The 141207-nt window shown below is 49.4% G+C and overlaps 20 protein-coding genes across 20 annotated transcripts in view; 7 read left to right on the top strand and 13 right to left on the bottom strand.

Annotated features, from left to right (window-relative positions):
- The window catches only part of EI90DRAFT_3157239 (uncharacterized protein), a 5215-nt gene extending 2257 nt beyond the window's left edge, over positions 1-2958 (top strand). The window contains exons 6-11 of the mRNA XM_039066100.1: positions 93-230; positions 295-1281; positions 1342-1497; positions 1558-1744; positions 1800-1974; positions 2031-2958. Coding sequence (XP_038911726.1) covers positions 93-230; positions 295-1281; positions 1342-1497; positions 1558-1744; positions 1800-1974; positions 2031-2478 — 2091 coding nt within the window. The 3' untranslated portion in view covers positions 2479-2958. The remainder of the gene's footprint in view (positions 1-92; positions 231-294; positions 1282-1341; positions 1498-1557; positions 1745-1799; positions 1975-2030) is intronic.
- Positions 2959-68266: 65308 nt separating this feature from the next.
- Positions 68267-69840, top strand: EI90DRAFT_3129608 (uncharacterized protein; the record flags this gene model as incomplete). Its single annotated transcript, XM_039064221.1, has 5 exons — positions 68267-68771; positions 68823-69037; positions 69098-69300; positions 69354-69383; positions 69432-69840. 5 exons carry the CDS (start codon positions 68267-68269, stop codon positions 69838-69840), a joined length of 1362 nt encoding a protein of 453 aa, XP_038911725.1.
- Positions 69841-74647: 4807 nt separating this feature from the next.
- Positions 74648-76068, bottom strand: EI90DRAFT_3129607 (uncharacterized protein; the record flags this gene model as incomplete). Its single annotated transcript, XM_039064220.1, has 10 exons — positions 74648-75018; positions 75139-75154; positions 75202-75235; positions 75292-75391; positions 75439-75515; positions 75569-75651; positions 75685-75723; positions 75775-75880; positions 75930-75984; positions 76035-76068. 10 exons carry the CDS (start codon positions 76066-76068, stop codon positions 74648-74650), a joined length of 915 nt encoding a protein of 304 aa, XP_038911724.1.
- A 1519-nt stretch (positions 76069-77587) lies between these two features.
- Positions 77588-78255, bottom strand: EI90DRAFT_3129606 (uncharacterized protein; the record flags this gene model as incomplete). The annotated part of the gene is made up of 3 exons (XM_039064219.1): positions 77588-77609; positions 77670-77850; positions 77958-78255. 3 exons carry the CDS (start codon positions 78253-78255, stop codon positions 77588-77590), a joined length of 501 nt encoding a protein of 166 aa, XP_038911723.1.
- Positions 78256-78967: 712 nt separating this feature from the next.
- EI90DRAFT_3129605 (uncharacterized protein) lies at positions 78968-80566 on the bottom strand (the record flags this gene model as incomplete). The annotated part of the gene is made up of 3 exons (XM_039064218.1): positions 78968-79311; positions 79377-79943; positions 79990-80566. The coding sequence occupies 3 exons, from the start codon at positions 80564-80566 to the stop codon at positions 78968-78970; spliced, it is 1488 nt and encodes a 495-aa protein (XP_038911722.1).
- Positions 80567-80599: 33 nt separating this feature from the next.
- On the bottom strand, positions 80600-82509 carry EI90DRAFT_3129604 (uncharacterized protein; the record flags this gene model as incomplete). The annotated part of the gene is made up of 3 exons (XM_039064217.1): positions 80600-82207; positions 82265-82327; positions 82375-82509. 3 exons carry the CDS (start codon positions 82507-82509, stop codon positions 80600-80602), a joined length of 1806 nt encoding a protein of 601 aa, XP_038911721.1.
- Positions 82510-82709: 200 nt separating this feature from the next.
- EI90DRAFT_3129603 (uncharacterized protein) lies at positions 82710-83490 on the bottom strand (the record flags this gene model as incomplete). Its single annotated transcript, XM_039064216.1, has 3 exons — positions 82710-83002; positions 83068-83236; positions 83287-83490. 3 exons carry the CDS (start codon positions 83488-83490, stop codon positions 82710-82712), a joined length of 666 nt encoding a protein of 221 aa, XP_038911720.1.
- A 5776-nt stretch (positions 83491-89266) lies between these two features.
- EI90DRAFT_3019431 (uncharacterized protein) lies at positions 89267-89684 on the bottom strand (the record flags this gene model as incomplete). Its single annotated transcript, XM_039057366.1, has 2 exons — positions 89267-89532; positions 89567-89684. The coding sequence occupies 2 exons, from the start codon at positions 89682-89684 to the stop codon at positions 89267-89269; spliced, it is 384 nt and encodes a 127-aa protein (XP_038911719.1).
- Positions 89685-90953: 1269 nt separating this feature from the next.
- On the bottom strand, positions 90954-93154 carry EI90DRAFT_3129601 (uncharacterized protein; the record flags this gene model as incomplete). The annotated part of the gene is made up of 7 exons (XM_039064215.1): positions 90954-91385; positions 91434-91574; positions 91626-91837; positions 91890-92014; positions 92065-92370; positions 92425-92463; positions 92523-93154. The coding sequence occupies 7 exons, from the start codon at positions 93152-93154 to the stop codon at positions 90954-90956; spliced, it is 1887 nt and encodes a 628-aa protein (XP_038911718.1).
- A 12622-nt stretch (positions 93155-105776) lies between these two features.
- EI90DRAFT_3019429 (uncharacterized protein) lies at positions 105777-106665 on the top strand (the record flags this gene model as incomplete). Its single annotated transcript, XM_039057365.1, has 6 exons — positions 105777-105809; positions 105835-105924; positions 106062-106287; positions 106338-106370; positions 106420-106487; positions 106519-106665. The coding sequence occupies 6 exons, from the start codon at positions 105777-105779 to the stop codon at positions 106663-106665; spliced, it is 597 nt and encodes a 198-aa protein (XP_038911717.1).
- Positions 106666-107941: 1276 nt separating this feature from the next.
- On the bottom strand, positions 107942-108100 carry EI90DRAFT_2833461 (uncharacterized protein; the record flags this gene model as incomplete). The annotated part of the gene is made up of 1 exon (XM_039053637.1): positions 107942-108100. A coding segment is annotated over one exon (159 nt), but the record flags the coding sequence as incomplete, so codon positions are not given.
- A 174-nt stretch (positions 108101-108274) lies between these two features.
- EI90DRAFT_2811276 (uncharacterized protein) lies at positions 108275-108502 on the bottom strand (the record flags this gene model as incomplete). Its single annotated transcript, XM_039053536.1, has 1 exon — positions 108275-108502. A coding segment is annotated over one exon (228 nt), but the record flags the coding sequence as incomplete, so codon positions are not given.
- A 2235-nt stretch (positions 108503-110737) lies between these two features.
- EI90DRAFT_3019427 (uncharacterized protein) lies at positions 110738-111497 on the bottom strand (the record flags this gene model as incomplete). The annotated part of the gene is made up of 4 exons (XM_039057364.1): positions 110738-110890; positions 110914-110948; positions 111195-111404; positions 111458-111497. The coding sequence occupies 4 exons, from the start codon at positions 111495-111497 to the stop codon at positions 110738-110740; spliced, it is 438 nt and encodes a 145-aa protein (XP_038911714.1).
- A 2102-nt stretch (positions 111498-113599) lies between these two features.
- On the bottom strand, positions 113600-114144 carry EI90DRAFT_3019426 (uncharacterized protein; the record flags this gene model as incomplete). Its single annotated transcript, XM_039057363.1, has 3 exons — positions 113600-113683; positions 113740-113921; positions 113976-114144. 3 exons carry the CDS (start codon positions 114142-114144, stop codon positions 113600-113602), a joined length of 435 nt encoding a protein of 144 aa, XP_038911713.1.
- A 270-nt stretch (positions 114145-114414) lies between these two features.
- EI90DRAFT_3240284 (uncharacterized protein) lies at positions 114415-116295 on the top strand (the record flags this gene model as incomplete). Its single annotated transcript, XM_039066530.1, has 7 exons — positions 114415-114462; positions 114548-114916; positions 114974-115222; positions 115278-115445; positions 115494-115552; positions 115583-115808; positions 115861-116295. 7 exons carry the CDS (start codon positions 114415-114417, stop codon positions 116293-116295), a joined length of 1554 nt encoding a protein of 517 aa, XP_038911712.1.
- Positions 116296-118212: 1917 nt separating this feature from the next.
- On the top strand, positions 118213-118762 carry EI90DRAFT_2934044 (uncharacterized protein; the record flags this gene model as incomplete). The annotated part of the gene is made up of 3 exons (XM_039055101.1): positions 118213-118327; positions 118384-118576; positions 118627-118762. Coding segments are annotated over 3 exons (444 nt in total), but the record flags the coding sequence as incomplete, so codon positions are not given.
- A 4613-nt stretch (positions 118763-123375) lies between these two features.
- Positions 123376-124787, top strand: EI90DRAFT_2238277 (uncharacterized protein). The gene is made up of 5 exons (XM_039052738.1): positions 123376-124238; positions 124298-124375; positions 124426-124483; positions 124542-124629; positions 124681-124787. The coding sequence occupies exons 1-4, from the start codon at positions 123689-123691 to the stop codon at positions 124597-124599; spliced, it is 744 nt and encodes a 247-aa protein (XP_038911710.1). The 5' UTR covers positions 123376-123688; the 3' UTR covers positions 124600-124629; positions 124681-124787.
- EI90DRAFT_3074728 (uncharacterized protein) lies at positions 124771-126903 on the top strand (the record flags this gene model as incomplete). The annotated part of the gene is made up of 4 exons (XM_039061521.1): positions 124771-125003; positions 125052-125127; positions 125190-125601; positions 125658-126903. Coding segments are annotated over exons 1-4 (1850 nt in total), but the record flags the coding sequence as incomplete, so codon positions are not given.
- Positions 126904-131552: 4649 nt separating this feature from the next.
- Positions 131553-131920, bottom strand: EI90DRAFT_2835533 (uncharacterized protein; the record flags this gene model as incomplete). Its single annotated transcript, XM_039053651.1, has 2 exons — positions 131553-131765; positions 131825-131920. Coding segments are annotated over 2 exons (309 nt in total), but the record flags the coding sequence as incomplete, so codon positions are not given.
- A 1217-nt stretch (positions 131921-133137) lies between these two features.
- EI90DRAFT_3129592 (uncharacterized protein) lies at positions 133138-133887 on the bottom strand (the record flags this gene model as incomplete). Its single annotated transcript, XM_039064214.1, has 1 exon — positions 133138-133887. The coding sequence occupies one exon, from the start codon at positions 133885-133887 to the stop codon at positions 133138-133140; it is 750 nt and encodes a 249-aa protein (XP_038911707.1).
- Between the last annotated feature and the right edge of the window lie 7320 nt (positions 133888-141207).

Raw genomic sequence — 141207 nt, 5'->3', positions numbered from 1 at the left:
GGGCGTGTTTCATCCTTACCCTTCTTATCTCTCTCTCCTTCGTCGTCATGTCACTCAGCTTCTTACACATCATATTGACAATCATCCTCCAGATCCATTCCTGGCTCGATGGGGTTTCTCCATACATTGTCAGCCCCAAGAAGCATCCTTTCCATGATGGCGCTGTGGGCGTTATGCATGCCCTCAACATCGACCCGCTCCTCCGTATTTCCAAGAAGACCCTTCGTGATGTAAGCCAACTTCGTTTATTATTCCCGTCATTATTGTCTAATTATCATATCTCATCCTGTCTAGCTGGCTTGGACAATCTACACGCGCTTCCGTCCCCACTTCAACTCCGCCGCATCTGAGCTACTATATGCTCTTTCATTCCAGCCCTCCATTGACAAGGATGTTGCCTTGTTCATTGACGCATCACAAAAGCGTTTCCTTCACATCATGGATGATGGCTCTGAGAAGCTTGTCGCAAAGTCAAAGCCATCAAAGAAAGCTCCCTCCGACGATGACATCGACAATGATGATCAACACCTTGCTGTTGGTCCTTCCAACCCTTCCACCTCAAAGGCCCGCTCCCGCACACGTAGTCGTCAACATGCAGATAATTCAGAGTCTGCTAAGAAACGTACTCCAATCGACGAACAATCCCTTAGCCTCAATGAGCCCATCCCAGGCTTCTTGGGCCAAGCCCCCTTCAATTTGACATGGAAAGATGAAAAGGAGCTTAGCGACAAGCTCATCAAGTATGTCAACGTTGCTGGTGCTTACAACAAAGGTGGGGATCCCAACGAAGCCCTTCGTCTTCGCCTCCAGAAGGGCTCCACCATCCCCTCCTTCATCCTTGTTACTGGCTGGGCATATGAGCCCACCATTTCCAACAAAAATGTAGGCCGAAATTCCCGCAGCCTTCGTGTAGCTGCATATCTCGCCAGCACCATCTCTGCTTCCTATCGTCCAGAACTCCTTAAGGAGACTGCTTGGTCCTTCTTCAGGAGGGACCTCCGCAACCTCCTTGGTGATGCATTGCGTTACACCAAGCATCCTTTCGTCTTCATTGATGGTCTTGAAGAGATCCTACCAGCCACCTTTACCACCATCGATTCATATGTGGCTGCCGCTCCCAATGTCAGCCGCACTTTCCTACTCACTGGCCACCGTGACCGTTCTGCCATCACGACCATCTTCAAACAGATAGTCGCACTTCCCTTTCTTCATTCTGATCGAAGTGATCCCAATTCCCCCATCAATAATGGAGTTTTGACCACCCTAGAGCATCTCAATGGAGTGAGTGTCACTCCCTTTGCCCTTCTCCCACACCATTCTTCTCACACTCTCCTTCCACAGCAACTCCACCTCTCATCCTTAGCCTCCAGACTCCATGTTGCTGGCTATCAAGGCACTCTCTACAAATCAGATGTTGTTCCACTTGATGAAGGTCAAGTCCTTGGTGGCCTTGACGGATGGTCAGGCCACCCCAAACACCTCAAGGTCTTGTCCACTGTAAGCCTTCCTCTTGCCTTGAACCATTACACATCCCCACCTAACAAATCATTCTTTTAGCATCGCGATTTCAAGAAGGACCCAGTGAAATTCCCTGACTGGATCTTGAAGGAGGACTCAGTGGATGATGCTGTCAAGAATGAAATTACCAAGCGACTCAAGCAGCAGGCACAAGGTGCCCAAGTGCCTCCTTTTTCCATGAAGGGTAAGCGACGAGCAGAGCCCTCCAGTGTCTCTCCAAAAACCAGTAAGCATCATTCTCTCTTTGACTTTCAACATCATTATCCATATCTCCCATCTAGCTCGCTCCTCTAAGAAGAGCCGCCTAGACAAGGAAAATCAAGAGGATAATGAAGATGATCTCATGTTCGAGAATCCACACACTGTTGATGACGATCCTGAGGATGCGAGCCACATCGAAGAGTCTACCCCCCACTCTGAAGACTCACATGAGCTGGTACCTGAGACACCCATTCAGTATGTCAGCATCCATTATTGTCTCCTCCAATATACTGATTGCAGTCATATCATAGTCGATTGCAACGTCATCGTCATCGTGATGAATCGGATTCGCCTCCATATGTTCCCCCAACACAGATTAGCCGTGGGCATGTTGGGAAGCGCCTTGAGGATGATGAGGATGAAGGGGAGGGGAGGGATGATGAGGATGAAGAGGAGGTGAATGATGACAAGGATGATGAGGGTAGGGATGAATCAGGGATCGATAAGAATGAGGAGAGTGATGAACAGCAGGTGGATGAACCATCGTCGGAAAAGGAGGTAGAGAGCAGTCCTCCTATTTCTCCACCCCAGCCCTCCAGGCCTCCAACACGCCAAACCAGGATGATGGTCAAGCTGAAAGAGGCTGGTGGCTCCAAGCCTTCTGTGGGTGTCTCCTCCAATGCCACCCTTGGTGCCAAAGCACAGCCATCGAAGGGAAAGATGGCTACCAAGGTCTTTGATCCTGCATCTGCGATGTAATGGCTCTTTCTATTAGTAATTACTCTGCACACAGAGTCACTAACCACTCCTAATATTACGCAATTGGTGATGCTGAAAATTTGTCATCATCTTCCCTTTTGGGTTGTTTCCTTTTCTTTACATGCTTACTTTTACATCATCTCGCCTGTCCCTTCTCTCCCTTTACTTTCCTTCCACCATTTCCACTCCCACTCAGCTCTTGTCCTTAAAGTCTTGGCTTAATTATATGGCTTTTTTTCCTCTTGCATGCAACAATGTCATCCATGCATTAAAAGGTGTCAACATGCTTGGTGATGTTCCTATGTCTGACCACAGGTATTCCATGACATTGTCTGTCCTTGTGCATGGTAGTCCGTGAAGGGATATGCTGGTTCCACTGTGATTTGTTGCCATACCACCTTCTTTTTGGCTTTGCCTTTATATAATTCCAGACTCTGAATGACTGGAAAAATTGGATTGTGTTTGTCAGATGTCTGCATTCCAATTAAACACATATTTTTATAGCCTAAGTATATTCGCGAAATGAACTGAAAAAAAATAGAAATAGATTCATGCCGGGATAGGTGAAAGGAAACATGTGCAGAGTCAAGCAAAGCGCGAAGCACAAGCACTCTAGTTGTGCTAATCACAAGATAACTCAGCTTCACGTTAAAGTGTTAAAGTGAACTGAGAATGTTCTAAACGTTAAAGTGAACTAAGGGGGATGATAATGCAAAAAGGCAAATGTTTTATGGAAAAAGATAGGGCACCAGTGCATAGTGCACCAGGCCAAAGAGTAGTCAGATGTTTGTCAGGGACCGACCCAGGGTTGAGAGCATCCAGGTGTATTGCCTGGCACTGAGGGCCTGGTAGGGTGTGACACAGGCATGCATAGCAGCGGACCTGGTACAGATAGGCATCCCTGGCCACTTAGGCTGAAGTCACTGTGTTTAAGCCAGAGATTTCCGCTGCAGAAATCATGGGGACAGCCGGATTTCCATGCTATTTCCCACAGCGGAAATTGGTTCTGTCCACTGGTGGATTATGTGTCACTTTACCATGGATGGGGCCAGGAAATGATGGGGATTGGGGGGTGGCTGATAATGATTACCAATATTCAAATCCACATCTGGAAAGCACTTTTTCCAACAAAGGAAACCATGACAACATATTCTGATCAATATCACGCATTCATCTCTCGATGTACATACAGGACAATAGACGATAAAAGATAGATGCCCTCTTCTGCCTCTGTCCTTACACCACCCGGAGTCCTAGATGAATACAGGCTGGACATACCAAGAGCCATCTGAGCACGATTCCGCTGCCAATGATGAGATCCTGACCATGAATAGCGATGGCTTCACACCATTTCAACCTCTGCCTATTAATCCTGGTTGTCATATCCGTGCATACCCGACCCCGACCCGACTTCCGGACCTCCACCCTCTTCACCTCCGGAGTCATAACCTACCGCTGCCGTTCCGATACTCACCTTCGGTCCTGGCAACACACCTCCTCCTTACCTCTCGCCACCCTCCTACTACTCCGCTCCCCCTTCACAACACCTCCACCCTCCCGTTATCCTCCTACGCTTCCCCCGTCCGCTCCGATACTCACCTTCGGACCTGACTACTCTCCTTTCCGCCACTCCTTCTCCCCTTACCTGTCCCCTCTCTCCTCCCTCCGTTACTCCTCCGCCACCCTTCCGCCAAGTTACGACCGTCCACCGCTGTTCCGTACTTCGCACTCGGACACCGCTCGTACCTTACTCCGAGCCTCCGTCATAGTCCCTACCTCGGACTTTGACTCCACCTCGGTCTTAGTCCATTGCATTGGTGACCTCATACTACGTGAACACCATTGCCAATATCCCTCGGACTTTCAACCCCGCCTCCGTAACCTCCATAAGCTCCGCAACCCCCGAGCTTCGCGGACCGCCTTCGGCACTTTCGCCGCTTGTAATGTATTTCTCGCATTTTCCCCTCATCCCTATTTGGACTACTGCTTCTTCCTATTCTAGCCAGTTAGTCATCATCCCCACTTCCCCTCATCCTCCTGCCCCTCTGGGCCTCGCCCTCCCTACCTCCTTTCGGACGTATCACAGGTCCTGCCTTATGACCTTCGGTACCGCTCTGCTCCCTCTACCCTTTGTTCCCTTTCGGACGTCTTCGTTCCGATTCGGTCACCCTTTGTTCTCCTTGTGCTTTTGCCCCTTCCGTTATATATATCGGCGCTTGTACATACTCGTTTTGGTTTTAGTCCGAAATCGACCTGAAATGCCCCCTAGAGACTTCCTGCTCACCTACTGTGAAATTAAGGACCAAATGGACAAACAGCAATGGCACAGCGCTCCGCTTGAGTCGCTGAGGCCAAGGTCCCTCCACGCTAAGTCTCCGATTCCACTCCGGAGTCGTCCGTTTCCGCCCAGTTCTAACACTGGTAACCCAACCCTCTCAGATGAACAAGGGTATTGGAATGGAGCCCAAGGGTACTATGGACAAACGTGTATGTCAAGATATCCAGAGTGTTAATACATATATTAATCAGAGTCACTTAACAGGTCAACACACTAGGCCCATCTCCCTCCATGTCAGGGCAATAGCCCCAAACCCCAAGCCACATGTAATTAGATACATATAGTCACGTGGGTAAGCAGGAACCTCCGGGTAACTGCTTACACACTACCATAAAATACACACACTTGTATCACTTATGGCTCTGTGTGCTGAGCTACCCTGAGACCTCACACTTTTTTAAGTGTATGAGGTGTGTTTTACAACACAACCCACAAAAACTAATCAAACTTAACATCTGACTCGGTAGCGCCAATGGCGCCTAAACATGCCCGCAAGGGCAAGGTCGCATCTGCAGCGAGGCTAAAAAGAAATGAGCGGTTTATTAAGAAACCGCAATCTCCCATCAGGGGAGATTCAAATCAACAGCCATCATCAGACGACGACGAGGATCAACACGATCCGGCATTAGCAACCACCTCAGGGCTGGCCCCTGAAGGAAACTTACGTGGAGTAAGTGTGGGGCCTAATACCCCTAGAACTCCACGATATACCGATCTAACCCAAGCTGGGGAAGATCCTTCACCTCCTCACAAGGTGATTGACTTGCACGATAAATGCATAAGCGCTGAACAATCAGCCCAAAAAGCTGATCAGATAGAGTTGCAGGAAACTCCAGGGCCCAACTATCCCCTGGAGTCCTCCCTCATGTCCCCAAGTCAAGCCCCAAAGGCAGACAAAGGGAAACAAAGGGAAGAACCCCTGCATCGGCTATCCAAAAAACTACTGGACTTGTTCCAGGTTCCATCTGAATGGAGGATGGAAAGCGAAGACCAACTTCTTCTCAGGCTTTCAGCCTGAGAAGGCGCAAAAAAACGCCCTGAGAGCAGGATTTCCCAGAGCATGGAAGCTCCAAAAGAACTTCCGCTGTTTACACTCCCCCATGCCATGCCAGACAAGGCAAGGTTGCCAACCTCGGAGAAGGTCTCCGAGATAATGAAGAGGAGGCAAACTGAAATGAGGGAGTTCGCTGAGGAAGCCTTACAGAAAGTAAGGAAAAACCAGCAAACAGACCCCTCTATGAAAGGGAAGCACCCTCCACAACGGCCTTGCCTAAACAAAGCGAGCGTGGAGTGTTCACTCCAAGAACCCCTTCTGGAACCCCCAGAAGCGGCAATGTCAACTGGGGAGAGTCACTGCTCGCCCAACCAAACTTCCTCCTGGAAAACCAGGAATCGCGCATAATAAACGCGATAAACTCGATCCAAAAAAAGATCGAGGAAATGAACCACAATAGTACGGCTCGTCTAAAGATAACTCTAGAAAGAATGGCCAATGCAATCGATGTGTTGACTGAAAAAATCAGCAAACAGACGGACTTGCTGAAGGAGATAAACTTCTCACAAAAAAGTGAGGAAACAAATAAACACCCCTGGACCACGGGCCAGGACATAAATAGAACTCGTGAAAAATTCACAAAAAGAACCACCAGTGAAAGCACATTGGAATATCATCAGCGACTCGACAGAGACGCTAAGGAGATCCTTCTCCCAAGGATAGGAGAAGACGATGCCGAAAGAAGGCATCATTCAGAAATTAGGAGGAGAATTGGCACATACCAAAGGTTCAGCCAAATGTCCACTTACGACGGACCTCTCGAACAGAGAGGTAACTCAACCACACTCTCTCAAAACAATGAGAGAATCAAAATACAACTTCAGGTGAATTCGCCTGAAACCAAAGAAACGCTGCGAGGAAGATTTCCCCCAGCGAAAACCCCCCCAAAGGAGAGATCTCCATTGGATAGCGACCCCACGAAGGCAGGGGAGCAAGAGGAGTACCTGGAGAAATGGTACAAAAAGGCCATAAGAATGGCCGAAGTGAGAATACTCACTCCCTACCCAGAAGGAGTGAAGCCTGAAGCCCTAAAAAATGGGCCGGCATTCCCTGACAAGAAATGGTCGGGAGAACGACATGGAATTGTTCTGGCAGTGGTTCACAGAACTACTGGGATTCCTTGCTTTGCGAGGATGCAAAGGTCCCCAATTTGACCAAGTCCATCTGGACTGCTTGATTCGTGGATTAGGGGGATCCATGTTCGACCTCGGAATAAGACTCCGAGATGAAACTCTCCTCAGAGGAGATGAGGGCATGTTCCTCGAAGTTCTCAACATATTGATGAGAACTTTCATTAAAGCCTCTGCCGCATTGAACGCAACAAAGAAGTACTGCAACGTCAAATACGAAGCGGAAAAAGGCCTAAAACAGTTCTACTTAGAACTGTCTAAAGCAGCGTCCCAGATGGTGATGCCACCAGACCAGGCATCCTTCAACGCCAGGTTCCTAAACTACATTCCCCTTGAATGGAAGAGGGAAATGATCACTCATGATAGAATCAGAGCAGACTTCTCCTCAAACGAGGAGATGTTAAAAGCAATATCTTGTGTAGACGAGATAATTGACGGGCTGAAGATGTCTTCAGCCTACAAATCAGGTTACTATACCCGAACAACTACCACGGCAACCACGAGCCGCGGCAGAGCCCTCCCATCAGGAAAGAAGGCGGAAGAGCTGAAACCCAGATGGAAAGAGGATACATCCTTGAAAAACTCGAGGAAAACTGACCAAAAGTCAGTTCCAATTTTCGGCAAATGCGGCAAAATAGGGCAAACGAAAGATTGCCCAAGACACAATATAACGAGCGATGAAAAACCAAGGCGCATAGCTGCCATGGAGATCACGAACTCAATGGATGAAGAGTCGAAAGGCTCATCAGATGAGAAACCAGAGAACAACTCTGGTAACTCCGAAGCATCAAGCTTCGAAGTAGAGGACCCATATCAAGGACCTCAATACTCACCCGACTCAGAGGGTGAGGAAGTCAACGTCGGGACCATAAGAATGGGCCCAATGTCAGTCGTCAACCACGATGACATAAATTATAAAATCAAACTGGCTGTAGCACACCAGTTAGAAAACGCGGCAGATGAAAAAGTCGCTGAAGCCTTGGTGGAAGCACCAAGAAAAGACACCTTGGGGAAATACACCAAAGTACCCAAGGAAAACAAGGACAAAGGGAAGAAGGACCAAAAGTCCATCGAAACCCAGTCCCCCTTGTTTGATGCAAAATTCTGCATCTCAAAAGATGCGGGAAAATACCCCGCAAACAGACCGCTCTCAACGAAGAGAACGCTAACGGCCCACATAAAAATAGCAGGCATAAAAGCCTATGCGCTATTCGATAGTGGAGCCGAAACGAACGCTTTATCGCTGGACTTTGTCCATGCGGTACACATCCCAATTCTCCAATTGGAGAACCCAGTCATCCTTCAAATGGGGACAAAAGGAACAAGATCACAGATCCTGTTCGGAACCAACGTGGACGTTGAGATCAACGGCCACATAGAAAAACACTACTTCGATGTAATCAACATCGACAGATACGACGCCATCTTCGGCGCCCCCTGGTTAAACAAAAACCAGGTAAGCTTAGACTTCCGGTCCCACAAAGTGAGAACGGTGAACAAGGGCAACATAGACACCCTTGGAATAAGCGAAGACCGTGTGACAAGATCACACAGATGGAAAACTCGAGCAAGAGCCCGAGAACAACCAAAAAAGAAGCCCCCCTGACAGGGAGGCAGGACTGAAACACACCTCAGGGTAATCAAAAGAAAATACCCTGAAGGTTGGCCCAATCCTAGTCCGGAAGGACTAGAACTTCCAGACGTACCACACCTGGAAGGTCTCTCCATGAACAACCCCGAGTTCGAAATACTCAGGGAGTGGTGGAGAGAAAAATTTGAAACCGTAATGGCACCAGCGCCATTAGAAATGCCTCCCTTGAGGGAGGTGAACCATCGAATCCCATTGAAGGATCCAAACAAGAAATTTCGGGAAAACACCCCGAGATGTCCTGCAGCACTGCAGGAAGCACTAGTGACCAAAATAGATTGCTACGTAAAAGCAGGATGGTGGTATCCCGCGAACAGCGAGCGAGCATGCCCGCTACTGTGCATCCGCAAAGCAGATGGATCTTTGCGCATGGTAAGCGAGGAATCGTAACTCAAACACGATCCTCGACGTCACACCAATGCCAGACATGCGACTGATCCAAGAATCAGTCGCCAGAGCAACATACCGATCCAAGATCAATATGTCAGATGCGTACGAACAAATATGCATGGATCCAGACGACGTCCATAGGACGACATTCTCCATGCCCCACGGGACGTACAACTCGAACATGATGCAGCAAGGAGACTGCAACGCTCCCTGCACCTTCCAGCGCACACTGACCTGGGAACTACGAGGAGAAGTAGGCAGACGCCTACATGTCTGGTTCGACGATATATTCACCAGCACAAGCTTGGTGGAAAACCACAATAAAGCACTATTGTGGTTATTCACTCGCCTAAAAGGGGCGAAATTCTACATAAGCCGGAAAAAATTCCAGCCATTTGCCCCAATCCTAGACGTTCTAGGAAGCCGAGTGGACGAACAGGGCATCCACGCTCAAGCGGATAAAATGGAAAAAATCCGCAACTGGCGAGAGCCAGTAGACCACACAGGAGTCCTAAGATTCCTGGGAATGGTAGAATATCTATCGATATTCATGCCAAATGTCAGCGGTTACACAGGACCACTGCAAACAATCTGCTCAAACAAGCAGACATTCAGGTGGACACCACTCCACCAGAAATGCTTTGACGAAATCAAACGTCTAGCATGTGGGGCTCCGATCCTGAAGCCCGTCCAGTGGAACCCACCGGAAAGCCTCTCAGAAACAGAGAGGACAAAACTCCACGTCTGGGTCATAACAGACGCATGCCCAGCGGGCATGGGTGCATTAATTGGACAAGGCGAAAGGTGGCAGACTTGCTGCCCGGTGTCAGGGCACACCCACCTGACCCGGGCCCACCCGGGCCCACCCGGCCACACCACACCTGCTCCCCGCTGTCTATCCCCCTCCCCCCCTCCTTCCTCCCTCTCCTCCCCTTTCTTTTCCCTTTTCTTTCCCCTTTCTTTATTTCATTCTTCTCATCTTCCTCTTCCTGTTTATTTCTTTCTATCTACACGGACCACCTTCCTTTGTATCGATGTACTATTGACCCGTCCGGCCCACACACCCCGGACGGCTTCCCGCTGTGCCCAGCACACGCGCATGTAGCGGACGCTCTCGGGATCCCCCACGGGGACACCTGGATGCCTGCGGCTGCCTCCGAGGATGACGTGGCACCTGTCATGTGACTCAAGCCGCATGTACATAAATGTACCTGAAGTGGGAACCGAAGAAGTAACCTTCTTCTCACATTCTCCACTTCAGGTAAGTAGTATAGTTTTCCCCTTTAATAATAATAACACATTCTCCACTTCAGTCTGAGTGGCCAGGGACCACTGTCCCGGATCGGGCCCGCCAGTATGCACGCCCGCTCCACACCCCGCAACGGCCTCAGTGCCGGGTATTACCCCCGGGCCCTCTCGACCCCGGATGCGTCCCTGACACCTGGCCGCAAAAAGTTCACCAACACACAACGTAGGTACTTCACCTACGAGCTCGAGGCACTGGGTGTCCTCGAAGCACTCATGAGATGGCAAGACGACCTCATGGGAGGCCATGAATTCACAGTAATCACGGACCACAAAGCTTTGGAATATTTCAAAGCGAAAAACCACAACTCAGGGAGACACCTGGGATGGCAAGCCTTTTTCGCAAGCTTCAATTGCGAAATAAAATACGTGGAAGGCCACAAGAACAAAGTGGCAGATGCACTCTCACGATACTACGACTCATCAACGGACGAGGATATGCATTTCGACGATTATGTGTCGGCGGACATCCACCTGGACAAAAATGCAGAAGACATTATCCCCGACAGAATCGAGGAATACGAAGAACTGCTACTAAGCAGTACCCTGAGCAAAAACTCAGAGAAAAAGAGACTCGCAGCAATACGCGTGAAAAACACCCTAGAGGAAGCTCTAGGGGGGAGTGATAACCTAGAGGAAACTCTAGGGGGAGCGCCCAAAATCTGGAAGAAATCATAACTCCAGAAAAGAACCTTCGAAAACAATTTGAAGAAAAAGACCTCATTGAGGCAATAAAATCTGGATACTTGAAAAGCCAGATCCACCAGGAAATCCTAGAGAACCCGGGGAATTTCAAAAACTTCTCCGTAAAAGACGGGCTGATAACCCGACTTGGAGAAGGAGGAACGACCCAAATAGTAGTCCCGAAAGGAAACTACGAAAGGAAGTCCATTCGGGGAATAATCCTCGAGAACATCCACGAAACACTTGGACACCTAGGATCCAAGAAAACAGTGGAAACCCTCCGTCGACACTTCTGGTGGAAGTCGATGAGAAAGGATACCCACAAGTTCTGCAGGTCTTGTGGAACTTGTCAAACAACAAAGAAAAGCACCAGGAGAAATCCCGGAATGCTTCACCCACTCCCGACCCCAGAGACACCATGGTCGTCAATAGCCATGGACTTCACAGGTCCATTCCCAACAAGCTTGGGATATGATTACCTCTGGGTAATCATCTGTAGGTTGATGTCCAACGTCCACCTAATTCCAATAAAGACAACAATGAACGCACTAGAACTAGCATTCGTATTTCTTCGTGAAATTGTAAGACTCCATGGTCTACCACACTCGATCATATCAGATCGAGACTCAAAATTCACATCAAAATTTTGGCACGAACTACACCGAATACTCGGTGTACAGTTGAAATTCACAACTGCATTCCACCCGCAAGGCGACGGCCAAGCGGAAAGAATGATACAAAAAGTAGTACAAATACTACGTGCGATGGTTAGACCAGACCAACGCGACTGGGCAGCGAAACTGTCGATGGCGGAATTCGCGATCAATGCGAGCTCGAACACATCGACAGGATTTGCCCCGTTCGAATTAATCTACGGCCATATGCCAAAGATGTGCCTAACAGCACCACTCTCGGACTACCTGGGAGTAAATGACTTCGCTCAAAAAGCGAAGGAAAACCTCATGGCAGCACACGACGCGATAATACATAACCGCACTGCTCAAACAATCCAGGCGAATAAGAAAGACGCCCGGACCCGCCTTTGAGAAAAGGCGAGCTCGCATACTTATCCACGGATAAGCTGAACCTACCCAAAGGCAGGGCAGGAAAACTAAAGCCCTTATACATAGGGCCTTACGAAATTCTGGAAACATTTCCAGAAACGTCAAACTACGTCCTCAAGTTGCCACCACAACTTGAACAACGCGGAATCCACCCAAGATTCCATGTATCCCGGCTCGTACCTCACAAGCCAAATGACCAGGAAATCTTCCCAAATAGGGAAGTAAACATATTCTATGATTTTGGGGAAGACCCCGATTGTGAAGCAGTAGTTCGCGAAATCCTAAACCACGCATGGGTTCACAACGAACTCTGGTTTAAGGTTAAATGGGAACTAGGGGACACCACATGGGAACCCCTAGGAAATTGCAACGACCTCGTCCACCTGGACAAGTACCTCACCTTACAAAATGTAAGGGAACCAGAAAAACCCCCTATCAAAGAAGACAGGGAACTCTCGGCATCACTACGCCCCCAAAAACGGAGGCGGAGGAAGTAAAGCCGAGGGACGATGGCCCACAGCCAAGAGCATGGGAAAGTTCTGGGCGAGTAACTCACCCGGACAGCCACACCATGTACTAGAGATCACATGGGCTAGGCAAGTAACTCGCCTAGACCACGTGAACCACAGGCTCACGTGCAAAAGAACACACAACTGCGGCGAATCCCACGCACGCAAGAACGAAGACCCCTCCCACCACCACGAGTAACATAATGACGAAATATTGTTCTCTGGGGGAGGCAACCCTCGGTTTGATCCAAACAAACCACCGGATATCGAAATACGACAACCCGGGGAGCAAGGCTCCCCGGAACAACAACAACACCAGGCACAGATAAGCGCCATGGATTACACGACGCACGCAGCACAAATGAGTGCTGCGAACCAACAACCATCTGCGTTGCTAACAGGCACCACATACCCCCAGCCTCCCCAAAGAGGCTTCCAACCATATGCGGTGCAAACTGCACCGATGGCGCAACAAGCGCCATTCCAGGGGCAGCATTTGCTGCTGCAGCCCCAGGCATACTCCCCAGGGAACTTCCCTGGCCAGATCAACCCCTGGATTAGCCAATTCGGCCCAGGTCCAACAACACCCCAGCCAAATGCAGGCTGGGAATCAGCCATCGCGTCAGCGGTAGCTGCTCAGACAGGTCAGCTCCGTGAGGAGCTGAAAGAGATGAAGTCCCTTGTAGGAGGGAGACGAGGGAGCGACAGCGGCTCCTCGTCCAGACCGTCCAAACAGGCACGGTCTGATAACTCAAGGGCGTCAGAAGACGCCTGCAACCATTGCGCCCACTGGAGGCGCGAATACAACAGAGCACGAAGAGATGCTGAGGGCATCTTTGACTCTCTGAAAGACACAGAGAGAGAAGTCGATCTCCAAAAAAGGGAGATCGAATTACTGAAACGCGAGCTCAGAGAGGCATGCGCACTGGCAGACCTCGCTGCCAAACCCATCATGATGGGGGCCTCCCAGGTCAGGGGGAGGGGATACGGTTCCGGGCCTCATGAGGCGCGACCCCACATGGGGACTAGCGCATCAAGGGGTGGGGCACCGACTATCCCGCCACCCCATGGGCAGGCGACCCTGTCCAGGTTGCATAAGGGCCTGCCCTCAGAGGGGCAAACCCATGTCGAGGGGAAGAGGGAGAGCGGTAGGCAACCGACGGCAGACCCTAAAATGGGGACCACTGCCAGAGGCGGTGGGCCGCTGAGTACCTCAGCACCCTATGGGCAAGCTACCCTGCAGGGAAGTGTCCACATGCTATACGAGACCGCCAAACTCAACGAGTTCGGCAAAGTCGAAGCTCCAGTCGACATAACAATCGACCCCAACTTCCCCATGAGGAGAATAGCGGGGTCAGAAGCGGCACATGACGCCGCATACGCTTGGTGGACAAGCGTGAGTGGGAAAGAATTCATACACTGGTACGAACAGGCCGAAGCCACCTTCAAAAGCGGCAAGGTACACAGAACCCTTCGCGAAAAAGCGAAGGAAACCGAGAAATACTTCTTGGGACTCCCGAGTATCGCAAGACTCGCGGAGGAATATAATTCCCCAGAGAATAAGGGAAAAATCTCCTGGGAAAGTCTAGGCAAAGCTGCCTACTTAAAGTCCCAGTTCAAACCACTCAGGACTCCTGAGGAACGTGCCGCAAGAACTGCGGAACGGGAAGCGAAAGCTTCCAAATACCGGGAAAGAGACGCAAGTCTCCGTGCTGGACAACCAGCCCAACGACCATCCTTCCCCACGGGAAGAACGGTAGACCTACCGTACTCCACACCTGAGCCAAGCAGCTCAGGAACACAACAACCCGCTCCCACCCAGGGAGCACCCACTTCGTCGAGCCCACAGCCCGACAATGTAGCCCAGGCTACGTCATCGCATCCGACGCAGCAATCGGATGTCCAGATGAACAACCCGGAGGAAAACCCTCCTCCAGGGCAATGAATCCACCCTTGAGAGAAGGGAAAGTGACACGGTAATATGCCATCGAGGTGCCCGTGAAAACACCTTCCCCCAACTCGAGGCCCCGCACACAATACTGTATGCGAGGAACTGCAAGTAACAATTGCGGAAATCTCCACTCCGTCAAAAGACCCACATCCACCACCGCTCGTGTGTAAACACCACTTACACATGAACCCTCACAGAACAAGTGAGGAACACCAAAGACATACAACCTTTGGGTCGAAATCCATTTTCGACAAACTCCACCATTTCTTTCTTCTCTCCCTGCGATACCAATGTATCGCCGTTCACTTCAAAGTAACAGCCCACACTCATTCATTCCTTAAACCCCCTCTCTTTCACCGACATGTACAAAATCGCCCACTTTAAAGTGGCGACAACAAAACACTCATTGATAATTCCAAACTCAATGTAAATTAACTATTAAAACTCTGTTTTATTCACTATCAACCTTGTATGCATCGCAAATGCAACGCAAGGGGGGAGAATGTCAGGGCAATAGCCCTGAACCCCGAGTCACATGTAAACTAGATACATATAGTCACGTGGGCAAGCGGGAACCTCCAGGTAACTGCTTACACACCACCATAAAATACACTATCTTGTATCACTTACGGCCTTGTGTGCTGAGCCACCCTAAGATCTCACAACGTTAGAATGTGCAAGGCCCGGACAGTGGACTATAGTCATCTTCGGGAATGCTGCGAAGACTAGACCCCATGCCGCTAGGCGACAATTGTAGTTTTCGAAGGTCCTCACCCATTGCAGTGCTGCGTGGTCTGTGATTAGGAGTAGGTCCTCGCCGTCGATGAATGGCATGAACCTGACTAACGATTCCTTAGCTGCTAAGGCTTCTCTCTTGGTTGCCGAGTATCGAGTCTCGGGACCCTTGCACATTCAACTCCAATACACGATAACTCTTTCCACCTGGATGGTAGATTCTTCGAAAGCAGGCACCCACTGTGCAGGTAGGGGGCGATCATCTCGCCCAGCATTCAACTTTTTTACCAACTCAGTGTCAGGGCACACCTGCCTGACCCGGCTCCACCCGCCCTGACCCGGTATCCCGCTCACCTCCACCCCCCACCCTTCATCACCTTTCCTCAACTCTTGTTCTTCTTTCTATCCCTTTGTTCTTTTATTCTTTCGTTCTTTCTTCTATCTTTATCTACACAGACGACCTTTCCTCATACCTATGTATTATTGACCCGCTGTTAGAGACCAGACTCGAGACGAAAGAATGTCTCCGTAACGGAGGGCTTCGGCCTCAGCGACTTCTGCCAAGAGCGCTGTGCCTAGTGACACATCCGTGCCCTAACTTACTGACTGGCAATTAGAACCTAGGGGGGTAACTCTAGTTGATTTTTCTACTGGGGCGTAACCTATGTACAAGTGGGATATATATATGGTTACAGCAGAGACGGTTCCGCAATTGGCGGAGCCGAACGGAGTGGAGCTAACGGGGTTTAACCATTAGCCGACTGAATATTACCGACAAGTCGGTTCACGGGGTTAGCGGAAAGGCAGGCGATAACCCAGAAACGGAAAGGAGGGATAGGCCCGAAGGTGGGCTCTGCAGGGCAGGCGAGTGTATTGCCCAACGGAGGCGGGGGTGCGCTAGCGGACATCGGAGCTGTCCGGAAGTCTTCGGGGCTCCGTACTTAGGGAGGCGTAGGTAATAAATTGAAATGAGGGGGTGGTGACCATCGAGGGGCGCCAAGAGGATTGCGGAATACGGGGGCTCCGAGGTTAGTGAGGGAGGAGCGGAGTTGGAACGGAGGGATCGGAGGGACCGGAAGTCAATGGCCAGGGATGGATATGACACCCGCCTGCGACGCATGCGCAACACACCCAGCCCCGGATGACCCAGACGGCCTCGTGGTGCAACCCAGCATGCACGTGTGCAGCACATGCCCTCGGGATCCCCCACGGGGACACCTGGATGACTGCGGCTGTATGCAGGGTGACATGGCAAACCTCATGTGACCCAAGCCGCATGTACATAAAGGTACCTGGGGTGGGAACCGAAGAAGTAACCTTCTTCTCACAGTTCCCACTTCAGGTAAGTAGCATAGCCCCCCTTTTTAATAACAATGCACAGTTCCCACTTCAGTCTGAGTGGCCAGGGACCATCGTCCCGGACCGGGCTCGCCAGTACGCATGCCTGCTCCACACCCTGTGATGGCCTCAGTGCCGGGCATTACCCTCGGGCCACCTCGACCCCGGACGCGTCCCTGACACTCAGGGACCTGCTCCTGTCGATCATATGCGAGGTTCAACTTCTCGTAGGCGCGCATCCCCTTGAGGTCCTTAATAGTCATCGGCTGTATCTGCTGTAATGTACCTGCCAAAGCTACATCAGATGCATCGGTATAGAACCTATAACCCAACCCTTTCATAGGGTGTCCCCTGACCGGAGCTGTGGCTAGGGCGTATTTCAGCAATGAGAGGGCTTGTTTTCACGGCTCGTGCCAGATCTAGGGAGCCCCATCCTTCAATAAATCGAAGAGGGGTCTGGCAATGAGTGAATATTGAGGTATGAACGAGGAGAAGTAAACCGCTATTCCAAGGAAGGTGTGCAGCACCTTCCTGTTTTTGGGTTCTTCGATCTCCAGTAAGGTGTCAGGGGACACGCGTGCTCGCGCAAGATGCTCCGATAACCTAGTTGTGATTAAAGCCGGGGGAAAGGGATGTCCCCATCTTAGGGTCAGCTATATACATGTAGAGTCCGGCAATAAGGAAACCAAATGGATTGCCGATAGAATCACGTGATCACAGAATGTTCCAGAACAATGCCGGAGATGATCCGGGTCACCGGGGCTTAGGTAAGCGGAGTAGACGGGAATTACCGGCATACTTCCCACGCGCATACGCGCAGCCGGCATAGGGTCCAGGGTCATTGCTGATCCCTGACATAAGGCTTGCACCTTTTCCCTGTGAGTGGAGAGCCCCAGGCAAGATACCTTTTGACCCAGTAGCAACAAACTCTGGTATCCTAAATGACACTTGGGCGGTGAAAGCGTAAGGTTAGCCCTTTTTATAGCGAGTATACTACGCTGTCGTCGATGTACACTAGGGCGAATTGCCACAGGAAAGGAGCTAGGACTTCCTGCATGACTCTTTGGAACACAGGCGGGCCGTTTTGCCACCCGAAGGGCATCCTTGTAAATTGAAACAATCCGCGATGGGTACGAAAGGCCATCTTATCTCTCGATTCTTGATCGAACTCTAATTGCATAAACCCTGATAGCGCATCGAAGGTTGACATATATTGGGAGCTGGAAAGGGCCTGTAGAATATCCGTTTGTCTTGGAATAGGGAACTTGTCTGGGATAGTGACCTCATTCAGTTTTCGCCAATCCACACAGAGCCTATTCTTCCCTCTTTGGCTGACGATTATAACTGGGGCACCCCAAGGACTCTGGGACGGCTCGATCACTCCCATCTCTAACCAGGTGTCTAACTGTTTATCGATGATCTCTCTCTTCAAAGGGGAAGCGTGGTATGGCGGAAGTGAGATGGGTCTCGTGCCTTCTTTTAATGATATGTGCACGTGGGCATCATATCGTCCCAGGTTCCCAGCCGTAGCGAAGGCCTTCTCATGCTTCCACACCAAGGCTCGAAGCTGTTCCTTTTCCTCAGGCAATAACTCTGGGTTTACATCTATCACATCCACCAAGGTTCCAGACCCACGTTGGGATTGCCCATGGATGCTATCGTTGTCCCACTCTGGACTTTGATCAGGTATGGGTTCGGATTGGTCAAGGGCAGCCTAAGGGGATGGGCAGTGTTTATGAGCATGGTTGGAGGTGGCAGACAGTCACCCTGCTTCCATCCAGTCCTCCGTCCTTTGACGAGGCGTACTCCCGAGTTGTGGTCAAAGTTACCAGTGACCCCAACCAGGTGGACTGTGTACGGTTCTAAGGTCACATCCTCCATAATTTTTAGTCGACCTGTACCTGAGATGTTCACTCGTTTAGGTTCTCGAGAATGAGAAGGACCGGCTATAACTGGATAGGTGGGCACGTGATGAATCTGGCTCTTGAGGGGAACTTGGTGGTCTGAGTCTGCCACTTGCCAGAATTCTCGTTCAGGTGGATGCATAGTATGCAGCTGGAACACTGTCTGCACGTCTTCGGCTATCAACAGAGGGATGGTCATCCCCTTGAGTACGTAAGCTTCCACACCCCACAACAGGACATGACCTCGCTGCGAGGGCAGGTATAATTCAATCGTCGTGTAGCCTTGGCATTTAGCCTTCCCTGTTAGCTGAACCAAATTCAATTTCAATCCTTGCCTTATGTGGGTGCCTTCTCCTTTGATACGGTCATACAAGTCAGTCGATATTAGTGTGCAGGCTGCCCCAGAGTCGGCTAACGCTTCTATCTCGATCCTGTCTATTGCATTGATGCGGCAACGGACCTGACAGGTGTCAGATCCTAAGGACTGCTGACCTGGGGGTTGCTCGAATATCTTATGGGCTTCATATATCTCACCCAGGACTAGGGTGGCCCCAATGAGTCTCTCGTCAGGCAGGATCTCCCTCCACATACAGGCCGCAGTGTAAGAAAAGGAAGAATCTTCGGCATTATCTATGTCAGGTACATCTGACGATTCGGAATCGGACAGGGTACAAAACTCTGTGTAAGCCACTGCGAATTCTGCTTCCTGACCTTCCACTAAGGCAGCATAAGCCTGTCGATAGGTACATTCCAGCTTGGATGAGTTGTCACGCTCCTTACGGTCGTTCCTGGCTCGATCAACCTTCCTAAGGAAACGGTCGTTGTCCCAGTGGTTCGCACTTCCACAGTGTCGACAAGGTCTGGGCGGTTTCTTCCACGACTTAAAATCGCTTGTAGGGTAGGTCTGGCTCCTGGATGCAACGGCGACGCTTCTGGTCTCGACATGGTCTCCTCCGTGTTTATTCCTCTCCAAATTAATACGGGCAACTCGGTTTGCTAAAGCATCGATACTGAACTCATCGCTAGCTACTAATTCGTCATGCTTAAGTTTAGTCAGCCATAAGAGTTCTTCAGCTGTGTCGACCTGATCGATGTTGAGATGGGCCCACCATCCTTTCGGGATGTCTTCTAAAAGTCTTTGGGCCTCACCCCTCAAGACCTCTTGTCCAGGAACATCGGCAAGTGGGTATAAGATGCATAAAAGTCATAGCTTGCGTGTCGTGAAGTCGTGTGGGGACTCCTTAGAATACCTTTCACCCTTACGGTACCTGCAGGTGTGGAATCGATCTCGAATCTTGTTGAGGAAGGTGGGTGTTAAGAAGAAATGTAGCACATATCCGTGTAGATCTTCCCAATTGGTGGTAAAATACAATTTGTCGGCGACCAGTACAGTCGACCACCAGTCTGCCAGAGCACCCTTGAAACGATCAGGAAGTATGCAGGTCATTTGTTGGGCAAAAGCAGGCGAGTGCCTGGCCAGGTTCCGACATATACTGCACCATGTTATATAGCTGTCAATCGAACCATCGAACTCAGGGAAGTATATTTGCGATCCACGTAAGGTTGCATGCGGTCGAGAGGAGGAGGTCTGTATCCAGGATTCTGCTGGGGCACTGCCAACGCTCCAGGTCCGGGAGGCAGGGGAGGGGGCGGGATCTCTGGATCCAATGGGTCCTTCATTCACCGGATGGTGAGGAACACGAGGGGGTTTGGGTCCTCGATCGTCGGGATCGAGTCTCTCCTCGACAGGTCCCAGCTCTGTCTTCCTTCCGACCTTCAAGCCTCTCACAAATTCCATGTAACCCACGTTCTCCTTGGGGTTCTCGAAAGCGTTGGTCTCTCGACGAATTGTGACGAACGGCATCAAGGGTTCGTCTCTGGGTAGCATCCCTGCAGCGACATTAATACTAGGTCTAGGCACCAGGAAGGCCCTGGACGGTTGAGTGCGTTTACGAACGAAAGTGGTCTCTTCAGCGGGAGATATGAGATCCTCAAATGTGGTCCATCCTGATGGGAGGGCTTCAGGTTGATGAGTGGGTCGCATTTCGGTCGACCATGCTTCCTCGACTTGCCCAGGATCCGTAAACTTGGCAGGCGAGACATTCACCAACCTGAGTCCACTCATGTGCGACTCGTCAAATTCCTGTGAAGGATGAGCAACTTTCTTGATGGCATCGAAATGTTTTTCGAAGGAGTTGAAACGCCGGTCTAGGAAGTTCCATGCAATACTGAGCTCCTTGGGCGACAACCATCCTCTTATGGTGAATATCAGGGCGAGGTCGCCTCGGGGATCCACTACGAAATCACCTGTGGCCAAGTTGGCCTTGGTGGCTAGCTGGGTGAACTCGGTAATTTTCATGAGCAGGTCGGTTAGCTCGACCCGCCAGACAGTCCCTAGTCGATATCTCAAAGGCTCTCCTTCGAGACCGGCTCCAACAGGCTCTTTCTCGAGATCAGCAGGAGCGAGATGATGCCAATTTCGTATACGTTTCATGTAGTTATTGAAATCCTCAAAAATTCCACCTTCAAACTCTCCAAGAGCTTCGATGACTTGCCTGAGAGCTTGTTGTCTTAGGAATGCACCAGGCGAGGAACGCACATCTTTGCCTACTGGCAAGGTATCTCTTGAGTTGGATCTACGATCCGACTGACTGATCCTCGTGGGGTGGGAAGGAGGATACAATTCGTGTGTCACTTGGACCAGGGTGACTGGTTCATCTCCCAACAGGGAGTCTTTGGTGGCATGGTGCGAGTTTCTCGCACTGGGGTTGGGGCACCAATGTTATGGGGATGGGGAGGAATCCCCTTTCCTCGATCCGTTCTTATAGAGGGATGACGAACATTGTATCTAGTCTGTACCATAACAGGATATGTAATCGATGAGTGATCCCAGTCTTGCATGGGAGTGGACGATCGAATTCCCATCGATCGTGGTTGGTGATGTAGTGAGCTATTAAGGAATTGATGGTAGGTAGTCGGAGACGTCAGGATGGATGGGTCAGCCATGGGTACTTGGTGCTCCTCGATGGAGCGTACCGTGTGCGTGGTCGCGACTCATGAGGTGGGTAAGAACTTCGTATAACTGCCATCGGTTACTTGGCATTTGCAGCGCGAACGTACCGGTAGCAGGTTGACATCATGAGTGTGCAATGAGGAATGGCTAGCGGGGCCTTCGGTGATTTGGCGTTCCCAAAGGGAACGTACTGTTGGTGGGGGGATGTGATGACTGACAAGGGAGGGAACAGACGACGGATGGATGGCTACTTGGCACTCGCATAGTGAGCGTGCTGGCATCATGGGAATGTGGGCCTCAGAGTATTCACGATCTCCAAGATCGTGATGTGACATCGTCCGTTGAGCACTGGGGGGAGAGCTGAGTGATGAAGTCCCATAGGGTACAGATTCCATAGGATGATATACATGTCGAGAGTCTTCGACTCGCGACCTCGAGTTCTCACGGCAAGGACCGCTAGAGGACTCGACATAACCAGACTTATAAGACATGTTGTGAGTTGTACAGTCACACAGGTTCAGTTGAGTCACAAGAGAAGGGTTGTTACAGGGGACGACACACAAGACAGTTGTAGAGAGTAATAGTAGTTAGTGGGAACCGCCTTCAGCGGTTTCCATACAAGATGCATGACTATCTACAAATGGAAGGGTCATGGGAAATCCTGCGAAACACAAGTAACCTCGGCCAGCACCAAAACCCCAATGGGGAAAGCTTTGCATGAGGGGGGGAAAGGGGTAGAATGAGTAAGGAGGATAGGGTATCAGGATAGAGGGCGAAGGGGAGAGAGAGGGCGAGCGATAGAGAGGAGAAGTCTTTGACTATGCGATGGATATGGTCATTGGAGACTCTGTATCTGTAACAACTAGAGAACATGATCCATCCAGCAATGTGACAAAGAAAGTTGTGGGGTGATGTTTCCAGAAGCGAAGCGGAGGGGAATATCAACGGTGTGGGTTATGATTGAGTTAGTGCTCACCTGAAGTTGTATCGGAATTCTCTCATTGTTTTGAGAGAGTGTGATTGTGTTACCTCTCTGTTCAAGAGGCTCATCAAAGGTGGAGGTTTGGCCGAACCTTTGGTATGTGCCGATTCTCCTCCTGATTTCTGAATGGTGCCTCCTTTCGGCATCGTCTTCTCCTATCCTTGGGAGAAGGATCTCTTTTGCATCTCTGTCGAGTCACTGATGATACTCCAGTGTACTTTCACTGGTTGTTCTTTTTGTGAAATTTTCATGAGTTCTGGTTTTATCCTGGCCTGTGGCCCAGGGGTATTTTTTTTGTTTCCTCACTATTTTGTGAGAAGTTCAAACTCTTTCAGCAAGTCTGTTTGCTTGCTGATTTTGTCAGTCAATGCATCGATTGCATTGGTCATCCTTTCTAGAGTTATCTCTAGATGAGCCATGCTATTATGACTCGTTTCCTCAATCTTTTTTTGGATCGAGTTTATCGCGTTTATTATGCATGATTCCTGGTTTTCCAGGAGGAAGTTTGGCTGGGCAAGTAGTGACTCTCCCCAGTTAACATTGCCACTTCTGGGGGTTCCAGAAGGGGTTCTTGGAGTAAAGACTCCATGCTCGCTTTGTTTAGGCAAGGCTGTTGCAGAGGGCACTTCCCTTTCATGGAGGGGTCTGTTCGCTGGTTTTTCCATAAGGCTTCCTCAGCCATTTCGGTTCACCTCCTCTTCATGATCTTGGAGACCTCCTCCCAGGTTGGCGACCTTGCCTTTTCTGGCATGGCATGGGGTAGTGTAAATGGTGGAAGTTCTTTTTGAGCTTCTGCACTCTGAGAGATCCTGCTCTCAGGGCATTTCTTTGCACCTTCTCAGGTCTTTAGCCTGAGAAGAAGTTGTTCTTTGTTTCCTGTCCTCCATTCACATGGGACCTGGAACAAGTCCAGTAGTTTTTTGGATAGCTGATGCAGAGGTTCTTCCCTTTGTCTGCCTTTGGGGCTTGACTTGGGGAGATGGGGGAGGACTCCAGGGGATAGTGGGGCCCTGGAGTTTCCTGCGACTCAAGTCGATCACCTCCTCTGCAGGTGAGAGATCTTCCCCAGCTTGGGTGAGATCGAGTTCTAGGGGTATTGGGCCCTGCACTTACTCCATGTAAGTTTTAAAGCCTTCAGGGACCAGCCCTGAGGTGGTTGTTTTGTCTGGATCATGTTGATCCTTGTTGTCATCTGATGACGGCTGTTGCTTTGAATCTCCCATAATGGGAGATTACAGTTTCTTTATAAACTGCTCGTTCTTTTTTATCATTGCTGCAGAAGCAGCCTTGCCCTTGCGGGCGTTGTAGGAGTGCATAACAGGAGTGCTCAATTTCATGGAACCTTACACAGCAAATACATCAAAATTGGGCTCCCGCCCTTGTACATTATTAGGAAAAAGGAATCATAGGAGGGAGTAATAAGCAAGAAGAAAGAGGGCTCTTGTACGAAGCGAAAGAGCTTTTCCGCAAAGGAATTGGTTGAGATTTGTGGAGAAATTCAACCTGAGATGTCCTCATGTGCGAAGTCCGTGCACTTGACCACGACCATGGGAACAAGGTCAAAAGTTGACAGAAGAGGACGATCTTGGGGTCATTAAATTCAGAAAAATGCCCAAAGACTCAGTGTTGAATTTCACCCTAATCGGTTCAGTGGTTGTGGAGATATTCTGATTGTTGGGCATGATGGGAGTCATGGGACAATATGAACTGTTCAGATGCTCACGTACGAGCTAGTCTCAATGAAAATACGGGCTAGTCAAATGATATAAATGCTGAAGAAGTCATTGGAGGAGCCTTGGAACTATGGCATTTTATTTGGACCAAGCTTCCCTGTGCACGGATAACCAAGATATGTATACAGTGTCTATGTCATATCCATCCACGGCCATCGTCTTCCACCACCTCCGACCCTTCTGGACTACCTCCACTCTGTCAAAAACCCGGATCGTAGGGGAAAATGCATGAGTCCGAATGCAGGTGGGGCTCAACTAGAGGGGATCCAAGAGCTCCAGTAGTGGACCGAAGCTTCTCCAGGAAGCCCAGTTCTGCTGGATGGTACAAGAGGCTCTAAGGAGGACATGGCCTCAGCAACTCGGAGGGAGCGCTGTGCCTCCGTTACATCTCAGTTAGTCCTTGTATTTCTTATGTCTGAGGTATCTTGTAGAAAGGGGCTGGGATTCACTCAAAGGGACTTGGGGTAGCATTTTAGTCGAGATTAGAACTGAGGAAAACTACAGGTTCTAATCTACAGGTATTTATAAGGGGGAATGGAAAGGACTTAGTCAAAGTCCAAATGATAATAGAAGAACACCAAAAGGTGCTGAATGATACCGAGAGGTACCGAAAGGTCCTGAACAATATCTTTAACAGGGAACCGAGGTGTTGGGTTGAGGAGGGCAGAGTAAGAGGCTGCAAAATAAATGGGAACGAGAAATGGGTAAGAGGGGGTTAGCCGACTGAATGGTAAGAAGAAGATAGTCATGCTAAGAATGGAAGGTGACTAATAAGTGATGACATGAGTGGGGTCACCGAAGGATGCAGGTAGCTCCGAAAGCGGAGTTGTGTATCCGAAGGATGTTGGGTGACTCCAATAACTGAAATGGGTGGAGGAATGTTTTAGGGGTATGTCACAGGATGTCGGAGGTCTGTCGGGATATCGGAGCAAATCTGGAGTCTCCGAATGTTCTGACTTGGGACTGAGCTTCCGGGATGGGGGTGGCCAAGGTTCGGTGTGCCACAACCAGACCGGAGCTGAGACAGTCAGGAAGGAAGGTGACCTGGGGAGTGGGGAGGCATGGTGTAGGGGATGGTGAAGTTGTTAGGAAGGTGTGGTGTGGTGGGAGTGCACGGGGTCGGGATTCCGGGATATGACACACTCCTTCACTAACCTCAGAGCTCCCATATTCCGCAATCACCTCCGCCTCCCTCAATGGTCACCGCCCCCTCTTTTCAATATATTACCTATGCCTCCCTAAGTACGGAGCCCCGAAGGCTTCCGGACAGCTCCGATGTCCACTAGCGCACTCCTGCCTCTGCTGGGCAATTTACTTGCTTGCCCTGCAAGTCCACCTTCAGGCCTATCCCTCCTTTCCGTTTCTGGGTTATCGCCTGCCATTCCACTAACCCCATAACCCGACTTGTTGGTAATATTCAATTGGCTAATGTTTAACTCCGTTAGCTTGGCCCCACCATTCATGGGCCCACCCTTGCTGTAACTATATACTTAACTTGTACATAGGTTACACCTCAGTGATAAAATCGACTAGAGTTGATCCCTCTTTAGATCTCGTTGCCAGTAAGTAAATTAGGGCATGGACGTGTAACTTGGCACAGCGCTCCTGGTCTGAGTCACTGAGGCCGAAGCCCTCCGCCACGGAGACGACTCCTTCGTCTCGATCTGGTCTCTAACAGTCTAAGAATTCCTGTTCCTGTTCTCAGTCAAATCTCCACCAAATTTCACAGAATCGGTATCGTTAGAAAGCTATGGATAAGGAGAGTCGAATGGAATAAAGGGACTGAGTTTTGAGGCAGTGTTTGGAGTGGTATGAGGAAGTTTGTGTTTTTCTTTTCATTTTCTTTTGTTGTTTGAAATTCTATTCTAAGCTAACAGCAGCCAAACCTTACCGCTGTTGATGGTGGAGGCTTAGCTCAGCCAAACCCATATATTTCGGACTCTTTTCCCAAGTTGTATGTTGCAGTATGGGTATATCTATGTAGCGATTGAAACCAGAATAGACGATTTCCCCCCCCCTCCCACTACTTTTGAAGTCCATGTACTTGGGTGCTGTGAGTGGCCACATGATTGGTAAAGGGCTACTGTGACCTTTAGGGAAATCCACCACAGAAAGAAGAGAAGCAAGAGTTACCAGAGTTATATATTTCCCTGAAATCCCCCCCCCGTTGATTATATGAACCTGTTCTACCGCAACACCCTTTCAGCCCCCTTTCTCTTTCTTCCCTAGTTGTTGGGGAGTGAGCTGGAGTGCTACCCTCTGTTTTCTGGACACAGTAGCCAATTTCTGCTTGCAGTGTGTTTTGGCACCATGAGTGCTGCTGAGTCAAGTTATTGGGATGTGATAGTTTTGGTGGGTTGTGTTGTAAAACACACCTCATACACTTAAAAAAGTGTGAGGCCTCAGTGGGATTGCTCAGCACACAGAGCTGTAAGTGATATGATGGTGTGTATATTATGGTGTGTGTAAGTGGTTAACCCGGAAGTTACCAGTTACCCATGTGACTATATGTACCTCGAAATTACATATGGCTCAGGGTTCGGGGACAGATGCACTTTCATGTTACTATGACTCGTCAACTGATGAGGATCTGCATTTCGATGACTACATGTTGGCAGACATCCACCTGGATAAAAATGCAGAAGACATCATCCCCAACAGAGTTGAGGAGTATGAAGAACTGCTGCTAAGCAGCACTCTGAGTGAAAACTCAGGGAAAAAGAGACTCGCAGCAATATGCACAAGTAATAACCTAGAGGAAGCTCTAGGGGGGAGCGCCAAAAACCTGGAAGAAATCATACTTCCAGAAGAAAATCTTCAAAAACAATTCAAAGAAAAGACCTCATTGAAGCGATGAAGTCTGGCTATAAACAAAGACAGATATACTGGGAAATCCTAGAGAATCCCGGGAATTTCCAAAACTTCTCCATAAAAGATGGGCTGATAACCTGACTTGGAGAAGGAGGGACGACCCCAATAGTAGTTCTGAAAGGGAACTAGAGAGGAAGTCCATTCAAGGAATAATCCTCGAAAACATCCATGAAACCCTTGGACACATAGGGTCCAAGAAAATGGTGGAAATTGATGAGGAAGGACACCCACAAGTTCTGCAAGTCTTGTGGAACTTGTCAAACGACAAAGAAAAGCACCAGGAGAAATCCTGGACTGCTCCACCCACTCCTGTCAGAACATGGCTGGGAGGGGCATGTCTGGACCTTTCCCTGGAAGGGAGGCCAGAGGTAGAGGACGAGTGGAGGGACTGTGGCCTCAGCAACTCAGAGAGGAGCGCTGTGCCTATGTTCGGTAATGCTAGTGTTGGGTCCTTAACTTCAGAACGAGGGGGTGTGAACTCTGGGGGGATCTAGTTGTCGATTTTGCACTGAAGTGCCATCAACTACAGTACATGACTTATATACATAATACAAGACAAATAGGAACAAAGGGAAAACCCAAGATGGACTTACCCACTTGCCGGGTTGGCAAGCTCGTGAGAGAATCACCTTATCGAGCATTGTGGAGTGGGTAGATGAAGGGTGGGATTACTGACAGCTATTAGATAGTGGGAAAACCTTTGCAGGATTGGCAGAGGTCCTAGGAGGTCCATAGTAATATTGGGTAGGTAGAAATATTAATAAACATCTAAGATGAGGATAAGGGGTACCAGAGAAGGTACCAGAGATCAGAGGTGGAGGTGGACTGGAGGTGGACTGGAGGTTATGGTGGAGATGATGGAGAGGACGAATCGGAAGTGAACTGGAATGGTGGCAGAGTAGATCGGAGGTTGGGCAGAGTTGGTATGGATATGACAACTCCCAACCCTGGAAACACCATGGTCGTCAATAGCTACAGACTTCACAGGTCCATTCTCAATGAGCTTGGGATACGATTACCTCTGAGTAATCCTGTGCAGGTTGATGTCTAACATCCACCTGATCCCAATAAAAACAACAATGAATGCATTGGAATTGCCATTTGTATTCCTTCGTCAAGTTGTAAGGCTTCACGGATTACCACACTCGATCGTATCAGACCAAGACTCCAAATTCACATCAAAATCCTGGTGCGAACTACACCAAATACTAGGTGTGCAGTTGAAATTTACAACCACATTTCATCTGCAAGGCGATGGCCAAGTGGAGAGAATGATACAAAACATAGTACAAATACTATGTGTGTCATATCCATCCCCGGCCATCGACTCCCGGGCTCTCCGACCCCCCCGTCCTCACTCCGCTCCCCCCTCACCAACCTCGGAGCCCCCGTATTCCGCAAACCTCCCGGTGCCCCTCGATGACCACCACCCCCTCATTTCAATTTATTACCTACGCCTCCCTAAGTACGGAGCCCCGAAGACTTCCGGACAGCTCCGACGTCCGCTAGCGCACTCCCGCCTCCGCTGGGCAATACACTCGCCTGCCCTGCAGAGTCCACCTTTGGGCTTATCCCTCCTTTCCGTTTCTGGGTTAACGCCTGCCTTTCCGCTAACCCCGCGAACCGACTCGTCGGTAATATTCAGTCGGCTAATGTCTTAACCCCGTTAGCTCTGCTCCGTCCGGCTCCGCCAATTGCGGAACCGCCTCCGCTGTAACCATATATATACACTACTTGTACATAGGTTACGCCCCAGCAAATAAATCAACTAGAGTTACCCCCACTAGGTTCTAAGTGCCAGTCAGTAAGTTAGGGCACGGACGTGTCACTAGGCACAGCGCTCCTGGCAGAAGTCGCTGAGGCCAAAGCCCTCCGTTACGGAGACATTCCTTCGTCTTAAAATCTGGTCTCTGACAATGTGCAATGGTCAGACCAGATCAATGTGACTGGGCGGCAAAGCTGTCGATGGCAGAATTTGTGATTAATGCGAGCTCAAACGCATCGACAGGATTTGCCCTGTTTGAATTAATCTATGGCCATATGCCAGAGATGTGCTTAACAGCACCACCCTCGGACTACCTGGGAGTGAACAACTTCACCCAAAAGGTGAAGGAAAACCTAATGGCAGCACATGACATGATAATATACAATCATGCTGCCCAAACAATCCAGGCAAATAAAAAGAGATGCCTGGACCCACCTTTGAGAAAAGGTGAGCTCACATATAAGTTGAACCTACCCAAAGGAAGGGCAGGCAAACTAAAGCCCTTGTATATAGGGCCTTATGAAATTCTGGAAATAATTCCAGAGACGTCGAACTGCATCCTCAAGTTGCCACCATGTTATAGGAATGGAGTTTCTCGTGACTGTGTCGACTGAACATCCACCATGGCGGGCCCTCCTTCTCCATATCCTCCCTTCTCTTTGTTACCTTCTCCCCGCTTCCCCCTTCCTTACACGTTCACTCCACACTAAGCTTTCCCTTATCGGGTTTTGGTGCTGGCCGGAATATTTATTCTATTTCGCGAGATTTCTCGCAATCATTTCTTATTCAACAGTCAGCGCCACGTTTATGTACAGCAACAGCCGAAAAGACGAAACCTAACAAATAACACACCATCCTCTTCTGTGAACAACTGTAAACCTCCTTGTGCCAACACTGTATCGTCTGTGTAAGATTGTGTATGTCTCAGTCACCATCTATATGGGTCATCCCTGCCGAGGTTGACGACTCTAGCCACGGATCATCGAGTTCATGTGTGACTCAACTCAGGTATGTGCGATCACCTTTTGTTACGACTCACGTCGTTCGCCCAGGTACTGGGCTCATGTCTGTCTCACCTTACGGTGAGCATCTGGTTAATTCTACGGACGGATGGGTATTCGATACAAGCCCGTTCCCTTCATCGCCGGTACGCTCTCGCAAGCGCCAAGTAGCTGTCGAACCCACCATGTGTCGTTCGACCTACAATCGACTAACTCCTCTGTCACCAGTACGCTCTTACGAGCACCAAGTACCTGTTGACACATATACAGACCATCTGCCAGATGAACGGTCTCATACCTCGTTGCCGGTACGCCCATCTGGGTGCCAAGTATCCATCAACCCAGCCTCTGGCAGCTCCCCCAAGGAGCTGGAACATCACTCGTTGCCGGTACACCCAATTGGGTGCCAAGTACCCGTCAACCAATTCTCAGGAAGCTCCCTCAAGGAGTCGTTATCTCACTCGCTACCGGTACGCTCCCTCGAGTGCCAAGTACCCGCTAGCCCTATGTCCTCGACTAGTCCCACTCTGGACATTCTCTCAACCTGTGATCCTATACACCCACGCACGGTACACTCACGTAACGAGCGCCAAGTATCCGTCGTACAGACTCCCATTCACCGCAAGGTCTCAGCTTTCTGTCAAAAGCTCCATGGCCATCGGACAATTCTAATTACACGACTAAACCACCCTACATACATGAGGTGGACGATTCTAAGTCGTCTATAAGGACGGAAAGAAGTGGATTGCCCTGGTCAGGGATGGATATGACAGTATCCCCTTCTTAGGCCTGAACCCTTGAAGGCCCAGAATTAGTAAGGTGAGGGGAGCTGTACTTACAGAAAAAGAAAAATGACAAAACAGAAGTGAGGAGTGGAGAGAAAGGGAGAGATGGGAGAGGAGTCAGGGTTCCTAAGGAGCTTCGGGTCCAGGCTTATCTGGGTACCGAGAGTGGAATGCTTCGACGAGGTCGGAGGCGTGATCGAGCTCGCTGGCAAGTAGCCATTGTGTCTCCTCGTCGGTCCCTTCATAGCCTAGCCACTTGACCAGGTAGAGCAACTTGTTGCATCTACGTCGGTCGATCTTGGAGTCGAGTATCTCTTCGATCTCGAACTCGAACTCGCCTTCGATTTCTATGGGAGGCAGAGGTGGCTGGTGGCGGTTCGGAATGATGTTCAGGATGGAGGGTTCGATCTGCGAGACATGAAATACCGGGTGAATGGCTCGCATGTTTTCCGGCAGGCGGAGAGTGAGGGAGTGAGTTCCTACGTGGGCAATGATCTTGAATGGGCCGAGGTTTTTCTCGGAGAGCTTTTTGGAAGGTCGGGTGGAGCGGAAATACTTGGCCTTTACATAGACCGAGGTTCCTACTTCAAAAGCTGGGGCAGGACTCCGACAGGAGTCTGCTGGGCCCTGATAACGGATCTGAGCGAGGCGCACCCCCCCGCAAAGGAAGTGATGGAGGGAGTCGAGATCTACAGAGTACTCCTGGGTGCATACTGATGTTAGGTCTCGCTCCAGGTGAATGGTGATGTTCGGATGGTAGCCTTTGTTGGTGAAGAATGGAGAGATGCCTGTGGTGGCATTCGGAGCGTTGTTGTATGCGAACTCTGCGAGAGGCAGGAGTTCGGACCAATTGTCCTGCTGGTAGTTACTGTAGATGCACAGGTACTGCTCAAGCGTCTGGTTCATCCGTTCGGTTTGACCGTCTCCTTCTGGATGATAACCGGAGGTGAAGTGGAGGTGGATGTCGAGGGCCTTACCAAGTGAACAGAAAAAATGAGAGACAAACTCTGGACCCCTGTCGGAGGTGACGTGGGAAGGAACTCCATGCTTGGAGAACACATGGAGGAGGAAGAGCTTGGCCAGTTCCGGAGAGGTGATGGTGTCGTGGGTAGGAATGAAAATGCACTGTTGGGACAGGCGGTCCACGACGACCAAGATGGAAGTGAATCCGGAAGAGGAGGGTAGCTGTTTGATGAAATCCATGGAGATGGAGTTCCAAGGACGTTGGGGGATGGGGAGTTGTTTGAGCAAGCCGTAAGGCTTATGACGGGGGACTTTAGCACAGGCACAAGAAGTGCAGGAGGAGACGTAACTCTTGATGAAGTTACGGATGCCTGGCCAGGTATACTCACAACGTACTAGATCCAGAGTCTGGTTTTGACCGAAGTGTCTGGAAAGTTGGTGGTTGTGTTTGTCTTGCAAAATGCGGAGACGGAGATCGTTAGAATCCGGAACGTAAATGCGGTTGTCCAGCCTTAGGCCTTCGGCATCAATGGACCAGCGGGAATTGGGGAGGTTGGGGGAAGCGAGATGAGAAGAGATTGTGATATCGGAAGAGAGGGAGGCTAGAATGTCTCGATGGAGAGCCTCTGTGTCAACAAGTATGGCTGCTCGGATTACTGTGGCAGCTAGGAACATGGCTTGTAAGGACACAGTGAGCTGCTCCAAAGTGAAGACCGGTCGGAAGTTCTGCAGGTTGATGCAAGCGTAGTCCATATCCCCTTCTTTGGGATAGACATCCCAGCGTCTAGTCAACACATCTGGTTTTACTCCGAGTCTTCCAGGATGGAATCGGACAGTCATGTGGAACTGGGAGAGGAACTGCAACCAGCGGGCTTGCTGCCAGGTCAAGAGTTTGGTGGTGGAAAAATACTTGAGGTTCTTGTGGTCGGTAATGACATCGATTGGAGTTCCTGAACCTTCAAGGTAGTGACGCCATGATTGGAACGTGTCCTGGATGGCGAGCAGTTCCTTATCATGGGTGTCGTAGTTGAGCTCCAGTGCCGAGAGTGTTCTAGAGCGGAAAGCGACGGGGCGAATCTCTCTGTCATCACAACGGATGGACAGGATTCCGGAGATCGCATAATCGGAGGCATCAGTTTCTACAATGAGGGGGGCGTCGGGTAACCAATGTGTCAGGATAGGAGCAGAAGTGAAGGCTTCTTTCATGGTGTTGAAAGCAGAGCGACAGTCATCAGAGAATAACCAGGGGGCTCCTTTACGCGTAAGGCATGTCAAGGGGACCTGTCAGAGACCAGGTTCGAGACGAAGGAAAGTCTCCATGGCGGAGGGCTTCGGCCTCAGCGACTTATGCCAAGAGCGCTGTGCCTAGTGACACGTCCATGCCCTAACTGTCAGGGCATACACCCTGACCTAGCCCATACCGCATCCACACCCGCACTCGCACCCGCACCCGTGACTGCACCCGGCTGTTGCACTCCCCGCGCACGCCCCGTGCCGGATGCTCAGTGCGGCCGGATGGCCCGGACCTCGGGTCTCGGGTCTCATGTGACTTCCGGATATCTCCGGAAGTTTTCGATGTATTGTGGCCACTGTGGGAAGATGAGAAGTTAACTTCCTTCTCATCTCTGACCCACAGTAGGCAAGTTGCCTCTCTTTTATATATCATCTCTGACCCACAGTAGGTTGTGCCCTGGACAGGGCTGGTTACACCTGGGACTGTGGACCATAGGGGAGGGTCATGGGGACCCGGGAGTCGTCCCCTGACACTAACTTACTAACTGGCAATCAGAACTGAAGGGGGATAACTCTAGTCGATTTTATTACTGAAGTGTAGCCTATGTACAAGTTGGATATATATATGGTTACAGCGAGGACGGGTCCGCAAATGGCGGAGCCGAACGGAGCGGAGCTAACGGGGTTAAACATTAGCCGACTGAATATTACCGACGAGTCGGGTCGTGGGGTTAATGGAAAGGCAGGCAAGTGTAGACGTCGGAGCTGTCCGGAAGTCTTCGGGGCTCTGTACTTAGGGAGGTGTAGGTAATAAATTGAAAGGAGGGGGTGGTGACCATCGAGGAGTACCGAGGGGATTGCGGAATATGGGAGCTCCGAGGTTAGTGAAGAAGGAGCGGAGGTAGACCGGAGGGATTGGAGGTACCGGAAGTCGATGGCCGGGGATGGATATGACAGGACCACAATGTCGGAGTATTGGTGGATGAAATGCCGATAGAAGTTAGCGAAGCCAAGGAAGGATTGGACATCCTTGACTTTACGGGGCTCGGGCCAATCTTGGACAGCTTTGACCTTCTCGATGGACATGGTGAGTCCGGAGGGAGAGAGGCAGTATCCGAGATATTCTGTAGTGTCCATATGAAATTCGCATTTCTTCGGATTGGTGTATAGGCCATGTTTGTGGAGTCTCTTAAGAACTTCTCGGACATGCTCCTGATGTAAGGATGTCATCTAGGTAGACTACCACAGAAACGTTCAAGAGGTTGGCAAAGATCGTGTTGACGAATCGCTGGAAGGCTGCGGGTGCATTTGTGAGACTGAATGGCATGACAAGCCACTCATAAGAACCATAGCGCATGCAGAAAGAAGTCTTCCATTCGTCGCCTGCTGCAATGTGAACCAGGTGGTAAGCATGCCGGAGGTCGAGTCTGGTGTAGACTGTGGCACAGCTAGGTGTGTCAAGGAGGTTGGAGATGCGGGGGAGTGGGTAGCGATCCTTTTTGGTGATCTTGTTCAGCCCTCGGAAGTCAACGCAAAGATGGAGGGATCCGTCCTTCTTGTGGACAAAGAGGACTGGTGCCACGTGAGCGGAAGTAGCAGGGCGAATGAACCCGGAGGCTAGGTGTTCATCTAAGAACGCCCAGAGGGCCTCGAGTTCCGAAGTAGACAGAGAGTACATAGTACCCAAGGGTGGTGAAGTGCCTTCCTCAAGGTCGATCTTCAGGTCGTGCTCACGGTGCGGTGCCAGCGTCGAGGCTTTGCTCTTACTGAACACATCCACGAACTCGTGATACTCTTTCGGAACAGCCGAGAGGTCAACGGAATCGGTGTGGGATGAGGCAGCCCTTAAGCGGCTGTCCTCGGAAGGGATGGTTAGGCTGAAGGATACTGATCCTTCAAGTCGACAAGCCTTTGTGAATGCGGAACAGCTGACGAACTCGATAGATGGTAACCGAGGAGTGGGAGCCTGTGACTGAGGTGCTGGCAGAACATCAGATGGTTGGATGTCGGACGATGGCAATGGTGCCGGAGACGACAGGGGAGAGCTCGGAGTAACTGTCTTGGTAGGTTCGGAAGTTCGGAACGTAATACTGCTTGAGACCCAGTCAATCAACGGATTGTAGCGGGTAAGCCAGTTGTGTCCTAGGACTAGGGAACATGATCCATCCAGCGATGTGACAAAGAAAGTCGTGGGGGTGATGTTTCCGGAAGCGAAGTGGAGGGGAATATCAACGGCACGGGTTATGATTGAGTTGGTGCTACCGTTGAATAGGCATAGTTGTAGGGGTTTAATCTGATATGTCTTCAAGGCCAACTTCTTTACAAATGTGTTGTCGATGAAGCAGTCTGAAGACCCAGAGTCTATGAGTGCAGGTACGTTCTCATAGGAGCAGAAAAGTTTATTTTGTGTCCTATCATTGGACGGAGGAGAAGGGACAGGAGAAGAGAAGGAAGAGAAACGGAGAGAGGTGGATCGATTTATGGAAGTAGTCGGAGGGGGCGGAGGAGAGAGTGGTACATCAGCAACACTATCTACAATGGGTAGAACATTAACCGAAGGGTCAACATTGAGAGGAGAAAATAGACCATTTGAAAGAGAAAAAGAAATGGGAATATGGAGGGAGGATAAGTCGGAGATGGAAGACGCATTTAAATGCACTTCTTTGAGCGCACAGAGGGAAGAATCGCAACCCCCGGTGCATGCGGAGTCCATGGGGGTGCGGACTAATTTTTTGCTTCTGCAGAAGCGGATCCTTGCTCCTCGGTCTGGGCTGAATGGGCCTTAGACACACGAGAAGAAGACTTGGGGCAGTCCTTCACCATGTGGCCAGACTGACCGCAGAACATACAAAGTTTCTCATTGAGACGACGCTTACGCTCTTGTGGCATGAGCTTGCCGTTGTCTCCGAGTTTAGATGAAAGGTCCGGTTTAGCGGAGCTGGCCTCGGATTTCTTATTGTCCTTCGGAGGCTTGCTACCGGAAGCGGAGTTGAAAGAGGAGGAGGAAGGGACGGGGTCGGAACGAGAAGTGGCAGTGGACTTGTCGAGGAGGAAGGTTTCGTGTGATGTGTAACTTCAGATTTACGCTCCCAATAGCATGCATCGAGAGTTTTCGACAAGGTGCGAAGTTCCGAAAGAGTAGAAGGTTTACCTACTCTGGCAATATCGTCCTTGATACGTTCCGGCAATCCGTTGTAGAAAAAATGACGAAGCGCAGCTTCTCTGTAACCATGAAGTTGAAAGGCATGTCGGTTGAACTCGACAATGTATTTATTGATGTGGTGCCCGTCCTTCATGTCCAGGGTCATTAGTTGAACTTCGGTGTCACCCACAGGATCGTGAGGACCGAAGTTGGTTTGGAGTTCGTTGACGAACTCTTGATAGTTATTCATCCATCGCAGACGAAGCGTAGAATTTTGATCGAATAATAGATCCGGCTCGAACCAATCAAGGGCCATTCCCTTGAGGTAGGACTGCGCAAAGATGACCTTAGCGCGGTTGCTAGCAAAAGCGAGGGGACAGTCCTGGAAATTGAGTTTGCATTGGACCAGAAATACTCGGAGTTCTCGGGGCTCTTTCCCGTCGAACTGTTCAGCCTTGCGGACCTTGGTCCAGAGAGTGGAGGATGGTGGACGTGGTGGACGTCCGGTGTGACGAGCCAAGCTGGCAATGGCTTGGGCTAATTGTGCAATAGCCACGTTGGGGATGGGAGGATCAGCAGGAGGAGGGTCGACGAAGTCGGGGGCCTCGGAACCAAGTGAACGGGGTCTATGGGTTGTTCCGTGGTGTCTCCAAAATCGGAATCTGCAACTGGTGATCGATTCCTAACGGGATGCATGATTGGGGTCGATGGGAGAGGGGTTTCTAGATGAGAAAAGCTACGAAACTCAACTGGGTTTCTCGCCAATCGACTAGGACCAGGCTGTGAGGGTTCTGGGGATGGTGAGGCAGAGTTGGGAACTAATGTGCATAGTTGCGAACGAGTGCGAGGGGTTTTTGGTGCCATACAAGATGTGTACTAGTCAGGGAGTAATAAAATATTGTCAGAGACCAGGTTGAGACGAGGGAATGTCTCTGTGGTGGAGGGCTTTGGCCTCAGCGACTTATGCCAGGAGTGCTGTGCCAAGTAACACGTCCGTGCCCTAACTTACTAAACTGGCAACCAGAACTGAAGGGGGTAAACTCTAGTCGATTTTATTACTGAGGTGTAACCTATGTACAAGTTGAGTATATATAGTTACAACGAGGGCAGGTCCGCAAATGGTGGAGCCGAGCAGAGCGGAGCTAATGGGGTTAGACATTAGCCAATTGAATATTACTGACAAGTCGGGTTATGGGGTTAACAGAATGGTAGGTGATAACCCAGAAATGGAAAGGAGGGATAGGCCCGAAGGTGGGCTTGCAGGGCAAGCGAATGGATTACCCAGCGGAGGTGGGAGTGCGCTAGCAGATGTCGGAGCTGTCCGGAAGCCTTTGGGGCTCCATACTTAGGGAGGCGTAGGTAATAAATTGAAAGGAGGGGGTGGTGACCATCGAGGGGTACCGAGGTGATTGTGGAATACAGGGGCTCCGAGGTTAGTGAAGAAGGAGCAGAGGCAGACTGGAGGGATCGGAGGGAGTGGAAGTCGATGGCTGGGGATGGATATGACACCTCTGCATCCTCTGCATATTTTGCATTTTCCGTATTCTGTGCATCTTCCACATCCGGACCTCTGCCCACCTCTGCACCCTCTGCACCTCTACCACTCCTGGTTGACCTCCACACCCTGTAGTCAGGTCAACACTCCCCTCCATACCTTTGCTGGCCATCATGCTGTCCTCATTTGTGACACCACTGACAGACCACCCTCTGTTGTGGACTTATCAGTGCTGCACTGATTCCCGCATCCCATTTTGCAGACTTGTGTTGGTGCCGCACCGACCCCGCTTATTTGCGGACTTGTATCAGCACTGCATGCTGACCTCCACTTTTCCCCTCTGGCCATTTTTGTCACTTGGCAGCATACCATTCATTCCAGTGCCTATATTGTTCATCTATTCATTCACTTAACTTGCCAATATTGGCTCTTGATCCATGTGCTGATGCACTTCTTATTACCTGTCAATATTGGTACTTGATCCACTTTTGCTTTAGTTCATTACCTCCCATTTCCTGGGCTCTTGTCTTTATTCAGTTTGACAATCCCCACTCATTTCCGCACCGGACTGTGCTGGACCGACCGGCCCTTCTTTGTTTTCCTCCTACCTATTTATATCCTGTAAATACTTTTGGGGACCTCAGTCTGAAATCAACTAGAGTACCCCCCCTGTTCTGGTCTGAGTCCCTCCTGCAAAGGGGGCTTCCCCCTTCTGAGTCTGTGCTCGCAGAGTCCATGCTCCTCCTACAGGTCCACTCTGCCCGCTGTAGGAGAAATAACGGCCACACTATGAAAACCCATTATGGAAATATGCCAGATAAATCACAAAAATCTCATACGACAAGTAGATATGAGAACATAGAAGGACCTGAATTTTAACGAATTTTACGAATTTTTACGAATTATTACGACTATACACGATAAATCGAAAGAAAGAAAAATAACAAAAATACTTCAAGCTTACCATCAACGAGACGGAATTCTCGGGGGAATTTATAGCAAATATTAAACCAAGAATTAGGACAATCGACCAAGATTTGACTATAAAGATAATCAGAGAACCTCCACGGAAACTACTTTCCCACGTCCGCACACGTAGCAAGGATGGAAGTACCACGGAACAAAGATTCCTCAGGAACTAATGCAAAAGTCAAAGTCGTGTTTATAATAGGAAATGTAGATGTCACCCAAACGGAACCAATGAGAGTAATTACAGGGGAAACTACCCATAAACGACGGAGATATGACTAAAACTCCTGCAAAACGAGGACAATGTCTAAAAAGCAAGCGCGAAGATTAACTAGTAACGACCGAGACAAGCTTGATAGCCCATTAGAAAGGAAAGGATCTACTCTTAATCCTCCCAAATTTTCATAATAAAAGGATCATGCGTTAATGAGAAATCCAATAACGGGAATAGCGACATCAAAAGTCCGAGCTCAGGGACAAGACGATGATTGCGTAGGATCCATAATTAAAACATACAACGAAAGTTACACGGAAATTATGAAAAATAGGAAACTATAGTTATGCAAATTCTCAGCCCAAACGGTCCAGCCGTTGTGAAGTTATACCCATGACGGGAATATAGGAATCCGCATCATGTGTAATGACACGTGAGGGTGGCGATGCGCAGGGAACCGGCCGTCGGAACCGAGATCCGCACTTCGGCAGATCGCGAAGACCAATTTCCGTCCAAATAAGGAAGAGCCCGGTCAAACAAAGCACGAAAAGTGCAAAACAACCTTAGATCATGAGGGAAAAATCTGAAATAAATCACAGAAGCCCATATGAAAGAAATAAACACCCACGCATATCATAAATCCCGAACAACTAAACGAAAACGGCTCCCGCATACGAACAACTATGGGAACGACGCACGTGATTACCGAAGGTGCGCGCGAAACTTTGCTAACTCAACGAATACAGGGAAATAGGACACAACCTTAGTACCATTGGAAAGGTGGGAATAAATGAAAATTTATGATACCAAGAACGTGAGAAAACATCCAGAAATGAATGAGATAGAAGGACATGAAGTTAGAAACCTGAAAACACGCGGGAAGACAGCTTCAAGAGGTCTAGAGCCCTAAATAAAATACATGAAAATATGATATCTTCGAGGAAGACCTACTATAACAACGAACAATACATATGGAGGATTAGGATGTGATAATACAAAGGGGAATCAGGGAATATGAACGAAATTCACGAAAACTACTAAACTACGACGGACCATGGCAGGAATTTTAGGGAACGATGTTCTAATGAAGTAGAGAGCTATAACACATTCGTTTGAGTAATTCTTGATTACTAGCAACTTTTTCTTTCAGTTTTAAACCTGAATAATTCACTCATTTATCATTTCAGTCTCATTTTAACTAAATGTCACTAAATAAAATTGGAATAAATCAGCTGAAGGTCTCAGCACAGTCGCACGCATAGTAATGCGAGGTTTGAATTCAGTATGACCGAGTCATAGCGAACTTAATGGGAAATATGGGGAATTTGAAATAGGGAACTGCGGCAAATGCGGCGCAGACAAATTCTAATTAACCATTAAAATAGCTTAGGCGAGGAAGGACAATAAGGATTCCAGGCGCAGTCTGACCGCAGTAGAGCCGCAGTTCAGCGCAGCAAAGCGCAGTGGAACTATAGCGTGAAAATTTCACTTTTTATTCAGTTTGAGAAAAATACACTGTAAATAAATCCTGTAAATAGAAGGTAGAGCGTGAAAAAGGAAGGCGACCCAAGGAGTATAAAAGGGAGACCCTTTCTGCGACTTTTCGCCCCCCTTAGAGAAGTAAGAAAATAGAGTATTATTTTTCTCAAGCATTTCTGGTTGTCACTCCAGTGCGAAAAAGTGATATACAGTTAAGATTGCCACTGTAGTAAAAGGCAGCAATTAAGGAGAGAAATATTAAGTAGATATTTCAACAGGAGAGCTGGTTAACACTCCAGATTTCAAAGTGTAAACACAAAACAGTTATTTTGCTACTGTTAAAACAAGCAATAAAATAAGACAAAAATAGAACAAACTCAAGGGACACTCCAGACACCATCCAAATTCATTAACTGAATAGAATCTTTGAAACTTCACCAAGTAGAAGATTAAATTCAAGTTTAAATCCAAATTAAACAACGCTACACAGAATTACACCTAGACAAATTAATAAATTTCAATAAAGAAACAGCTCCGCAGGGCTCGGTTTATCTGTAAGTCAATTCCCAGGAACTTTAAAACTAACCCATAAAAATAGAATTAGCCAAAACACTCGGATTGGTACTATATTTACAATAAACAACACTAGTACACTTCCCCATCCTAACTAAAGAACCAGGGAACAGCTTGGTGGTGGTCTCGTTTGAACCTCCCAACTGACCTTCCTTCGTTCTCTCCTTCACCGCAAGTCTTGTTTGAAGTCTGCTGTAAGTGTCAATCTTTAAATATGGGATCTCCCACAAACGTCAAGCTCAGGGCACAGTGCTCCACTTGAGTTGCTGAGGCCGCGATCCCAATCTGCTAACTCTGAACAACACTTCCGGACATGCTGCAAATTTCCACCCACACATCCGCATGTGCACTCCAACAGACCTCTGTCAGGGACAGTGCAGGAGAGGTAGGGGCAGCGGTGTAACGCCTGGCGCTGGTGGCTCGGGTGGTAGCAGGGTAGCGGGGCGGTATAGCGGATAGCCCTCCCTCGGACTCACATCCCTCCATGGCTTCTTAGGCTGAAGCAGAAAGTGTATTGTTATTAGGATGGAGGGCTAAACTAAGTTAGGGTACTTGCCTGAAGCAGAAAGTGAGAAGAAGGTTACTTCTTTGGTTCTGCTTTTATATACAGGTGGGAATCGGTCATGTGAGGGTGCCACATCACTCCTGGATGGAGCCAGGATATCGTGGGTGGCTCCATGGGTGATCCTGAGTGTCAGAGAGAAGAGAAATACAAGTAGAGGTGCATGGCGCATCTGGGGGCATTGTGTCACGACTGACAAATCCCGGGGCTCCGTCAGCGGCAAATCAATGCCGACAGGCGATTCCTCCGACCCGAACCCATCCGTACCAGCCCCAACCCGATGTCTGTTCTATCGCCCATGCACCGCTTCCGCACCTTCCGCAACCTCTGTCCATTTCTGGTTGTCCTTGACACCTCTGGTCAGGTCGACACTCCCCTTCGTATCTTGCTGGCCATCATGCTGTCCTTTTATGACAGCACTGACAGACCACCCTCTGTTGCAGACTCATCAGCACCATGCTGATTCCCGCATCCCTTTGCGGACTTGTGTCGGCATCACACCAACCCCGCATCCTGATTTGCGGACTTGTATCGGTGCCGCGCGCTGACCTCCGCTTTTCCTCTGGCCATTTGTCACTTGGCAGCTTATCATTCATTCCTTGCCGAGTGCCATTTATTGTTTGCTTCCCTGCCAATATTGGCATTTGATCCCCTCTTTATTGGCACTAGGTTATTGATCTCATTCAGTTATTCATCAATAACCCTTGCCACTTATTGTTTATTGATCTGTTCCTCGTTTCCAGTTCCCGGGCTCTTGTCCTTATTTAGTTTGACAATCCCCGCTTATCTCCGCACCGGACCGTGCCGGACTGACCGGCCTTTCTATATTCCCTCTTGCCTATTTATATACCTTGTAAATACTTTTGGGGACCTCAGTCTGAAATCAACTAGAGTACCCCCCCTGTCTGGTCTGAGTCTCTCCTTCTGCAAAGGGGGCTTCCCCCCCTCTGAGTCCGTGCTCGCAGAGTCTGCGCTCCTCCTACAGGTCCACTCCGCCTGCAAGTCTTGTTTGAAGTCCGCTGTGAGTGTCAATCCGTAAATACAGGACCTCCCCCAAACGTCAAGCTCAGGGCACAGCACTCCACCTGAGTCACTGAGGCCGCGATCCCACTCTGCTAACCTTGAACAACACTTCCGGACGTGCCGCATATTTCCGCCCGCATATCCGCGCGCACGCTCCAACAGACCTCTGCATCACCTCCAACCCTGACTCAGACAGAAACCATCCATCTTCAGTCCGTCCCCTGACAGTCTGCCCGACTCTGACAGTATTCCATCTCTGACAATATTCCAGTCTCTGACAGCAATCCAGATCTCTGACACATGGTACCCCTCTACAGGTATGAAGGAGAAGGTCGTCCATGTGCAGAAAGAAGAAAGGAAAGGGAGATGGAAAGCAAGGAAGACAGACAGGAGTGGGAGAAGGAGGCAGCGTGCCCTGACATCACCCCCCCCCCTTAAGCCTCTTCGCCTCGAAGTGGCCAGAGGGTTATCTCGCTCTCTGCCTGGGGTGCCTGGGTGGGCTCTGTGGAACTCCTCGATCCAGTTGCAGGCATTGGCCAGGTCGCCATGGGGGAGCCATTTGTTCTCGGAATTTGGCCAGCCCATAAACTTCACCAGGTACCAGAGCTTCCTGCAGCACCAGTGGGAATCGAGGATCTTCTCGACTTTGTACTCTTCTCCTCCATCTACAATTTCAGGGCCTGGGCAGGGGTTGGCAGGTCGTTTGGGGATCTCATCTGGGCAATAGGGTCGAACATTTGTTACTGATACCACTGGGTGGACTCCTTTTTGTTGTGCCATGAGCTGGAGTTTGATGGTGGCGGGGGATATGACTTCAAGGATTTTGAAGGGGCCCATCCATTTGTGGTCTAGTTTCTTGGTCGGGCAGTCCATGGTATAGTTCTGGGTGCTGAGCCAGACTTGATCACCCTCCTTATACTCAGGCGCTACTTCTCGATTTCGGTCATAGTAGTGGGCCATCTCCTCCGCTGCATGCTCTAGTGCCGCCTTCGCCTCTTCCTGCATTTTCATCATTCCTGAGGTGAATGCATCTGCAGCCTCAACCTCTGATGCACATGTGGGTTCCATCCCCATCCTGGGGCGCTGCCCAGTGTCGAGCTCGAAGGGGGTGCAGTGGGTCGATGCGTGGATGCAGTTGTTATGGGAGAATTCCGCTAGCGGGAGCCAGTCCGCCCAATCAGCTTGGCAGTGGTTGACGAACACTCGGAGATAAGCTTCTATCTCTTGGTTCACCTGCTCTGTCTGTCCATCCATCTGCAGGTGGTAAGGCGTCGAGGGGGTTAGCTTGACCGCTAGCAGGGCCGCTAGCTCTTTGGAAAATTGGGAGACAAAGGTGCTTCCCCTGTCACTGAGGATCAGTCTGTGATGCTTCCAGACATGTTCCAAGAAGAGTCTGGCGATCCCTGCTGAGTCTACCGTCGTGACTGTAGGGATTGCGTGGATGCATTTGGAGAGGCAGTCCACCACGACTAGGATGGCATTGTAGCCTTTTGACTCAGGGAGCTCTCCAATCATATCTATGGAGATTACCTGCCAGTGGTGTGCAGGGACCTTGTTTGGCATGAGTTTCCCTACCTTCTGCGAGGGGAACGATTTGACACAGTTGCAGGCATCGCACCCCACTACATAGCAGCCTACATACTCTGCCATCCAGGGCCACCAGTAGTCGCGGGAGACAAGCTCCAGGGTTTTCCATTGCCCCAGATGTCCCATTGCCTGCACATCATGGTGTAGGTGCACCAGGTCGTGGTGGAGTTGTGGGTCCTTTGGGACATACACCTTCCCCTGGTAGAGGATCAGTTCTCTGTCTTTACCCCATTCATCCATCCTGAGCATTCCATCCCCTAATTCCCTTAGTGCTTTCACCACCTTCTCATCGCAGTCTTTCGCCACCCAAATTCTTCCCAGGATGGTTGCTTCTTCTCCCTCCACCATGACGGCTTCAGTCGTGTGGGCCTTGAACCACTCTGACTGAAGGAGGGTCAGGCTTTCATTGTCGTCCTTCCCCTTTGGGTGGTCGATGTGGTGTGAGAGGGCATCCGGTTTCCCCATGAGTTTCCCTGGTCGGTGGATGAGGGTGAAGTAAAAGCGGGACAGGAACAGCAACCACCACACCTGGCAGCGATTCAGCCGCTGCATGGTGCAGAAATAGCCTAAGTTGCGGTGGTCTGTGTAGATATCCACCTTTTCCTCCACCCCTTCTACAAAATTGGTGCTACTCTTCTAGCGCCCATACTATTGCAAGCATCTCCTTGTCATAGATTTTGTAGTTGCACTCTACCTTGATGAAACTCTTGGACATGAAGGCAATGGGGTGGTATTCACCATCGGTTTGGAGCTGGGACAAGACCGCGCTGGTGGCGAAGTTGGAGGCATCGCACTCAAGTTTGTAGCAGCCGGAGTCAGCAGGGAATGCGAGGATGGGGGCGGAGGTGACGGCTTCCTTGAGGGCATGGAAGGTGCATTCTTCGCTCTCTCCCCATACCCAGGCCTTTCCTTTGTGGGTCAGCGAATGGAGTGGGTACGCCATCTCGGAGAAGTCCTTGATGAAGTGGCAATAGAAGTTCATGAAACCTAGGAAGGATTGTATGTTATGGAAATGGGAATTTCCCATTTTAGACTCTTATGGGTTCTGTATCACATGATTTGTATAGTAATTAAGTTTATCCAATCAATAATCAACCAAAAACCCGAGAGTAATGTCTCTGTGAAAACATCTATAACAACACCTGCCATATCTATTGTAAAATCATATGAGCTCAACTTCTACCCTTTTCCACTTTCCTGCACCAAGAACGGACGAAAATGGGCACCTCCGGCCCCATTTTTGTAACATTGTACCTCCTTCACCCTCGTCGGGGTCAGCCAGTCAAGGACTCCCTGAACCTTCACTGGGTCCATGGCGATGCTTCCTTTGGAGATGACAAGTCCGAGGTATTCGATGCGGCACCACTCGAACTTGCATTTCTCTGGCTTGAGGAAGAGCTTCCTCCACTGCAGCATTTCCACCACTTCACACACCACCTTCTGGTGCTCCTCCAGGGTGGACGTGAAGATTAGAATGTCGTCCATGTAGCAGATAACGACCTCCCGGTCAATGAAGTCCTGGAGGATGTCGTTCATCATAGTCTGGAAGTGTAAGGTGGGTGTCCTAGAACCCAGCTGTGAGTATCAAATATGTATGATTCACAGTGGGTACGATAGTGACCTCCCTGGGTCATGTGACCCCTACATACATGGACTGTGACCTGACAGGAAGGTCACTGGGGAGTTACACAGCCCGAAGAACATTACAATGGGTTCAAACAGGCCTCGGTTGGTTGCGAACGCTGCTTTCCACTCGTCTCCATCCTTGATTTGCATGTTGTTGAACCCCCAGCGCAGATCTAGCGCCAAGAAATACTTCGCATTTCGAAGGCATGCAAGGATGTTGGAGATGAGTGGGAGGGGGTACGAGTTCTTGACTGTTATCTCATTGAGTTTTTGATAGTCTTGGACCAGGTGCAGGGACCCATCTTTCTTTTTGACGAAGAATACCGGGGCACCCATCAGCGACTTCGACGGGCATATGCATCTGTTCCACAGGTTCTCATGTAGGAACTCGTCTAGTTCCTTTTGCTCTGGCCAGGACAGAGGGAAAGTCTTCCCTCTGGGGAGCTTAGCATCCGGGGTCAGGTCAATGGCGTGGTCCCAGGGCTTTCGGGGGGGCAGCACATCGAAGGCTTCTTTTGAGGATACATCCCAGAAGTCCCTGTAGTGCTCTGGTACCAGCTCCTCCAACATTGATGGCTTCGCTCCCGTGTCCTGGGCTTCCTCTGCTAGGTGCTGGGACAGCATGGTCATTGCCCTTAAGTCGTGTCCCCACTCTGGCAGGATTATGGCAGTGTAAATCCCATCCCCTGGCTCCACTTTGAGGGTTCCTTCGGCAGTTGCCTGTGGTGACTGGCAGGAGGAGGGGCACTGGGACATGACGACTTTCTGCTGTACCCAGTTGACTTCCGGGTTATGGTGTAACAACCACGAGTGCCTGATGATGAGGGACTGCTGCCCCAGGTTTGCCACAGCGAAGCGGGCCCACTCTGTGTGTTGGCCAAACGTCAGCAGGGCTTCCAGCTCTTCAGTGATGGCTCCATTCTCGTTGGGTGTTCCATCTACGTTTCACACTGGGATGGTTGGGGGAGCGGGGTCGTCTCGAGCCCATGTTTTCGGACAAAGTCTGGGCTTACAAAGTTCCCAGTCATGCTGGAGTCTAACAGCGCTGACACCGCAACTGCGGTGAGGGATGGTAGTGCGGTCACCTTCACCTTCATGTTGAGGGAGCGGGGGGACTGTTTGGCAAGCATGCAGATGGCAGGCAGGGAGACAGCTACCTGGGGTGGTAGGCCAGTTCTGGCGCATTCTCTGGCTGAGGATGCGGTTTTCCTCTATTTGCAATTACCTGGTGGAATTTGGACAGCGGTGCAGACTTGCACATCTCTCTGTATTTACACTGGGTACTATTGCTTGGGGGCAGCTGGGATGCATCCTTCACCAGTCGCCTTCCTGAAACCCCTCTGTGGGGTCTGCTTCCTCTGTCTCCTCATCCCTCTCGGGTGTCCCCACCAGTTGGCTCCTCAGCTCCTCTGTGAGCGCTCGAAGGTCCTCTGGGTGCATGTGGCGTATTCAGCGGACCTTTGGGAGGGGGCAGTCTCACGTGAAGTGCCCGGGGGCATTGCAGTTGAGGCACAGCCCTCGTCATTGGTCTGCCCTCGAGCGGTTGAGCTCCATTGGCTGAGGGCGTGGGGCTGGGGGGTGTGGGGTCGCAGTCATGGTGGTGGTGGGGGTGGTCCAGGTGGTGGGCATGCAAAGGGCTGGTTGGCAGTGGCAGTCTTGTGGGTGTTTACACATGGGCAGTGGTGGATGTGGGTTAGGTGTAGGAGTTTCCGCAATTGTTACTTGCAGTTCCTTGCATACAATATTGTGTGTGGGGCCTCGAGTTGGAGGAAGGTGTTTTCACGGGTGCCTCAATGGCGTATTACTGTGTCACTTTCCCATTCTTCGAGGGTAGAGTTATTGCCCTGGAGGAGGGTTTTTTCCAAGTTGTTCATCTGGACATCTGATTGCTGTGTCAAATGCAATGACATAACCTGGGCTACATTGTTGAGCTGTAGACTCGATGAAGTGGGTGCTTCCTGGGTGGGAGTGGGTTGTTGTGTTCCCAAGCCACTTGGCTCAGGTGTAGAGTACAGTAAGTTTACTGTTCTTCCCATGGGGAAGGATGGTCGCTGGCTCGTCTGTCCAGCACAGAGACTTGCATGTCTCTCCCAGTATTTGGAAGCTTTCGCTTCCCACCCCACAGCTTTTGTGGTGCATTCCTCAGGAGTCCTGAGTGGTTTGAACTGGGACTTCACATAGGCAGCTTTGCCTAGTCTTTCCCAGGAGATTTTCCCCCTGTTCTCTGGGGAGTTGTAATCCTCTGCGAGTTTTGCGATGCTCGGGAGTTCCAAGAAATATTTCTTGCTTTTTCACAAAGGTCTTTGTGTACCTTGCTGCTTTTAAAGGTGGCTTTGGCCTGTTCGTACCAGTGTACGAATGCTTTTCCACTCACACTTGTCCACCAAGCATATGCAGCGTCATGTGCCACTTCTGACCCTGCTGTTCTCCTCATGGGGAAGCTGGGGTCAATTGTTATGTCGATGGGAGCTTCGACTTTGCTGAACTCATTGAGTTTGGTGGTCTTGTATAACATGTGGACACTTCCCTGCAGGGTGGCTTGCCCATAGGGTGCTGAGGTACTCAGCGGCCCACTGCCTCTGGCAGTGGTCCCTCCTTGGGGGTCTGCCATTGGTTGCCTACTGCTCTACCTCTTCCCCTCAACATGGGTTTGCCCTCCTGAGGGCAGGCCCTTATGCAACCCAGACAGGGTTGCCTACCCACAGGGTGGCGGGTCAGTGCCCCGCCCCTTGGTGTGCTAGTCCCCACTTGGGGTTGTGCCTCATGAGGCCTGGCACTGTATCCCCTCCCCTGACCTGGGAGGCCCCCATCATAATGGGTTTCGCAGCGAGGTCTGCCAGTGCACATGCTTCTTTGAGCTCGCATTTTAATATTTCGATCTCCCTCTTCTGGAGATTGACTACTCTCTCTGTCTCTCAGAGAGGCATAGATCCCTTTGGCATCTCTGCATGCTCTATTGTATTCACACCTCGAATGGGCGCAATTATTGCAGGCGTCATCTGACACCCTCAAGTTGTCAGACCATGCCTGTTTGGATGGCCTGGACGAGGAGCTGCTGTCACTCCCTCCTCTCCCTCCTATGAGGGACTTCATCTCTTTCAACTCCTGATGGAGTTGACCCAGCTGGGCAGCTACCACTGATGCAATAGCTAATTCCCAGCCTACATTTGGCTGGGGTGTTGTTGGACCTGGGCCAAATTGGCCAATCCAGGGGGTGATTTGGCCAGGGAAGTTCCCTGGAGAGTAGGCCTGGGGCTGCAGCAGCAATTGCTGCCCCTGGAATGGCACTTGCTGCGCCATCAGTGCAGTTTTCACCACATATGGTTGAAAGCCCCTTTGGGGAGGCTGGGGATATATGGTGCCCATTGGCATCGCAGGAAGTTGTTGATTTGTGGTGTAGGTGGGCACAGCCAGTACCACACAAATGAGCCAATTATCGCAATTCTACCACCCACGTTGTAACAGGTCTATCCAACTAGACTCAAGACAGGAAGGGGGGGGATAGGAATCTCACTGAGGGTCAGGTCTGAATGGGTGTATTGGTCCTCTAGAGTGTGGTGCTGATACTCTCTAGCTACTATACAGCGCGTCACAGTATCACAGAAGAGTCCGGTAATGACAAATAAAGAAAGAACCATTGGCTAAGGGTGGTAGAATTGCGGGATTTGGCTTGTTTATGGTACACCAGCAAATCCCCATTACAACGTCAAGCACCTCACTTCAAAAACACATCACCCACTGTTTCAGATACCCCTTCCATGTTTCCCATATCTCTTCTGATTTTTCAAGCCATTCCTGACCATGCACAACCATCAGTTTCCAAATTGGGTAACTGTCACCCGCATATTCCACCGCTTCCTCCATATCTCCATCAATTCTCCACCGATCTGGACGAATTTGGTATCGTTGGAAAGCCCTTGTCAACACGAGTCGAACGGTGTTATGAGTGATGAATTTGGTTCTGCGGTTGAGGCGATCGCCATGTTTCTTTATTTCCTTAACAACGTCAATATTGCTTTGATATTGCTTTTTTCTTATTTGTTCCTTGTGGATCTGTTGCCGTCCTAAACCCGTCGGATCATTTGGATTTCTATGCATACTTTTTTCATATTTATAACTGCCTCTTTCCTGTATTTTACAAAAAGGACTCCCCCAACAGAGAGAGGTGCTCCCCAACAAAGATGAAGTTTTAGCAGACATTACCAGCGCCCAGAGTGGCGAATACGAAGCCAAAGAGGCTCAAGATATAGTGCAGGGACAGAGTTCCATTAGTTTGATATTTACGACTTTTTCATTTTTTATCACATAGCACCAGACCATTTCTCCCCCCCCCCCCCCCCTTCTCATCATCTGAACCTCCCCTGGAGCACTCCCAACTCTGTGGCCCCCTCTCTTTCTCATTAGGGTGGTAGATCCCTTGCCCCCTTACAGCAGCACTTGTTTGTGCCACATGTGTCATGTAGTCCATGGCACTTTGTTGTGCCTCGTGTTGTCGTTGGTCCAAGGAGCTTTGCTCCCTGGGTTGTTGTATCTTGATATCCGGTGGCTTGTTCAGATCATATTGAGGGTTACCTCCCCCAGAGAATGTGGAATGTCTACCTCCTAGCGTTTCTGCACATGACACCACCTTGAAAAGAGAGGGAAAACATCTTCAGAACAGAACACACACTTACCCACCCACTGTCAGGGCACACCCACCTGACCCGGCCCCACCCGGCCCCACTTCACCTGGTACCCCGCCACCCAGCCTTCTCCTACCTCCTCCCCCCTTCCTCTTTCTTTCTTTCTCCACTTCACTTCCTCTTCATTTATTTCACTTTCTCTTATTTTCTCTTTATTCTACACGGACGATCTTTCCTTGTATCAATGTACCATTGACCCACCCACAGCATGCTCATGACACGCCCAGCCCAGGCACCTCGGGTGACCCCTGCTACGTCCAGCTCGTGCGTTCACAGCGGATGCCCTCAGGATCCCCCACGGGGACACCTGGGTGACTATGGCTGTATGCGAGGATGATGTGGCACTCGTCATGTGACCCAAGCCGCATGTATATAAACATACCTGAAGTGGGAACCGAAGAAGTAGCCTTCTTCTCACCCTTTTCCACTTCAGTCTAAGTGGCCAGGGACTGTCTCCTGAGCCGGGCCCGCCAGTATGCATGCCCGCTCCACACCCTGCGAGACTTCTAGTGTCGGGCATCTCACCCGGGCCTCCTCTACCCCAGACACATCCCTGACACCCACCCACCCCCATGGCTGAACACCAAAATTCAGACCCAGGAGGACTACTTGACACCCACAACCTGCCAGTCCACCCAATGCCAGGATGGCAGGACCTAGCTGCACTGCAGACCACCTTACATGGCCCAAGGGACAAGGAAATGGGGGATGACATCCCCTTCGACCGTGTAGAGCTCACAGAAGATGACCATGAGGTCATCGACAATGTGACCGAAGCGATGAAGGAAACACTCGATAAGATCAAGGTCACCAGTTCTATGGGCCTATGGCACCACCTTGTCAGGGACCGACCCGGGGTCAAGAGCGCCTGGGTATATCGCCCGGAGCTGAGGGTCCGGTAGGGTGTGATGTGGGCATGCATAACAATGGGCCCGAAGCAGACAAGGGTCCCTGGCCACTCAGGCTAAAGTGGGAAGTGTGTTATTGTTATTAACAAGGGAAATGTAAGCTACTTGCCTAAAGTGGGAAGTGTGAGAAGAAGGTTGCTTCTCAGTTCCTACTTAGGCTGTATTTATATACATGTGGTTGAGGCCATGTGGGAAGCGCTGTAGGCGGGCACAGCCGGTACTGCACAAACGAACCGAATATCGCGATTTCCCCATCCCTGCACATCTGCACTTCACTAAACACGTCGCACACATCCTCATATAACATTTCTACCCTTCCACGATTTTTTTCCTATTTTTCCAGACACATTTCCAGTCCCCACAGACCAAATTCCCACGCCCATCCAGCAGCGCGGCCATACTCAGACTGGATTTCACTTATCTCAGCAACCACTGCACCGATTTGGACGATATTGGTACCGTTGGAAACGCGTCATTTAGGAGTATTAGGATCCATGATTAGCGGGAGTTCATTGGCGATGGATAGAGTTGGGTATTTTTTGGCTGGAAATCATTTATTGCTTTATTGTTTTCTTGATTATTGTTTTCCCTTCTTTTTTCCGATATTGTTTGTTGCCCATATGATCCACCTAAGCACATGGGGCACATCGGATATTTTCCTTCATTTTTATTTGATCATTTCTCATATATACCTGTACATGAGGATGTATCTACCTTTTCCTTTGGGTTAGAAACCACCGAGTTTGCCCCTCCCAAGCTAGTAGGGAGTATTACGACGAAGAACATCAGTAAGAAGACCTCTAGATCAGTCCTCGCTTTAGTGTCACCCAGAGAGGTGGGGTGAGAGATTGATTAGAGCCACCCATGCACCGCACCGGACCATTACCAATTCCCTTTACCCCCTTTTCCCTGACCTGTTGGATACCTATCCGGTCCCCGTCCTTTCCTGTTTTCCTAGTGGGTTAGATCCCAAGCCCGCTTACAGCGCCACGTCATCTACACACACAGCCACATCCATCTGGGTACCTCCATAAGAGGTCCCAGGAGCATCCGGTATGTGGGAGGTCATCCAGTGTGTCCGGGTCCGGGCATGTTACACTGCAACCAGGTCAATGGTACATTGATACAAAGGAAGTCGTCCATGTGATAAGAAAAGAATAAAGAGGAAAGAGAAGAGTAAAAGGGGAAGAGGGGGGAGGTTGGGAGGAGCGGATGGTGGGGCACCGGGTCAGGTGGGGCTGGGTCAGGGGGGTGTGCCCTGACACACCTGCAATACTTTGGAGACTGGATGCACAAGCTGTCACACCTAGACCTCGATTATAATGAACCCACTACTGCTGAGTCTAAAACCGATAACTCTGATAAAATTAGCACCATACTCGCAGAACTGACCAAACGAGTAAATACACTAGAATTAGGCCAAAACACACAAAACACCCCCCTGCCCAGAGACCCAGTGACTGTAGCTGCCCCCATGTCAACCCCCAGTGCAACATGGGCGCACATGGTGGCTAGGCCCCCACCACCCAAACCGAACCTGACACCCATGTCCCCACTGGACGCATCTGAACCTGGCCCATCAGCAGACCCAAGGTGCCTCATTATCCAGTAAGCCCCCCAATCAGATCGGAAGAACACCTGAATGGCATCGAAACGAGAAAGAAGATAAACGACATGCTGGAGACGAAAAACATCCCCCAACACCTGAGAGTAATGGCCATCAGCTACTCGATTGCAGGCAACATCAAGTTAACCTCTGCACCGACATGCAAGGCATCAGACCTTGTCACCTTTGGCCATGAGATGGTGGCCATCATCACCTGGAATGACTGCGTAAAGATCAACAAGATCCCCATGCACAGCAACAACAAACTGATAACACCCAGAATGGTTCACAAGGAACTGGCCACATATGTACTGCAGTACAAGAACCTGAAGTATTGGAGACCACCAAAGTGGCTGGGCACAGATAAAACAATTCACGCTAAGGATTTCGTGTCTATTGTTGTCAACCTCTCTAACAAAAAAGACAGAGACACCATGCTGAGCCTGAGGATGGTTTATCTCTTCAACACGAGGTGCACAGTCACACTGTATGAGGACCGAGTACAGATCCACACATGCAGCAAATGCGGCATGCTCTCCCACTGCACTGCACACTGCAAGCAGCCGAGATGTCTCAAATGCAGAGTGAAAGACCACAAAACTGAATCCCACCCCAAGGATGGTGAACACCGGTGTATCAACTGCAAGGGGAAACACGACAGTGCACATAAAGACTGTAAGGCCAGGTGGAGCTGCATGGGTCTCCCCCCAGCACCGAAAACCATGCCAACACAGCAGCCCCCCCCCATCAGACACCCCAGTTGAAAAACCCCCGAAAAAGAAAGGGAAAGGTAAGCAAAAACCACCTACCCTCCAAACTGTACAAGATGAACCCCCGGAACCCGGTCTGTCGGACCATGACCTAAGCACCATAATGAACCAACATGGCACATCCATCCACGGCCATCGTCTTCCACTACCTCTGCTCCTTCTTCACTAACCTCGGAGCTCCCATATTCCACAATCACCTCTGCCTCCCTCGATGGTCACCACCCCCTCTTTTCAATATATTACCTACACCTCCCAAGTAAGTACATGTCTTGTATGGCACCCAAAGCCCCTCGCACTCGTTTGCGATTATGCACATTAGTTCCTAACTCTGCCTCACCATCTGCCGAACCCTCGCAGCCTGGTCCTAGTCATCTGGTGAGAAACCCAGTTGAGTTTTGCAGCTTCTCTAATCTAGAAACCCCTCTCCTGTCAACTCCGATCATGCGTCCTGTTAGAAACACCAGTTGCAGATTCCGACTTCGGAGACACCATGGAACAGCCCATAGATCCAGTTCACTTCTTTGGACTCAGTTCCGAGGTCCCCAATTTCGTTGACCCTCCTCCTGCTGATCCTCCCATCCCCACTGTCCCAACCACTGACGATGCCGAACCCATGCCGAACCCATGCCGAACATAGCTATTACACAGCTAGCCCAAGCCATTGCCAGTTTGGCTCGTCACATTGGATGTCCACCTCCTCCACCTTCCTCCGCTCTCCAGACCAAGGTCTGTGAGCCCAAACAGTTCGACGGTAAAGATCCCCGTGAACTCCAAGTATTTCTGATCCAGTGTGAACTGAACTTCCAGGACTGCCCCCTCACTTTTGCTAGTGACCACACCAAGGTCATCTTCGCACCATCCTACCTCAAGGGGATGGCCCTTGATTGGTTCGAACCGGACCTGTTATTCAATCAAAATTCTTCACTTCATCCTTGATGGATGAATAACTACCAGGAGTTTGTCAATGAACTTCAAACGAACTTCGACCCTCACGATCCTGTGGGCGATGCCGAAGTTCAACTAATGACAGTGGATATGAAGGATGGGCACCACATCAACAAGTATGTCATCGAGTTCAATCGACATGCTTCTCAACTTCATGGTTACGGAGAAGCCACACTCTGTCGTTTTTTCTATAACAGATTGCTGGAACATATCAAGGATGACATTTCCAGAGTAGGTAAACCTTCTACTCTTTCGGAACTTCGCACCTTGTCACAAACTTTCGATGCATGCTATTGGGAGCATAAATCCGAAGTGACACGTCATGCAAAACCCTCCTCCAATGTCTTCGACAAGTCCACTACCACTTCTCACTCTGACCCCGTTCCTTCCTCCTCCTCGTTCAACTCCGCTTCCAGTAGCAAGCCTCTGAAGGACAACAAAAAAGTCCAAGGCCAGCTCTGCTAAGCCAGATCTTTTGTCAAAACTCGGAGACAACAGCAAGCTCACACCACAAGAGTGTAAGCATCGTCTCGATGAGAAACTTTGCATGTTCTGCAGTCAGTCTGGCCATATGGTCAAGGACTGTCCCAAGTCTTCTTCTCACATGTCTAAGGCCTGTACAGCCCAGACCGAGGAGCAAGGATCTGCTTCCACAGAAGCAAAAAATTAGTCCGCACCCCTGTGGACTCCGCACAGACCGGGGGTTGTGATTCTTCCCTCCGTGCACTCAAAGAAGTGCACTTAAATGCGTCTTCCATCTCCGACTTATCCTCCCTCCACATTCCTGTTTCGTTTTCTCTTTCTGATGGTCTATTTTCTCCTCTCAATGTTGACCCTTCGGTTGATGTTCTACCCATTGTAGATAGTGTTGCTGATGTACCACTCTCTCCTCCTCCCCCTCCTCCTACTTCCATAGATCGTTCCACCTCTCTCCATTTCTCTTCTCTCTCTTCTCCTGTTTCTTCTTCTCTGTCCGATGTAAGGACAAACAATAAACTCTTCTGCACCTATGAGAACGTTCCTGCACTCATAGACTCTGGGTCTTCGGACTGCTTCATCAACAACACATTCGTGAAGAAGTTGGCCCTGAAGACATATCAGATTAAACCTCTACAACTACGCCTTTTCGACAGTAGATCGCCCGAAACAAAAGAAACGCTGCAAGAGAGACTCCCTCCAGCAAAAACCCCTCCAAAGGAAAAATCCCCATTGGATAGCGACCCTGTGAAGGCAGGGGAGCAAGAAGAGTACCTGGCCGAAGTGAGAATACTCACTCCCTACCCAGAGGGAGTGAAGCCAGAAGCTCTAAAGAATGGGCCCGCTTTCCCTGACAAGAAATGGTCAGGGGAGAACAACATGGAGTCGTTCTGGCAGTGGTTCACAGAACTACTGGGATTCCTTGCCTCATGAGGATGCAAAGGTCCCCAATTCGACGAAGTCCATCTGGACTGCTTGATTGTAAGGAGTGGTAACCCCACCCTTACTTTCTATCTTTATTTTATATCTGTCTCATAATAAACATGTATAAACAATGTATATACAATAATGTGGGAATTTGGGAAAAGGAACAGAACTCCTTTTCCTCCCCATCATTGATAATTAAAGCTCCATACAGCTCAACTTTATTGATGACCTGAGGATTGAGGAGAACTGGGGTTGGAACCTACACCAACCCCTTACAGCAAAGCAGATGGATCTTTGCACTGGTAATCAATGCAAGAAATCATAATTTGAACATGATTCTCGACATCACACCAATGCCAGACATGTGACTGATCCAAGAATCAGTTGCCAGAGCAACATACCAATCCAAAATCGATATGTCGGACGCTGTAGGAGTGCATAATGGGTGTGCTCAATTTCATGGAACCTTATGCAGCAAATACATCAAAATTGGGCTCCCACCCTTGTACAGAATCGTAGGAGGGAGTAATAAGAAAGAAAAAAGAGGGTTTTCGTACGAACCGAAAGAGCCTTTCCATGAAGGAATTGGTTGAAATTTGGTGGAAAGATTCAACCTGAGATGTCCTCATGTGCAAAGTCCATGCACTTGACCACGACCATGGGAACAAGGTCAAAAGTTGATGCAAGAGGACGATCTTGGGGTCATTAAATCCAAAGAAAAATGCCCAAAGACTCAGTGTTGAATTTCACTCTAATTGGTTCAGTGGTTGTGGAGATATTCTGATTGTCAGTGTTAGAACTGGGCGAGGGCAGACAATTCCAGAGGAGAACCGGAGACTTAGCAAGGAGGGACCTTGGCCTCAGCAACTCATGCAGAGCGCTGTGCCATTGCTGTTTGTCCATTTGGTCCTTAATTTTAGAGGCAGTGAGCAGGAAGTCTCTAGGGGGCATTTCAGGTCAATTTTAGACTGAAGGTCCAAAACGAGTATGTTGTCAGGGCACGCCCCGCCCAACCCCCGCTCCGCACCGCTTCTCCCTCTTCCTTTCTCCTTTCCTCCTTTCTTCCTTTCTTTCTTCCTCTCTCTCTCACATGGACCACCTTTCCCGCTGCTCAATGTATCACCGACGCGCACGCCCATTTCCCCTCCTGTATCTTACCATCCCTACATTGCTGCCACCGCCGCTGCACTCGCCCCACACCCACAGTGGGCCCTCTTGGGATCTCCTGCGGAGACACCCGGAGAGCCGTGGCTGTGTGCAGGGGTGACATGGTGCGCCCCACGTGACCAATCCTGCATGTATATAATAACAGCTGGAGTGGGAACCGAAGAAGTAGCCTTCTTCTCATATTCCCACTTCAGGCAAGTAGTGTAGCCTTCCCTTTTAATGATAACTCATATTCCCACTTCAGACTAAGTGGTTGGGGATGCTCACCCCACGACAGGATCACCGCCATGCACAGCCGCTATTCATCCCGCCGAGTCCCGCACGCCGGGACCTCGCCGCTTTCGGAGCTGTCCCTGACAGCAGAAGAAGGCTTCAACCTCATCTCCCCTGCCTCCCCCGCTATGGTGACCGAAGAGCAGTACGATGAACTGCTGTCCCAATTCCAAGAGCTCCAGGCCATCGTAGAAAGCCAAGCTCAAAACCAGCCCCCAGCTGCGCCTGCACCAGCGCCGGCTCCTGCACCGACACCCGCACCTGCCCCCAGACCCAAACCGCCTAAAGTTGCCCCCCCCCCACCGCCTTCTCTGGAGCAGCCGAAGACCTTGACCGCTTCAAGGCCAAATGCGGCATATATTTCCATGTCCAAGCGGCAGAATTCCCCAACGCCCTCTCCCAGATCCTTTTCGTCCTGTCCTATATGAAGGGAGGGACTGTGGGGGCGTGGGCAATGCAGCGCACCATCGCGCTACTGATGACACGCTCCCCCTGGCTCACCATGGACGAGTTCAACATGGAACTCGACGCCATGTTCCAGGACCCGAACTGCAAGGCCACAGCCAGACAGAAGCTGGCCACTCTGCAGCAGGGCAACGACTCCGTGGATAAGATCATCCAGGAGTTTGAGATCCTCGGACCCACCTCACGGCTAGGGGACGTGGGGCTAGTGGATCGCTTCAAACAGGCGATCAACTCCTGCCTCCACGAGAGCATTTACCGCCTCCGCCCCATGCCAACAACCTGGGCTGAGTGGAAACACGAGGCCACCCTCCTCGACAACCAGTGGCAGCGTTTCCAGGTGATGCAACCCCGCTTAGCCCCTGCCAGGCCCCCACTCTTACCCCTGAGACCCCCACTCCCCACCACTCTCCCGCAGCCACGCCCCCCACCTGCTGCTGCCGCACCCCAGCCCCCTGTGCCCCGACCCATGGCAGGAACAGGGCCACAACCCATGGACCTCGACCGCTTGAGGATTGACCAGAGGCGAAACAGGCTGTGTTACAACTGTGATGCACCAGGGCACATCGCATGGGATTGCCTGCAACCGAAAACCCGCCGAGCCCAACAGATGCACCCTGAAGACCTCAGAGCACTCATGGAGGGGCTGAGGAGACAGCTGGTGAACGAACCAGAGACAGAGGGAGAAAGGCAGGAGGTGGAGGCCCAAGAGGATTTTCAGGACGGCAACCGGTGAGGGACGCGCCCCGGCCGCCTGCAGGCAATAGTACTAGCTCGTGTAGATACCGTGAGGCACCTAGCCCAGCGCCGACATCTAAATTCCACCGAGTCATTGCCAAGAAGAAGAGGAAAAACGCGTCCTCAACCAGCAAGGGGAGAGAAGCCCCAGAAACGGCATCAGAGGTAGCGGTCCCGCCACCCACCATCTATGTGTTGTCCAAGCACCCCCCCAGATCCCTCAACCTCGCCATGAAGCTGACCACCTTAACGTCCCTCGCCAGCATCTCCGTGTCGGCGCTCCTAGATTCCGGAGCTACAGGGAACTTCGTGAGCCCTGAGTTCGTCAGAAAACACGGGCTTGAGACGACCCCACTCCCTCAGCCCATCCCTGTCCGCAACGTCGATGGAACCCCGAATGAGAACGGAGCCATAACCGAGGAGCTAGAGGCCCTCTTGACATTCGGGCGACACACAGAGCGGGCCCGCTTTGCCATTGCGAACCTTGGGAGGCAGTCCCTCATTATAGGACACTTGTGGTTGCTACACCACAACCCGGAAGTAGACTGGACACGACAGAAAGTCACCATGTCCCGCTGCCCAACATCCTGCCAGTCGATACGAGCGCAAGTCGACTCAAACCCTGTGATAGAGCCCGGGGATGGAATCTATGCTGCTATCATCCCCCCGGGGTGGGGACATGAGCTAAGAGCGACCACAACCCCATCGCAGCGGATGGCCCAGGAGGCCCATGAGCTGGAGGCAGAACCTGCACAGTTCGAGGCACTGGTGCCAGAGCAGTACCAAGACTTCCGAGATGTATTCTCGAAGGAGGCCTTCAACCAGCTACCTCCATGGAAGCCCTGGGACCACACAATAGACCTGGCACCAGAGGCCAAACTCCCGAGAGGGAGGACCTTCCCCCTGTCAAGGCCAGAACAGAAGGAACTAGATGAGTTCCTCCGTGAAAACCTGTGGAACGGACGCATACGGCCATCCAAGTCCCCGATGGGGGTACCAGTCTTCTTTGTCAAGAAGAAGGATGGGTCGTTACGCCTGGTCCAGGACTATGAGATCACGGTGAAGAACTCATACCCCCTCCCCCTCATCTCGGATGTCCTTGCGTGCCTCCGAAACGCCAAGTACTTCTCGGTGCTAGACCTCCGCTGGGGGTTCAATAACGTCTGCATCAAAGACGGTGATGAATGGAAAGCGGCATTCTCGACCAACTGGGGGCTGTTTGAGCCTACCGTCATGTTCTTTGGCCTATGCAACTCCCCAGCAACATTCCAGACCATGATGAATGACATACTCCGAGACTTCATTGACCGGGAGGTTGTCATCTGTTACATGGATGACATCCTGATCTTCACCGCTACCCTGGAAGAACACCGGAACGTTGTCCGTGAGGTTTTGGAAACGCTGCAAAGAAGAAAGCTCTTCTTGAAGCCGGAGAAGTGCAAGTTTGAGCAGACCTGAATCGAATACCTCGGCCTCATCATCACCGAGGGCAGCATCGCGATGGATCCCGTGAAGATCCACGGAGTCCTCGACTGGCCGACCCCAACTAAGGTCAAAGAGGTGCAGTCCTTCCTGGGGTTTGTCAACTTCTACCACCGGTTCATCAAGGATTTCTCGGAGATAGCCCGCCCCCTCCACACATTAACCCACAAGACGAAGACTTGGGCCTGGGGACCAGACGAGGACCACACGTTCCGCACCCTCAAAGACGCCGTCACCTCCACCCCCGTCCTCGCCTTCCCCGCTGACACTGGCCACTTCAAGCTCGAGTGTGACGCTTCCAACTTCGCAACCGGCGCCATCCTCTCTCAGCTCCAGACAGACGGAGAATTCCACCCAGTAGCTTTTATGTCAAAAAGCTTCACAGACATGGAACGCAACTATGAAGTGTATGACAAGGAGATGCTCGCAATAGTGCGCGCCCTTGAGGAATGGCGACATTTTCTGCAAGGAGCAGAGGAGAAGGTCGATGTCTACACCGACCACCGCAATCTAGGGTACTTCCACACTGTCAGGGCACGCCCGCCTGACCCGGCCCCACCTAACCCGGTGCCCCACCATCCACTCCTCCCGACCTCCCCCCTCTTCCCCTTTTCTCCCTTCCCTTCCTTCCTCTCCTTCTTTTCTATTCTCTCTCCTCTTTATTCCTTTCTTATCACACGGACGACTTCCTTTGTATCAATGTACCATTGACCCGGCTGCAGCGTAACGCGCCCGAACCCGGACACACCGGACGACCCCCTGCACACCGGACGCTCCTAGGACCTCTTACGGAGGTACCCAGACGGAGGTGGCTGTGTGCTCGGATGATGTGGCGCTTCCCACGTGGCCTTCAACCACATGTATATAAACACAGCCTAAGTGGGAACTGAGAAGCAACCTTCTTCTCACATTTCCCACTTTAGGCAAGTAGCTTACACTTCCCTTGATAATGACAATAACACATTTCCCACTTTAGTCTTAGTGGCCAGGGACCCTTGTCTGCTTCGGGCCCGCTGCTACGCGCGCCCGCGTCATACCTACCGGACCCTCAGCCTCGGGCGATACACCCGGGCGCTCTCGACCCCGGGTCGGTCCCTGACACCCTCCTCACTGTGTACTTGACAGCTTCCAGGGGTCCGGGTGGATTGGATAGGATCGGATTAGGATCAGAAATCCTGGATTGGGACACCTCTCAATGGCCAATCCGGATCCACTGGATGAAAACTCCCGGATGATCCTGGATAATAACATCTCAAGACTTCTTTGTATTTTAATCATGTATTTACCTGAATTCTGTCATATCTGTACATACCCGATCCCGATCCGACTCCTGGACCCTCCACTTCACCACCTCCGGAGTCCTACCCTACCCCCGTCCACTCCGATATCCACCTTCGGACCAAACATCACACCTCCTCCCCTTCTGTCCCTCTCCTACCCTACCTCCGTCCACTCCGATACCCACCTTCGGATGTGACCCTGTTCCTCTCTCCACCCCTCTCCTTACTTTCTCATCACTCTCCTCCCTCCAACCCTCTTCTGCCAAACCTCCACCAAGACCTCCCACCACCATCCTGTACCTCGTACTCGGACACCGCCCATACCTTCGCCCTGAGACTCTGTCATGGTCCCAACCTCGGACTTTGACCCCACCTTGACTTAAGTCCATTGCATTGGTGACCTCATTCTATGTAAACACCATTGCCAACATTTCTCGGACTTCCAACCCTGCCTCAACAACCTCCATAAGCTCTGCAACCTCCAAGCTCCACAGACCATACTCAGCACTTTCACCGCTTGTAATGTATCTTTCACGATTTCCCCTCATCCCTATTTGGACTGCTGCTTCCTTCCATTTTAGCCAGTTAGTCATCATCCCCACTTCACCTCATCCTCCTGCCCCTCTGGGCTTTGCCCTCCCTATCTCCTTTTGGATGTACCACAGAGTCTAACCCATGACCTTCAGTACCGCTCCGCTTCTGTCATCCCTTTGTCTCCATTCAGATGCCTTTGTTCCAATTTGGACACCCTTTGATTTCCTTGTGCTTTCGTCTCTATACTATATACAGGTGCTTGTACATACTCGTTTTAGGCCCTCAGTCTAAAATCGACCAGAAATGCCCCCTAGAGACTTCCTGCTCACTGCTTCTGAAATTAAGGACCAAATGGACAAACAGCAATGGCACAGTGGCCAAGGTCCCTCCTTGCTAAGTCTCCAGTTCCCCTCCGGAATCGTCTGCCCTCGCCCAGTTCTAACAAATTCCCATCATACAATAAATTTTGGAAGCTATTCAATTGGGCTATTCATCAATGTAAAGTGTGTTGACACTGTGGGAAACAGTCCTGACACCTGTTTACACAGTGGTCAGCATGAGTACAGACATTGAGTCACCCCAAAAGACTCGTGTCCAAAAAAGTATTTTGCATTTTTCTCGATAATTTACTGGTCAATTTAGTCTCAAATTGTATATTCTGGAAGCTATTCAAATGGGCTATCCATTGGTGTAAAGTGTGTTGACACCGTGGGAAACAGCCCTGACACCCCTCTGGACAGTGGCCAGCATTGTGCACAGACAGTGAGTTTGGACAGCTGCAAGTGTTTGCAGACTCGTGTCCAAGAAAGTATTTTGCATTTTTCTCGATAATTTATTGGTCAATTCACTCTCAAATTGTATATTCTGGAAGCTATTCAATGGGGCTATCCAACTATGTAAAGTGTGTCTAGACCGTGGGAAACAGTCCTGACACCCCTCTGGACAGCTGTGAGGTCTGTGGGGCTCGCTCAGGTCACCAGGCCGTAAGTGTCACAAAGGTGTGGGTATTACGGGGTGATAAGTGATAGGTCCCAACCCGTTGCCTGTCACGTGACACCAATCTACAACAGGACTACATGTAATGGGGGCCCAGGGCTTGTGCCCTGACAACAGCAGCCAGCAATGTGCATGGACAATGAGTCAGGAGTTAAAATATCTCAGATGACTTTGTTACAATACAATAATTTCAATTGCAGGAGGCCCCCAAACCAATAAGGGGGCCGTTAGTTGCATGCTAATGGGACTCCATCCCGGATGCCAATCCCGGATCAAGAATACATCCTGACTGTCATATCCATACAATCCCGACCTCCGCTCCGGGCTCCCGGAACTCCGAACCTGACTTCCGGAGTCCTACTTCCCTTCTGTCACCTCCTCCTTGCCGACTCCCAAGAGGTTATCCCACCTCCGGCTCTGACACCACCTTCGGTCCGACTCCGGAACATTCCGGGTCCGACCCCAACCTCGACACCTTCCAGGCGAGTACGCAACACCTACACTCCTGACTCCGGGCCTCCGCTCCAGAATCCCATTCACGTCCCCGTCTCCGGAACCTCCGGTCTTAGCTCCGACCTCGGACTTTGACCCCACCTCCGCTTATACCCATTGTATTGGTTAGCTCATTCCATTTAATTACGTTTGCCAATATTCCGGAGTTTAACTTCCGAGTTCGGACTTTCCGGACTTACCTCGGACCATGCAACTATTGCATTGTCCTATTCAATTCCGCTATTCTCCCTCATTCCTATTTGGGCTGCTGCTTCCTTTCTATTCAGTCAGCTAGCCATTCCCCACTCCCAACCTCCTTCCTTCCTCCTTGGGCCATGGCCCTTCATTCCTCCTTTGAGAAACACCATTGAGTCAAACCCTTGACCCTCGGTGTTGTTCCTCTTTCCATCTCCCTTTGTCTCCTTTCATCCTACCCTCGCTCCTTTTGATTCCGGACCCCTCCTTATATACAATGTACATAGTAACTTGTAACCTCAGTCCAAAATCGACCTGAATTCCCCCCAAGAGACTTTCCCTCTGCTAGATCTGAAATTAGGGACCCCCAGGACAACCAGCAATGGCACAGCGCTCCGCCTGAGTCGCTGAGGCCGAGGTCCTTCCATGCTAAGTCTCCGATTCCACTCCGGAGTCGTCTGAATCTGCCCGGTTCTAACACTGACCCCCAATCCTAATCTGGCATCTGGGATCGAAAATTCCAGATCATTGTCAGGGATCAGCAATGACCCTGGACCCTATGCCAGCTGTGTGTATGGGCGTGGGAAGTATGCTGGTAATTCCCATCTACTCCGCTTACCTAAGCCCCGGTGACCCGGATCATTTCCGGCATTGTTCTGGAACATTCTATGATCACGTGATTCTATCAGCAATCCGTTTGGTTTCCTTATTGCCGGACTCTACATGTATATAGCTGACCCTAAGATGGGGACATCCCTTTCCCCCGGCTTTAATCACAACTAGGTTATCGGAGCATCTTGCGCAAGCACACATGTCCCCTGACAATCATCCGGGATAATCCGATCCACCCAGAGCCCTAATGGCTTCACTCTCCGAGTATATGGCACAAGACCGAGCCACTGGATTCACACTGTTCCGACTTGATAACGCCCAAAATTTGTGTTTTGTGCCGGTGACGGACTTCACTTGGTGGGCATTTTTGGCCCCTACATCTGACCCACAGCGGCCTTATCACTATTTACTTAATGATATCATTGATACAGACATGTTTTTCCACTTGAACGGCTGGCATCCGCCAGTATCTAGTATTTCAGGTCCCTTGGCCAACTGATTTCACAATAATTTGCCTCAGTCGGAACATCATATAATGTATATTATGCCACACACCTCCGGTGCATGGCATTGGCCCCTGACATGGTTTACCGTCTTGGTACGGAAATTCGACGTTACAGTGTCTAAGTATTTACAATTTAAATTTTGCACCAAGCGTTGGAACGGACTAATAAGGCTTGAAATGCGTTGAGACCCTCTTAACACGTCAAAACAACATTCCGGGTTTTCCGACAAGCGTGGCGAGACACACGTGATCCTACAAGTACAAGGAAATTCCAGATAATAAGCAATAAGACGAAAACAGACAAGAAAGTTCACAGTCAGGGAAGACCAGATACTAATAATAATACACGGAAAATTGAGAACAGTTAGAATCAGGGAAGGAAATGGAAGCAGAGGAATCAGGAAAAAAGGAAGGGATACAGAAGCCAATGCAAACTGCACCCATAGGGTGGCGAAAGGGGAGGGGGTGGGAGATGCAAAACTAGTTCTGGGCATGGCAGCATTGGTGAAAAGCTCCCTTCTGAAGTTGCGATCGGATGGGTTGTTGTGTGTTGTTGGAGATGGACGCAGCTGCTGCCTGATGCCAGCATTGACCAGTGTTATTCTTATGGGGAGTTTTGGAGGGAATTGTGGAAGCAGGCAAAGAATGGTGAGGCAGTTCTCACTTTCACCTCTTCACAGAGGTGATAAGCTTGTCAGGTGGATCGGGGCTTGAGCTGCTTGAATTCGGCCAGGAGGTTTATGTTGATTCCCGAGTGTCTGTCTAACGCTAGGAGGTCTCGATGCATGACTGTCTTAGAGCCGGTTAGAGTGGAGAAGGTGTGGAAGATGTAAGTGAGAAAAGGGGTGTTACCGGGTGCTGCCAGCTGTTCGCCACCTCCAGAGGAACCCGCATCTCTGAGTCTCTGAAGGTGGTCCCTTTCTATTCCCCAAGAGCAGAAGAGGCTGGAGCCGTCGGTGTGATGTGAAATGCATCTCGCTGATTGAAACGCCCGCACTTGGAACACAGAGATCCTGAAAAATGGAGCGCACTGAGCCACTACCTGGCAACATCTTCTTGTGTTGGGGTATGACATCTAAATAAAACATCCGACACACGAACCTGCGGCTGTCGCTGAGTGGACAAATTGGAGAAAGGCTCGCAAGGGGGGTGATATCTTTGTGTGCTCCTTGTCCATTTGATTGGATATATGCCGCCACAGCAGAATGTAATCATGCTGACACAATGCCGGTGTGCTAGGCTCACTGTAAACAGTACCAGACACAGACACCTTGAGCTCCATCTGTGGAACGCATTCTTCATGAGGCTTCCGAAGCTGCACAGCGATAAGAACTTCAATTATGAGACAGCAGTCATTGATCCGAGATACCCAAGTCAATAAATTGCATGGGCTCGTTCAAAATTTATGCACCTACTGTCCGACAACGTGAGATCAAGGTGGAGTCAAATAGTAGCTGAAAGCCTGGCAGACCTAACGGTCCTCAGCAGCAGAAGAACGACTTGGTTTGAGCCCTCATATGACTCAAAACCAACATCGCAACACACCTGAATAGTTTTTGTACTCTCTCCATAACTTCAGAACACGTTCCTCGATGTGTCCACCCTCACCGATAATATCCCGATAACATGCAGAGAGACTGGCTTGTTTGGCACAAGTTGTACAATCCTGAGGTTTTGTCAGGGACAGCTCCGAAAGCGGCGAGGTCCCAGGGTGCGGGACTTGGGGGGACGGATAGCGGCTATGCGTAGCGGCGATCCCGTCGCGGGGTGAGCGTCCCCGACCACTTAGTCTGAAGTGGAAATGTGAGAAGAAGGCTACTTCTTCGGTTCCCACTCCAGCTGTTATTATATACATGCGGGAATGATCACGTGGGGTGCGCCACATCACCCTTGCACACAGCCACGGCTCTCCGGGTGCTTCCGCGGAAGATCCCGAGAGGGCCCACTGTGGGTGCAAGGCGAGTGTGGCGGCGGTGGTGGCGATATAGGGATGTAAGATACAGGAGGGGAGATGGGTGTGTGCGCTGGTGATACATTGAGCAGGGGGAAAGGTGGTCCATGTAAGAGAAAGAGAGAAAGAAATAAAGGAGGAAGGGAGAACAGGAGAAAGGAAGAGGGAGAGGAGGGAGAGGCGGTGCGGAGCGGGGAAGCGGAGCGGGGATCGGGTGGGGCATGTTGGGGCATGCCCTGACAGGTTTCACGTTTCAGTTAACAATAAGAGGGGAAATTTGCGAATGAGGAGCCATGGATATCGGCCAACTTGACTTGAAGTTTCACACATGCATCCTGAAAGTGTGGCAAGGATAGAAAATGGTGAAGTAGAATTTTAATACCTTCAGTGTCGATGACATGACAGCAAGATTGACAAATCTGTTGAAGGTATTGCTTGCCGAAAATTTCGATGTCTTGGTCACATGTCAGGGCATGCCCCGACATGCCCCGCCCGATCCCCGCTCCGCTTCCCCACTCCGCACCGCCTCTCCCTCCTCTCCCTCTTCCTTTCTCCTGTTCTCCTTTCCTCCTTTCTTTCTTTCTCTCTTTCTCTTACATGGACCACCTTTCCCCCTGCTCAATGTATCACCAGCACACATGCCCATCTCCCCTCCTGTATCTTACATCCCTATACCGCCGCCACTGCCACCACACTCGCCTTGCACCCAGAGCGGGCCCTCTCGGGATCTTCCGCGGAAGCACCCGGAGAGCCGTGGCTGTGTGCAAGGGTGATGTGGCGCACCCCACGTGATCATTCCCGCATGTATATAATAACAGCTGGAGTGGGAACCGAAGAAGTAGCCTTCTTCTCACATTTCCACTTCAGGCAAGTAGTGTAGCCTTCCCTTTTAATGATGACTCACATTTCCACTTCAGACTAAGTGGTCGGGGACGCTCACCCCGCGACGGGATCGCTGCTACGCATAGCCGCTATCCGTCCCCCCAAGTCCCGCACCCCGGGACCTCGCCGCTTTTGGGGCTGTCCCTGACATCGCAACATATACTAAGTCTTACATGTGGGTTTGGTTCAGCCAGCATTGCCCCGTTCGGAGGGAATGCATGTGGTTGCATGATAATTCAATATGGGGTAATAGATGTGGTCAAACGGAGTTGGCACTGCCACCACCAAACGGACCAGCCCTCATGCAGGCCTTGTGCAGATGCGCTGTTTGGGTTACTAGGGGATGCTGCTTGGGGGAGATGACCCATGCCGGCATACACGAGTTAGAACCAGGGGCTTGTTGTACACACACCGATTATTTATATTGGAACCCTGACATCCATCAAATACAATGTGCGGCTCCGATTAAGGCATGCGCAATGTCCCAGAGCGCCACCTAGTCCCTGTACCATCTGCCAGACACTGCGAAGAAATCAAAGGGGAAAATGAAGGGAGAACGAGCTTGTGGTTGGTCCTGTAGGTGCAGCCATGCCACAGAGGAGACGGGGGCCGGGATAGTGGAGGATCCATTTGAATAACATGTCAGCTCCATTATACAAAACTGCAGTGCAGATGGTGGGTTGAACGGCGCAGGAATGCACAAAACGGTGTAGATACAAACCTCTCCCCTAAAGTTTGTTTAATAAATCAAATCTGATCGTTCCGATGCAAATTTTGAAGGAAATTTTCCGTTTCCACCTAAATGGTGAACAGCCCTAGAACAAGATACCAGCTCAGAATGCCCCCTCCCTTGCCGGATGCGTCTGGTGACGCATCAAATGCATCAATTCTCACGTTACGGGCCAATTTTTCCAACAGCCTGACTTTGTTGACAACAGCGCCCTCCGTGAATGACTTTCTGAAGGCTACAGATGGCCCTTTCGCCCGTCTGAGGAGCCTGGTTGGACAACACACTTCCATGAAAGATATGCCACAGTTCCAACCCCTTGCCCCCCTTGAGGACGTTGTAAAGAACATTGTGCAAGAGCTATGGGGGCACACCTCCGTCAAGGCAGTCAGAGGTATTGGGAATATACTTGATGAAGCATCCATCATAGACGACCTCAGCTTTGAAGGTGCATTATTTTCCTCACTGCTCAAACTGTTTAGAAGCTCTCAACACTGTGCAGTTTTCATGGAGACGTGTATGGCCACGTATGCCCAGAAAAGGGGGAAGTCCCCCCGCTCTCATAACGCGACTGATACAGGCCAAACCGCTTGGCAGACATGGCTTAAGCTTCACTGTAGGTTAACAATATGCTCACAGCTCATCTTAGAGACTAATCATTTCTCAGCGGGACTCGATAGCCAAGATGCAGCAAGCCTCCACAAGTCAGAGCATCTGGAAATCGAGGAGAAGTATCCAGACAGGGCGGACGAAGCGAAAGCCTTTTATGACAAAGTTCTGGTGCATTATGGAGACATTATTTTGTCTAAGGACGAAAGAGAGACCCAACCTAATGAAAGTCTCCACCTGCTTCAGAAAATGACAGGAAAATATGCAGCACAGGTGAAGTAGATTAAGCGGAGCAGTTATAGAAATCAATCTAACTACATGTTGTCGTGATAGGTCTGCGCACTTAGTTCCACCCATCCCATTGGCGTCACTGTAGTGGGATTTGTAGCGGATGAGACCGTCCCCCCGGAACAGTCCACAGTAGCTTTCACCAGCTCACCGATTATGGCAGAAATGGTAAAGGCTATGGGTCTGCCACTCACCGAGGATGCAGCCCTTGCCATAAGGAATCTGTATGATGGCATAAAGGCTTTCAGGTATGCTGCACAAGCACAGGAAAGTGCAGATAGCTTACTTGTAATTCTTTTAGCCCATACCAACCCGATATCAGCAAACAGAGGTATGAGCACCTCGTCCTCATGGTCCCCATCAGCTGAAATTACTGCAGAAGCTTCCTTTGTCATCTTCGTGCCTTCACGAACCCGGACAAGTCCAACAATGAGGAGTTTGGCGCATCAGGCCTGATGAAATCTGTTGTAGCAACTGCCAGGCAAAGTGTCCATTTCCATGATAGCCTGGACAAATACCTGACGGTGAAGATGGAGGCCATGGACGAAAACGACATCGATTATCATACACCGATATTGAAAAGGAAAGATGGCCTTGTGTTAGGTACGGGTCAGCAAATGGGGACGACTGGCGGGGACAAGGCTCCGGGGTTGGGCTTCGGCCTCAGCAACTCCAAGAGAGCGCTGTGCCCACCTACTGTCTCAGTGCCCACATTTCGAAGTGGCTTGGGCTGCCTTGTTAGGGGGACAAACCATGTCGATATTCAGACTAAAGTTATAATAATGTAATATACATATATATATAGTAAGGAACTGAATGAGTCAGGTGACAAAATGAAACAAAAGGAAACAGAATAAGGGCCGGCATCTGGGTCAGAATGCATGGTCGTGAGACCTTGCCATGGCAGACAAGTCATATGGCCCACATAGCCGATGCCGCACTGAGGCTGCTGCGTGGCTTAAAACAATGATATGTACATCCTACTTTGACAGAACACTTCACATTGCCTATCTGATATCTGGTGTCAGAGGAGGCAACATGTGTAAGTGAGCTCGGGACCGACTGGAGGGTTGCAAACATATGTACTTCCATTCTTACTTGAGCATCATCTCCGTTTTGCCAGCTGGCATCACGGCGTCCGACGTTTGAACGAGTCGCTCCCTTGTGATTGGACCCCACATGAGTCTGCTCGGGGTATGATGCAGCTCTACCACTCCGACCCTGAACAGAAATTGAGAATCGAGACAATGACAGAAGGTAAGGGAATGTCAGTGAAGTTCCAAAGGGCACAGCTGATGGGTTACGACTCACCAGAGGAGTATGAGAAGCGTGAGGTGCTCTATTACTGTTATAGGAATGGAGTCTCTCATGACCGTGTCGACTGAACGTCCACCACAGCGGGCCCTCCTTCTCCATATCCTCCCTTCTCTTTGTTACCTTCTCCCTGCTTCCCCCTTCCTTACACGTTCACTCCGCACTAAGCTTTCCCTTATCGGGTTTTGGTGCTGGCCGGAATATTTATTCTATTTCACAAGATTTCTCGCGATCATTTCTTATTCAATAGTTAGCGTCACGTTTATGTACGGTGAAGGAGAGAACGAAGGAAGGTCAGTTGGGAGGTTCAAACGAGACCACCACCAAGCTGTTCCCTGGTTCTTTAGTTAGGATGGGGAAGTGTACTAGTGTTATTTATTGTAAATATAGTACCAATCCGAGTGTTTTGGCTAATTCTATTTTTATGGGTTAGTTTTAAAGTTCCTGGGACTTGACTTACAGATAAACCGAGCCCTGCGGAGCTGTTTCTTTATTGGAATTTATTAATTTGTCTAGGTGTAATTCTGTGTAGCGTTGTTTAATTTGGATTTAAACTTGAATTTAATCTTCTACTTGGTGAAGTTTCAAAGATTCTATTCAGTTAATGAATTTGGATTGTGTCTGGAGTGTCCCTTGAGTTTGTTTTATTTTTGTCTTATTTTATTGCTTGTTTTAACAGTAGCAAAATAACTGTTTTGTGTTTACACTTTGAAATCTGGAGTGTTAACCAGCTCTCCTCTTGAAATATCTACTTAATATTTCTCTCCTTTATTGCTGCCTTTTCCTACAGTGGCAATCTTAACTGTATATCACTTTTTCGCACTGGAGTGACAACCAGAAATGCTTGAGAAAAATAATACTCTATTTTCTTACTTCTCTAAGGGGGGCGAAAAGTCGCAGAAAGGGTCTCCCTTTTATACTCCTTGGGTCGCCTTCCTTTTTCACGCTCTACCTTCTATTTACAGGATTTATTTACAGTGTATTTTTCTCAAACTGAATAAAAAATGAAATTTTCATGCTATAGTTCTACTGCGCTTATGCTGCGCTGAACTGCGGTTCTACTGCGGTCAGACTGCACCTAGAATTCTTATTGTCCTCCCTCGCCTAAGCTATTTTAATGGTTAATTGGAACTTGACTGCGCTGTATTTGTCGCAGTTACCTATTTCAAATTCCCTATATATACCATTAAATTTGCTATGACTCGATGATTCTGAATTCAAACTTCGCATTATTATGCGTACGGCTGTGCTGAGACCTTCAGCTGATTTATTCCAATTTTATTTAGTGACATTTACTTAAAATGAGACTGAAATGTTAAATGAGTGAATTATTCAGGTTTAAAACTGAAAGAAAAAGTTGCTAGTAGTCAAGAATTACTCAAACGAATGTGTTATAGCTCTCCACTTCATTAGAACATCGTTCCCTCAAATTCCCACCATGGTCTGTCGTAGTTTAGTGGTTTTCGTGAATTTCGTTCATATTCCCTGATTCCCTTTGTATTATCACATTCTAATCCTCCATATGTATTGTTGGTTGTTATAGTAGGTTGTCCTTGAAGATATCATATTTTTATCTATTTTATTTAGGACTCTGGACCTCTTGAAGCTGTCTTCCCGCGCGTTTTCAGGTTTCTAACTTCATGTCCTTGTATCTCATTCATTTCTGGATGTTTTCTCACGTTCTTGGTATCATAAAATTTTATTTATTCCCACCTTTCCAATGGTACTAAGATTGTGTCCTATTTCCTGGTATTCGTTGAGTTAGCAAAGATTCGCGCGCACATTCGGTAATCACGTGTGTCGTTCCCATAGTCGTTCATATGCGGGAGCCGTTTTCGTTTAATTGTTCGGGATTTATAATATGCATGGGTGTTTATTTCTTTCATATGGGCTTCTGTGATTTATTTCAGATTTTTCCCTCATGATCTAAGGTTGTTTTGCACTTTCCGTGCTTTGTTTTGACCGGGCTCTTCCTTATTTGGACGGAAATTGGTCTTCGCGATCTGCCGAAGTGCGGATCTCGGTTCCGATGGCCGGTTCCCTGCGCATCGCCACCCTCACGTGTCATTACACATGATGCGGATTTCTATATTCCCGTCATGGGTATAGCTTCACAACGGCTGGACCGTTTGGGCTGAAAATTTGCATATCTATAGTTCCCCATTTTTAATAATTTCTGTGTAAATTTCGTTGTATATTTTAATTATGGATCCTATGCAAACATCGTCTTTTCCCTGAGCTCGGACTTTTGATGTCGCTATTCCCGTTATTGGATATCTCATTAACGCATGATCCTTTTATTATGAAACTTTGGGAGGATTAAGTTTAGATCCCTTCCTTTCTAATGGGCTATCAAGCTTGTCTCGGTCGTTACTAGTTAATCTTCGTGCTTGCCTTTTAGACATTGTCCTCGTTTTGCAGGAGTTTTAGTCATATCTCCGTCGTTTACGGGTAGTTTCCCCTGTAATTACTCTCATTGGGTCCGTTTGGGAGACATCTACATTTCCTATTATAAACACGACTTTGACTTTTTCATTAGTTCCTGAGGAATCTTTGTTCCGTGGTACTTCCATCCTTGGCTACGTGTGCGGACGTGGGAAAGTAGTTTTCGTGGAGGTTCTCTGGTTATTTTTATAGTCAAATCTTGGTCGATTGTCCTAATTCTTGGTTTAATATTTGCTATAAATTCCCCTAAGAATTCCGTCTCGTTGGTGGTAAGCTTGAAGTATTTTTGCTATTTTTCTTTCTTTCGATTTATCATGCATAGTCATAATAATTCGTAAAAATTCGTAAAATTCGTTAAAATTCAGGTCCTTCTATTTTCTCATATCTACTTGTCGTATGAGGTTTTGTGATTTATCTGGCATATTTCCATAATGGGTTTCCATAGTGTGGCCGTTATTTCTCCTACAGCGCATCGATTAATCTTATCCTTATAACTGATGGACGCCGCCTGAAGCGGCAATACCCGCTACTCCCACATCGATGCAGTGTCGCAGCCCACTTAGAAGTCACTCTGGAGCCGTCTTTGCACGCCATGGTACTAGGTGGTACTACAAATGTAAAATATCGTTAAGTTTTAAATCAGGACCGCACCCCCAGTCTGCATATACAACCCCACTGACATTATGAACCTGAATTGAACGCCACAGCAGTATAACACTCCAAGACTGGCGAAGGAGTTTATGTGATATTATTTGGTTTCGGTGAGTAAATACAAGCAAAATGTCACGACAGTGTTCGAGAGAGGGAGGTGATTGGTTTGTCAACAGCAAGGAGAGCAATGCAGATGGTGTGTAAAGCGCGCGTGAAACCTGAGAGTAGGCAGGAACCTGAGAGGACAGGAAGGTAGTCAAAAAGAAGATGGAAAAACAAATCACAAGAGGGATATTGAGAGCGGTGCGCAACACATGCACCTTGAGTAACAATCGCCGGTCAGGGCATGGCGTAGGAGCCAATTCCATTGATCGTTGATTGACAATGAAAAATCATATAGGCCGTGAGCGATCGCTTCTTTGGTTAGATGAAAATTGCAATCAGCTTCAGTGGTAAGGAGTTTAAATGGCCAGGGGCCACTTAAAAAGGCTCGGTGTGGAGAGGACGCCATAGTGTGGAGCAAGAGTTTGGGCAGGAAGGAAGTGCAGCGGGAGGGTTGGAGGATTTGGGCAGGAAAGAGTGGGAGGGTGGAGGTTTGGGTGTAGGGCCAAGTGGTGAGTTAGGATCCGCAGCGGTGAGGGACAACTTGGGTTAGCTCGGTAAGCAAGTTGAGGTAATCTGGAGTGTCAGAAAGCTGAGGTAAAAAAGGGAATAACCAATAACGGTGCTCAGGTATTCAGTTTGTGCACGCAAGACCCGCTACAGAGTAGTGGGAATTTCACACGACTACTTTTGCTCCCTCAAACTGGATGGCCGAGCTTCCGATGTGGCCCATTTCTCACGGGGTGGCCATGCAGGTAAAAAAAATCGAACCCCCTCTGGAAACAAAAGCCTCGCAAGCTCTGCCAACAAGCTCCGCCAATCATGATGGTATCTAGCGCTGAATGGTGCCGCATGGTCCTGCGTTTTTTCAGCACTGATGGGACCTTGCGGGTGTTCACTAGTTGAGAGAGGGAATGGGTATCGGGGCGATCAGGTAGAGGCGGGCCCTAAGGTTATTCAATTAAAAGAAGTGAGTTGAAGAAAAGTAGATTACGCACTGTGTAAGCTAGCGGTGGACTGAAAAGCATTGGGGGATTGATGAAGGGTAACGATCAATAGTAATTGGAGGGCCCCAGGATATCCTCAAAATAGCCTGCTGCAATTACCACACCGATACTTGATGTACACCCCCTCGTGCAGGAGTTCCATCTCAAAGAGTGCTTCGAACTCCTCAGTTACGAAAGCGCTTGCCTCAAGTCCAACGTTTTGACTAGGCTGAGAGGACAATCTTGCTAGCTCTTCTGCTGCTGCCAAGATATACCGTTTCCTAGCATGGAAGGTGGTCAATTCTTCCTTGAGGCTCCAGTTGCTGCCTTCTGGTAAGCCAAAAAGTGTGAGGTCACTGCAAGCAACCTTTGCGATCTTGCACACGTCAGGATGCAAATCTGTCAATTGGTACGCATGTGCAGTACCCTCAGGCAGGACTGACTGAAGGACCTCAGCCATCGTGTAGGCTGCAGAGGATGGTTGGCAATGATTGCTGTTGGTCAGCACATACCAGTGTGGAACTTGTTGGCAGCAGAATCTCAGAGGCTGGCTATTTGGATCCCATGCATTGTTGCATGGGTTCTCACAATGGTTCTCGATAGGCTAAGCAGTGGTTCAGTAATGGGTCAGGGTTTGGCTAGGGTGCTTACATGAAACCCTTCAAGTCCCTCTTGGAAGAACCGGCTTAAAAAAATTGCGTAAGACCCTGTTAGTAGCTCTGGGCATTTCAGGATCCTTACATCCAAAACCAACCCTCATAGTAGTGAGGGACTATGTTCCCTGCCTGTGCTTCAGAGAAGGCTTGGCGATCAAAGATAGATTGGATAACAGGACATGAATCTATCGGTAGCTCATAGCAAACCCGAGGCGAAAAGTTAGAAACATACGTTTGATGTCCCTCCAAGACCAGACAATGGAAACCCCCTTGAGCTGAATTAGCTCACCAGGGTAAATGTCAAATGAACTAGGGGAGAATAGGTGTGACTTGCTTCTCTCCGCAACGTGCTCAAGACTTACGAGAGCTGCTCATGAAGCTCTTCTGGAACTCCATTGGCAGATGCTGAGATTTCGGCATCCCAGTAAACCTCCAATTCCACTAGCTATGGGTGGTATTAGCAATTAGTAGAGGTTACGATGATGATTCTTGCCTGATCCTCATCCTCGTCCTCATCCTCAACAACATAGTGTCAGCCAGGAGTGCTGGATTGACTCAGAGCACTCACGGGTGGGGGCCTAATACTTATTATCTTCCCCTTTCCGCCAGTCTCCACCAGAGTCTTTGCAAAGTCTTCGTCTTCACTCAACGTGGAATCGTCCATCCAGTAGACACTACAGGAGGCTCAGCTACACCCTCACATATCGTAGAGCAAGGGCTCACAATTCGCCCACCTGGTATTGAAATCCCACCCCTCCTTTCTTCCACCATACTGGACCTAGCCCAACGTCAGTCAAGTGCACTAATACGAAGCTTTTTCATTTTCACCATAAAACGAGTCTTCACTTGGCTGCTCTGACATGGGTGCAAGGAAGAGCGGGATCGATCGGTTCGGCCAATGCCGACAGCTCCTTGTTCTGTGTGCAATAACTCTTGCCCTCAACACACACCCTTTCTCTGGAAATGGACTGCGAACGACAAGGCCACCCCACACCCAACCTCGTCCCAAGAGGTACTGATGCGACCTCTTTTTGACAGGCCCTGTTCTCCACGTCATGTAAGTCGACCGAAGCAACCGAACGTATAATCCCCAGGGATGACAGCTCAGAAATATACTTCATCCGTTCTCCACCACATCGTCGGATCTCATCTACCTCCTAGCCACAGCTCACTCTTGTGAGGATTGCAATCGCCCCTTGGCAGTGCAATCTCTACAGGCACAATATGGCCGGGCTCAATTGACTTGGAATCCGCATGATTCTCATGCACACATCTCTCCAGATGCGTTGTTACGCTCTAAAAACCTTTCCCACATGCAATCCACATGCGTGTAACTCTCAAACACGCGCCTGCATTGATTAGGTCGTTTTCACGCCAAGTTCGCGCGCTTGTACCTGCTCTGCTTACTTCGCTCGTGTTCACGACTCCCCAGGCCCACACTCATGACCTCTGGGCCATCCACCCACAACTTCCATGTCCACACGCAGGAAAACATCATGCCCACACACGCTGAGAAGCTCGCGCTAGTCCTGCCCCATGCGTTATTCACATGCTGACGGCATTCTACACGTACATTTGCACCTTCTAGGCACACTCCCACATGTGGCGGTTGAGCAATACTGGTAGACACCTGAACGCAATATGTTGAATAGACTAGTCAATTAGTGACATAGCGCTTGGCGGCTACACTCGTGCTATAACGAAGGGACCTGAGGTAAGACCAAAAGATGATTATTATTTAGCCTAGCTAATCGTGACTTGTATTCCAACAATGAAGAAGGGATAGACGCCCTTGCCAGAGGCTGCTGTTATTTGGATGATCGCCACATTGGTGGATTTCTGCATGCGAATATATCGACGCTGAGATCCTGTGGTACGGTCCATGACCTTGTGCCTTGCTAGACGACAATGGATCTATACGCTCCTGCTGCCATTCATGAAGACACCTTGCTCAGCCAGGGTTGAGGCCCTATAGGGGTACCGATTTTGCGCTGCTAAGCCTACCTAAGAGGTGGTTTTTACCAAGGGGCCCCAAGATCAATGTGGGGGCCCCTTGGTAAAAACCACCTCTTTGGCGGGCTTAGCAACGCAAAATAGGCGCCCTGAAAAGACAGTGAATCAATTAACATGTAAATAAGTAGCGTAAATGTAATCGAAGAATGAAAGGAGTTGGACAGAGTGAACAGATTATTCAGGTAACGTAAAAGTGAGTAGAAAATGAAGGAATAGGGCGAGTGAAGAAATGAGCAGCCAAACAACAGAACAAATGAGGAGGCAAAGGGACATCTCTATGCCCTAAGACCAAGCGAAGTCCCCCAGACCATCAAAACTCACGTCTGTAGTTTGGTGGTGAGTCAAGGTTGGAATACCAGTCCCGAAGGTCAGAGTGAAGATGATCCAACACTATGTTCGAACACGATTTCAATTATCAATGAGCTAAATAGTAAGAATCGGAATACATACATGAAGTCAATGGCACGAATTATGTTATTCACCTTCCCCCCAAGCATGGCGTCCGCCGTGTAGCCATTGCCTGCTAGCCACTGGAGAATTTCTATAAAGCCATCGAGGCCGTGAGGACCGAAATCTGATTCGCCAACTTCTGAATAGCCCCCGGCCGTCCCATAGCCCAAACTCCGAAGTGCTGGTCAAGTCATGGATTAATTTCCCCCTCCCATGCATCCGCGGGCATTGCATATAATGATAAGGTGTGCACGATCGACGTGATGCTGTATTGTCCAAAAACTGAACCTGGAATCCCTCCAGGGGTGGAGGATGGATGTCGCTTCGCTGCATCACGAAGTCGAGATATATTCGCAAAGATCGCAGGGGGAGTTACTGGGGTAATATTCGTGGAAGGACCTGGAACTGTCCTCGCTTCCACTGGGGCGGTTCTGGAGTCAGAGACGACTCGGGAGCGAGTGGGGTTACTCTTCTTCGGTGCGGAACCACTGAGGGCCCGATAATCAGGGATGGTCCGAGTACGGCCGCTTCGTTCGCAAAGCATGGGTGCTTGTTGTGGTCGTTTTGGGGAACTGTCGGAGCTCATAATTAAAGGATTCTGTGGAAAACATAATCAATTGAGGTACCACACTTGGCATTTTGGTCAACGTATGTTGAGAGGTATCGTCTATACGATGGGTCTTAATAAGAAATCCAGGAAACACGCTCTTCTCGTGCTTGGAAATGGGGATGCGTTGAGGTTGAGTGCTCCACCCTCCTTGCCAGCCAGAACGATTTGACCTTGCTTCACTCGACGAAATATGGGCAGACTGAACGCTCCACCCTTCTTGTCAACCAAGAAGAGCACAGACACTTCAATAACGTGTAACCTCTATGAGCAGCTCGTTCCTCCTGCGAAAGAGCAGAATGACCAAGACAGCTTCAACCTTGTGTTCTGAGATAGAGTAAGAGGCTAGTGACGAATGAGATTCAGGCCATGGCGGCTTTGAGGAACTCAACTCACCGCAATGCGCTACACAAACAACTATACAGTTTGTTATGTAATCAATGCGTCGCTAGCGTGACCTTGCCTGCATGTGATGCCAAAAATGTATATATTATAATAATAATATTACAATATAGCAATATTATAAAAGGAGTACACGTGGGAGATACAGAGGAATGTGACGTTGCGGTGGAAAGGCACACGTGCAAGGGAAACATGGTGGGAAAGAGAACACATTATGTAATTGTGGACTCCAAAGTGACCATGCAAGCATGGAAATGACACGAATACACAAGGAAGAAAAACAACCACATCAAATAAGATGAGTCCACGGCTCGGAGACGTGCTTCATGTAGCGAGGCCTACCAAGATTCAGTTCAAGCACGATTTGCCAATTATTACCCTTAGGGTGATATTGAAGCATTTCCACACTCGACTCGATGATACGCGGTTCTTCAGCATTCCTTGTCATCTCTTCGTGAGCCCAGCGTGCAACACGGTGAATAACACCATCCATAGGGCCTGACGTTGGCCACATAGGCATGGAGAATTTCAACAGACCTTGACTCTGGAGAGAGTGGGCACCAATAAGAACCTCAAAACGATGGAGTTCAGTATCGGAAGCCTCCTGATACACTCTAGATTGTAGCCAGGCAGCTGAAAACGTGATGCATTGCATAGGACGTGTACGATCATTTTCGTTGGGGGGAGGGTGTTGGTACGGGACTGGGGAACGAGGGGGGGATACTTTTCGTACTGAAGGAACGTGTGAAGATGATTCGCCTTGTTCGCCTTCGGAGGTGCAGTACCGATGATAGCTGGAATATCAGCATGCTTGCGCGTAAATGCCATATCCACGTATAGCAAATCCACTGTGGATGTGTAATTAAGGAGCGAGCCGACATACATATCTGATGAACAAGCTCTTCCCTCCGAACGCAACTTGTCAGCCATTCCATCACGATCAGCAAGACGCTTAAAGAGCAGCTCCATAGACGGTGGCTCACGACACCCGTTCTTCCTCGCACGATGCGCTGCATAGACTCCTTGGGCACTGCACTTTTCCAGCCAGAGCAACTCCGGGTCCTGAACCTCATCTACCACAAGGCGATACCAGTGGCCTAGAGGTACCACAGGCCAACGTGCTGGAATTGATGAGCTGAGCATGCCAACTGACTGCGAGGGAGCAGCCACATGGCCACCCTCATTCAGTGGCGAAGCACGATACCCAATAGTCACAAGAGGACGCGTCGGCTCCCTCGCCACCGCAATCTTGGCAAGGCCACTGTCTGATGCCTTCTGGCTTTCATTGTTCGGCCTTGAGAATGAACCCACGGATTGACTGCCCTTGCTCGGCAATGTGGCCAGTGGTGTCGCCACATTTGGCAGAGGGAGGTTCCCAGCGCAGCCAGTGGGGAGGCAGCGACACAGCTGCCCCAGGACGCATCGGCCTCCTCACCGTGGAATTGGCACTTTTGACGAAGTCGTTGTCTGACGCCCTCGAGGCGGCAGAAGTGAGAGGAACACCATGACTCGGCGTTGTACCATGTCTGGATGGGATGGGATTCGGCAATGGAAAATGATTGAGCGGAGGGCGACCGGAGGGTCGGGAGCTAGTCACAGATCCGGAAGATGATTTTGGTCCTTCACTGTGTGTCATGCACTCCTCGAGCGGGATCTTCGACAATGGTGATGTTGGGCGTGAAGGATGGTCGACAGGGGTTGAGGAATCCGAAGTCTCAATACGAATGGGGTCAAAACAAGTGTCTCCTGGAGACAACCTGGAGGCGGGGGTAGGAGGTGAAGGAGACAATGAGACAATAGCTGGTGGATTAATGCGGCCGATGGACACATGATGGCACTTGGAACCTTTGTCAATATTATTCGTCTCAAGGTCCGTTGCAGGCCCCATGCGGACGTCTTCACGCTGCAACGGTAATCCATCTCAACCATCATCCCGATGTCCATCATGATCCCATAATTTCGGCTTCTTTCGAGGGCGTTTGGCAAACTCTCGATCAGGTCTGTACTTATGCCAATTGCTGACGATATGGTAATCATGGGCCGACAGTTGCCTCTTCTTTTTCCCATGTCCTCGATCCCAAATCCCTTGGCATCTTTCAATGGCATCTCTGTCGTCGTCCCGCACATCTTGCAAGAGTTGGCAGGCAGCATCCACACTCCACCGCTCATCTGAAAACTTTCGAGCCGCCACAGTCACCCTTTCTTCATAATCGGACGAGTCCTCATCATGTTCCTGACGGGGAGGCTCGAAATGAGGATAAAATTCGTCGTCGCTAGAGCCTCCAACACTATCGCACCAGGTACGCACTGGTTTAAGTGTAGGGGAGGATGGACGCCGCGGCAGAGGGGATGGAGGAGGCATGACAGGAAAGAGGTTATGGCCGAAAAAAGATTTAATCAACCGACACGGTTCCCCTTCTGTGTAAAGCGGATTATGGCTAGGATAAAGTACGTCTGCAAGGGCCAATTCCATCGTGATTGAGGGGTCCCGTAAACCAGGGTAGCCATGGGTTGGCCTGATGATCCAGGGTATTGGGTGAGCAGGTGTGAACTTGAGCTGCTTGAAAATGATGCCCCTTGGCCGTACTGCTGGAAGGGATGCAGACTGAACTGCCATCGCGTAAGTTTTAAAATCCGTCCCACACCGTGGCACGAAATCTTGCCGAAGACTACCCCCACTCCCGATGACCTGAACACCGAAAACAGGAACACCGTGACGGGACAGCATTTCCATTCTTGTCCTCAACGATGGGCAGTCGTCTGCGAAAGGGAGTTCAAACACAACACCTATCAGCTTGTCGTCCACACCCAAGAAATAATCACCATCGTGTTCACGAAGGAGCCGCTCGATGTGACAATGACAGTACCATCGACCAACACCACCCAACTCGTACGCAAATGTAAGCACTTCATCTACGTTGTTGACTAGCCCTTCAATATTCCCCCCCATACGCCTCAACCTATCCTTCCATTGAAAGGATTCTGCAGTCAGCCCATCCTGAGTTCGAGGCATTGGCACGCATTGTTCCACTAACGAAAATGTGTTCCGGATCGCATCCCACCACGAGAATAGGTCGAACTGAGACTGTACAAACGCTTCGACCTGGAGAATATATTCATTGCTAAGACGTTTTCCGCCACGGTGGTTTTCGACGACCAAGGGACCAGGAAGTGGGGGATCAAGTGAAGTGCGACGAATGAATGGACGATACAGTGCATTGTGTGAGAACACGAGAGGCACACGAGAGATTGACGACCAGTAGAGGGAGGGAATAGGGGGAATTTTTGGATACTGAGGGGCATTGTGTATCTTTCTTCGCTCAGCAGGGGTACAATCGTGATGAAGGGTGAAGGGATAAACGGGTTGCTCGACATGGTTCCCAAGAAAGCGAAACTCCCTCAGAGTGTTAGCGTAACGAAGTATCCATGTGTGAGTGAGAAAGTCTCTGGGTGGCTTTGTGGTCCGGATACCTGATGGGTCATCAATGACAAATTGTTTTTCAAGATCAAAGGAAAGGAACGTACCTGCCTGTATACGAACAGCCCATTATTCCATACTTCGGCATGTAGTGCTGGAAGGCCCTACGGGCTCCCATTGTACGAATGTCCCAGACGTGGTCCAGGTCAGTGCAGTATCAAACCCAATTCCCTATTAGTAATTCAATACACGTTCGAGAACACCACCCCCAATCGCACCATTTCAGTTGGTGTTTCAACCAGGTGGGGACCTATCGGTCCAGCTGGAACAGCAGGCTCCGTGGTTCGGGAGCATGCCGCATCACAAGCTGAGCTTGGGCCGCAGGGACAACTCGACGTCTGGTTCCGTGACATGGGAGAAATGAATGGGTTTAGACTTTGGACGCAACAAATTGACCAATTCAAGAGACAAACCATGGCAGTCATGTGTCGGTTCAAAAATGGCAGCAAATGAATGGTGAACGGCCGGTAAATCGCATATTCGGGACAATAGAGTTGGAACACATTAAATAATTGGACGACAAACATAATGGTTCAGCGAGACATGTTGGAAATCAAACGCGAAAAATGCTGTAAGGTTTCGTCGGGAGACGAAACTCATCGCTGACTTCAGGGGAGTTCATTGCCCAAACAGTGCCATAAGGGGATAATTGGGATAAAATCCCATATTTTCTCCACGCATTCAGGTCTTTCAACTCCATGTTGGAGGGGGACTTAGTCTGGGCGGGTGGAACGATCGAAAATGACGGTGAAGCGGATGCATCAATCCCTTCCATCGTGTCCGCATATTTGATGCGACCCTCTTGAATCGTGAATTGTGGAAAAGCCCAAAACACATCTTGGTAGCCTAGTCGCAGTGCAAGCAAGAATCATAATGCATTCACACGAACACCACCACAGTATCATACGTACCTGCTGCCTCTAGATTCTTCACACTTTCAACCTTGCAGATAGAAACGCTCCAATCCGACTTGTGGCCAAGATTGTCTTCTGGAAACTGACATCGACATGTTCCGAGCAGTTCATTTTGCCACAGATGGTCTAATGGCAGAATGAGCTCGCAGACCATCAAGTCCCGTACCTAAAATCCGAAGTGACAAAGAAACCTGATCTTTGGGCCAATTGGCATACCTCAGGTTTAAACCAAGCACCATTCAAGGTGACATGGTTCTGGGACACCCAGGCATCGAGGAGCAACAGAGGTGAAGGCACATCAACACCTGGCAAGGTGAACCACGGGGGCATGCCCTTTATGGAAAGAAGCTTGGAGACAGTCGAAGTTACAATGGCAGGCTTCTTTTGGAAGCGCGGGAGGGTCCTCTTAGTCAGAAACATGCAGTTGGATGTCGGGTCTATGTGCGTGAGATATGAATGATGTTGTATAGATGTCGTTGGAGTAAACGGAAAATCAAACGAAAATGACACTGCCACGCAACCGTTTGAGGCTCAAGTAAAGGATGTGGCATAGGGTCAATGATTTACTCCGAGTTGACGTCTCGTTGTGCTTTGCGCCAACGCTATGTTGCCTTGTATTGCTGGTACTGGACCCGGGGAATATTTGGTTTAGTTATCCTCTGTACGTGTGCAGTGATTCCCTTTTTAGAGGCCGTAATGAGTGTTCACACAACATCACCAACACAGACTTTAGCCTGAATCGGACGCCCACACGTCATGCAAACGGTGAGCCTTTTCTCCTGGGTGTCCCTTGCACGGGTGCAGGGCTCATGTTAGCTGGCATATCTGTAGCCCCCCCCGACTGACCATGGGCGTACACTATTCCGAAGGCCCAGGCCTTCTTTCTGAAGTGGTTCTACACGATGCATGGGAGTGTTGGTCTCACTCGAAATGACGTCGACGTTGTGAAGGACGAAACCATCTCCGAGAACTTTGCTGAGGTCTACCACAGTTGGCTAGCACAGTGTAAGTCAGCAATCTGACAACAGTGTATCCGTTTTCATGTGTTACCTGGTGAAGTACGACATAGAGCTGAGCCGGTGTGCGAGCGAATTGACAAGGGAGTGATGCTCAACGAATTTGGCCATCAGTTGAACCGAATTGCCTCATGTTGCGTTGTGAGCGCAGATGACGGGCGCGGTATGTAGTATTAGGAACATCCTACCCGAATTATCTCACGTTTTGGGATTTCCAGATTCGTGTCCTGGACCTCATCGGTCAGCCTTCGATTTTAATCTCTGAACCTCTTCGTCAAGGTCCGACCATCGTCATGGGATTGCCTGGCATAATGCAGAATGGAGGTTGGGAACCATTTCGCCAAGAAGTTCTAGCTAAAGTCTCAGAGTTAAGGATGAATGATCATCGTACCGCATGCAGCACTGCGCCTTTAACATCGTTGCCTCCCTTCGGAGGCTCCAGCCAACTCAGGCATCAGAGCCTGTACATCTGTTGTGGCGCCTTCGTCAAGCACGTCAAAGCCACCTTGCACAACTCCATTGCCGCCTTCCGAAGCCAGAAGTGGCTCCTCAGTGACTACGTTTGGTGGGAAGTCTTCGATAAGTTCGTCAGCTTCTCATTACAGATCCCATGCTTCTCGTGATGTTCGACCTCCACTCCTACCCCAATGAGGTCAATGTCAGGGACGCGTCCGGGGTCGAGAGGGCCCGGGGTAATGCCCGGCACTGAGGCCGTCGCGGGGTGTGGAGCGGGCGTGCGTACTGGCGGGCCCGATCCGGGACAGTGGTCCCTGGCCACTCAGACTGAAGTGGAGAATGTGAGAAGAAGGTTACTTCTTCGGTTCCCACTTCAGGTACATTTATGTACATGCGGCTTGAGTCACATGACAGGTGCCACGTCATCCTCGGAGGCAGCCGCAGGCATCCGGGTGTCCCCGTGGGGGATCCCGAGAGCGTCCGCTACATGCGCGCGTGCTGGGCACAGCGGGAAGCTGTCCGGGGTGTGTGGGCCGGACGGGTCAATAGTACATTGATACAAGGGAAGGTGGTCCGTGTAGATAGAAAGAAATAAACAGGAAGAAGAAGATGAGAAGAATGAAATAAAGAAAGGGGAAAGAAAAGGGAAAAGAAGGGGGAGGAGAGGGAGGAAGGAGGGGGGAGGGGATAGACAGCGGGGAGCGGGTGTGGTGTGGCCGGGTGGGCCCGGGTGGGCCCAGGTCAGGCGGGTGTGCCCTGACAGTCAACAAGGGCAGATGATGACTCCGACCCATTTTTATTCTCATCTCATCCACAGGCGGTTGGTTCCGCAAATGTCCTTGCGCTTGACGAAGACAAAAGACCTGATTGATTTGATGAGTAACATGGCTCTATCATTTGCTTCGGGTACAGCTGGTGAGGATGCGCGTAATGCAAATCGCACCGCCGGCATTTTTTATATTTGTTCCAACCCAGAGCTTTCTGCAACTCAGAAAGCGGCACTTCTTGCGATGGGGTTCGGAGTTTCACAAGATGCGATGTCTGAGGTAATCTCTCTTTTTTCCTCGCTTCGGTTCGTACCTCGATAGTGTACGTAATCATGTTTTCATTTATGTCTGTTCATTTTCTCGAATCCTATGGTTTCACTTAATTTGAACCGAGAACTGATCTGGTTGAGGGATCCGCGCCTGTGGCATTGATTTCGAGCTGTTCAGGTTGATCACTACTAACTCGAGGACGATATTGGCACCGAACTGACCTGGTTGAGAAATTGACGCCCTGTGTTGATTTCGAGCTGTTCAGTTGTAACAATATTGTTTATTTTTATTTATTTCGAGGACCGAGGAACTGATCTGGTTGCGAAATTGATGCCCTTCGTGTTGATTTTGCGCTGTTCAAGTTCCTAGTCACCCTCCCCGCCAAGTCAAGGCCGCATCATCTGCATACACACACGTGCCACTCACTGATCAGAAGTGTGACTAACATGTAAGTGGGTAGAATACCCGCAGAACTAGCTTCTGAGTTATCATTCAGGAAAGGATTCGCTCAAAAGGCCCTCAAAGCGAAAGCCACAGGACCAGCTTCTAAGGTTCACTCATCACGTTCGAAGCATTACCAATGTCCCATTGCGAAAGGTCCGGATGGGCCTGTATTTAAGCACACCCTACATGATGATGGTCCATCAAGTCTAAGTGAAGATGAAGGTGCCGGCAGTCAGATCCACTTGCAAATGGAATGCGATGAAATTGAGCCGGAACCTACATGTTATTATGTTATGGTTGATAGAAGATCGCGTCATGCTCGCTGCAGGCTGGCACAAGAGATCCGATGGGACCGTGCTGTTCTACCCTCGCTTATATATCCCTACATGAAATACGTGCGATGAAGCCGGCAGTCTCGCCATTTAGACTGCGATGTATTGCCATCTGATGACGGTTCTGAGACGGATTCCGCATCTGGACATCCCGTCCAACCTCACCAGGTTACAGGCATTTGGATTCACCGGATGCGGGAGATTGTGCTAAACATCTGTGAATGTTGCACTGCTCCCATTCAGCTTGCATCTTATGGTCTCTTCCCTTGTTCCCCGTGAATTCTCAGTTGGCAGTCGGTTTTGACATGCTTGAGTTAGTGTCTGAACTGTTCGTGAACGTGGCTCCCAATGAGAGAGGATGGGCAACTACAATCACGAAATATCTTGAGGTTCGAGGATTCCCATTTAGAAAAGGGGTGCGTGGTGTGGCATCGAATTTGTGTATCACCGGAGCTGACAAAGGTGCAGTTATCTCTACAGCGACGCTTTTCAAATGCGCTCCGCCACTATCAGATGCTTGTCCACCTAGTGGATGCAGAAATTTCCAACACTGTGGAACATTCTCGATGCTACCTCGCCAGCTCTACAACAGGGAATCCTCTCACCAACGAGCATGCCGTTGTGGGGACCGAGCATACCAAAATACCCATTTCAGCGTCCCAGGAATCCCTAGCACGGTCGATTATTGAGTCATGCCTACAGGTCAATCTGGGAATCGCTCAAAAAAGTTTATAGACACCATTTTGTCTCTCAGTCATTCACTTGAATCGCTCAAGGGCCTCCTTGCTAACTTGCGAGCCGAGTTGGGGCTCCTATCTACAGACCCCCTCGGGTCCATGGGTCGTCAATTAGAACCCACGGATAGGATCACAGCTGAAGAAGCATGTGTTCGGCGTATGGAGGAACGCATAAGGCAGAAAGAGGCCAAACTCCGACAAACCTCCCCTCCGATGGTTACCAACCTTGAGAGCTTGCGCTGTGATAAGTGGCTCAACTTTCAGTTAAATCTACGCATTCTGAAGGATCAGATTGTTTCCAAGCTTCATGCAATATCGCAGTCATATGCTTGGTGTGTTGGTATTGATTGTGTTGTCATGTTGTCCTGATAACTGGAAACATCGTAGATCAGAAGACCCAGGATCAGGCTGGGAGAGCGATAAGACATCACGAGCCTGGTATTGTGGCTACTGTCAAACGTTATAATGAGAAGCGGAATGAGATGCTCTGCATGCAGTTGGCAGGCAGCGCTCCTGCGAATTGTGCCGCCGGAGCTCAACACGACAGTCATTTTTGATCTTGATGTCGACGCGGACATTTGGTTAGATGCTAGTGTGGAAGACCTTGGACAGTTCCCAGGCGGTGAAATCTGTCATATCCGTGCATACCCGACCCCGACCCGACTTCCGGACCTCCACCCTCTTCACCTCCGGAGTCATAACCTACCACTGCCGTTCCGATACTCACCTTCGGTCTTGGCAACACACCTCCTTCTTACCCCCCATGCCACCTCTACCCCTCCTTACCTCTCCGACCCTATCTCCGTCCGCTCCGATACTCACCTCGGACCGAACACCGCCCCTCTCACCACCCTCCTACTACTCCTCCTCCTCCTACTCCACTCCCCCTCCGCAACACCTCCACCCTCCTGTCATCCTCCTACGCTTCCCCCATCCTCTCCGATACTCACCTTCGGACCTGACAACCCTCCTCTCCGCCACTCCTTCCCCCTTACCTTTCCCCTCTCTCCTCCCTCTGGTACTCCTCCACCACCCTTCTGCCAAGTTACGACCTTCCGCTGCTGTCCCGTACTTCCTACTCGGACACCGCTCGTACCTTCGCTCCGAGCCTCCGTCATAGTCCCGACCTCGGACTTTGACTCCACCTCGGTCTTAGTCCATTGCATTGGTGACCTCATACTACGTAAACACCATTGCCAATATCCCTCGGACTTTCAACCCCGCCTCCGTAACCTCCGTAAGCTCCGCAACCTCCAAGCTTCGCGGATCGCCTTCGGCACTTTCGCCGCCTGTAATGTATCTCTCGCGTTTACCCCTCATCCCTATTTGGACTACTGCTTCTTCCCATTCTAGCCAGTTAGTCATCATCCCCACTTCTCCTCATCCTCCTGCCCCTCTGGGCCTGCCCTCCCTACCTCCTTTCGGATGTATCACAGGTCCTGCCTTATGACCTTCGGTACCGCTCCGCTCCTTCTTCCCTTTGTCCCCGTTCGGACGTCTTCGTTCCGATTCGGTTCCCCTTTGTCCCCTTGTGCTTTTGCCCCTTCCATTATATATATCAGCGCTTGTACATACTCGTTTTGGTTCAGTCCGAAATCGACCTGAAATGCCCCTAGAGACTTCCTGCTCACCTACTGTGAAATTAAGGACCAAATGGACAAACAGCAATGGCACAGCGCTCTGCTTGAGTCGCTGAGGCCAAGGTCCCTCCACGCTAAGTCTCCGATTCCACTCCGGAGTCGTCTGTATCAGCCCCGTTTCTAACAAAATCCCCAGTTGGCTTGTTGACCCGAGTGTCCGGAGACAAATACATGATGCGCAGGAGTATATTAATTGTCGAGAAGAACTTGAACGTTGCAATGCGGAGTGCTATAATTTGCGAACCTGGATCACTGAACAAGATGCAGCAGTGCAGCATGCGATGCAGATGTGTAGCAGAGGTATGCTCGATTCAGACAGTGACCGTATTTACTTTAATCTGGGCAATTAGACCCCGATGCCTTGTATTGCCTTCGTCTTGTAGAGAAGAGTTTGGTGGCGGTGAAGCATTTGACCACTAGACCATTTGAGTGGACAATGCTGAATCAAATGCCGGTCAGTCCCCTAGTGTTTCTGCCAGCAACACCATCCCCGGTTGTTGCCCACCTACCACCTTCGGACCTGGACATGTCACCTCAACCGCAGCATGAAGTCCTAGGCGTTGAAGATGGATATGATAGTTCAGATGATGACACGGCGAACGGCGAAGCCGAAGCTATTGCCCAAGAGGGGGATTTCACAGTCATTGTAGACCTGGATCGTGCGACGGCGACGTTGGGTGATGCAGGTGGGGAGAATGGCGCCACGGACGGGGACAGTGATGATGAGCTATGGACCTCATAGCTTCCGCAAGTCTTCACTAGCCCCTTCTGGTTGGCGACATCCTTCTCTGGCATCCGTACTGTTCACAATATCTCCTAGTTACGTCGACGAACGCTCCTCGTTGACTTCGAGTGTCGCAACGCCTGTGTCTACGCTCAGGCTCAGAAAGTCAAATTCCTTTTGATAACGGTACCCTCGCGGCAATCCATACCCTTCCTTAGTCGGCGACATTCTTCGTTCGTGCTCACAACCTCGGTACTATTCACGTCGACGTCGACTTCGAGTCCATTGATAGCTGCACCCTCACAGCAATCTGTCCTTCGTCCGCACTATTCGCGACCTCACAATTGCTCACGTTGACAAACGCTCCTCGTCGACTTCAAGTGTCGCAACACCTGCGTCTACGCTCAAACTCAGGCACTGAGTAATAGTAGTCGTCTCAACCTTCGTTCTCATTTCGCTCATATCCCCGAACGACAGAATGCAGACAAGACAATGGTGTCCCTTCGATCATCTGCAGGTCATACTGCCATCTCACACCCATGTAGCATCACAAAGGCCAGCCTGGGTGATCGACCACAACGACTTCGTTGCTCAACATGAACATGACACGTCTTACATGTTCGTGTATTGCGATGGCTCACACTCTGTGCAAAATGGGGTCACAAAGATGGGGTACGGGGTCGCTATTTATTTTGACAGTCAGGAGATATTGGGGAGGGGGTTCGTTGGGACGGGGAGTTTGATGGATGCCGAAATGAGAGGCTTGCAAGGTGCGGCAGCGGAGACGAGCCGCATACTCAAGAATGAGATGCTGGTCCAGGGGGTGACGCGCATGTATATTTTCGCTGACAACACGAACTCCATTGGAAGAATTGTCAGGAGGGTGGGAGGGTGGCCATATAGCAGGAGGTTTAGGAAAATAATCGGTAATCTGTTGTGCTGTCAGAGTGGTGTTGAAGTTGTGGTACAGTGGTGTCCGTCTCATTCCGGTGTGAGGGGGAATGCACGGGCGGACCAACTGGCGAAGTTGTTTGCTTTGTAAATTTATTATAATCTGCACATAAATGGTTTCCTGACAAGATGAATGCGATAATGTATCATACAAAGCGTTGATGATTCATAATTCAGTGGTTAATTCTTCTACTGTTTACATGGTGGACATCGCTGGTTAGTATGTATGGCAACGCAAAATCGAGGCCCTATTGGGCCTGGATCCTGGCTGATTAGGCTGTCTGAGCGCCCCCTGAGATTCTTCACTCAAAGAATTCTTTTTCTCTTGGTTTTCCTTCCATCATCCTTGGTCTGCTTCCTCTTGGACCCCGATAGAGAAGGTGGTAAAGGGGACTGAGGGAGGGTTGCCAATTCGCTGGCAGTCTTTACAGGATACTTTTGTCGAAATCGAGGCCAGCCACCTCCATAAGGTCTGGACAGATCTCGTGGTCTCGATTGATGCTCCCGAGTGAATACCCTCCTGTCTGAAAAGAACGTGATAACCAATCATCCAGCTCCTTCCCAACCCCTGGCTGAGTGAGTGAAGGCTGCACCCCTGATGAAGAAGAGGTCACCTGGGCGAGAGGGGAAGGAGTATCCAAGCTCAGGAAAATGAAGTAGACCCCCCTCATATTCTCCCAAAACGGCCACAGCGTCAAAGCCAGACCAGCATGAATTGGTGTCCTTGTGGTAATCCTCATCCGAGTTGAAAATTACTGCATGACTGACAAAGTGCGACTTCACTGCCTGCAGGTCCTTCTCTTTGTCACGAAACTGCCTAACGTGGTTCCACACTTCCTGCCCACTCTTTGCTAGCTCAGGAGCAAGGCGTTCCATGTAAATATTCGTGGTGTGGTAAACGGGTTCACATTCCCGATGGAATTCCCTGACCGTCTTCTTGCAAACCTGGGCATCGTGACTGACAGTAGGGAAATTGCGCTGAAATCCCATGAGATAACAAGCAGAATGTTAGATATTCAGACTCACATAGCCACCAACACCTTGCCAATATGCAAAGTGGGCCTGACCGCTTTTAAAAAGTGACTTTTTCTTGAAGTGGGGCCTGAAATCAGACTCTTGGAATTTAAATTCCTTATTAAACTTCTCGCTGGCCTTGACAGTGGCATCCTGTATCAAGGTCATAATAAAATCATAAGAAAATGATGGTAATCAACTGACATGGACGTAGTCGAGAGCGTGGGGCAGTCTGATCGCCAGAAGAGTGCCATTTTTATCTTCAATGGCAGCACCTTGAGCATAGTTTAGCACTATGTCCTGTCCTTCTGGCACTGTCGGTAGGCTCAAACGCATCATCTTCTCCTGCGAGCCATTGTCATTGGTGGCCTTGTCGTTGTGCACTGCAACCTCCGCATAGTCGATGTCCACCCTCACTGAGGCAAATCATCAGCAGCATTCATAGGTATATAGGAATTAGCCACGGACCTGTGTTCTTCATGGCTTCAAGGATGACGTTGTCCACATTGTTCTCTGCATGGTGGATCGCCTCCCTTGAGAAATTGCTCTCCACCTTTTTCAGTCGATCATAACGAGCTGGGAGAGACTCAGCACTGTTTTATTTTTAGTTGTGATAACAAAAAGCAACTATGGGCCCACTCACTTGGGTTTCATCAGAAACTCAGTCTTTATTATTCCCAATTTCTTGTATTTATTGGCTTTGGCTCGAGAGCGGTGGGGGCCAGCTTTAGCAGATGAAGCATTGGGCTTTAGCTGTGCTTGGCTTGCGGTTTGTTGTGGCCCAAACGGTGAAGCCGTGGGAACCAATGGCTGAAGGTCGAATCCGGCTGTCACCACCATGCATTCTGGCCCGGATGCCGGCCCCCAACCACCCGCTGTCTCGACTATGACCTCAGTCTTAACCCCTGCTAGGACTCTACAGTCGAACTCGCGCGAAGAACCACCCTCTCTGGAGCTTGGACGCTTTCAGCAGAGAATATTGGGTCCCTGTTTTAGCTCAAACCCGAATTCTGTAACCCTCTGGGGCCTTGGATAGTGCCCGCTATTACAATATCCATTAATCCCTCGATGTAAATAGTGTTGATATTCTAATATGCCCACTCAACGATGATTAACATCGATAACACCCATGTCCTTCGTAAATTTGTCATGTTTAGCCAGCGCGAGTCCCTTAGTGAGAACGTCAGCCACCTGGTCACTTGTTGGAACGTGATCGAGCTTGACGTCGCCATTGCTGATGCATTCGCGGATAAAGTGTTGCCTAACGTGTATGTGTCTAGTACCTCTTTTCTTAGTTTATTGAGATCCCGGTCTATATTGTTGGTTGCTGCTGGAGCGTTTTGGACAAGCATAGTCTGCAAGGTGTTCATGCAAGATGGGAGAGAATGGATGGGTTGCATAGCGATCATCTGGTCTTCGATCCGTCCTCGGTTGCCAGGGACTCGTTTGTTCACCTCGTGGGCGAGGTTCATGAGGCCAGATATGTAGTCTGGGATCGATTCATAATCACTGATCTTCGCATCCCCATGCTTAATTCTTGTGTAGTATTCAGCAGAGGCGCCAGCTACTTGGACGGAGTCGCTGAGGGATAGCCACAATCTTCGGCAAGTATTGCTCTCTCCTTCAACCCACTCTCCGTGCTCAGGCATCGTTTCAGTCAAGCTTTTATCGAGGTAGCCCCCAAGTGTGTCCCATGGCGAATCGAAGATTAATGGACCATCTGTTCCAGTCATCACGTCCCTTCAGCTTGGCAATAGCAAGGACGGCCTTATCAATGGACGACAGACGCATGAACAGATGGTCCATTAATGTGCATTCTTCAGGTCTGATCCAGAACAGGTGAGTGACTGTGGTTCAGAACAATACAGCTCCTTTCTGAGCAATAGTTCAACAATGCCAAATGACTTCTTAGACTGGTGGAGTAGAACTGGGCTCGTAGTTATTCCCGCAACTGCACAGCGTGACACGTCTATTGGTCCGTACCAGGTTCCACTTCCCTGACCGCCAGTGGCATTGGGCTGCTATTCCCAACACGACGATGATTGCCTAAACAATGTGCATGTATCCATTTGTATACGTGTTCATACATGCTGCGTGTATATGTACTGCGCTCTCAGAAAATGTCATGCACCTTCCAACCTACCTATGATGAGTCCGAGCCTACAGAAACTGACGTGAATCGATCTGTAGGTTATTCTTTGGTTTGAACAACCCAATATTGTTGTAACAACCAGCCGAAGGCAGTTCATCTGGTCATATAAAACACGCTCAAAACGTGAGCGAAGGCGTAACGGATAGCGTGACGACGGCCCCGACGGGATGTCGAAGCCTCTTGATTTGAAGCGAGCCGGTAAATACAAAAATGAGAAAAAAAAGGAGGCGATGGGGCAGGTGGAGGGTAACGATGAAGACAACTGAGAGTAACAGCAGAGAAGCACCAACAAAAGAGCAACAGCGTGCAGCGGACGCAAGAGGTGGTGGCTGAGAAGCCAAAGTGTACCGCGGATGCAGAGGAGAAGGCACGGGGCCGAAGTGTAACAGCGGATGCATGTAAAGAGAAAAAAATAAACTGATGTACCGATCGAGCAGCAGAAATCAGAAACAAGGACAAAATCGCATACCAGACAACTAAGAAAAGCTGAACATTGCGGATGAACAGTCTATTAGAAACCACCTCCGCCTAATGCAGGCATTGAGTGTAATGGTAACACACTCTCTGCGGTTCGACTCCCAGAATGTCCATACCTTATGCATTAAGGTTCCCAAGACCATGTGTACAAATTCCAACACAGTCTAAAGGCATAAAGCAATGAATATTGCGTACAGATGAGGGCTCGACCTAGCAAAGGATACCCAGAAGAAAAACTGAGGCGCTGAGGCCTCCATTAAATTTAAACAAGACGCTTCCTCTGTGTGTAAGCGTTATACGGCATTTTCCGCCAGCAGCCTTTAAGTGTCACGTGAGATAAACAACCTTCTGGTGGGGATCCTCTTGCATGTTCTTGCATCTTCGTGGGTTTATGGGTAGGGGTCGCTACCCTACTCGGGTTCGTGGGCAGGGTTTGGCCACCTTGCCTGCTTACCCAGGGCTAGTGGATGGGGTTTGGCCACCCTGTCTGCTTGGCCTTTCATGTTTCCTGAGACCAGAACACCGCCCACCTCGTTGACTGGGGGTGCATACATGTTGCTGGATCAAAGGGTCTTGAGCATGCAAGATGGTCATTTTGCAACATTCGTATGGATTTTCAACAACAACAACAACACTAGTCAACCGTCATCAGGATTCGTTCGGCAAGAAGAGATTCCAACCCTGCACCTTCCCCTTCTACCAACAACAACTAGCTGACATAACGTACAAGGTCATCAAGCACACGAGTCATCTACTGTCCCTCCAGTCACTACCACCTCCACTTCCGACTCGCTTCCCACCAACAACAAATATGTGACACCTAGCACCGTCAACAACGGCCCCGGCACGATGCGACCGCCAGCCATTCATCGAATCCGTCCAACCAGTCCCCCACCTTGAATCGGCACATTCACTCCCTTTGGAACCCATCATTTGCGATATAATTCAGGGCCCATCATTCGTGGGTCGATTCACTGATGGTCAAACAAATGGGAACAATGGTGCTCCGAACACGTTGAATGCATTGAAGATAGCCTTTTGAAGTAAGATTGTTAGTAGGGGACATGGAGAGTGAAGAAGGGGGAAAGGTGAGTTGCTCGTGCAGTTTGTTCATTATTGTTGCCGCCATTGCCCGTGTTTGCCTCAGCGCTGCCGGCGGCATTGTTGGCATGGCCTATTGCTGTCCATTCTGTGTGAGGCGACCGCAGCAGTGGCATTCTTTCCCTTTGTTGTCACCGTGACCACATGTTGATGGGAATCTTCCAACCCCCGAATCACTTCGACTCCCCCAGTTCTTTATTCGTGATACCAAGTCCTCAGGAACGTTCCTAAATCATATCAGACCCGCAAACGCCAACGTTGAGACTCAGCCCTTCCCTTTGAGGGATGGTGATATCATTCAACTCGGGATCGACTAGCATGGCGGTCAGCAAGGTGAGATGTCACTCTGGTGTGGATATGAGCTTAAATGGTTGTCTAGCTGCAAATCTTTCGCTGGTCACTGGTTGGCAGTTGCCGCCCATCTCAAGTATGTTGCCTGTCATTTGGAAATCTAGGAGTTCCATTGTGAAAGGCAACTGGATGTTTCAAGTATGTACTGCGCATCTACTCTGTTGACCAGACAACACACCCCTAGTGCCTGGCCATGTATCTGACGATCCCTTTGTGTATACTGTATGTAGTCAGGATAGTTGCATTGCCATGTCATTGTAGGCCATTTTCTCATTGGGAAACACACTGTTGAGGTGAGTGTCATAATTTATTCACGAGCTCCTCTCATGTATTGCATTTAACTCCCTGCAGTGGTTTCGGTTTTACCTTTCCTTTCTATCCATCTCCCTGGAAGTCCCAATGCCATAAGTCATGGATGAGAGCAACATCCAGGCATTTGTGGATTTCCAGGCGGAAGTCTTCTTTTGTTTATTTTATTTTATTTTTTCACACTTTAAATTGCCGAAGGGATCGGGCATTGGAGTACGGTGGACACAAGGAATAGAGTTAGGAAAAAATGTGTCTCGTCGTTCGGCAGAGTTTTCACGGCCCTTTTTTCTATATCATGTGACCCTAAGCAACTAGAAAGTCCGCAGGTCCCTTCGAAAATCAAAATCAAAATGCCACCACAGATGGTCACCACAGGCTACAGACCCACTCAGGATTAGTCCTGAGGATGCCAAAACACCAGTACTCATAACACTACTATCCAAACTCTGAACCAGACGGCATTACATCGTTACAGTTGTCTCATCATGTTATTAGTCTAGCTACTTATACCGCAGCAAACCAGCATGGAAGACATTTTGACTGACTCGGATCTGTGGGCGTATGTAGAAACCGGTTACACACTGCCGACCGATGCGACGGAGAAGGCCAAAGTGGAGAAGGCGCAATGTAAAGCGCTTACACTGATTCATCTGCAGGTCACACCTTTCATACACACGTTTGTCGTTGACGCTCAGATACCTGAAGCGGCCTGGAAGACCCTCAAAAGGGAATTTGAGGTGACCCGTGCCACATCTCGTATATTCCTTCGCCGGGAGCTGTATACCACTTGCATGGCAGAAGAGGATGACCTGGACATGCATGTCTAGAAGATGCACAAGATCTATAATGATTTGCACATAGCTGGTGATAACTTGCAGGACTCAGAGTTTATCATGGCGCTGCTGATCTCACTCCCCACATCCTGGGATAGTTTTGCAATTGAGCTGAAAGACCTCGATTCGTCGGACACCACAGTGAAGAGCACCGCCAATGATTACAATACTAGCTGCGATCAAGGGTGACTCTGCACCCAAAGGTCGTACCTGGCAAGAATGGCACTGCGCTCTGGGACACCTGAACCCATCCTCGCCCAAAAGAAGGCTCTTGGAGCGGTTGAAGGGATGGAAGTCGCACCCGAGTCCACTTTGAACTTTACGTGCAAAGCGTGTTATTCAGCCAAACAGACCACCAAGCTGTTCCCCAAGGAGTCGAAGTCTAAATACAAAGAAGTAGGTGACTTGATCGTCACCGATGTCTGGGGTCCAGTGCAGGTTCATGGCAAGGGTGGGTTCCAATACTTCATTACTTTTACGGATGTCGCCACCCGTTTCAGCATCGTAGCGTTCCTTTGTCAGAAATCCAAATCTGTCACTCAATATTGCCGTTTTGCCGCTCGTATCCAAACCCAGTTTGATCAAAAAATCAAAGCTATCCGTTTTGATCGTGGCATCGAGTTTCTCAACGATTCGATGAAGTCTTTTCTTGCTGAACAAGGGACTATGTACACGACAACCACTCCCCATTCCTCCACACAAAATGGCATTGCTGAGCATCTGAATCGGACAATTCTGGACCACTCGCGTGCTATGTTGTTTGACTCCCAACTCCCCAAATCCCTCTGGCCCTATGCTGTGTCATATGCCACCTTCCTTAAAAACCGTACCCGACGCGCATGCTTAATGGCCAAACGCCATATGAAGCTTTCTTTGGTAAGAAACCGAGTGTTGCCAACATCCACACATTCGGGTGCGACGTCTGGATCCTTGACCAATCAGGTAAGAATGGGAAGCTTGATCCCCGTTCTAACAAGTACCAGTTCATAGGGAACTCAGAGGAGACCATCGCATACTGGTATTACAAGACCAACGGGGAGGTTGCAAAGTTGCGGAACGTCATTTTCACAAGTTCCCCTCCTGCAAGTCTGCTGACTCTCCCTCTCCCTCTGTCACCTGAGGGGGAGCTAGTTACCCACATTCCCAATCCCAGTATTCCACATTCCTTTCCACCACCTACAAGTCGAGGTTCCACTCACCTATAACGACACCATGAACAGACCTGACTCCGATGTGTGGCTCGAAGCCTGGGATGAGCTACTATCCCTCAAGGAAACCCGGATGCATGTTCCAGTTAAAACTGATGAGGTTGAGGTTCGTAATGTCGTCGGGTGTCGTTGGGTATTTGCGTTAAAGAAAAAGGCTGATGGAACAATCGAGCTAGGATTGTGGCCAAAGGTTTTGGTCAAGTTTATCACATCGACTTTGACGAGACCTTCGCACCTGTTGTCAAGTGGGTCTCAATCTAGATTCTACTCGCTATCGCTGTGCGGCTCGATCTCGAAGTCCATCAGATGGATGTTAAAACCGCGTTCTTGAATGGCGACCTAGAGCACACTATCTGTATGAAGCCACCAGCAGGCTGCACCGATTATGGGAAGGACGACATGATTTGGAAGTTGGAAAAGAGTTTGTATGGGCTGAAGCAGGCTTCCAGAGCTTGGTATGAGAAGGCGAAAGAGGAGTTCGGGAAACTTAGGTTTCTCCGATGCGGCTCTGATTTCTATCTAACAACCTCGTTTTAATTTCACTGCTCCGATTGCGTCTAATTTCAAGCTACCCTGACTCGATGCCCCAAAGTCAACGTCCGTGACTATCAATCTCGAATCGGCAATGTAATGTACGCCATGCTAGGTACGCGTCCTGACATTGCTATGCAGTGGGCGCTCTCAGTCAGTATTCCGTGAATCCTGGAAAGGATCACTTCGTTTTCGTCAACCGCACATCTTCCGATATCTCAATCACTCACAAAACTACAAGTTAGTTTACAACGGTAAGACGCGCGACAATGACTTCACAGGGTACTCCGACTCCGATTGGGCTGGTGACCCACGCGATCACAGTCTTCAACAGCACTTCAAGTATGGAGGGAGAATATATGGCATCAACACGTGCATCGAAAGAAGCCATATGGATACAACAGTTCCCTGGTGACGTTCTTAGTCCACCTTCTGTCCCACACACTATCCTTGGCAACAATCAAGGCACTCTAGCCTTAGCCGCCAATCCCACCTTCCACACCTGTAGAAACTGAGGAGCTCTGCGCCCGGGCAAATGGGATGGATCTTGGAACAAAGACTGAGCTCTCACCAAAGGCCCTCACCGCAGAAAGCAACGTGAAAGGAAAGGGGCGTGACCTTCCTGGATGGCACACAAGACATGTTGGAGTTGGGGAAAGATCGGCCATTTTCGAACAAATGCACAGCGACAGAGGCCGAGAAGGAAGCTTATCAACAGAAAAAGGTGGCTGAAAAGGTGAACGGCGAAAGGGAAAATGCCACCAAAGACACAGACGAGAGCGCAATGTGCGCTGAGTACATCCTAGATGCCGCACTAGTAGCCGACAAACCCTCAGACTCTCCCAGACCATGGGTCGTGGACTCTGGTTGCAGCAGCCATTTCAGTCCGAACAGGGAGGCATTTATTGATTACATACCTTTCCACCCTCCCCGAAATATCCCTCGAGCCTGATCCCATCCTTGGGGATGGGAACCGTTCTAACGACCTGCACCGCCAATGGAAAGCATGGAAAACGTGTCACCAGCAAGATCCATGAAGTACAATATGTACCTGACCTCTCTTGTCTGGAAGAGTCCTGATACGTCGAGGACTTCGGACGATCCTAGATCTCGACGGCATTTGTAGAATCCAGAAGCCAGATGGAACCATAATCGCAGAATCTCTAAAAGAATTCGGACCCTTATTCTACCTCAACCACCCCTCTGCATCGATGACATCCCCGAAAAAGGAAGATACGCTGAAGGAGATGATAAGAACCAATCAGTTCTTGGAGTGGAGGGCGTTCCGGGTGACTCAAAGGGTTTTGACTGTGAAGCGTGTATCAGGGGGAAGATGGTGAGGGGGCGTTTCGCAAAGGGACATAAGGTCGCTGCGGAACGGCTCGGACGAGTGCACTCTGACGTGTGCGGGCCCATGGAGGTGACATGGCTTGGGGGAAGAAATATTTCTGCATGCTTGTCGATGATTACTCGGGCTTCACTCTTGGGCCGGTTGTCTGGCAAGATGACGAGACTAGGTCATTTCTTTCCTTGGAGAGTTGAGAAAGCATACCGGCACTTGGCGTCCCTCAGCCCTACAACCTAGCCGGGCAGGACACAGTGGAAATTAGAGCTGTGTAAAGGACCATTTTAAAGATGGTAGAGTACACTCATGTTTATGACGAGCGGAGTAGTGTTCTACGATCAAGTTTCACCAAGGCTCTATTGCAATGATTATGAGAGTAAATTACCTGTTTTTTGGTCATTTTTGACTAGGTAAACGGTCACTTTACAATCATCATACTTTGTATTTTACGCCACAGGCTTGGTAATTTACGATGATTGCAGTTGGTAAAAAATATCGTCATTCACAACTATCATCATGGTAGTTTACAGTGATGATAACCGTAATTCTTCGAGTGAAATAAGCGATGAGCGGGAAACAGAAAATACACGATCCAAGTGAAAGATGACTGGCATCGAAGTTTCTGGAGTTCAATCATCATTGTTTTCAAACTCTACTCGCTCCAGAGCCTTTTGATTGGTCCCTGGAATACATATACCCCGGGTCCCTGGTAAAATGCTCGGAATAAGGGTGCTGTTTAAACTAGAATTTCCCTTAAATTTGTCCAAACACCTGGGTTCCCTGCAAGTACATGTCTAGAATACCTCACCACATGAATAACGTGGGAAGAGACTAGGGCATGTTATGTAACGCCAGTTTCTAGCCATGCATGCGCCTGAACTCCGTGTGAACTCTGGGCCTAATTAACACAGGCATGCGTCAAATTTACAAAGGGAAATTCAACTCAAAACAGCACCCGTATTCCTCTGACACAGGACTTTCAGTATGGTCACGTGACCTGACTTACGTGAGCAATAACCCCCCTGGTGAGCGAGTGGAGGTAGAAGAAACCGAACAGAGCGTCAATGGACGACCATGCTTAAACCCACCACCACCGAGGCACAAAGCCATGGGCTGTGCCAGTGGCGAGATGCAGCAGTTTCAGTGATGGTCGAGTAACAGAGATTCGAGAATGGGGCACTTGAACGGTCGTGTCCACTAGGATGTTCCACTTGACATCTTCAGGAGGTGTACTCAGCAGAGCTGAGTCACTGGGGCGTGAACTGCCAACAACACCCCTCGAAGGATTCCATCGGAAAGAATACAATCCGCAGCAAGCATCGACCGTCCTCAGACCCACCACTGTCGTCTAGCATCACTGAGGCACAAGGTCATGGACCATGCCAGCGGCTCTCAGTTGGAGATGCAGCAGTTTCAGTGACAGTCGAGCAACAGATAATGGGGCATTTGAACGGCAGTGTCCACTAGAATGCTCTCCGTATCCCTACTAGAGACTACTCAGCAGAGCTGAGTCACGAGAGTGGAATAAAAACGCACTTCAAAGGATTCCGTGTGAGAATACAATCCACAGCGAGCATCGATGGACGAGCATCCTCAGACCCACCACCATTGTCTAGCATCACTGAGGCACAAGGTCATGGACCGTGCCAGCGGCTCTCAGTTGGAGATGCAGCAGTTTCAGTGACAGTCGAGCAACGAATGGGGTATTCGAACAGTCGTGTCCACTAGGATGCTCCACTTAGACTTTAGGACACAGAGCTGAGTCACGCAAGCGGAATGAAACTGCCAACAACGTCCCTCAAAGGATTCCATCGGAAAGTGTTATAGAAACGGATCTAGAATCTTATGGTCCGTGACTATAGGCAAGCAGACTTTGGGATTCCATCACCTTATTTCGCTGTCAAACCCCATGCCAAGCTTTCCCACTGGGTTTTGGTGCTGGCTGGGGGATTTGTTGAGTTTCAAGGGATTTCCCTTGATCATTGTAATATTTATATTAGATAGTTATGAGTCATATGACATGTAAGGCAGTTGCCGGAATTGTTTTCTCATTGTCAAATACATAACCCACAAACCTTGTACCGCGATTGTAACATCCTCACCATTGTGTCACCACTGTAAACTCAACCTGTAACCCTGGAATCATGTCCACCTCCCTATTCCTCCTCTCCATGACAAAACCGCAACGAGGTGGGCATTCCCACGCCCAACCTCCTGCTGCCCACTCCCACCAGTCTACCGGGTGGTCGAGTGGTTACTCCCATCCAACCAGAAGTTCCCTATCAGGAACTGTAACCTATCCCACCTCCTCAGGAGAAGGATACGGTCCAGGCAGCTCCAGGATGCCTGGCCACGCACCCGCGGGTCCCACTTCCCACGGTCACCCACTACCGTGCACTGGTCCACCAGCCCGCTTTCCCCAACAACTCCCGCTACCGGTACGCTCCCATGAGCGCCAAGTCACCGATAGCCACCAACTGGGTGACTCCCTTTGGGAGTCCCAGTATCCCTCACTACCGGTACGCTCCATTGAGCGCCAAGCCACCGCTAGCCACACACTCCCAGCACACCCGCTACCGGCACGCTCCCAGGAGCGCCAAGTCCCCGTTAGCAGACAGCCAGGCAGCTCCCTCAAGGAGCCCGCATCATACTCGCTACCGGTACGCTCCCAGGAGCGCCAAGTTACCGTTGGCCGACACACAGGTTACACTGCCAGACACCATTCCGCTCTCCCTCCGATGGCTACGCAGCCACCTCCATTAGTGAGCCGAACGGCTCAGGTTGGGTTCCCTGGAACCCATTCCCGTAACAGAAAGAACACAATCTGTGGGGAGCATCGATGGACAACCGTCCTCAGACCCACCACTGTCATCTGGCATCACTGAGGCACAAGGTCGTGGACTGTGCCAGCAGCTCTCAGTTGGAGATGCAGCAGTTTCAATGACATTCGAGCAACAGATCAGGGCATTCGAACGATCATGTCCAACGGTGGAGACCATTCAGCTGGATGGGAAAAACCCCCCATGAAATTGGTGGAACAGTGAGCACGGTGAAAGATGCGGTTGGGTAAAAGGAGCATGATGTTGGGAGGACTGGGTTCAGCGGCGTGGGATGAGGTGATGGTAGAGCGCTTAGCAAGTCGACACAAATAAGGGTAAATCCATGTATCGAGGTCGCTCCTCCGACGCATGAATGACAGTATATCGATGCTGTCATTGGGATCCTGTGATACGGTCCATGACCTTGTGCCTCAATGCTAGACAACAATGGATCTATATTTGCATGCAACCAATGTGGCGATCATCCAAATAACAGCGGGAGTGAGACTGCTGGCAAGGGCATCCATCCCTTCTCCATTATACAAGTTGTCATATCCATCCCCGGCCATCGACTTCCGGTCCCTCCGTTCCCTCCGGTCTAACTCCGCTCCTTCTTCACCAACCTCAGAGCTCCCGTATTCCGCAATCCTCTCGGTACCCCTCGATGGTCACCACCCCCTCATTTCAATTTATTACCTACGCCTCCCTAAGTACGGAGCCCCGAAGACTTCCGGACAGCTCCGACGTTGTAACGGGTCTATCACCACTAGACTCGAGACAGAAGAGAGGGGGAGGGTTGGAGTGGTCGCATGCACAGGTTTGTTAGATTGGTGTGGATTCCACTACTCCTCACTGTCTAGCTAACTATACAGCTGGTCACGGTATCACGGAAGAGTCCGGTAATGACAAATAAGGAAAGAACAATAAGAAGGGGAAACATCAGGTGGAAATGGAGTCAGAAAAATCAGGAAAAATAAGAAATGTGTAGGAGGGAACATTGGCTAAGGGTGGTAGAATCGCGGGATTTGGCTTGTTTATGGTACACCAGAAAATCCCCGTTACAACGTCCGCTAGCGCACTCCCACCTCTGCTGGGCAATGCACTCGCCTGCCCTGCAGAGCCCATCTTCGGGCCTATCCCTCCTTTCCGTTTCTGGGTTATCGCCTGCCTTACCGCTAACCCCACGACCCGACTTGTCGGTAATATTCAGTCGGCTAATGCTTTAACCCCGTTAGCTCCGCTCCGTTCGGCTCCGCCAATTGCGGACCCGTCTTCACTGTAACCATATATATATCCCGCTTGTACATAGGTTACACTCCAGTAATAAAATCAACTAGAGTTACCCCCCTTCGGTTCTGATTGCCAGTCAGTAAGTTAGGGCACGGACGTGTCACTAGGCACAGCGCTCTTGGCAGAAGTCGCTGAGGCCAAAGCCCTCTGCTATGGAGACACTCCCTCGTCTCGAATCTGGTCTCTGACACAAGTCACGATTAGCTAGGCTAAATAATAATCAGCTTTTGGTCTTACCTCAGGTCCCTTTGTTGTAGCACAAGTGTAACCGCAGTCGCGTTAGCACGTGACAGAGCGGCATATCCCACTATGTACATCATAATAGTACATGAGGGGACTTTCACAGTGTGGGTTAGTAGGGTTGGGGTGACGGTGTCCTCCGGGGTCTGGTTTCGGGTTGCTTTGGTTCGTCTGTGGATGGGGTTGCTCCCCGGGCTCAGTGCTGTCAAGATGGGTGGTTTTCTTGAAAGGTTCGGTCGGTGGGAACCGAGGTGTGATCGGGGGTAAGTCTGGATCTCTTATCGATGGCATGCGATTTCTTTAGGTACTTTGCCAGCCTGAGGATTCCTTTCGGTCTCCCCATCAGCACCATGGTCTGGTTTGCCGTCCGCTGCCTAGCAGGTGATGGAACTTCCTGAGTTGCAGGCAGTTTTGTAGGAGGTGAGTTCGCATCTGGACCGCTGCGCCGCACTGGCATTCTTGGCTTTCCGTATGGATGCCGAAGCGCTAGTAGTATTCCCCAGTGTGCGCGTGTCCAGTGCGAAACTGGATTAGTCTGCTGAAGGTTTTCGGTCTAGTGACTTAAATCTCAGGGTGGGTCTGAGTGTCGGGGCGATATGGTTCGCCAGGTGGAATCCGGAGCTTGGGGGGTTGGGTGTGGTTGACCATCGTGCCTTCCAAGCTTCTTCCATCTCCGCTCTGTGTAGGCTCTCTCCGTATGTGAGTGAGTGGTAACCTGGCCTGTCTGTTCTAAGGTGGGCACCTTCCTTTGCTAGCTCGTCTGCTCGGTCATTTCCTGCAATACTGCAGTGGCCCGGACACCAGCTGACTGCAACTTTCAGGTCTTCCTTTTCCTCGAGCAGCCTTCCTATCGTGTTCCTGAAGGCCCACGAGTGTTCTTGTGCCTTCCTGGGTTTCCCCTGGAAGATGCATTTCACTGCACTGGCATTGTCTGAGTATAGGACGATGTTCGAAGGGCCGTTCGGGTTGCAGTGTAACCACGCGTCTCCACTATCTCCCAGCTGGAACCGATTGCTACTCTGTAGGGGGGTCCTCTATTACTAGAGTGCGTGTTTCACACGCGCTGACCTGCAGTTATTTTTTACGAAAGGGTTCATGCCCCTTTCGCTTTTTGACTGCTCCTTCTCACGAAACCGCTGTAACAGTCTATCTACACCAGGGGGGTTGTACTTGGCCATGCAGCCACCAGCTCAGGGAGCTTGATTGCATCTGCTGAGCAGACTTTCGTTCCGTGGAGGCCCCCAACGGAAGCGCTGAAAGACTGCAATGGCTGACTTGCACATGACCTATTAGTGCTGGTACGTAAAAGTTGTTCAAAGACAGTTAACATGGTGTCAACATTCTGTCAATACCATGGCTAGCAAGGGCTAACTCAGGTTTATGGAAGACCCTAATTACAGCCTCCGCATTACCTGGGACCGCAGTGAACGAACGATCCCTGCCATTGCAAAAACGCAATACGGTGACCATCGCACGCTTCTTCCACTTGTCTCTGCTTACTATCGGATGAGCAATGCTCTTGCGTGGCACTCACGAATAAGGCGATTCGTTTGGAGGGTCGATTATAGTATCATGTAACGTGGCATGGGATTACCCTGAGATATGACCACTTCTCGAGACACTCGATCCGCAGCGAATCCAATTACCCAGCTAAACCTATGAGTACATTAGACCCCCAGCAGTGCCTAGATGAAACAACATGCCTCAATCAATGGAAGACATTTTTGAGAATGTCAAAACTGCGATTTATGCTGAAGGCCTGCCCACATGTGAGGAAAACCAACCCAGTATTCTGGCGGAGGTGTCTTAACCATCGCGCACTTCCTTCCAGCGGTTCGGCCATCTGGGTAAGTTCAGCAACACTCTTGGCTGGCGCACATGGGGAAAAGCACTCACTTGCTCAAAATCATAGCCATACTCCACACCATCAACCCATTTCTGTGCTATGAGGGTCCCACTGTTGGCCTCTGTATGCGTCGTGTAGAATATGATGGCCTTGTCGAATGACCTGCCATCAGGAAGGATGGTGTGGAGTTTGTGTGCATCCGATTTGCGATCCTCATCCCAAGATGACTCCATCACAAATCTTGCTACGAATAACTGCTACACTATGAGAAGACAGCAAGGGAACTCAATCGCAGTCGCCTACTCGATCAGGATGGTCCACATATTCCATATGGTAAAAGGCCCCAATTTCATCATCGGCAAGGGTGGACAATTCATCCCCAAATGAGTAGATAATAATGGCAAGTTTTGGTAGGTCTACCATTGTCGTTGACTGTGGCTGTCGTTGGTAAGATACAGTAGGCATGAATGAATGAATGAATGAATTCACTTTATAGTACGTGCCGAGCGGCATATGCCGTACTTATATGATCGTAGACAAGAAGTGGTGGATAAGGGTTTGTGGGTGGGTGTGTTGAGATTGTGAGTGTGGTTAGGGTAGCATAGGGTTGATGAGTGTGCGCGGTGTAGAAGCAGGGGAACTCATAGGAGGGTGTGGCACCCATCGTGGTGTAGTGGCTCGAGTTGTGGGAGCGGTGATGAGGGGAGGTAGGTTATTAGTTAGGGAGGGAGCTGTACAGTAAGAAGAAAATGAGATAAACCGAAAGGAGGTGACAAAACGTCTGCAAAGTAATAAACAAAGAAAAATAAGAAAAGTGAGAATAGAAGCTGAAAGCGTTCATGTCCGGCCAGCCATGTCAGGAGGTAGGAGGTGAGTAGGGGATATGGATGCGGATGCGGCCCGTGTCGCGGATGTATCTTATGGTAAGAGGGATGATTTTGGGGTGGGAGAGGAGTTGGGAGAGGTCGAAGGTGAGGATGGTGTCATATCCGTGCATACCCGACCCCGACCCGACTTCCGGACCTCCACCCTCTTCACCTCCGGAGTCATAACCTACCGCTGCCGTTCTGATACTCACCTTCGGTCCTGGCAACACACCTCCTCCTACTACTCCGCTCCCCCTTCACAACACCTCCACCCTCCCGTTATCCTCCTACGCTTCCCCCGTCCGCTCCGATACTCACCTTCGGACCTGACTACTCTCCTTTCCGCCACTCTCTCCTCCCTCCGTTACTCCTCCACCACCCTTCCGCCAAGTTACGACCTTCTACCGTTGTTCCGTACTTCGCACTCGGACACCGCTCGTACCTTACTCCGAGCCTCCGTCATAGTCCCTACCTCGGACTTTGACTCCACCTCGGCCTTAGTCCATTGCATTGGTGACCTCATACTACGTAAACACCATTGCCAATATTCCTCGGACTTCCAACCCCGCCTCCGTAACCTCCGTAACCTCCGCAACCCCCGAGCTTCGCGGACCGCCTTTGGCGCTCTCGCCGCCTGTAATGTATTTCTCGCATTTTCCCTTCATCCCTATTTGGACTACTGCTTCCTTCTATTCTAGCCAGTTAGTCATCATCCCCACTTCCCCTCATCCTCCTGCCCCTCTGGGCCTTGCCCTCTCTACCTCCTTTCGGACGTATCACAGGTCTTGCCCTATGACCTTCGGTACCGCTCCGCTCCCTCTACCCTTTGTTCCTGTTCGGACGTCTTCGTTCCGATTCGGTCACCCTTTGTTCTCTTTGTGCTTTTGCCCCTTCCATTATATATATCGGCGCTTGTACATACTCGTCTTGGTTTCAGTCCGAAATCGACCTGAAATGCCCCCAAGAGACTTCCTGCTCACCTACTGTGAAATTAAGGACCAAATGGACAAACAGCAATGGCACAGCGCTCCGCTTGAGTCGCTGAGGCCAAGGTCCCTCCACGCTAAGTCTCCGATTCCACTCCGGAGTCGTCCGTTTCCGCCCATTCTAACAGATGGACTTGTCACTGAGGGAGGCGAGCAGGATATCGATTCGCAGTGCTCTGCGCTCGCAGCAATATCGACGGCATTCAAAGAGGAAATGCTCAACTGTTTCTGGGACCTCGCATAGGCTACAGTTGGGTGATGCACTGGGTCCCATTCGCGCCAGGTAGGCCAGAAGTCCTATATGTCCCGTTCTTAGTTGGAAGAGGATGCTGATGGATCCGCGGCGTAGTTTGGAGGCGGCTTTCAAGAAGGTGCCGGGGGCTGTGTTGCTGCAAATGCGGCGGTGGAAGTGACCTGATGTTCCATTGGGAGGTTTGTCACTTCCTTGGGCTTTAAGGTATTGTTTGGCCATCGATAGAGAAGTGGGCATAGGGGGGTTTGTGTTGCGGGGGTTGGGTTTGGTGGCCGCTTTGGCAAGGTGATCAGCCTTTTCATTTCCCGGTATGTCACGATGGCCGGGTATCCATTCAAAGTGGAGTCTGAGGTGGAGGTGCATGGGTAGTAGGTCTTCGTATGCTCGGAGTATGGTGAGTAGAATGTGTTGCCCGGATTTGCGTTGCGCAGGGAAGGCTAGGGCACGGACTGCAGCCTGGTTGTCGAGGAAGATGTGAAGTTTCTTGGCCGTCCTTTGGCTAGTTGTAAGGCTAGAAGTACTCCTGTTAGTTCGCTTTCGAAAACCGAGTGGGATTCTGGGTCGCCGAGGCGCAGGGAGCTCTGTTCCTGCAGGAAAGGGATGTGGGCACTGGCCCCTACTCCTTCCTCTGTTTTGGAGCCATCCGAGTAAGCAATGTATTCGTGGGAGGGAGCGCTAGGTGGAGGTGTTCCAAGTAGGCTTCTTCTTTCAACAACGCTGCGTGTGTTGTGAAAGGATGAGGGGCCCAAGGTGGTAGTGGTTGAGGGTGGATTAGCTCCGAGTGCTCTGAGAAGTGAGGGTGCTGTGGGGCGTGGAAGAGGTGGTGGAGGGAGGAACGGTGGCTCTGGACAGGACGTCGAAGTGCTCTGCGGGCAAGATGAGAGGCTGGGTTGGTTGGGGTCAAAAGAGCAGGGGATGCGGTGGATGATTACGGCGAAAACAGGGCGCCTGATAGTCAGCTTGGCCGCCTCATTATCCATGAAGGTCAGCCAGCGTGTATCTTCGCGCAGTCGGAAGGCAGCCTCCTTAGTGAACAAGGTGATGACTAGATCTTTAGAAGGCAGGCGGCGAACAGCTTGGACGCGGAGGAAGCTGCCCTTGGAGTTTCGTAGTTCAGCTGTCTCTATCGCTGCATTAAGCTCCTGTTGGAGTCTTGGGAAGCTGCGGTCGGTGCAGACGGGGAGTAGAGGTGACTGTTGTGTTAGAGTGACGTCGCAGGAGGTGTCGCGAGGGGGCAGAACGGTGGGTTGGGCCTGTGCGGGTTGAGGCTGTGTGTTGGCGAGTGCGGCGTTAGTTGGGGGGTTATTGAGTGTGTTCTCGGGCCTCAACGACAGATTTAAGTCGAGGGGGAGTTCAGCTCTCGCAGCTAACACCCGGCACTAGGCAGGACCCCAGCCTCTATAGTGGAATATAGAAGATAGAACCCGGCACGGACCTAAACCTTCACATGGTGCCCCTGTTTAGACCAATTAGGTCTATAACATCTGAAGGGGGGTGGTGTGGTGCGTGGCAACACCAATCTGTGCCCACGTAGCGCAAAAAATGCAGGTTCATCCTGTCACCGACCCAACCCCTCTCTTTCTTTCCACTACCTTTTCAGGATGATGTGGTGCATCGTGGCAACACCAATCTTCAAACCCATAAGCCCAGAGGGGGAGCTGGCTGGACAGCGCAAACAGTGCAGGTTCATCCCATCGAACCGTATATAAGCTAGAACCTTAGTAGATAGAAAAAGGCAGAGATCTTGTACTTTACACCCTCTAGTGTAATATCAAGTTCAACTTTGGTTCAGCGACTTTCGATCACCCTAAGATTTCGTAACCAATCGCCAGCCTCTGCCGACGTTAACACTGGCACTGCCTTATGCACTTGGGAGAACTTGTGGACAACGATGTTTCTGCGTTGCAAAGCTTTCGGAAGTCCATTTGGTGTTCTTCTGTGTGGTTTGGTGATGAGCCATGCCTGCATGTTTCTTTTTCCCTGCATAATGCAGATGGGTTCTTTGAGGGGTTGTCTTGTCATCCTTGAAAAGCGCGAAGGGGGTCTTGACCCCTTACAAATTTTCAGAAGGTACCTTTCTATGCGGGATACTATTTTTCCACACTTCCTGATTTGTGGCTCGGCGAGACAGGAAAACTACCTGCACGCTCCTGGTTTATTTCGCGTCTCTGTTCGGTTATCAATGACCCTAACGTAGCACTCTGTTCAGGTGGTGATCTTGATCCAGCGCACACTGGTCACTCAGCCTTCCATGCACATGGCATGGATCACTTAATCTAACAAATCCAACAAATTTTGGGCGAATGATACCTCTTTCTATTGAAATTAAGAACTAGTCATGTATAAGATGTGAACTGAGGAGAGGAAAGAGAAAAATGGCGCGAGGTGGCTTTGGGGCAATCCTTCATGGAAATGCCCATGTGTAAGATGTACAGTCCGATGGACTCAATGGATGGTCCACAGCATACCAAGAAACAAGAATTTCAACACTTTCTTCACCGCCATCCTCCCCTCCCCCATCCTAAGCTAGGGCTATCGGTTACGGCTCGCCCTTGCCCTTTGTGTCCTGCAAATCAGCATTCTGCGCCAGCCCATGTTGGGCCATGTCCACTACATTGGTCGGAACAGATTAGGTCTCAGTGTGAAGCGGAATTGGTAGGGAATATATTGAGAATGTTATCGTGAAAGTTCTTCTGCATCCCACCCTGATCATGGATCACTCGGTGTATATGATGGGTCCCCAGCCTCAGAGTCTACCTCTGACTGGGATAAATCCATCTCACTAGAGCTGTAGGATTGGTAAAAGTCGTCCAACTCGTTTTCTCCCTCTAGGGCCTGACTTGCTTTTAGTCTGATGTTACACTAACAGAGCTGATGAGACTTACTCCAAGTTCTGAAGTTAATGCAGTGACAACACCACCTAATGGAGCCAGACCCACACCAGATGGAAGACATGTCTGAAGGCACCTGAGGAAAGCGGGTGATATTCCAAAAATGTTTGTGCCATCATGATTAAGGGTGGGTTGGGAGAAGATAAGCACCCTGATGCAGCCACGAGGGATGAGTGAGAACACTGCAGACTGGTCAAGGAGTCTGAATGGTATTGGTTTCAAATCTCCTTAGAGAATTAGCCTTCTGGCAATGAAAACTGGAAGACCAAGCATACCTGCACCTCTAGGGAGTTGTTCCAGCTCTTCTGGACGCTTAAACTCAAACAATGAAAAGTACACCCCAATAATAAGGGAGTGATAAATTATTGCTTGGTCAGGATATGTATGGAACGCCATGAAAGCTTGAGTGATGACCTGACGAAGATGAGAGCCCATGTTGAGTTGGAAAAAACCCCTACTGTGCTCTGCAAGCCAAACTTTTGGCACTATGAACCTACCATCAATTCTACACACAATAATTGGAAGGGGGGAAACAAACCAAGACCCTTGATTGGGTGGCCCTTAACCTCGATTACCATTAGGCAGTGTGTTACCTCTTGGAGCCATACCAGAGTGATATCGGGAATAGCCATTTTCCCCCTTTTGTTTTCCTGGTCACCACCCCTTCCTTTCAATTTATTACCTATGCCTCCCTAAGTACAGAGCCCCAAAGACTTCCAGACAGCTCCAACATCCGCTAGCACACTCCCGCCTCCGCTGGGCAATACACTCGCCTGCCCTGCAGAGCCCACCTTCGGGCCTATCCCTCCTTTCCATTTCTGGGTTATCGCCTGCCTTTCCGTTAACCCCGTAACCCGACTCGTTGGTAACATTCAGTCGGCTAGTGTTTAATCCCGTTAGCTCCACTCCGCTCGGCTCTGCCACTTGTGGAACCGTCTTCACTGTAACTATATATATATCCAACTTATACATAGATTACACTTCAGTAATAAAATCAACTAGAGTTTACCCCCAGACTCCTTCCCAGTCGCTCACATGATTTCTCCGAGGTTTAGCCGCAACTTACGTTGCCTCCGAAATCTGTCGAGCGACTGGTACAACTTGCAACATGTGATGTTCCCACGCTAAGTTGTAATGAGTTGTACATAGGTTACGGGATATAATTTTTAGTATTTACACATGTGGTCATTGTACCCAACCCAATCCGTGGAGACTAAGGGAGCACATCCAAGGTGTGTGAAGTTAATATCCGGGTGTGCGCAAAGTTTAAGAGTTTATATATTACTTAGTTGCCAGTCACTTGTTTGTGCCTGGTGGCATAAGTGGTATACCGCTAGTTGAGGCTATGCAGTTTTTTTAAGTGGCACATGTTCGATTCTTACTTAGGAAACTTTTTTTTTTCATACCCTCCACTCCTTAGTGCACAGAAAACAACCATTTCACACAATTATTCCATGGGAGGGCCCGAAAAAAGTTTTCCTAAGTGAGAATCGAACATGTGCCACTTAAAAAAACTGCATAGCCTCAACTAGCGGTATACCACTTATGCCACCAGGCACAAACAAGTGACTGGCAACTAAGTAATATATAAACTCTTAAACTTCGCACACACCCGGATATTAACTTCACAACCTTGGATGTGCTCCCTTAGTCTCCATGGGTTGGGTTGGGTACAATGACCACATGCGTAAATACTAAAAATTATATCCCGTAACCTATGTACAACTCATTACAACTTAGTGTGGGAACATCACGTGTTGCAAGTTGTACCAGTCGCTCGACAGATTTCGGAGGCAACGTAAGTTGCAGCTAAACCTCGGAGAAATCATGTGAGCGACTGGGAAGGAGTCTGGTTTACCCCCTGCAGTTCTGGTTGCCAGTTAGTAAGTTAGGGCACAGATGTGTTACTTGGCACAGCGCTCCTGGCATAAGTCGCTGAGGCCGAAGCCCTCTGCCATGGAGACCTTCCTTCGTCTCAACCTGGTCTCTGACAAAGTTGGTCATTCCCCGTTATCCGAGTGTCCCTGCTGAGAGCTACATAACAACAAATGTCTTGACCTGAGTCCACAAATGGACAATGCGTGAGTGTGGATTCTCAGTGATTACCAATGCATCACGGATAGTAAGGTCAGGATGTGGACAGTCGAATTCAAAGTTAGGTGTGGCATGAGAGCCCATAAGGGCGATTTGGAGATGATTCGTCTCTGGGGACAGAGGGTGGTTGCAAGGATGAAGGAGTTGCAAACTTTCACTCCCACGTGACCTATTTTCCGCCATGTCGGAAACCAGGAACCGCCATTCGAACGCGTTGCAACACTCATAACACTTTTCTGCGTTACAACGCATTTAACTTTGGCTTAAACGTTGTAACATTTCCGGCAGTGTTGTAACATTTCCCAAGTGTTATAACGTGTTATGACATTTCCAGAAACGTTGCAACATGTGTCAATTGTTACAATGCGTTAGAACGGTGAAGCCAATGTTGTAACATGTTGTAACGCGTTGCAACACTGCTCAACAGGACCAATAATCATATTATTGCTTGTGCCTCCCCCTTTCAATCTACTCGTGCATGCAGAATGGCGACCAACTAGATGTATTTTACGTGAGACTGTACATGTCGGGAAACTACTAGACATGGTGGAATGAACACGACACTGTAATGCTACCGTTATGTTGCTCATACGGTATGTTGGAAAAGAGTGAAACTACTTCCAGGATCGAGTGCTGTCTCAGCATTGCTGGTATCTGAGCTGTCGGTTGACTTCCGTGATGACTCAGTCATTCAGATTAACTTATGCTTGGGGTTGGAGAACTCACTTGTTGTAATGCTGCTTCATTGTTAGGCCCCCCTGACAAGGATGGCGTTTCACCAAGCCCAGGCGCAAGCTCAAGTTGAAGAGCACCAATTTGGAATTTTGAGATACAGGCACCTACTAAAAGCGGCAGGAGCGATACTTGGGAAACGTCAACACCAGTCTTCAACGCAATGAATGCCAATGCTAGGAAGTATAGTTGAGCAACTGCGTAAAGCTGCTCACATTGGCTCTACATACCTCGATAGAGATTGGCAAGAATGAGGTCAATATGCCCCACAACCATGCTGTGCGCACCAGTGTCAAGATGGATTATTTGCTCTCCTGACTCCAGAGCACTCGGAGGGAAGTTTGGAGGGACAGTATTGATGATTATGGGCATGTCTGGTCTAGAGTCCAGTTCGGTCATTTTGACGAAAGGGGGGTGCAAGAGGTGGACATGGTTGAAATGTTCTGGAAGGCGATGCTGCGGAATTTATGGATTAAATGTGGAGTTATCGGAGTTGCCCGTCAGAGTAGGGTGTAACCATGTGCCAAGCACTTACTCTTGTGCCGATGCCGTGTTTCAAAGATATTTTTGACTCAATGCATTTGCTTGTGCATATGTAAAGAGGCAGAAGCGCTCTGGCTGAGATCCTGTCTTCTTACTGAGACTATTCTTGTGTTACATTCGCCCAAAATGCTGACAGTGGAGTCCCAATCTCAACCCGTTTTGCAAGGTCAAGATGTAACGATGAACGACAGCCCTTTGATACAATAGATGCATCAGAAATCGACATGCTGCATGCTGTAAGGCTATTTTAATAACACAGTATGGCTTGACATCGAGATGTGTTTGCATCCCTGAGGATCTTGAGGCCAAGGACCAAGAAATTGCGAGGCTGAAGGCAACACGTAAGGAGGCGTTAGTGCCAAAAAAGTCGCCGGGACCTCAACAACCTTCTGTCAAAATGACAAACGACGAGCATCATATTGCTGATGTTGCCCATCGTTATGCATTCACTGTGAATGCATACTTTGGTCCTCAGCTGTTCCGGGTTCACCTAAGTGTGGAATGGAACCCAGAAAGGCGATGGGATTGTGAATTCATCGAGGAGGGCCACCTACATGAATTCCAAGACTGGCCAATGTTACCAGATTTGATAAGAAATCAAATTTCTCAACAGGCAATTCAGAAAAGGGTAAAGCAGCTTATCATTGCATTGCATACTACAATCCTGAACTACTTTGCCACATAGATTACCAACAGCATGGGTGAAATACGGCATCAACTAAAGCACCGGATCCTCGAGAATGATTTAACCGGTAGGCTTATCTTCCCGTTCTGGGATCGGATGGAGGGGCCTCTTTGGGGATGTGAAATGGCAAAAGTACTACGGGGAATCTGGGACCCAAAAGGGAAATATCCAGATAATCCCCCAGTCTTGTTCCCCCCCGAACACAAAGATGATCCACGGTTCCTGATGAACTCACCCTATGTCACCGAGGTAAAGTAGTTATAATCACTCAAGCATAAGCGTCCACTCACCTCATGATACAAAGGGAATCAGGGCACTACTGTTTGCCGCTGGTACACCACTGTTTAATACCGATGGCAACGATATCACTCTTGATCAATCGGCATGGAACCACTGTGCAGCAAATTGTACAGCGAAGAAGTATAACATAGTCGAGGTTACCCCTGGACTTGTAGCGTTGTCTGCTGTGTTGGTGAGCAACGAGTTACTAGTCAGAGTTCGAATTATAAATCCCAAGTAGGTTTGGAGTGCCCTCTTGCCCCCTGAACACCACGTTGATGCAGAATGCAAGTTCCACAAGTGACACAAGTTTATCATCAAGTGCCTTAGTTTTGAAGAGACATTGCCTCGAGGGATGAAGCAACATTTCCAGGAGATGATGGACAATCACAATATCTTCTTGTTCAAGGATCAGGGTGTAGAATCGCACACACATACTTCCATCCAGATGAACGATGACGAAACGGAAATGAATCTTGATTTTGAGAGACAGCTGGAGGAGAGCATGAGGGGCGGGATTCTCCCAGGTGGTGGTTCAGCTCATATATCAGTCTCTGTGGGTGACCTTTTACATAACTCGAAGGGAACACTTGCTCACAATCATGCAGGAACATCGTGGAAGTCAAGGGCCTCAAATACTGCCCCTTTTCATTAGCGACGATGACACTCTCACTTCGATTTCTGGCAGTGAAGATGGGCCCTGCATCAGTAATAATGGGGCTCCTAATGATGCCACAACTTGTAACAATGCCGCCACTCAGCAGGAGAACAGCCTCTCTCTGGATGAGCCTGAAGCCAAAGGATCATTGCATTGCCCATCAGATTTGGACTTAGGTGCTTCAGAACTTCAAGAAAGTCCACAAAAAAGCATGCAACGCAGATTACGGAGCCAGAGGCTGGTGAGCAAGGTTGCTCATGTGCATGATGCAGCTAGGAGACCAGAGCCATCAGATCTGCACGAGGGCAGGGCGGCAAACAAGGGGAAGGGTAGAGGATGCCCAAAGGGCCGAGGCAGAGGCAAACAGAGGGGGAAGAAGCAGTGATTGTAGATTACTTATTTCGCTTGAGCAATATACCTTTTTTCCAGGGGTGCTGCGGAGTGTGGTGGGAATTCGTTAATTACACGGAGGTACTCAGATCATGGGAAATCACTGCACACCTTTAGCACCACGCACTTTCCCTCTACTTCTAGCATATCAATGGCCTCCTATGGCTCCCATAATGTTGAGTATACAGTCAATTGCTCAAAGTGTGGCCGAAAGATCACTCCTCAGGGTCTGAAAAGACATGAGGATGCTTGTGACGACCAGCATGAGGTTGCTATGCTTCGGAAGGAGATGCAAGAATCAGAAAACCAACGATTAATGGGAGGCTTTAAGCATAGAAGAGAGGACACCTTTACCTGTAAGTTTGGCGCATTTCATTGTGGAACATTGCTCATTCATTTGGTTGTAGCAAACAGCCCTTCTGCTGGCTATTCCCATACTACTCCTGTGTGTCAGAGACCAGATTCGAGACGAAGGAATGTCTCCGTAGCGGAGGGCTTCGGCCTCAGCGACTTCTGCCAAGAGCGCTGTGTCTAGTGACACGTCTGTGCCCTAACTTACTGACTGGCAATTAGAACCTAGGGGGGTAACTCTAGTTGATTTTACTACTGGGGTGTAACCTATGTACAAACAGGATATATATATGGTTACAGCGAAGACGGGTCCGCAATTGGCGGAGCCGGACAGAGCGGAGCTAACGGGTTTAATCATTAGCCGACTGAATATTACCGACGAGTCGGGTCGCGGGGTTAGCGGAGAGGCAGGCGTTAACCCAGAAACGGGAAGGAGGGATAAGCCTGAAGGTAGGCTCTGCAGGGCAGGCGATTGTATTGCCCAGCGGAGGCGGGGGTGCGCTAGCGGACGTCGGAGCTGTCCGGAAGTCTTCGGGGCTCCGTACTTAGGGAGGCGTAGGTAATAAATTGAAATGAGGGGGTGGTGACCATCGAGGGGTGCCGAGAGGATTGCGGAATACGGGAGCTCCGAGGTTAGTGAAGGAGGAGCGGGGTTAGACTGGAGGGAACGGAGGGACCGGAAGTCGATGGCCAGGAATGGATATGACACTGTGCCTACACAGGCTGGAGCTTCTCTGATGGAAGCTTCTGGGGGTCCTGAAACATCGCCCCCCAGTCTGATGCGGAGTCAAGAGCCTATGCAGGAGGGAAGTGTGGCAGGTGGACACCCACACTCAGATACGCAGTAAGTTGTTCATTCGCATAGCACAAAGTCTTCTGTTTATATTATACATATATTTATGGATTGTTTAGATTATTGCCAAGTGAGGATTCCTGGATACGTGTTGAGCATCACCCTCGATGTCCTGAGATGTTGGATGCAACTTCCCGCTTATCACAAATTTCGAGCGATATGGAGCCCTATCACCCGTTTACATCCCTTGAAGACTTTATCTTTGCAGACAACTGTGTCCGAAACCTTGTCAAGGCCGAGGCAATTGACATATTTCTTCAGCAACATGCGCAAATCCCAAATTCCCCCATTACGCTAAAAAATTCGAAACAAATGTTCAATATACTCGATCACACTAGTACTTTATCAACCAAGGAAAGTCTTTTCATCATTTCAATTGACCATTCCACAGGCTGACTGTCATTCATCAGTTTGAAACAAAGTCCCTTACCATCAAACTTGGGAATCTAGAACGAACAATCGAAGTCATACGAAAACCGATAATGAGCTGGATAAAGGGAGTTCTTCAGGATCCCTTCCTTTTCGGCTCTGTTCACTGGTGCCCTGAGAAGATCTTCTCGAAAGAAAATGGAAACTGGATTTGGTGTGTGGACGAGCCATGGACTGGGGATGAACTCTGGGATGCATGGGTGAGTGTACCAGCCGCTATCGTATCAATATTTTATATCATTTAGATAGGATCATGCTGCAAGGAAAATTGGAGATGTTGATAGTTTTCCGCTGGGCATCTATATTTATGCAGATAAGTCGAAACTCTCTACCTTTGGCTCAGTGACTGGCTACCCTGTTATTGCCAGACTGATCGGCTGGCTTCCTGAGGCAAGTGTATTTATTTTTCATTTACGAGTGTATCTTTGCTGAACTTGATGTAGGTGAAAGGCAGCGGAGCTGAAAAGCATGACCAAAAAGCTTGGGCCACATTTCAGTCATACATCTATCAACAGGCAATGAGTGAGGTTTTAAGCTCTCTGCACGATGCGGCATATTGGGGTGTCCAGCTCAGGTGTGCTGATGATATTTTATGGAGAGTTTTTCCTTTCGTATATGGCCTAATCGCCGACAACCAAGAAGGGTAAGTCAAACACTTTATTCTCGGCCAGCTGTCTAATGCATATTTGTTAGTTGGACCATGTTAGCCATGCGTGGCGCTAAATCACTCAAGCCTTGCACAATCTGCCTTGTCCCAAGGGATGCACTTCACCGACTGGACGTGAAGTATCCTCGCTGCTCCAAATCTGAAACTAGCCAAATTATTTGAAAGGCTCAAACAATGGCAAAGGGACTGGCAGAGGAATTACTCCAGAGCTATGGGCTGCGAGCACAGGAGGTATGGAACATGCCGAAATTGGTCCTGTCATACTCACTGGGACTCGAAGAGTGTGTTCAACCAGATTCACAACTCCGATCCGCATTGGGCCATTTCATTCGACGTCTTGCATACATGGCAAGAAGGAGTTTGGGGAGGCCACACAGTGCCAATCATTCAAACCCTCGTCCCCCTCCTAGGATTGGAAGTGATAGCACGATTCGAGAGTGTGTGAGTGTACTCACTTTGAGGGATACTAAACCATATTTTAGCCTTGAAATAGAATATGTTCACTGCCTATGTGGAAAGGGCTCAAGAGTTTTGAAACAGGCAGCGTATTCAATGACTTTAATGACGGCACTAGATTGGACCATTTACTTCGGGTGAGTCTCGTTATCCTTTGCTAAATTATTTGCATTACACTTCTGCCACTAGGTTATTTTACACGGGCTACATGCCCTCCCATTGGAGTTCTCTTCTTTGGTACGGTGTGTTTGAGTGATGAGTATAATTAACATCCTGTTCCAGTGTGAGTCACTGAATACGAAAAGGATTCAATTGGGTGAAGCAATGCTTCACAATTTGCAGCATCTGACGGAAGTATGTCCTCATTTCAAACATGGTTTGCTATATTAACAATGTTTCATAGGGTGTACTGATCCCCCAATCATATCTCACACATTCTGAGCCACTACGAAAAACACTCCACACACTATGCGCTATGGATGGCCAAAAGTCATGGTGCTTCCCCAAGTTCCACATGCTTCAGCATAGTTTCTTGACATTCCTGGCAAAAGGAGTCCCTGCAAACACCAGCACTAAGCCTGGAGAGCATGAACACCTGTGGATGCGCAAGGTTTTTCAATCAGGGAATTTTAAGAACACTGGAAGAAGGGTATATTCTCCTTTTTTGTGTGGGGGAAGTTATTCATTGCCTTTTTTTAGATCACTACACACGATGAGTGCATCTGGGTACTTGATGCAATACAAGAGGAAATTCGAAAGGAGCTAAGCCCTGAAGAAGCTGATGTTTCTAATGTCCCGGGTCATCTCCACACTGCCTGTAACACTGTTCCCTGAGAGCCCCCTGTCACGACATGGAAAGGTGTAATGATTTCGATTCATGTGGTAGAACAGTCCCAGGAAATGCGCCCAGAATTTTTTGCATTCCTGGTGAAGTTCTATAACTTCATCTGTTCATTGTGTGGTGTCCAGAGTTTAGACGGATCTGAGGTAAATTGGGTAGGTCCAAACTTCTACTACCAGCGGCTTGCAATTTTTCTAATCTATGGATCCAGCTTACGGAACGGCGAACAATCAAAATCCAATATCGATCCCTTGACAATGGTACAGGCAGAGATGAATTTGTTCGCACACACGATGAGTTCCATGGACGAAAGCGCAGTGATTCTGTGATACTGCGTTCTCCAAGTGGGACCCGCTTTGCAAAAGTCATCAAAATGTACAATGTGCCCTTCCAGAGATCCACATATACCATTGCCCTAGTTCAAGGGTTTCGTCTAGCCACCCTATCCGAGTACACCGCAAGCGACAGGGTAACAGGCTTTCGACTTCTACAACTTGAGTCGCCACAGCAAACATTTTTTGTGCTGGTCTCAGAGTTTATCAGATGCGCATTCATAGTTCCAGTGACGGATCCTCCACGTCCAAGCTACCATCTTCTGAACGATGTCATCGATACTGACATGTTCTTCCATCTACAAGTAGTATCCGATAGTCTTTCAAGTCAACTGATAATGTAAATATGCAGGCACCATTATGTATATTTGGTTTATTGCGGTCCATCTTGTGTTCGAGCAAATCAGTAGTTCATATGCGTAACATGTAGCAAAATCCCGTAATACCCTTGTAACACACAGCCAAATTTCATAATGCTTTGCAGCACGCAGCAAAATCCTTGTAATGCCTTGTAACACGCAGCAAAATCCCGTAACGCCATGTAGCACGTTACAACGAAATCCCCAGTTTTCCGACACAGAATTATGGCGAGGTTGTGGCGAGGAAGCCAACATATTTAATTTTCACTCGCCTCACCCTCCTATAATTCACCCAAGAATGCAATCTCTGTGAATTACTATGTTTGTTTACACATGCAGATACCTGCACAGTGGAAAATATATACCATTTTTCGTCTGGTAAAATACGAGCTCAAACACCACCAGAGCAGTGGTAATGTACCAATTTGTAAGTAGTAATGGACCAGAAATGGATACCAGACCAGACATGGTGAATGACATCGATTTTTCTGGTGATGTACAATGTTTTTCATGGTAAACGGCCATTTTTACCAGATTGGTAATTGGTCATTTATTGATTCATTGTTGGTACTTTACAATCTTTGGCATGGTACAATTAGTATGGGTCGGAGAATACTCATTTACGATGTTTTGAACGGTAGGTAATACATGCGTATACATGAAGCGTGGTCATCAGAAGTGTGATGCTACAAGTGAATATGTGTAAATGGCAAGGTACAAGCAGTACAGTACCAAGAGAGATCGAATGGGAGCAGCAAAGTCGAAGCACTCTATGCGAAAGAGCATGTAGCAAGTCGGGTAAAGTTGAATGAGTTGGCAATAACAGTGTAAGTAAGAGTGAAATGAGAGCGAACGCAAGCAACCAGAGAGAAGTTCTGTAAAAAAGCAACAGTAGTTAGTGTGTGGATTATGACTTTTGGGAGTGGTAAGCGACAGACAACATAGCTAGGTTAAATCTTTGAACCCCTGAGTGTCGGCATTGCTCTGCCTTTCCCCTTTAGGACTTCAGCAATCCACGAGTTTTCGTAGTCAGTCTAGGCTTGGGGTTGGTTAACATACTCGTTTCATTCCATGCCAAGGGTCTCTTCTATGGAGTACTTTTTACAGTTTCCTCGGCCTTGCGGATCAGGGATCTTGATTTTCTGTGCAACAGAGAGATCCGCAGATTGGGTGAGTCCCATGAGTGTATGCTACACTTACCATAGCAACTGGAGGCATAATAAGATGGGGAATGTATCGATAGTCTGATGAGGGACAAAAAGATGCGTGAAAAGACACGCAAAAGATGTATGATAGGATGCGTGGTACAGCACGTCAGATGAGGCTAGTGACATTGGAATTCTGATGTTCATAGTTCATTTTCCATAAAAAGTGTGTTGTCTCACCAGTAGAGCAATATCACAAGCTAAGAGGCCTTAATGAAGCATGTTTTTGTGCAAAGTACACAACAGTGTTTAAAGTGCGGAGGATAGATGGCAAGAGGTTAGGTGCTCGGGAGTTGCCGAATTTAACTTAGGCGCCACAACTATCAACGCATCAGACCAGTGCTGCACTGTCCTAGAACGTCAAAAGCTCTGAAGTATTCTATCTATCACTCATGGACCCCAAACATCCTCTGGAGCCTGTGCAAGAAGGATTATGTCCCTGATGCCTCACTTCGACGTAAAATCTCACTATTGTGTATCTCAAACCGTTTCATGAGATTATCAGATGGCTGCCAGAAGTCATGCCACGATGGGGGAAGTCAGGTATTGCGGGTGGAGGTGATAAAGTGCCTCTTGGGCACAAAGTCGATGGAAGAACTATCACGATGCATCTTTTGTTAGGTTGAGTTGTCTGATTGCTCTCTAATCAGACATTTTACTGAGTGCAACTCAGTATGAGGTTGCTGTAGATTCAAATCCCCATGTCCGTCGAAAGACCCGCTTATCAAGCAAATTTGCTACAGCATACTGTATGAGATACTAGTATGCACTCTCCCGACTTCGAATTTCCTGGGCATCGATGTGCCAACGACTCATGTACTCGCTCTTGTTTCTGATTGCGGAGCTCATGACAATGCTGCGCTCACTCCAGTATCCTTCAACTCTCTCTCAGAGATGACACAGATTATCGCGTTAGCATTGGTATCATCAGTATGTGGTCGGTTTTGTTATGGAACCGCATTGCTGCGATGGGCGATTGTAGACCCTAGTATTGAGCTTGCATGGCCCATTTTTGACGTCGATGATGATTAATTACATTGCATTTTACTGTAATACAGGTGTATGTAACATGAAATCCTACTTATGTATCACGTCGCTGAATACCATAAGATATCTGGTAAAATATGGAGCACAAAACTTAGTAACTCGACTCACCAACCCTCGTCAGGCATGTTGGTACATTACCATTCCTCAATTACCACCCGAAACTTAGTAAATGGTCCTTTACCTTCGAAAACTTGGTAATTTACCAAGGTTTACTTCCCACAGTGCATGTAAGTAATCAATCATTTTCAAATCATCGTCGGCCAGGATAAGCTCGCCATTATCCGCTCCGGAAGGTCGCTTGATTTCTTCATTGTTCACGTTCATTGGATATCGTACTTCCTCAGGCACACCTGTTTCTCGCTGAACTGTGTATTCGTGTATGCTGTTGTGCATTACGGGTCGCACAATGCCCGCGCCCGCCAATTCACGGGCCGGGACCGCTTGGGTTCCGGCCGTTTCCACTAAAAGCGCTTACAACCGTCTGATTAGACGGCGTTTTATGTAAATCTCGTATTTTTGATCGATTTCGCGATGTTCCGACATCTCTACTGCTGAACTTTGTCTGCACCGTCACGTCATCCCGCACCGAATCTGAGGTGCGCGAGATGAATCCGAGGCAAAGGCAAAGTTGCGGAAATCTATTATACTTCACACGGTACGTGAGTGTGGGAGCCAGCCACAATCGGACTGAACGACTAGTTATTTCCGAAAAGGGTCGCACGCAAGCACCCATATTTATCCAGTGCGCCAAGTTTCGGGGCTCGGAGTATGCCGGGGTTTTTTGTAGTTGTTGTTACATTTACAGTTCGCATTCCTCGATCGGCTTACTCTACTAAATACGCTGCAACATGCCGAATTTGCGAAGCGGTAGGCATGGAGCCGTTCCATTAGATGCCTTGGCCCCAGAAACACTAATGGAAGAAGAACCTCTGCACATCGGAGGTTCGTCGGTGGAAGTCACCGAGCCTGCCTTCGGGGATTCTCCAGAAAACTTGACGCCTCCCCAGCAACATCCGCACGGCAGTCGCGAAATTCAAGTCCCGCTCCCAAATCAGTCAGCTCTAAAGAGATCCAATTTGGAGATTGGGCCGTCAGTGGGTGAGCCCTCCTCTAAACGTGCACCCACGACTCTCGCGGTTCATCCCAATGTCCTGGACGAGGCCACCCACATAACGCTTGACGCACTTGTCGTCGAGTTCATGCTCAAGTTTGCCGAGCATCTCTCCAGAAATCCATTTCGTCTTCTTCTTCTCGACCGAATTGTCCTCCAATCAGACGGAGTACTCGACTCGAAAAGTTTACCGCCACTGGATGATTTAATCGCACAACATCCGGAGTTGGGGGATAGGTTAGATGAAGCATGGGAGGCTCAATCGTTCAAGGAGATACGAAACTTGGGTATGCACCGTTGGCTTTGGGCGTCGTTGGATGGCTCTGATAAACTGTGATCGTTACAGAAATTCTTCTTCCAACCGCCCAGCCTGCGGGTCCTCCCGACCCTGAAGCGATACTTGATTCTCAATCATCCGAAGATGGTGGGTAGAGCGTCGCCTGCTTGTGTCATTCCTTTCCGACCTCCTTCCAGCGGCAGTCAAGTCGTGGTCTTCCAAATACAGAGGAGACGCTGCCAACATTCTTTACCAGTACATGATGAGACAAGATATTGTTGATACATATGCTCGCCTCTTACCAATCGTACAGTCCTCTGGCATGGGGAAATCGCGAATGGTCGACGAGTTCTCCAAGCAGCACTTTGTAGTCCCCTTCAATCTCCGTCAGGGAGCTGAAGGTGATATTCTCTTCCCGTATTCTTCTGTGTGATTCTAATGTTTCAATCTAGGATATCCGGCTCCTGACCATGATGTCTTGAATTGGTTCACAAGGATTGGTCTTAAAGAGCATGAAAGCGATACTCGTTTCAGCGCATTTCTCACTGCATTGTTCGAGAGGGTGTCCAAGGTCATTGGACCACATAACTCAATAAAAAGTATTATCGCCTCCTCTTCTGTGCTCTCACCGGCCGAGAAGTCAGCGGCATTAATGGACTATCCTAAATCCCTTGCCGGGCAGTTTCGACTTTTTATGACACTTGGACAGCGGTTTGGACACCAAGCTCCTCTACGTGTGCAGTTTTACGCGGAGGTATTGGCCAGAGCGGAGGAGGCAAGTCCCTGTTTTGTGTCGCCGCTAGGTCACTCATAATCGAGGCAGCTATATTCAAATATTAGGCCAATGACTCCCTCAGAACAGAAAACACCGCCCGGGAAGTTCACGACAAACACAAATGGTATTCCTCATTACTTCCCTAAGCATGGTCTTGACTAACTCAATGTCTTTTTTATACACAAGGCATGGTTGCACTTGATACTGTCGTCCGACAAGTATTAGGGAAGATCGACCCTCATTTCGAGCTCAGAACGCAGCATACTCCCATATTGACTTTGGCATTTGATGAAGCCCACACCTTGGCGCCTTCAAATACTGGTAGGAGGTGGTCCGCATTCTCATCGATCAGACGCGCTTTGCGGGGTTTACGGTCGTTCCCTATCTGGACCCTCTTCTTATCCACAACAGGAAAGTCTGACCAATTCTCCCCACCACCTTCCCTTGATCCATCGAGCCGCATTCTCCAAGGCAAACTTGCCAGTGTCAAACCGTTCAGCGCACTAGGTTTTGATCGCATGGCGATGGAGTTTCGTGAGGGCATGACTTTGGATGATGTCACTAAGTTACCGTACAGGTTATCATTAGGTCGTCCCTTGTACGTTCTCCCAGATCTTTCTTCACTATCACTATAATAACTTTATGTCATTGTAGATGGCTGACACGCTACCAAGAGGGCGGAGAACGCGTCAAAGCCACAATCACCGTATTTGCTGTCCAGAAACTTCTCTGCCGTGCGTGGGAAAAGGATGACTTGACCCTCGATGAAAAGTTTGCCGTGATGTCTCATCGCCTTGTGCTGGACTTCAATACGAGCATTTACTTTGGTCGGCACCGAACGTTGGCAGTAAGGAACCAGATGAACCAAGTCGAGAGGCACATGCGTGTATGCTTGGGTGTCAAGGATGGATTTGAGTCTGTCGTTACGGTTGCAGCCTCGGAGCCGATCCTCACCGAGGCCGCGGCCATCATCTTGTGCACCATCCGGGATAAGGTCCGGTCCTGTCAGATGTTACGAGACATTTTGGAGTGGCCTGGAATGAGTAAGGGAGATCGGGGAGAACTCATTACGTGCAACATTATTCTCGACACCGTAGATGACCTTATGTCCAGGGAAGGGAGATGGGAGCCAGGGGGGGTAATGGTGACCTCGTTGTTCGAGGCGCTCTTTACCCACGACATCTATCACAAGTCGATCAAGGATTCTTTGCCCTCAAGGCTGCTGACAGGCAGTTGCAACGACGCATTTGCTGATACATTCAAGAGCTCACGCATTTACGTTACGCATTTCATTAAGGTTTATGATTTCAAGGTACTCTCTGTCCAATATCTCTTTAAGCTTGCCGCCCGGGGTGTCGGAGTTGTCTGTGCGGATAATCAACATGGCATTGATGTGGTCATTCCAATTCTTTATCAAGACACCATATTACGAAGGAACAATATGTCCGTCCTCATGATACAGTCGAAGAATGATCACTCTTACGGGACCAGCCCGACGGGACACTTATTTGACAAGATGGACCCGTTCGAACTTGGAATTTTTGCCAAGTCGACAGGACCACCCCCAGTGATTCGAATGGTGAATGCACTGGCATCGAAGGAATCCAAAGTTTCTGTTATAATGCCACCTGAGCGGGTGCAGCCATCAAGGCAAGAGAAACAGGTCCGCACGAGTGCCTTCACCTCATTTGATATTTGGTGTGCCGGGGCTTCTTCAAGGACTTTTCGCACCATTCGGTCCCAGGATGACGGAACATATGATGCCTTGCTGAAGTTGTCAAAGGATGTCCCTGCAATGTTTGAGCCTGATGAAGAATTTATGCGGGATGCTGTAAGGAGTATGTACCCTGGCGGAGCTTGTGATGCTGGTCATTGGTCATTTTGTAGTACTAGTTGAATTACTTCCGGCTGATTGTGCAAATGTGTCACCCATAATCATTATCACATGTAGAATAATTATTGTGTTTTGAGGCAAAATATCTATCCGAGCCCGGATATCAGGTGGCTATGTCCCGTTTGGGGGGAATGCATGTGGTCGCGTGATATAGGAATGATGGGGTATGAACTAGAAAGGTTGCTTCGCAACCATGACCTTGCTTGTGGATCATGTGAACATTTCACAGGTTGCAATGGAGGTTGCAACATTTACTCATGTCAGTTCAAGAAAATTAGCAATACTAGCAAACAAACATATGGGTTGAATCGAAGATCAGGGATGGGATGCAGAACTATCAAGCGAACATCGTGAATGAATATAAAAAGGCTCTTCTTGTGAACATATGTGACCCTTTTGAGTTGAATCGTGGATGAGTTTGTTCACGCAATGCCATAAGATGCTAGGTCTGGGGCAGAGTAGGCAAATACTGAGTGGTTCCCTTCATTGGTGGGGTTGAGACAAACATACCTATTTCTCAAGCTTCCGTTGCTTTGTGGGAGAGAAGGATGGTCTGGAGAACAGCCGCTTAGATGGCAATCCAGAATCTGTACAATTACTGACAAGAGTGGCGGGTTTTTTGAGGATTATTATCTCTTCAACATGTGTGGAGAAAATTGTTTTCTTCCCAGTGCGAGATCCTATCAAGTGGCATGCAAGTGTAAAGGGTATTTGTATGGTGGCCCCTGGAAGTGCAGTTGCATACTCCGAAGGAGCAATAACTCCTTCAATTCCTTCACGATACGTGTGAAGAGGATTCGTCTGCCATCTTTTCTCCTCAAACATCTTGTCTCGGAGGTCAATGTTTCTGGTGCCACTGGCCAGTGTTCCAAACCAAACTTGGGCCCCAAGAAGCCATGGACTGTTGGCACCATCATCAGCTTATGCACAGGATGTAGGTGATTGTCAGGGCAGCCACACCTGACCATACAACCTCAGAACCACCTTCCCTGACCTCCCCCCACTTCCCTCATCCTCCCATCTTTACACACCTTTCACAACTACAGCCCGCACACGAACCCGTGGGAAAAATCACGTGGGTCAAGGCGAGCAACTCACCTTAACCCATGTGACACCTTTTCTGCATCATGGGAACATGCTCAGCTCCTACCCTTAGTCACGTTATGAACTGTACAGTACATTTCCCTTTTATAGCAGCCAAGCGGGGAATAGGGAAACTTACCCTTCTTCTCAACTCAATCCCCACTTAGGCAAGTTGTAGCTATCTTCCATAATACATAACAACTCAATCCCTGCTTAGTGAGTTTGAGGAGCTTGGGGTAGGATCCAGCACCTGGCTGCCTGGGACACCGCAAGTGTCCACATCAGGAAATTGTTGCGGTCAACTTTGGACACTTCTGATGATCCTGTTGCTTCTAATACAATGAAACTGGCCGAATTGACCAATTTCCCAAGTAAAGGTGTCATGTTTCAATTCAGTTCAGAAGTGAACTCAATTGTTTTCAAACCATTTGAAGTGAAACCCTGAGGACCTTTTGCTGATGCAGCTCTGAGATAGGGCTGCCCCTGGACAGAGGCCAGGCCCTGACAGTGATGATGAGGGAACAAACCCAATTCACCTTCGCTGCTATCATCGTATCCACCCAATTCCGGTAATGCTGTGCATAAACTGAATGAATTATCACGATAGTTGGTGGGAAACTTCCTACCTTTGGCTTTGTTTTCTGGTGTGCTGGGCTCTGTTGGTGGTGTTGTTGTTGTGGGGACAACTCCGTGTACCGCAAAAAGTCGGATTCTGTGGAATTTGGTCACCAACATGCAGTACATATCCGCTGACGCTCCCGATACTCATTCTATCACTATCCAACACTCCATACACTCACTCCATATTTTTCCATATTTTCTCCATCATTCCCGACAACCCCAAGCAAAATTCCCACGCCCAACCATGCCGCCAATTTCACCCCCTCTCCAGACCTCCATACCCACACTCACAACCCAGCCGTTTTTCCACCCGATAGTGATGCTCTACCACCCTTCTTCACCTCTGGAGCATTTCCCAGAATGGCAATCCCAAGGGATCTACTACCATCATAGTAGGTCTACTATTGTTATGGAAATGGGAATTTCCCATTTTAGACTCTTATGGGTTCTGTATCACATGATTTGTATAATAATTAAGTTTAACCAATCAATAATCAACCAAAAACCCGCTGTGCTAACATCTGTTACACCACATGTCAAACCATCTGTGAAACCACCTGTAAACCATTATGTCCAACCCCCTTCCCTATTCCTGCGCCAGAACGGACGAAAATGGGCGCTTCCGGCCCCATTTTTGTAACAACTATGATCTGAATTGATCTTAAAATTCCCACGGCATAGTAGGATTGAATGAAAAGGACTGAATTGGTTCTGAAAGTCAAGTGGCTCGACTACCATCATAGTAGGATTGAATGGCATAGTAGGATTTTTTTCTCACTGCTAGCAAGTGAGGATGTCCACTTGCTTTTTTTCTCACAGTGTAGGAGGGCACAGCAAGTACCACACAAACAAGGCCAGAAACACGTTTTTCGAGGCTCCAACGAGCACCCTCAAGCATACAACACAATCCCAACACCCACAACACATTTTAACATTTTGCTCCAATTTTTTCCATGCTTTTTTCTCAAGACTCATATTGCCACTTCCCCAAAATCCACGGTTATCTACCATTTTCCCCATATCTCCCCCAAATCTCTACCAATTCACATGATTTTGAGCTCGATGGACAGCGACGGATCAGGAGAAAAGGATGGAATGACAGGACGGGAGTTAGGACGACAGATACGCGGTGGAGAAGCGAGATTAATGGTTGATATTGATGTCATGGGTTCATTTATTAATTTCATTGTCACCTTGTGTTCACTTCTTTTGCCTCATTGTTCTTTAGCCAAGCTGCTAACATTCTTCCTGTTCCCATTGCCACCATCTATCGCCTATTTCTCTTATTTTTTGTTCTGATTTCCCTTTTTTTCTATAAATATGCCCAGTTTATCTTGTATTTACATGGTTGGACCCCTCTTCTGTGCTACAAAGAATGTGGTGTTGAGCGATCCCTCCATACGTTAAAGAGCCTCCTGACGACTGTCCAAGAAGGACCAGGAGTGAGTACATGATTAGTGAGATTTTATTGATTATTTTCTAGCACCCGGACCACGGCACAGTATCGGCACTGTTGCCACCCATCCTTTCCCATCTTCCAACCTGACTCAGACACTACCCCCAGGTCCCTACTCTCTTGCCTGGGCAGCTCTTTTGCCCAGTTACAATGGCAGGCAAGTGGAGATGTCCACTTGCTTTTTTTCTCATGGCAGCAAGTGAAGATGTTCACTTGCTTTTTTTCTCACAGCAGCAAGTGAAGATGTCCACTTGCACTATTGTCATAGTAGGATTGAATGGAAAAGGCAGGTGCATAGGAGGATTTAAGCAAGTGAGGATATCCACTTGCTTTTTTTCTCACGGCAAGCAAGTGAAGATGTTCACTTGCTTTTTTTCTCACGGCAGGCAAGTGAAGATGTCCACTTGCTTTTATTCTCACAGACACTGTATTCCCTGCTCTTGCTGCATGCAGTACATGGCACCACACATAACCACTATGTCAGGGTATGGCCCTTGACCCCACATGCACATGGACCCATGGGAACTTTCTGGGTGAGCAGCTCGCCCAGAACCTTCCCACAGGGGATGCCTGTTATGGGAAGTCTGCAAAGAGCCAAGAACTGTACAGTTCCCAGGCTTTCCTGACGCCTAGGATGAGTATTTTGAGGAGCCCCCAAATGGTCCTTGTTGGAAACTACCCAAGTGTTGTAACATGTTGAGAGCCTCTCAATGGCACCTGCTGTTCCAAGACTCTCACATTGTAGAATAGTAATAACTGCTACACTATCATGCACTCTGAGGAAGTGAAATATGAATGTACAGTTGCTACAGCCGTGGTTGACAGTGAAAGGAAAGCGCATCCATGCATTTGTGAATGCACAGACCTGTGGGAAAGTTCTGGGCAAGCGACTTGCCCAGAAACCATCACAGCCACAACCGTGGGAACTTTCTGGGTGAGCAGCTCGCCTAGAATCTTCCCATGGGGGGGGCAAGTTACGGAAAGTTGGCAAAGAGCTGTCACAACTCTGCCAACCCACCCTAGTGCCACTGACTATTATCATCATCAGACCATCCACCCTTCCACCCATTGCAAGGGCACCTGGGGTTTTGGACTCACTGAGGCCCTGGTCCCAACTAACTCAATCTAAAACTGACACTGGGTCAAGCTAGCAGTACTTCCTGCGAAGCTGTGTCCCCAAGTCTACAAGCACTAAACCCAAGCTAAACTTTCCTTTTGAGATATTAGCTTCAAGCTTACCAAGGACGTCGACTCTCATGTCTCGATTGCCCCAATGCAAACCGGGAATGTAGCGAGTAGCTCAACAGTCATCCATGTAGATTTCCACCATGCCACCGATGATACCTGAAATGTATGGCATCCATCTTGCCATGAATAAATCACTAAACATCGCTGTGAGCTTGAGGACTCTAACTGGAATGATGTGAGTTACTTGCTGAAAGTGCCACTTGTTTGCCATCATCATCTCCAAATAAACCTGTGTTCCATCCAAACAATACACCCATGAGGGCGCATAGGCAATACCCCCATCAAAGTCTGGATTCTGGATTAGGAAGTGCACACATTCCATGGGATCATGCCAGTAGAGTGTTTGTGGCTCATTGGGCGCTTCTTTGAGGATATTCGTATCGGACCTCCATGAAGGTGGGCCTGGCATCGTCTTCACCCAATTGTACATTGAAGCTGCATCCTGGTGGATGTGGACAGCCTGTCACCTAATCCCACAGTTGGTAGCGATCATTTATCTGGAATGTTAGGCTCATGCACCCATTTAAGCTTTCGGAAGCGATTAATCCCTCCTTGTGAGACACCCTCTGTGCTCAACCAATAACAAAGTTCCCAATCCTCCTTGCTTTCATAGGGCCGATCACTCTCCTCCTGCTTAGATAGTTGGTCCCAAAAAGTCTCTATGGCACCTCCAAGAGGTTTTTTTTGTTGTTATTTAATGGAGGTATGAGATAGACTTGTGTGCAATCGGTCTGAATTCGCTTGGCACATTCCCCGGTGATGCTACATCTTATGCGCCGTACCCGCTGTTGGCCTTACACATACTGTGCCTTCCGAGGTTGCAGTCATGCTGATTCAGGTTTATTGCTGTTGCATTCCTGGATTGATTTCTCTGGACGAATTCTGTGCGTGTTCTTTGTCTGCCTATACTACAGGGCTCTGGCCCACTTTCACCTCATCCTCTGCTTTTCCCTTTTTTCTTAGTCTCATTCCTTTGGCCTGCAAGCTGTGTTTTTGTCGAAGTTTTATTACTCTTCCTTGCTTCCAGTAAGCTTTTCGGTCTCGCTGAGGGGGAGGTGTTGTGACCTTCGGTTACTCTCAGCAGGTGGGATCCCGATTGCTTATTCCAGGTTTCGTTATCTTCGGTTGTTTCCTTGTTCTTTGTAACTCTGCTCTTGTTCCTCCTGTTCCTCGTTGTCCTTGTTTTTCATGTTACCCTCCTCCATCCCTGGTCTCCTGCCTGTTAATTACTGGCTTCCCATCTTCAATTTCAAGAGGTTCTGGCATTGGCCAGGACTGTTGCCATGCTATTCTGTTGCGTCTCATCTGGTGTGCACACAAGCCATTGGGAGTGAGTTTGGGGTGGGTTTAAGCCGCTGTTAAGACAAGATCAAAAGCGTTGATGATTGCTGATATCAACCATTTGTTTATTCTTCATATTGTCTCTTGATCCGCCCACTCCGGTCCTATTTAGTTAGTTGTACTTATAACTCATGTAGGTTACACTGGATGCACCTCAGTTCATATATCGACTAGCATTACCCCCTCGTCTCTACCTCTTGTCGTAAGGCTCCCATCCGAAATTGGGACACCAGTGTAAGAACGAGCACAGCACTCCACCCGAGTTGCTGAAGCTAACTTCCCACCCCTCTGACCTTACGAGCCCAGGTGATTACATGCAACCCTTACGGACACTCTGGATACGCATTCCTGACAGATACCCAACTGGCACTTGGGAAGGTCTTCCTTGGTGGGACACTGTCACACACCATTGCATCAGACAGCAATGCGGTTTTTTTTTTTTCAATAGCATTCCATGCTCAGGCCCTGACAACAAAGGAATAAATACACAACTATTCATTCTGCCATTCCTGGCTCCAATATTGATATCCTATGTAATGATTCAGCATCGTGTGATCAGGGGTCCCCAGCAGATGGTCTGACTGAGAAGTGTGGTTGCTGCTAGTACCAGGCACTTGAGAGCGTTGCGATGTTTGCTGTTCATATCCAACACCCTGTGATTCTACTACCATCACACCCCCACTTGGTCCATCCTGTCCCATCCACAGGTCTTCTGGCATCGAATCAGCATCCCACTCCCACCCATCAGAGAGCAGCTCTTTCAGCAGGCATTGAGAGTACAGATTGTCTAACATACATGTATCCTCCTGGCATGCATCCAAGGGAGGAAGAGCAGCATCAGGTAACTCCTCCAGCATGGATCCAGCAGCATCTGGCTCATCCAAGGATGGATCCTCTGTGGCACCCTCGTCGCAGTCATCCTGCTGTGTTCCCACTGGAGCAGTACCTTGAGTCTGGTGATCACGGTGCAGTGGGCCTATGGTCAAAGGAGGGGTTCCCACCCACACTCGACTTGCCACTTGATGCCAGCGATCGGGTCTCAGCATGACTGCCCTGTCATCAATTTGGTCAGAGGCCCTTCTGAGTTTCTTCGAGGTTGGACAAGTGGACGATGACCATCTTCTCTTCCTTGAGGATTGTTCAGGGGTTGTTTGCAGTGATGATGATGACGACGTGGGTTGTGCTGGTGGGGGGATGCTGGCCAAGCTCGTCATGTCCTCGGCAGTGACTTTGCCATCCATGATGGCACTAGATATCAAGGGATCCTGCACCATCCAGAAGAGGAAATCCTTCATTCAGTGGGCCTTGTTCCAGCAATCATAGTCGGGCAAATCCTTTTTAAACATTATTCGCATTTGGAACTGAAGGTCATCCAGGAATAGGTCGATGTCACTGTGGGGCACCAAGGAAGGGAGAGAATCATCATGGCCAGAATTATGGGAAGGGGGGGAAGATGTAGTATCCCCCGACGATGCCATCATCCGCTCCAATGCATAACCCTGTGTGTCCCCGATGTTGTTGGGGGTGGGATTGGGGGAAGCTCGTCGTACCTGGCCTTTGCCCGATTCATAGCTGTAGAGTCCTCTTGAAGCATGTCCTCCACTATACTGTGAAGCTGGTGGTTGAACTCCTCTGCCTCATCCAGCTCCCTCTCCTCCCTCTCCAGCTCGACCCGCTTGCATTGCACCATCTCCCTAGACTTTTCCACCTCATCACGGTGCGAACTCAGCTGTCCAAGGTGGTAGATACTGTTGTATTACTTGTCCACAGCACCATCCAGCTGCTCCATGACTGCCTCTGACACCTGTCAAAGTTCCTGGAAGCGGTCTGGGTGTCAGGGCAATAGCCCCGAACCCCAAGTCATATGTAAATTAGATACATATAGTCACGTGGGTAAGCGGGAACCTCCAGGGAACTGCTTACACACCACCGTAAAATACACATTCTTGTATCACTTACGGCTTTGTGTGCTGAGCTACCCAAAGACCTCACACTTTTTTAAGTGTATGAGGTGTGTTTTACAACACAACCCACAACAACTACATAATCTTAACTTCTGACTTGGTAGCGTGTATGGCACCTAAACATGCCCGCAAGGGCAAAGTCGCATCTGCAGCGACACTAAAAAGAAACGAGCAGTTTATTAAGAAACCGCAATCTCCCATGATGGGAGATTCAAACCAAAAGCCATCGTCAGACGACGACGAGGATCAACATGATCTGGCATTAGCAACCACCTCAGGGCTAGTCCCTGAAGGTTTTAGAAACTTACGTGGAGTAAGTGCGGGGCCAAATACCCCCAGAACTCCACGACATCCCGATCTAACCCAAGCTGGGGAAGATCCCTCACCTCCACACGAGGTGATCGACTTGCATGAAAAACGCGTAAGCGCCGAACAATCAGCCCAAAAAGCTGATCGGATAGAGTCGCAGGAAACTCCAGGGCCCCACTATCCCCTGGAGTCCCCCCTCACATCCCCAAGTCAAGCCCCAAAGGCAGACAAAGGGAAACAAAGGGAAGAGCCCCCGCGTCGGCTATCTGAAAAACTACTGGACTTGTTCCAGGTTCCATCTGAATGGAGGATGGAAAGTGAAGACCAACTTCTTCTCAGGCTAAAAGCCCGAGTAGGCGCGAAGATACGCCCTGAGAGCAGGATCTCCCAGAGTGCGGAAGCTCCAAAAGAACTTCCGCAGTTTACACTCCCACACACCATGCCAGACAAGGCAAGGTCACCAACCTCGGAGGAGGTCTCCGAGATAATGAAGAGGAGGCGAACTGAAATGAGGGAGTTTGCCGAGGAAGCCTTATGTAAAAGTAAGGAAAAACCAGCGAACAGACCCCTCTATGAATGGGAAGCACCCTCTGCAATGGCCTCACCTAAACAAAGCGAGTGTAGAGTGTTCACTCCAAGAACCCATTCTGGAACCCCCAGAAGCGGAAATGTCAACTGGGGAGAGTCTCTGCTCGCCCAACCAAACTTCCTCCTGGAAAACCAGGAATTGCGCATAATAAACGCGATAAACTCAATCCAAAAAAAGATCGAGGAAATGAACCATAATAGTACGGCTCATCTAGAGATAACTCTAGAAAGAATGGCCAACGCAATAGATGCATTGACTGAAAAAATCAGCGAACAAACAGACTTGCTGAAGGAAATAAATTTCTCACAAAAAAGTGAGGAAACAAATAAACACCCCTGGACCACGGTCCAGGACATAAATAGAACTCATGAAAAATTCACGAAAAGAACCACCAGTGAGGGCACGCTGGGGTATCATCAGTGACTTGACAGAGACGCCAAGGAGATCCTTCTCCCAAGGATAGGAGAAGATGATGCTGAAAGAAGGCATCGTTCAGAGATTAGGAGGAGAATTGGCACGTACCAAAGGTTCGGCCAAACATCCACTTATGACGGACCTCTCGAACAGAGAGGTAACTCAATCACACCCTCTCAAAACAATGAGAGAATACAAATACAACTTCGAGCAAATTTGCCTGAAACCAAAGAAATGCTGCGAGGAAGATTTCCCCCAGCAAAAACCCCCCCAAAGGAGAGATCTCCATTGGATAGCGACCCCACAAAGGCAGGGGAGAAAGAAGAGTACCTGGAGAAATGGTACGAAAAGGCCATAAGAATGGCCGAAGTGAGAATACTCACTCCCTACCCAGAAGGAGTGAAGCCTGAAGCCCTAAAGAATGGGCCGGCATTCCCTGAGAAGAAATGGTCAGGGGAGAACGACATGGAATCGTTCTGGCAGTGGTTCACAGAACTACTGGGATTCCTCGCCTCACGAGGATGCAAAGGTCCCCAATTCGACAAAGTCCACCTGGACTGCTTGATTCATGGATTAGGGGGGCCTGCGTTTGACCTCGGAATTAGACTCCGAGATGAAACTCTCCTCAGAGGAGACGAGGGCATGTTCCTCGAAGTTCTCAACATATTGATGAGAACTTTCATTAAAGCCTCTGCCGCGCTGAATGCGACAAAGAAGTACCGCAACGTCAAATATGAAGCGGAAAAAGGCCTAAAACAGTTCTACCTAGAACTGTCCAAAGCAGTGTCCCAGATGGTGACGCCACCAGACCAGGCATCCTTCAACGCCAGGTTCCTAAACTACATTCCCCTCGAATGGAAGAGGGAAATGATTGCTCATGATAGAATCAGAGCAGACTTCTCCTCAAATGAGGAGATGTTAAAAGCAATATCTCGTGTAGACAAGATAATCAACGGGCTGAAGATGTCCTCAGCCTACAAATCAGGTTACTATACCCGAACAACTACCATGGCAACCACAAGCTGCGGTAGAGTCCTCCCATCAGGAAAAAAGGCGGAAGAGCTGAAACCCAGATGGAAAGAGGATACATCCTCGAAAAACTCGAGGAAAACTGACCAAAAGTCAGTTCCAATTTGCGGCAAATGCGGCAAAATAGGGCAAACGAAAGATTGCCCAAGACACAATGTAACGGGCGATGAAAAACCAAGGCGCATAGCTGCCATGGAGATCGTGACCTCAATGGATGAAGAGTCGAAAGGCTCATCAGATGAGAAACCAGAGAACAACTCTGGTAACTCCGAAGCATCAAGCTTCGAAGTAGAGGACCCATACGAAGGACCTCAATACTCACCCGACTCAGAGGGTGAGGAAGTCAACGTTGGGACCATAAGGATGGGCCCAATGTCAGTCATCGATCACGACGACATAAACTACAAAATCAAACTGGCTGTAGCACGCCAGTTAGAAAACACGGCAGACAAAAAAGTCGCTGAAGCCTTGGTGGAAACACCAAGAAAAGATGCCTTGGGGAAATACACCAAAGTACCCAAGGAAAACAAGGACAAAGAGAAGAAGGACCAAAAGTCCATCGAAACCCAGTCCCCCTTGTTTGATGCGAAATTCCGCATCTCAAAAGATGCAGGAAAATATCCTGCAAACAGACCGCTCTCAACGAAGAGAACGCTAACGGCTCACATAAAAATAGCAGGCACAAAAGCCTATGTGCTATTCGATAGTGGAGCTGAAACAGATGCTTCATCGCCAGACTTTGTCCGCATGGTCCACATCCCAATTCTCCAATTGGAGAACCCAGTCATCCTTCAAATGGGGATGAAAGGAACAAGATCACAGATCCTGTTCGGAACAAACGTGGATGTTGAGATCAACGGCCACATAGAAAAACACTACTTTGATGTAATCAACATCGACAGATATGACGCCATCTTCGGTGCTCCCTGGTTAAACAAAAACCAGGTAAGCTTAGACTTCCGGTCCCACAAAGTGAGAAGGGTGAACAAGGGCAACATAGACACCCTTGGAATAAGTGAAGACCATGTGACGAGATCACACAGATGGAAAACTCGAGCAAGAGCTTGAGAACAACCAAAAAAGAAGCCCCCCTGACAGGGAGGCGGGATTGAAACACACCTCAGGGTAATCAAAAGAAAATACCCTGAAGGTTGGCCCAATCCTAGTCCAGAAGGACTAGAACTTCCAGACATACCACACCTGGAAGGTCTCTCCATGAACAACCCTGAGTTTGAAACACTCAGGGAGTGGTGGAGAGAAAAATTCGAAACCGTAATGGCGCCAGCGCCATTAGAAATGCCTCCCTTGAGGGAGGTGAACCATCGAATCCCATTGAAGGATCCGAACAAGAAATTTCGGGAAAACACCCCGAGATGTCCTGCAGCACTGCAGGAAGCACTAGCGACCAAAATAGATCGCTATGTAAAAGCAGGATGGTGGTATCCCACGAACAGCGAGCGAGCATGCCCGCTACTGTGCATCCGCAAAGCAGATGGATCTTTGCGCATGGTAATAGATGCGAGGAATCGTAACTCAAACACGATCCTCGACGTCACACCAATGCCAGACATGCGACTGATCCAAGAATCAGTCGCCAGAGCAACATACCGATCCAAGATCGATATGTCAGATGCATACGAACAAATACGGGTGGACCCAGACGATGTCCATAGGATGACATTCTCCACGCCCCACAGGATGTACAACTCGAACATGATGCAGCAAGGAGACTGCAACACTCCCTGCACCTTCCAGCATGCACTGACCTGGGAACTACGAGGAGAAGTAGGCAGACGCCTACACGTCTGGTTTGACGATATATTCACCAGCACAAGCTCGGTGGAAAACCACAATAAAGCACTATTGTGGTTGTTCACTTGCCTGAAAGGGGTGAAATTCTACATAAGCCGGAAAAAATTCCAGCCATTTGCCCCAATCCTAGATGTTCTAGGAAGCCATGTGGACGAACAGGGCATCCACACTCAAGCGGATAAAATGGAAAAAATCCGCAACTGGCGAGAGCCAGTAGACCACACAGGAGTCCTAAGATTCCTGGGAATGGTAGAATATCTATCGATATTCATGCCAAACGTCAGCGGTTACACAGGACCACTGCAAACAATCTGCTCAAACAAGCAGACATTCAGGTGGACACCACTCCACCAGAAATGCTTTGACGAGATCAAACGTCTAGCATGCAGGGCTCCGATCCTGAAGCCCATCCAGTGGAACCCACCGGAAAGCCTCTCAGAAGAAGAGAGGACCAAACTCCATGTCTGGGTCATAACAGACACATGCCCAGTGGGCATGGGTGCATTAATTGGACAAGGCAAAAGGTGGCAAACTTGCTGCCTGGCCGCATTCATGTCCAAAAAGTTCACCAACACACAACGTAGGTACTTCGCCTACGAGCTCAAGGCACTGGGTGTCCTCGAAGCACTCATGAGATGGCAAGACAACCTTATGGGAGGCCGTGAATTCACAGTAATCACGGACCACAAAGCTTTGGAATATTTCAAAGCGAAAAACCACAACTCAGGGAGACACCTGAGATGGCAAGCCTTTTTCGCAAGCTTCAATTGCGAAATAAAATACGTGGAAGGCCACAAGAACAAAGTGGCAGATGCACTCTCACAATACTACGACTCGTCAACGGACAAGGATCTGCATTTTGACGACTATGTGTCGGCAGACATCCACCTGGACAAAAATGCAGAAGACATTATCCCCGACAGAATCGAGGAATACGAAGAACTGCTACTAAGCAGTACCCTGAGTAAAAACTCAGAGAGAAAGAGACTTGCAGCGATACGCGCGAGAAATACCCTAGAGGAAGCTCTAGGGGGGAGCGCCCAAAATCTGGAAGAAATCATAATTCCAGAAGAGAACCTTCAAAAACAATTCAAAGAGAAAGACCTCATTGAGGCAATAAAATCTGGATACTCGAAAAGCCAGATCCACCAGGAAATCCTAGAGAACCCGGGAAATTTCAAAAACTTCTCCGTAAAAGATGGGCTGATAACCCGACTTGGAGAAGGAGGAACGACCCAAATAGTAGTCCCAAAAGGGAACTACGAAAGGAAGTCCATTTGAGGAATAATCCTCGAGAACATCCACGAAACACTTGGACACCTAGGATCCAAGAAAACAGTGGAAACCCTCCATCGACACTTCTGGTGGAAGTCGATGAGGAAGGATACCCACAAGTTCTGTAGGTCTTGTGGAACTTGTCAAACGACAAAGAAAAGCACCAGGAGAAATCCCGGAATGCTTCACCCACTCCTGATCCCGGAGACACCATGGTCGTCAATAGCCATGGACTTCACAGGTCCATTCCCAACAAGCTTGGGATATGATTACCTCTGGGTAATCATGTGTAGGTTGACGTCCAACGTCCACCTAATTCCAATAAAGACAACAATGAACGCACTAGAACTAGCATTCGTATTTCTTCGTGAAGTTGTAAGACTCCACGGTTTACCACACTCGATCATATCAGATCGAGACTCGAAATTCATGTCAAAATTTTGGTGCAAACTACACCGAATACTCGGTGTGCAGTTGAAATTCACAACTGCATTCCACCCACAAGGCGACGGCCAAGTGGAAAGAATGATACAAAAAGTAGTACAAATACTACACACGATGGTTAGACCAGATCAACACGACTGGGCAGCGAAACTGTCGATGGCGGAATTTGCGATCAATGCGAGCTCAAACACATCGACAGGATTCGCCCCGTTCAAATTAATCTACGGCCATATGCCAAAGATGTGCCTAACAGCACCACTCTCGGACTACCCAGGAGTAAATGACTTTGCCCAAAAAGCGAAGGAAAACCTCATGGCAGCACACGACGTGATAATACACAACCGCACTGCCCAAACAATCCAGGTGAATAAGAAAAGACACCCGGACCCGCCTTTGAGAAAAGGCGAGCTTGCATACTTATCCACGGATAAGCTGAACCTACCCAAAGGAAGGGCAGGAAAACTAAAGCCCTTATACATAGGGCCTTACGAAATTCTGGAAACATTTCCAGAGACGTCAAACTACGTCCTCAAGTTGCCACCACAACTTGAACAACGTGGAATCCACCCAAGATTCCACGTATCCTGGCTCGTACCTCATGAGCCAAATGACCAGGAAATCTTCCCAAATAGGGAAGTAAACATATTCTACGATTTTGGGGAAGACCCCGATCGTGAAGCAGTAGTTCGCGAAATCCTAAACCATGCGTGGGTTCACAACGAACT

Source organism: Cantharellus anzutake (assembly GCF_015039405.1).
Source record: "Cantharellus anzutake strain C23 chromosome Unknown EI90scaffold_59, whole genome shotgun sequence".
Lineage (NCBI taxonomy): Eukaryota > Fungi > Basidiomycota > Agaricomycetes > Cantharellales > Hydnaceae > Cantharellus > Cantharellus anzutake.
This window is presented reverse-complemented; position numbering and strand designations above follow the sequence as displayed.

Coding starts and splice junctions, on each gene's coding strand:
- EI90DRAFT_2238277 (XM_039052738.1), top strand. CDS start 123,689: ATGCCGAATTTGCGAAGCGGTAGGCATGGAGCCGTTCCATTAGATGCC. Junction 124,239..124,297: donor CAAGGAGATACGAAACTTGG/GTATGCACCGTT, acceptor TGATCGTTACAG/AAATTCTTCTTCCAACCGCC. Junction 124,376..124,425: donor TTCTCAATCATCCGAAGATG/GTGGGTAGAGCG, acceptor ACCTCCTTCCAG/CGGCAGTCAAGTCGTGGTCT.